The 144,179-nt window shown below is 42.2% G+C and overlaps 1 long non-coding RNA gene across 1 annotated transcript; it reads right to left on the reverse strand.

Annotated features, from left to right (window-relative positions):
- Window positions 1-26,449: 26,449 nt before the first annotated feature.
- LOC142656324 (uncharacterized) lies at window positions 26,450-91,333 on the reverse strand. Its single transcript, XR_012849656.1, has 3 exons — window positions 91,250-91,333; window positions 77,391-77,597; window positions 26,450-26,487 (listed from the first exon to the last, which is right to left on the reverse strand). It is a non-coding gene; the product is annotated as an uncharacterized LOC142656324 (long non-coding RNA).
- Window positions 91,334-144,179: the final 52,846 nt, after the last annotated feature.

Raw genomic sequence — 144,179 nt, forward strand, 5'->3', positions numbered from 1 at the left:
TCCATATTCTGAGAGTAGACTGTGTCTAAGTTGTTGGCGCAGGATAAAAAGCCTTTCTGCGTGTTGTGGGGTCTGAACTGTTTTATTTAGGGTTTCCAATTTATTAATGTCGGATTGGATAGAGGAAATTGCAGCCATCTTTTGTTTTTTAACTTTATGGTCTAACCGTATAAAAGTGCCTCTGATGTACGCTTTATGGGCATTCCACAGGGTAAAAGCATTTATTTGGGAGGTATCGTTCGTTTGGAAATATTCTCTCAGCTCGTTGGTTAAAATTTGTTTGTGTTCAGAGTGAGACAATAGGAAGGGGTTGCACCTCCAGAGATATGTTGGGGTACTTGTGTTGTTGTCCTTAAAGGTCAGGGTGACTGCCGCATGGTCAGACCATTTAATAACCTCAATAGTTGAGCTTCTAGCATTAAGGAGTAGTTCCTTCTCTAGAACAACCATATCTATCCGGGAGTAGCTGTTATGGACAGGGGAATGATAAGAGTAATCTCTTTCCGCGCTGTGTTGGGCACGCCAGACGTCATAGAGTTCATGCTGCCATAGCAGCGGACCCAGCTGCGAATGCCGTTGGCGAACCGGATTTGTTGTATCTAGGGATGAGTCAATTATAGAGTTGAAGTCCCCACATAGTATTACTTTACCTTTTTTTAATTTGGTTATAAGCCTAAAAATTTTGTGAAAGAAGCGATTTTGATGCCTATTGGGAGCATAGATGTTAATCAAGGTATACGTTACATTGTTAATAATACATGTCAATATAAGAAATCTCCCCTGTGGATCCGTGTGGACTTGAATTTGCTGAAATGCCACTGAATTTTTGACCGCGATCAGAACCCCTCTTGATTTACTAACATAATGTGACTGGAATATGTGTGGAAAAGCCTGATGATGAATACGCACCGCATCTTTGGACACTAAGTGCGTTTCTTGTATACAAAAGATGTCACAAGCTAAGGATTGAGCCTCCTGCCACATATGGGCCCGTTTATGTGGGCTGTTGAGGCCATTAACATTTAATGATGCTAATTTTAAAGCCATCCTAATATATCTGGGGTAGCTATTGTCAGCAACCCTACCCGGGGTACATGGTTACCTTCAATTAATCTTTTGAACAAGTAAGCTACTTTATACAAGCCTGTTTGAAGTCTGGTATATCTGCTGTTACTGCTGCTGAAACATAAAAGAAAGTAAAAACAGCACAATAAACAAAAGAACTGCACACTACAAGAACAGATCAAACTGTTCAACTTATTGGGGGAGAAAAAAGTCTCAATCAGCTTGAAGTCAAACCGAGACACCACTACTGCACCAAAGTCGTTTGGCCTCCATGTTTATCTTTTGGTGGGCCTGCATCTGTCGTGATGGGCGTGAAGAGGGAGAACTGGAACAGAGAAAATTAGGAACAAAATATTGAGCAGAAGAAAAGGACCTCTCATCTTCTTCTTTGTTTGCGTTGTTTGACCTTTTGCCAGTCCTCCTGCATTCTGGTGGGATGGTGAGTTGAAGGTTATTCCTGGAGAAGAAGTTGAATGTTCCATTCTTTTAATAACGCCACTCCTTCATGAAGGTTCCGTATTATGTGAAGGGAATCATTGCGATTGATAAGTAAGCGAACTGGGAAACCCCAACGATATAAGATCTTGTTGTCTCTTAATGCGCCAGTGATTGGGGCCAGTTTTCTTCTAAGTTGCAACGTTATAGCTGATAGATCCACAAATACAGAGATGTTCTTGTATGAGGGTGGAATTGCCTCCTTCTTCCTGAGGGAAATCATCAGCTGCTCTTTAATATGATAAAAGTGAATTCGCGCTATCACATCCCGCGGTATCTCATCTGCCAAGTGTTTAGGCCTTGGGAGTCTGTGCACCCGATCTATGATAATATCTCTTGGCGAACATTTCGGGATCATGGTTTTGATAAACTCTTGAACGTAAATAGGCAAATCTTTAGCGACGACGTCCTCTGGAATCCCTCTGAATTTTATGTTATTCCTGCGAGATCTGTCTTCAAGATCCGCCATCTTAGCTTTCATTTGTGAGACCTCATCTTCTAAATCGTAATGGGCGTCAATTAATTCATTATGTGAGGCTACAAATTCACTTATTTTTTCCTCCGTATGATGTACTCTTTGCTCTACTTCTTGAACCGCTACAGATAAGGGTTGAAGTAGTTTAGCGAACCCACTCTGTAGGGAATCACTGAGGGCTTGTAGCATTAACTTCATAGAAAGTTCAGTAACAGGGGAGTCTGAGGAGGGCAGAGAATTCAGCTCCAATCCTATTTTTAAAGCAGGGGATTCATGGGGTACATTTCCCCCTACCTGATCAGTTGCTGTGTCCCTGGAGGGTCTTCTTCTTCTCTGCCGCTCAGGGCTCTCAGATCCCAGCGAAGTCGGCGAGGGGGATGCAGTATCTGGTCCTGCAGACGCCGAGGAGCGCCCACGTGTTCCTGTTCTTTGGCTCCGGCCGCGTACCTCAATTTCCTCACAGGCGTCCGTGAGCAGAGGATCAAGCACCGGGACCGAGGCACTCCGTCGAGGATTCGATGCTGCGCTTGAGGACTGAGTCGGTGAGTGCGCTGCAGGCTCAGATGACAGTGACCCCCTCTGCGATCTTGTCCGTCCGCCATCTTGCCTTCTTCCTGTATGGCGCGGCGGGTAGAAGTCAGTGAGCCGGGCCGGCCTTGTTACAGTTTTTTTGCGTCTCGGCATCCTGCAGGCTTCCTGGTCACTTGGGGTGATGGTCAGTGTGTGGCAGACCGATTTCGGAGGCTTACGACGCTATTATACTGTGGATGGTGCCGGAGCTCAAGTCTCACGCGACCATTCGGTTTAACAGCCAAGCCACGCCCCCCGTGAACTAACTTTCTTGTTATTGTCTCTGGATTTGCACAAATGAAAATGTTTTTACATCTTTTGAATGCAAGAACGATGTACTGTCTTCTTATAACTCATTGTTGTACCTGTTCCTGACAGTTTTCCTTATTCTGTTGTAACTGAAAAATTCTGTAAAAATGTATTGATTAAAATGGAAAAAAAAATCATTTGTTTTTAATATTCTGAGGGCCATAACTTTTTTATTTTTGCCATTTATGGAGCTGTGGGGGGCTTGTTTTTTGCAGGGACGAGTTGTAGTTCTCATTGGTACCATTTTGCGGTACATACGACTTTTTTTTTTTTTTATTCTTTATTTTGTTGACCAAAGAGATCCATTTTATAACATACAGGGTACATAAGACAAAGCATATTGCATATTTAAAGTACAGAATCCAACAGTAAGTGTAAACACAGCATATATACATATTTATACACCGGTGGGTATACACTACCATTCCCGCATAGAGAAGTTGTTCTGAGTGAAGAAAAAAGGGCAAGAAAGAGAGAACTCAGACCTCCAAAGTGGGGCCTGAACTGAGTGGCCAAACTGAAGGGCGAAGAAGGGAATGGTGGAGAAGAGGAGGAGGAGGGGACCCTCCACGACATCCCACAGGCAGAAGCGCTAATCCGGCTGGCTAGAGGAATGTGGCTCTCGTATAATGTCTTTATAGGAGTCTGAGTCCTGAAAAACTATCCATTGAGACCAAGTTTGGCAAAACCTGGAGCTTGAGTCGTGAATAACGGATGTCAAGTCCTCCATATGCATAATGTCGTAAACCTGTGAAGCCCAGAGGGATAGCGTGGGGGGAGAAGAATCCTTCTAACGTAGTGGGATGCAATGACGTACTGCCATCACTAGAAAGTGAAGCAGAGAGCGTTTATATATGTTCACTGGAATGTCGCAGTGATGAAGAAGGAAGAGGGCCGCATCCAATGTTATACCTGTATCTGTGACTTCAATTATCACCCGTTTTATGCCTTCCCAGAATGGGGTAAGAAGGGGACACGACCAAAAGGTGTGAAGGAGGGTACCAATGTCTTGCCCACATCTCCAGCACATGGGGACGCTGTAGGGAAGATGCTATGTAGGCGGGCTGGTGTCCTATACCAGCGAGAGAGCAATTTGAAGCTTGCTTCTTGGTATCGTGAGCAGATTGAGGTATTTTGGGCCATGAGGAGTATACGCTGGCCTTGTGTGGGAGAGAAGGAGATCTCCAGATCCGCCTCCCATTTAGAAATGTATGCAGGGGTGGGCAAATCGGGGGGATCCATAAGGAGTTTGTAAATTGCGGACAATGTATGTCTAGCCAACTCTGAGCCATTACAGAGGTTCTCTAATGGGGTCTTGTCCACTTGGTAGGACGCAGGAGCTGAGATAGAGGCGAAAAAGTGTCGTAGTTGCAAAGATCGCCAATGTCCCAACGGGGGGAGATCAGGAACCTGGGCCAAATCCGCAATAGAGAGCCATTCATTGTCCGTCAGGAACCAATCTGCTCGAAACCATCCCGAGGTCTGCCATGTACGAAAAACTGGGTCCGTCATGCTAATGGGAAAGGATGGATTGCCCAGTATCGGATACATTGAGGAGTGGAGTGGCAGGCAAGATGTCCTTACTGAAGGGAGAGAGCAGCGCAATAGTGTTGGGCCTATAGTGGGATGATGGTGGAGGTGTTTGAGTCGGCTACGGTGTAGCCAAGGGAGAACCAATAATGGAATAGAGGAGAAACTCTTCTCCAGGACCACCCATGGTTTAAAGGTCGCATGTCTGCACCAATCAACTACCCGAGCAAGGTAAGATGCAATGTAATAAGTGCGGACGTCAGGAAGTGCTAGCCCTCCCGATGCCCTGGATCGACACAACAGTGTGCGGGAGAGTCGCTGAGTCTTACCATTCCAAACAAAGGCAATCTGAAGAGAATTGACCGTTTTAAAGAACTGCATCGGGATAGCTATGGGAAGGGTCTGAAATAGATATAGTAGCCTTGGAAGTGCATTCATTTTGAAGATGGTACAGCGACCCATCCATGTAAAGGTGCCTTTGGACCATCTGGCGCAGTCCGCTTTGAGTTCAGCAAGGAGTGGATGAAAGTTCAGGTGAAAGAGATCTCTCAGATCTGATGATAAGCGAACCCCAAGATATTTCAGAGCTGACGGAGTCCATTTAAAACTGAAAGATTGTTTCAGGTCTGCGATGTAGGTAGAGATATTAGACCTGAATTCACGGGATGCTACGGAAGGATTAGTGGAGTCCGTATCATAAAGAGCAGCGTAGAAGTCCCGGAATGCAGAAGCTATATCCAACGGCAATTGGACCCGTACTTGAGAGGGGGATACAATAGAGGGTATATAATTCTGGGTTTGTTGAATGCGCAAGGCTCTAGCCAGCGATTTGCTACTTTTGTTGCCATATTCATAATAGTGACGTTTACATTTAGAGAGCGTAGCTTTGGCTCGGGCCATCAGCAAGGTACGAAGTTCTTCTCTTTTGCGGAGGAGGGCAATCCTACATTCCGGGTCACGGGAACGTTTTTGTGAGATCTCAAGGAGCTCAATCTCGGACAACAAACGGACAGTGGCCACCGCCCGTTCCCTCTTCAGACGGGCTCCATGTTTGATAAACATACCCCTGATCACGCATTTATGAGCCTCCCAAATAATGCGAGGATTGGTGGTCTCTGTGACATTAGTCACAAAATAGTCAGCTATGGAGCACTGAATATCCGCAATAACGACTGAATCCGAAAGAAGAGCCGAGTTCAACTTCCACTGAGATTGGCGGTAAAGAGGGGAATGTAGCGAGAGGGTCAGGGTGACTAGAGTGTGATCCAAAAAGGAGATCGAGTCGATGTCCGCAGAACAAATAGAGTGTAGCGAGGGATGTTTAACGAAAAAGAGGTCAATTCTGGAGTACGTGTCGTGCACTGCGGAATAGAAAGTAAAGTCCCTATCTGCTGGATGTAGGAGCCGCCATGTGTCCACTAATTGGTGTTCATGAAAGGATTTCAGAATGCGGCGAAGATGTGCCATCGAGAAGGATGATGACCCACCGGATGTGTCTAGAGTGGGATCTAGCGCTACATTGAAGTCCCCTCCCAGAACAATGGTACCCTCCCCAAACTCCTCCAGAGCGTTCAAAAAGCCAATAAGGGCTGTGCCTTGACCGGAGTTGGGCAGGTAAAATGAAGCAAAGGTGTATACTTGAGAGTCAATAGCTCCTTTGATCAAGAGCATCCGTCCCAATTCATCACTGCGAGACCCCTTGAATTCCCATGGGAGAGATCTGGAGATCAATATACTTGTCCCCCTGGATTTCGTGTCAGGAGAAAAACTATGGTATGCATTGGGGAACCATGTGTTAGAGAGTTTGAAAGGTTTTTGCTGGCATAGGTGAGTCTCTTGAAGGAACGCCACCTGTATATGCTTGCCTTTCAGCAGATTGAAAAGTATGGATCGCTTTCCAGGGCTGTGTAAACCATTGACATTCAGTGAGCCTATTCTCAGGTCCCTTTGTGTATGTTGCGCCATGTCCGCCCTGGGATGCGATGGAGGGGGGGGGGGGAGAGGAAGGAAGCAAGGAAGGGACGAGGAGAAGGCAGGTGAGAACAAGAAAGAAAGAGACTGAGACGATACGCAAGAAAGAGGCCCAAAGGCCGACTCCTAGAAGGTACGAAACCCTGTAAAGGAAGGGTGTTAGATTCGTGGGGACCTGGAAAACCACGGGGGGGGGGGAGCCCCGGACAGCAAAACAATCATCAAACAGTAAACCATTTCTTCCATCGCTTTCCTAGAGGAAAGCGACGGAGGCACAAACATTTATAGAACCGACGTCCACCTCTCAGTTTCTAATATACCAAGGCGGGTTATAGAAATCCTGCGCTAATAGCCATGACCGCTTATGATCAACATACAGAATTGAAGCACCCGTCCGGGTAAGTATTAAAGGCTGCCATAACCGCATATTGGACAGAAATCCATCCTCATACCTGTTATGGGAGTCTGAAACATGGCAAACAACAGGTGTATAACTGGCAGCAACAGTATCTTAAAAAAATATGAGCTAGAGTAAGCATATAAGAATCCCCCTGTATCATAGCGCATCAGCTGTCTAGTAGAACAATACAATGAAAGGAAGGGAATGAGGGAGGTAGCAGTAGGCTTGGTGCATCAAAAGCTGCAGGTGATAACACGCCCCGCAATCATCCTCGGACACTGCCCATATTTATGTCGGCCTGTACAAGACACTCAAACCAACTCGGTGCGATCAGCCCGCAATCCCAGAGGGCTAGGTAGATAACTGCGGCAGCCACAATATTTATACAGGAAACATGGGTGTCTTATGGAAAAGCTGAATAAGAACATTTAGCTGCAAGAAAACCTTGTTAGAAACAGAGAAAAGCATTAATAGGACAAAATAACTGAGTCCATTGGACGAGAATGATGCAGGCGGCCTTGCAAAAATAATAAGTAAAAGGATATCAGCTTGTATGTCCTTTTTTAGGCCTCAGGCAGGACCCGGCGGGAGAGGTCGACTAGCGGAAGATGTGGTGCCCCCGGGATGGACCTGCTGAGAAAAGGCTGGCTGGATCTGCTGGAGCGACGGCGTTGAGGCTGTTCGACTTTTCCCAGTGCTAGCCAGTCCGGAACTGGGAAAGGATCGATCTGAAGAAAACGAAATAGGCCCTCAAGATCCGAGGAGTGGCGCAGGAGGTAGAAGCCAGAGTTGTTCTTGACGACAACATGGAACGGGGTACATATGACTTTTTGATCACTTTTTATTTTATTTTTTGGGAGGCAGGATGAACAAAAAAACAGTAATTCTAGAAATATTTTTTAGGGTTTTTCTTACAGGTCTCACTCTGCAGCATAAATGACAAGTTAAATGTATTCTTGAGGTCGATACAATTATGGTGATGCCGAATGTATATAGCTTATTTATGTTATACTACTTTTGCACCAATAAAATCACTTTTTTTTTTAAAGATTACTTTTTGTCGCCATATTCATATAATGATCTGTGTGAGAGCTTGTTGTTGCGGGATGAGTAGTCATTTTCATTGGTACCTTTTTGAGGTACATATCATTTTATTTGATCGCTTTTTATTCCGATTTTTGAAAGGTGAGATGAACAAAAACAGCAATTCGGGTATAGTTTTTCTTTTTTTTGCGGTGTTTACCGTATGGGATAAATAACATGATCATTTTATAGTACGGGTCGTTACAAATGCGGCTATACCAATTTTGCATAGTTTTTTCCCCAAAATAAAACAACTTTTATTGTTAAAATGGCAGTTTTTGTGTTTTTATCTTGTACTTTTTTTCACACTTCAAACCCTTTTTTGAATATTTGTTTAGAATATGTTTTAGTCCCACAAAGGGAGTTGAATATGCGATCCTTTGTTTATCGAGGAAATAATGTTGTTGCACTGTGACATCACTGGCGAGACATCATTGATGTACACAATAATAAGTACTGACCATAACTTTCCTAATTGTTAATAGGTTTTAGGAGACACATGAATCTCATTTGTTAAGCCAGAAGTTTAGCTCGCAGCCAAACTTGTCAATGGCAGCCAAACTTAGAATGAGGGTATGTGCACACACACTAATTACGTCCGTAATTGACGGACGTATTTCGGCCGCAAGTAGTGGACCGAACACAGTGCAGGGAGCCGGGCTCCTAGCATCATACTTATGTACGATGCTAGGAGTCCCTGCCTCTCCGTGGAACTACTGTCCCGTACTGAAAACATGATTACAGTACGGGACAGTTGTCCTGCAGAGAGGCAGGGACTCCTAGCGTCGTACATAAGTATGATGCTAGGAGCCCGGCTCCCTGCACTGAGTTCGGTCCGGGACTTGCGGCCGAAATACGTCCGTCAATTACGGACGTAATTAGTGTGTGTGCACATACCCTGAATGTCATACAGGCTGTGCAGTGCCCTTGTGCCAGACATATTCATTTGGATCCATGTTCACATTCAGTTGGGTTAAAGAGGCTCTGTCACCAGATTTTGCAACCTCTATCTCCTATTGCAGCAGATCGGCGCTGCAATGTAGATAAGAGTAACGTTTTTGTTTTTTTTTAAAACGAGCATTATTGGCCAAGTTATGACCATTTTTATATCTATGCAAATAAGGCTTTTTAAAGTACAACTGGGCGTGTTTAAAGTAAAAGTACATATGGGCGTTTTTACTTCTTTTACTAGCTGGGCGTTGTGAATAGAAGTATCATCCACTTCACAACGCCCAGCTTCTGGCAGTGCAGACACACAGCGTGTTCTCGAGAGATCACGCTGTGACATCACTCACTTCCTGCCCCAGGTCATGCATCGTGTCGGACGAGTGAGGACACATCGGCACCAGAGGCTACAGTTGATTCTGCAGCAGCATCGGCGTTTGCAGGTAAGTCGATGTAGCTACTTACCTGCAAATGCTGATGCTGCTGTAGAATCAAATGTAGCCTCTGGTGCCGATGTGTCCTCGCTCGTCCGACACGATGCAGGACCTGGGGCAGGAAGTGAGTGACGTCACAGCGCGATCTCTCGAGAACACGCTGTGCGTCTGTGCACTGCCAGAAGCTGGGTGGTAACGAAGAGAAGTGGATGATGCTGATTCGTCAGCATCATACACTCCCATTCACAACGCCCAGCTAGTAAAAGAAGTAAAAACGCCCAGATGTACGCACACAATACACGCCCAGTTGTACTTTTACTTTAAACACGCCCAGTTGTACTTTAGAAAGTCGCATAAATATAAAAATGGTCATAACTTGGCCAAAAATGCTCGTTTTAAAAAAAACAAAACGTTACTCTTATCTACATTGCAGCGCCGATCTGCTGCAATACGAGATAGGGGTTGCAAAATCTGGTGACAGAGCCTCTTTAAGGAGCTAAAGACCAATAGCATTTGCTCATACAGTATATTAGTATTGTATAGCAGAAGTATAGCTAAGCTTTCCTTCACCTGGGGCAATAATTCAGTTTCTTAACAGAAAGTATAAGGGTATGTGCACACACACTAATTACGTCCGTAATTTACGGACGTATTTCGGCCGCAAGTAGTGGACCGAACACAGTGCAGGGAGCCGGGCTCCTATCATCATACTTATGTACGATGCTAGGAGTCCCTGCTACTCCGTGGAACTACTGTCCTGTACTGAAAACATGATTACAGTACGGGACAGTTGTCCGGCAGCGAGGCAGGGACTCCTAGCGTCGTACATAACTATGATGCTAGGAGCCCGGCTCCCTGCACTGTGTTCGGTCCGGTACTTCCGGCCGAAATACGTCCGTCAATTACGGACGTAATTAGTGTGTGTGCACATACCCTAAGAGTAAGAGCATGCTCTGGGGAGAGGGCCATTCTTTTCCTGTGTAACCCCGCCTAGCCCTGTATCTAAATACACTGAAAAGGAAGAGTTATATATATATATATATATATATATATATATATATATAAAAATATATATAGATATATGTATATGTATATCTATATATATAGATATATGTATATATATATATATATAGATATATATATATGTATAGATAGATAGATAGATAGATAGATAGATAGATAGATAGATAGATAGATAGATAGATAGATAGATAGATAGATAGATAGATAGATAGATAGATAGATAGATAGATAGATAGATAGACTAAGAGAGGGAGTTCATCTCATCCCTGAAACATATTATCTTACATAAGAATTGATGTGTGGGCAGGAGAAAGACTCTGGCATTAGCTGTGCTCTTTCAATCCCAAAGACAATGCACATATCGAGAAAGGGATACAATATAATTAATATGTAACTACAAGGTTTATAAAACAAGTATAAAGTACATTTTGTAACTAGACTCATGGAACGCACTGTATCCAATACACCTTTCTATGGTTCAATTTCTTAATATGATTACCACCTCTTCTTGCGATTCGTACATATTGAATCACTTGAACATTTTTCTGATTTATTGAATGGCCTTTCTAATCTAAGTGTACGGAGACAGGAATTTTTTTCTGTATGCTCTATTTATGTTGAGAAATTCATTCTTGTATCCGGTGGATATCCAGGAAAATTTCTGCACATAAATTCTATAACACCCATAAGTCTAATGCTGTCACTTTTGACTATAGAAGTGCACTCATGCAAGAAAAATATGCCAGTTATGCCTTGGTGGCCCTAAAAAGGTTTGAGGTACTATGCTTGTTGATTCATATGTATCTGTATATACTTCTCTCTTAAAAAGTATGCCTTTGTCCGGATAATTACATGGGATGAAAGGAAAATTCTGGGGCTTAAATATTCAAGTCAAGGTTTTTATTTTGGAAAAGTTTTGTTATTTCCATCATTTTACAGTAAATGAGGAACCTAGGATATCCTAGGACATCACATCTGTCTTGAGGTGTATTGGATAAGTACAATATATTTTAAGGGTATGTTCAGACAGTGCGATTGTTGACACACGGCAAAAACTGTGGATCCGTGGTTTTAATGAGCTTCATCTGTGCAAGCTGTGGACCCGCACTAACTTGTGGTTAAATTGAAAGCGTTTTTTAAGCTGTGTGTAGAAGGTAGAAAATACGAGGCCTCATACCATGAGCCTTTACAAAGCGCTTGTAGCGCGAAAAGGTCGTTGGCATCCTCCACATCAGAATAGACCGAGATCAATATCAATAAATCCTTTTATTGCCACTGCGGTGAGTGCCTCGTATTTTTTACCTCCTAGATTCAAGTTACATATGTGCTGTTCTTTACCGATGAGCACCCCGCGGGCAACAATTTGACAGCTTTATTTCCACGTGTTAAAGCCGAATAGTTTTCACACGCAGAGACTGTGTTCTTTCCTGCATTGGGGCAGTGGCAGCCTTCTTTCTCTCAATCCTAGTTTTTTAATCTGTGCGGCAACGACTGCCCCGTCTGAATATACCCTAAGGGCATGTTCACACGTGGCGGAATTACAGTCCGCAGTGGAATTCTCCAGCGGTCGTTTTTTACATTTGTTTCAATACATTTTTAGGCAAGTTAGTTCAGACATTGCAGAAAACTCTGCTGCGGACCATAGGCTTCGATGCGGAATTTTCCCTCTGCAGCATGCACTGTCTGTGGCGGAGAAGAAGCGGAATTTCACTGCGGATTTCAGCCTTTGCAATGCAAGAAATGAAATCTGTGGCAAGTCCGCTGTGTTTTCTCCAACGTCTGAATTACCTGTCAAATATGCAAATGTTGGTGCAGATTCATTGCGTAATTGCCCCAAATCTGCACCAACATTTGCAGCGGAAAAACTCTGCCACGTGTGAACATGCCCTAAGGCTGGGTTCCGACAGTGCAGATTTGCTGCAGATTTTTCCTGCATTTTGCAATCCAAAACCAGAATTGGATCCAGAAAAGCAGACCTATAAGGCCTTCCTTTATATATTTCCTCTGTTTATGTTACGTTCCTGGTTTTGCCTTAAAAAATACATACAAGAAAACTGCACTGTGGGCACACAACCTAAGAGTTTGAATTAAGATTTGGTTTTATACTGGTAAAATTACATATTAATAGAGATCAGTGAATTTCCCGAAAATCGTTTCGAGATCTGATCGTATCGAACCGGCCATCAGACTCTTTTTGGTCCAAATAAATTTACTGCGAATCGAAAGTGCCCCGATTGCCCAAAAAAGTTGTGTATGGCACTCTGAGGTCTTTTAGGGCTGTATCCAACCACTTTCAAGCTCTTTAACGCCAAGAGAGCATTAGTATTGCCAACGTAATTGCCACCAGTTTTTGGTGGCAATTAGATATATGCACAACAATGAGTGGCGTAATGTCACGTCTATGAGCACCAGGATATAAATGTAATATCTGTCTTTTAAAAAAAAATAAAAAAAAAATATTGGCACTTAGACACAGACTGATGTATAATGGTGCTGTTTAGCAGCTTGACACTGAATAACTCGACAATTTTTGGTGCCACTATTATTAGCTATTAGATGTATGCATAACAATGACTTACATCACATCTGTGACGTCTGTATCAGAGGAATGCTATCAGCACCAGGATTTAAATTTGAATGAAAATATATTTATTTTTAAGAAATAAAAAAATCACTTGGAAACAAAGTGAAGTATAATGGTGCTGTATGAATGCATGACACAGAACAATAGGAAATTTTTGTTTCCACTATTAGATATATGCAAAACAATTAGTGACGTCGCAACCATGCCGTCTGTATCAGCAGGCAGTGGCATGCTATCAGCACCAGGATTTAAATTTAAATGAAAATCTATTTATTTGTAAAAGGATTGTCACTTGGACACAAACTTAATTATAACAGCGCTGTATAAATGCTTGAGGCAGAACAATACGACAACTTTTGGCGGGGGGCACTATTAAATATATGCAAAACAATGAGTGATGTCATGATGCCATGTCTGCTTCAGAAGGCAGCGGCGCGATTTCAGCACCAGGATTAATATTATTGAAGAATACTTGTGAATGATGTGATAAGGATTGATGATTTACAAATTAATGTAAGAATTGCATAGCTGCAGCAGCACTCACTCACAGCAATGGCTGCCTGTGCCTGCCTATGTTGAGCGATTCAAACTAGGCCGCCATTTTGAGCGATTCATGCAGGATGAATCCCCAAACTATAATCCGAATTTTTTAGTAAAATTCGCAACAAATTTGATTAGTGTAGAACCGATTCGCTCATCTCTCGATATTAATAATATTGCATATTTTTCTGTCCTTTTTGTCGATCACAGGCCCCTGTTAAAAACCAAGGAGTTCCTTCTGATAGAATGGTTTCTAAATGGTTTGTGTGAGCATAGTTTTAAAGACACCATTGGATAAAACCCCCATTCAGTCAATGTTACTCCAGTAATCTAATGTGAAAGCATTGCCTCATAGGATAGTTAATTCAATCTCATGCATTCCTTAAATAAATAAAACAATGCTTACTAAACCTGGGCTCTAGACATTTAACCAATAATTCTAGCATGGCCAGTTATAGGCTGACAGCTGATTAGCTGATGCATCATAAATGAAGTTCTGTAAAATTTACAAATATTGCCAGAGAGGTTTTATAACCATTAGATGGCACTAGGTGACTGTTCTTCACCTTCTCAACTACATCAAGCTGAGCTCAGAAAAACAAGGACCTTGAAATGCTCAGATCTTTTGTTAGAATCTATGTGCATGGTAACTGACAGTATTAATTGTAAATTATTTCTTACATATAATAATATAGATCATATACAGCTGACTTCTACATTAACTCACCAACACTGGCTTAAAGTGCACCTCTGAGGTAATTTTTTTTAATGTTCATTTGTTTTCTACATTTAAAATAAGAACATTTCTAAATAGTCTAAATGTCCTATAATTTTGCTACTGTAGAATCTGTGTAACTCCTTCACCGAGCAGGTTGCCCTGCTGTATCCAGGGCCGGCCTTAGGATAGATGGCGCCCCATACGAAATTATCTTTCGGCGCCCCACCCCATCATAAAAAGAAATGCCCCATAAAAAAAGTATAATGCCCCCCACAGTATAATGACCTATATAGTGTCCCCAAACAGTATAATGCCCCTTTAGTGCCCCCCATAAAGTATAATAATAATATTTAATAATATAATATATTATAACCCCTTCAAGGACACAGTATATTGTCCTCTAATTGTGCCCACAGTATTATGCCCCTTGTAGTGCCCCTACACACAGGGGCGTAACTAGGAAAGACTGGGCCCCATAGCAAACTCTTGACTGGGGCCCCCCAGGTGCCATAAGCAGCTCCCCTTATAGATAGTGCCCCCTGTAGAATGTGCCTTACAGCCCCTCTGTAGACAGTGCTATACAGCCCTGCCTATAGACAGTGTCACACCCCATTTGTATATTGCACCCCCCACCTTCCCCTTGTAGATAGTGCCATACAGCCCCCCTTGTAGATATCACCATAAAGCCCCCCTATATATAGCTCTACACAGCTCCCACTGTATATAGTGCCACACAGCCACCTTCCTTGTATATAGTGCCACACAGCCCCCCCTTAGTAGATAGTGCCGCACAGCCCCCCCCCCCTTAGTAGATAGTGCGACACACAGACCCCTGTGGATAGAGCCACAGCCCTCCCCCTTGTAAATAGTGCCATACAGCCCCCCTAGTAGATAGTGCCACACAGACCCCACTTAGTAGTGCCACACAGCACCTTGTATATAGTGCAACACAGCTCCCCCATGTGTATAGTGCCACACAGCTCCCCCTTGTGTATAGTGCCACACAGCTCCCCCTTGTGTATAGTGCCACACAGCTCGCCCTTGTGTATAGGGCCACACAGCCCCCCCCCTTGTGTATAGTGCCACAAGGCAATGGCACATCCGAGAAAGTTGTATTAGCCAGGGGGATGTCAATCAAACATGGAAAGGTGGATTTGGAGGCAGGACTATGGGACTCTTCAGGATAGCGGCACCACTCCATGACCCTTTAATGAGTAATTAGCATATAGTATGCGCCGGTTTAATTCCATCTGCCCTGCAAAGATATTCTATATAATAAAAGCACAGCCCCCCCTTAGTAGATAGTGCCGCACAGCCCATCCTTATTAGATAGTGCCACACACAGACCCCTGTAGATCGCGCCACACACAGCCCCCTGTAGATAGAGCCACAACCCTCCCCCTTGTAAATAGAACCATACAGCACCCCTAGTAGATAGTGCCACACAGCCCCCCCCCCGTAGTAGTGCCACAAAGCCCCTTGTACATAGTGTCACACAACTCCCCATTTGTATAGTGCCACACAGCTCCCCCTTGTGTATAGTGCCACACAGCAATGGCATATCCGAGAAAGTTGTATCAGCCAGGGGGATGTCAATCAAACATGGAAAGGTGGGTTTGGAGGCAGGACTATGTGACTCTTCAGGATAGCGGCACCGCCCCATGACCCTTTAATGAGTTTTTAGCATATAGTGTGCACAGGTTTATTTGTGGGTTTTAAAGATTTTGCTGCATCTGAAAAAAACATACAGGGGAAATATTGTCAGGTCATGTATTACCGCATGGTGGCAGTTCAAGGGGTTAAAACTACCAGACACGTTCCCATGAAATATACAATGAATTGAGAACAATTCCATCTGCCCTGCAATTTTATTATTAGAAAGATATTCTATATAATTACTGCTCCAGGACCAAGCTCTGACATATACGGCTCCAGAACCAAGCTCAATACATATATACAGCCCCAGAACCAAGCTCAGTACATAAATACAGCACTAGAACCAAGCTCTGACATATATACAGCACCAGAACCAAGCTCAGTACATAAATACAGCACTAGAACGAAGCTCATACATATATACATCCCCAGAACCAAGCTCAGTACATATATACAATACCAGAACCAACCTCAGTACATATATACAGCACTAGAACCAAGCTCAGTACATAAATACAGCCCCATAACCAAGCTCAGTTCATATATACATCCCCAGAACCAAGCTCAGTACATATATATACAGAGCACTATAACCAAGCTAGGTACAGATATACAATACCAGAACCAAGCTCAGTACATATATATACACAGCACTATAACCAAGCTAGGTACATATATACAATACCAGAAGAAAGCTCAGTACATAAATACAGCCCCAGATCCAAGCTCAGTAAATAAATACAGCATCAGAACAAAGCTCAGTTCGTATATACATCCCCAAAACCAAGCTCAGTACATATATACAATAACAGAACCAAGCTAGGTACATATATACAATACCAGAAGAAAGATCAGTACATAAATACAGCACCAGAACCAAGCTCAGTACATATATACAGAGACAGAACAAAGGTCAGTACATATATACATCCGCAGAACCAAGCTCAATACATATATACAGCACCAGCAGCAAGCTCAGTACATATATACATCTCCAGAACCAAGCTCAGTACATATATACATCCCCAGAACCAAGCTCAGTACATAAATACAGCACCAGGAGAAAGCTCAGTACATATATACATCTCCAGAACCAAGCTCAGTACTTAAATACAGCACCAGGAGCAAGCTCAGTACATATATACATCTCCAGAACAAAGCTCAGTACATATATACATCTCCAGAACCAAGCTCAGTACATATATACATCCCCAGAACCAAGCTCAGTACATAAATACAGCACCAGGAGAAAGCTCAGTACATATATACATCTCCAGAACCAAGCTCAGTACTTAAATACAGCACCAGGAGCAAGCTCAGTACATATATACATCTCCAGAACAAAGCTCAGTACATATATACATCCTCAGAACCAAGCTCAGTACATATATATATATATATATATATATATATATATATATATACAGCACTATAACCAAGCTAGGTACAGATATACAATACCAGAACCAAGCTCAGTACATATATATACACCGCACCATAACAAAGCTAGGTACATATATACAATACCAGAAGAAATCTCAGTACATACACTACCGTTCAAAAGTTTGGGGTCACCCAGACAATTTTGTGTCTTCCATGAAAACTCACACTTATATTTATCAAATGAGTTGCAAAATGACTAGAAAATATAGTCAAGACATTGACAAGGTTAGAAATAATGATTTTTATTTGAAATAATAATTTTCTCCTTCAAACTTTGCTTTCATCAAAGAATGCTCCATTTGCAGCAATTACAGCATTGCAGACCTTTGGCATTCTAGCTGTTAATTTGCTGAGGTAATCTGGAGAAATTGCACCCCATGCTTCCAGAAGGCCCTCCCACAAGTTGGATTGGCTTGATGGGCACTTCTTGCGTACCATACGATCAAGCTGCTCCCACAACAGCTCTATGGGATTGAGATCTGGTGACTGCGCTGGCCACTCCATTACAGATAGAATACCAGCTGCCTGCTTTTTCCCTAAATAGTTCTTGCATTCTTGGAGTTCTTGGAGGTGTGCTTTGGGTCATTGTCCTGTTGTAGGATGAAATTGGCTCCAATCAAGCGCTGACCACAGGGTATGGCATGGCGTTGCAAAATGGATTGATAGCCTTCCTTATTCAAAATCCCTTTTACCTTGTACAAATCTCCAACTTTACCAGCTCCAAAGCAACCCCAGACCATCACATTACCTCCACCATGCTTGACAGATGGCGTCAGGCACTCTTCCAGCATCTTTTCAGTTGTTCTGCGTCTCACAAATGTTCTTCTGTGTGATCCAAACACCTCAAACTTCGATTCGTCTGTCCATAACACTTTTTTCCAATCTTCCTCTGTCCAATGTCTGTGTGCTTTTGCCGATATTAATCTTTTTGTTTTATTAGCCAGTCTCCGATATGGCTTTTTCTTTGCCACTCTGCCCTGAAGGCAAGCATCCCGGAGTCGCCTCTTCACTGTAGACGTTGACACTGGCAAAACGCGGGTACTATTTCATGAAGCTGCCAGTTGAGGACCTGTGAGGCATCTATTTCTCAAACTAGAGACTCTAATGTACTTGTCTTGTTGCTCAGTTGTGCAGCGGGGCCTCCCACTTCTCTTTCTACTCTGGTTAGAGCCTGTTTGTGCTGTCCTCTTAAGGGAGTAGTACACACCGTTGTATGAAATCTTCAGTTTTTTGGCAATTTCTCGCATGGAATAGCCTTAATTTCTAAGAACAAGAATAGACTGTCGAGTTTCACATGAAAGCTCTCTTTTTCTAGCCATTTTGAGAGTATGATAGCCTTACCCAATAGACAGCTAGGATGTGGGCATGTCCGGCATTTGAAACGCCCAGATTCAAGTAATTAGCACATGAGTAATTCAGTCCATGAGGTTTGCATTCAACTCAATGTGGTGAGTGTCAGCTGTTTTTATGTTTTATTATTTAATCTCTAGTGACACCTAATCTACAGAACATACGTGTTTACATGGATATGGTAGATAGTACACATTTCTAATTTTTATTATTATTTGTCCAGATGAGACTCTTAAATCACATGTTTTTTGTACATGGTCACATTGTTACATTGTGCGATTTTTATATGTTTTATATAAATTGCTATTAATCACAACCCTTGTTTTTTGAACTGTGTTCTCTGTATTTATACTCGTGTGATACTATCAATGTTTGCTTGAAAATGCTTCCATTGAGGAAGTGAAACATTGCAGTTGTTGGGTGAATAAACGTCACTTTTTTTCATGAGTGCTGCTTCCATGCTCTTATCTTTTTGTTATACACCTATGTAGATATTGCGTTAAAAACCAGACATTTGCAGCTAGAATAGTAATTTAGCACATTAACAATGTATAGAATGTATTTCTGATTAATTTAATGTTATCTTCATTGAAAAAAACGTTTTTTTTTGCAAAAATAAGGACATTTCTAAGTGACCCTAAACTTTTGAACGGTAGTGTAAATACAGCCCCAGATCCAAGCTCAGTACATAAATAGAGCACCAGAACAAAGCTCAGTTCATATATACATCCCCAAAACCAAGCTCAGTACATATATACAATAACAGAAACAAGCTAGGTACATATATACAATACCAGAAGAAAGATCAGTACATAAATACAGCACCAGAACCAAGCTCAGTACATATATACAGAGCCAGAACAAAGGTCAGTACATAAATACAGCACCAGGAGCAAGCTCAGTACATATATACATCTCCAGAACCAAGCTCAGTACATATATATAACGCCAGAACCAAGATCAGTACATATATACAGAGCACCAGAACAAAGCTCAGTACATATATACATCCCCAGAACCAAGCCCAGTGTATATATATATATATATATATATATATATATATACATATACACAGCACTATAACCAAGCTAGGTACAGATATACAATACCAGAACCAAGCTCAGTACATATATATACATCCCCAGAACCAAGCTCAGTACATATATACAGCACCAGAACAAAGCTCATACATATATACCAGAACAAATACAGATCAATTTAGTGCAACCCCTGCCATATAGGTTTATACGGCGTAAAAATACAGCTCCCAGCATGGCCCAAACAATAGTAAGGATATGCTGGGAGATGCTGTTTCACCCAAAAAAATCATACCACCCATCATCTCGCTGCAGATCATACAGCGATTAGAGTGCTGATTAGAGACAGAATAAACATTTACATTAAAGAGGCTCTGTCACCACATTATAAGTGCCCTATCTTCTACATAATGTGATCAGCGCTGTAATGTAGATTACAGCAGTGTTTTTTTATTTAGAAACTCAATATTTTGACGGAGTTATGACCTATTTTAGATGTATGCTAATGACTTTCTTAATGCCCAACTGGGCGTGTTTTTACTTTTTGACCAAGTGGGCGTTGTGGAGAGATGTGTATGACGCTGACCAATCAGCGTCATACACTGCTCTCCATTCATGTACTCAGCACTTCGTGATCTTGCTAGATCATGATGTGCAGTCACATACTCACACATTAACGTTACTGAAGTGTCTTGAGAGTTAATAGACATCGCTTCCAGCCAGGACGCGATGTCTATTCACAGTCCTGCCACTTCGGTAACATTTGTGTGGGACTTAATGACAGCAAGCGTGATCTCACAAGATCACGCTGTAAGCTGTCATATACAGTGTGATCTCGTGAGATCACGCTTGCTATCATTAAGTCCCACACAAACGTTACGTTACGTTAAGTGTCGGGATTGTGATGTCTCAGACTCTAGTTCTTTTCTTCTCCCTCTGGTCCAGACCTCTATGATGGATTTCTTCTGACAACGACCTATTTCTGCAGTTTTCCGCTAAGATGACTTCAGCTTCTCACTTGTAAAACATTTCTGCACCTATAAGCGAAGTAAAAATTCTCAACACCTCTAAATATAATAAAGCGCCATACACTGCACCTCTAATTATAATAGCACCATACACTGTACCTCTAATTTATATAGCGCCATACACTGCACTTCTAATTATAATAGCACCATACACTGCACCACTAATTATAATAGCACCATTCACTGCACCTCTAATTATAATAGCGCCCTAAAATGCACCTCTAATTATAATACCACCATACACTGTGTCCCTGATTATAATAGTACCATACACTGCGCCACTAACTATAATAGCACCCTACACTGTGTCCCTGATTATGATAGTACCATACACTGCGCCACTAACTATAATAGCACCATACACTGTGTCTCTGATTATAATAGTACCATACACTGTGTCCCACACACACCGTGCCCACTGTAGATAGTGCCCCCATAGCCCCCTGTAGATAGTGACCCCCATAGAGCCTCTGTAGATAGTGCCCTACATAGAAGCCCCTAAAGATAGTGCCCCACATACAGCACTCTGTAGATAGTGCCCACATATGGACTCCAGAGCTGCAAGGCAATAGTGCTAACCACTGAGCCACCCTACATATAGCGTCCCCTATAGATAGTGCTCCCACATATAGCCCATCCCTATAGATAGTGCCCTACAAATAGCTCCCCTATAGATAGTGCTCTACATATAGCCCACCCCTGTATATAGTGTCCCACATAAAGCTCCCCCTGTATATAGTGCCCCACATATAGACCCCCCTTTAGATAGTGCCCCACATATAAACCCCCTGTATATAGTGCCCCACATATAGACCCCGCTGTAGGAAGTGCCCCACATAAAGACCTCCTGTATATAGTGGCCCACACCCCCACATATAGGCCCCCCTGTATATAGTGACCTACATCCCCAAATATAGACCCGCCTGTAGATAGTGCCCCACGTCCCCACATATAGACCCCCCTGTATATAGTGGCCCACATCCCCACATATAGACCCCCCCCTGTAGATAATGCCACTCACAGTTTCATTAGAAAAAAAGAAAAAACATTTACATACTCACATGATCCCGTTCCCACGCTGTCCGGTGGCAATGCAGATCTGCTCTCTTCTGAGCAGGTCTGCTGGATCTGAATGACGCGTCGTTCAAATACGCTGATTGGGAGGGCAGAATGACTTGACCCATCAATAAGTGCCTTTCAAGCACGGAAGTGGCGCGATGATGTCATCGCGACGCTAGCGTCGTTGAAAGGCGCTGATCGGAGGGACAAGTCATTATGCCCCGCCAATCAGCGTCAATGTAAGGCGCTGAATGGTCAGGCAAACATGACCGGTCATCCAGCGCTAATGCATGTATTTGTACCTGCGTGCTATAGATGCAGGTACAATTACTGCAAGAGGGGGTGGCTGTCGCTAGCACTGGGGCCCCCTCTGGTGCTAGCGTCACCCCCGGGCATGAGGGAGCCCGTGTCGCCCGGCCCATAAATGTTAGAGGCTCGGCGGCACGGGCCCCGCATTAGCGGCGCTACAGCTGCAGAAGCCATAACGGCTGCTATCGCCACCGGACATATGGGGGGGCATGTGGGTTAGGGGCATGGACCCCTCAAGCTGCAGGCCCTGTAGCAGCCACTACGGCTGCTACCCCGGTAGTTACGCCACTGCCTACACAGTATAATGTCCGCTTAGTGGCCCCCAGACAGTACAATGCCCCCCTCCCCTGGCTGCCACACACAGCCCCTCCTTGTAGATAGTGCCCCCTGTAGATTGTGCCATACAGTCTCTCTGTAGACAGTGCCATAGTCCCCCACCTCCTCCATGTAGTTCGTGCCATACAGCCCCCCCACCTCCCTCTTGTAGACAGTGCCCCCCCAAAAAAAATTTACTCAACTAAGCCCTGTTTCCACGACGAACTGAGCTGCTCCACGATGGGATCCTTGCACAGGCCGGCGTGATCCTGTAGCCTAGTACAGAGCTTTGCAACCTTTTCGGACTCGAGGCACCACTGGAAAAATTTTGTATTGACAGCGTTGTTTGACCTTTTTTTTTTAAGCCGTTGAAGCTAATGCAAGAGACGCAGGCAAAAAAGCACGAAACGAGCGCTGCAGGTATTTTCTGTCCCCTATTAATTTCAATTGGAGGTCAGAGGTGGAAACCGCTTGAAGACCATCAGCCCCCCCACTCACAGTAAAATGACCATCAGCCCCCCCCACTCATAGTAAAATTACCATCAGCCCCTACTCACAGTAAAATGTCCCTCAGCCCCCCACTCACACTAAAATGACTATCAGCCCCCCCACTCACAGTAAAATGATCATCAGCCCCACACTCACAGTAAAATGACCATCAGCCACCCACTAACAATAAAATAACCATCAGCCCCCCACTCATATTCATACTCATACAGATTCCCCAGTATCACAAAGCCCTTTTGTAGCTAGTGCCACACAGCCCCATTGTAGATAGAGCCACACAGCCCCCTTGTAAATAGTGTCACACAGTCCCCTTGTAGATAGTGCCAAACAGCCCACTTGTAGATAGTGCAACACAACCCCCTTGTAGATAGTGCCACACAGCCCCCTTGTAGATACTGCCACAAAGCCACCTTGTAGATAGTGCCACACAGCCACCTTGTAGATAGTGCCACACAGCCCCCTTGTAGATAGTGCCACACAGCCCCCTTGTAGATAGTGCCACACAGCCCCCTGTAGGTAGTGCCACACAGCCCCCACTAGGTAGTGCCACACAGTACCCTCTAGGTAGTGCCACACAGCACCCTAGTAGGTAGTGCCACACAGCACCCTGATAGGTAGTGCCACACAGCACCCTGTGGGTAATGCCACACAGCCCCCTGTAGGAAGTGCCACACAGCCCCCTGGTGGTAGTGCCACACTGTCCCCTGGTAGGTAGTGCCACACAGCCCCCTGGTAGGTAGTGCCACACAGCCCCCTTGTAGGTAGTTCCACACAGCCCCTGGCAGGTAGTGCCACACAGTCCACAGTCCCCTTGTAGATAGCACCCGCCCGTCAAGTAGACAGCACCACTGTAGCTCCCTGAAGGAGCGGAATCCCCCTGTGGCTGGGGATTCCGCTCCTGGAGTGCACCGCTTGATGTCTCTGTCCATATATGACAGTGACATCAGGGGAAACTCCTGAAGCAGAATACCCGTCCACAGCATTGCCAACGCTGTGACCAGGGATTCCAATCCAGGAGAAGCCCCTGTCGTCTGTGTCCATTTATGGACACGGGGATTCCGCTCTTTCAGGGAGCCACAGTGGCGCTTGTAGATAGCAGAGCAGGAAGATATCTCCCTGCCCTACTATAGTGGAGTCGCTACCGCTGTAGCAGCAGCATGGACTGCTTGCAGCGCCGACGGGCGGCATGGGTGCCCTCATGTCCGGTGTCGCCGCTAGCAGCCACTATGGCTGCTACAGCGGTAGCGATGCCACTAAGTGAAGAAGCGCCCGGGCGGAAAGGTGGCTACTGAGTCGCCGGGCCCGGGCGCTTCTGAATCTTGCAAGGGAAGGGAGCCAGCGCAGCGTTTATACAGGGGCTGTATTAAAAGAGGAAATCAGTACAGGAATTAAGATGTGCCAGTACATGAGAGCAAGTAAAGGTAGCAGCATCCTGGACACACAGACTTCACATCTAGCATTTATTACTGGGAGGGACAAGCTCACATGAGAAAAATCTGAATCTAGGAGCAGGTAGCACACTAAATATCAGGGGTCTGAAAATGAATGAACGAATGCAGATTCCATCTTGAAATTTAGTGTAACTTCTTTAACTACAGGTAACCACTAACATATAAAAATAATTTTCTCCGTGTGTGTGTGTGTGTGTGTGTGTGTGTGCGTGTGTGTGTTCAATAAACACATAGGTGTAAAAAAATGCTGAATTGCGAATGTAAAAAGCATTAATTATAGAAATTGATAGTGAGTCCATCCATGGTTCTAAATGCACAACCATTGTACATGCTGAAAAGAATTAGCTCTATTCTGCATGGTTACCAGGCCTGCAAGGAATACACTGCACCTAATTTACATGTAATAGCTGATGCTTATGTCTGGCCTAGAGCATTTAATAGACATACAGTATATGCCTGCTTCTGATCATCATTGATATTCTAGCCAAATGTCATTATAGTGTTTCATCAAATTGTAAAAAGACTTACCGGGAGTCTCTTCAGCAAATACAGTATGTATCACCAGCTTATATACATTTAGGTACTTTAGACTATATACATATATATGGTAAATTCTATGAATTTCTTTCCATGTATGTTTTATAAATTATTGTAACTGTGTAAAGAGAAAATGTGAACATCATCGTCTGAAAGAAGAAAAAGATTATAACCACCCTACATAGACAGTGCAAAGTGGTCTCATCTCACATCCATTGAGCACATAGAATAAGAACTATTTTGGAGACCAATTGGTTATACTTACAGCAAATCACCTTATAATAATTATAATAATAATTGGTCATATGAAAGAAGTCTATATATGGTGAACACTGACAAGCATGCCTTTTGAGTTAGCAATGCACAGTAAAATTAGTTAAGTGTCAACCTGGTTGGATTGGTCCACCAGAATACCAGAGGATCCCCTGTTGGGCCCCGGCTCTGACTTGATATTGAGGTATAAAGGTCCAGCAGATGGCAACCCCATTTGGAGCTGACTCTGGAGACAAACACAAGCCATTAGTGTATTTTTCTCATAAGTTGATTCACAACTAACCAATTAGATCATATTGATTATATCCTGTGTAATGAAAACAACAAAGTTTATGATTAAATTAAATAGATTTCACAGTACTAGTAAAGTACCTACTTTAGACTTTACGGCCTAAGTACTGATTCATAGGAATTTTTGGACCTAATAGAGCTAAGTAGAATAGAAACACTGTTAAACAATGACCACTCTGTACTCTCTGTTCTACACTATGCAATCACTCTTAGGCCGGATTCAAACGAGAGTTGCGTATCTCGGACGTGAGAAAGGAACGTTTTTCACATCCGAGGTGCATTCGTGCTCTGCGCTGTGGGACGTTGCATCACGCATCCCCCATAGACTAGAGTCTATGGAGGGAGGCGTGAAGCGTGAAAAAATTGGACATGTCCTATATTCTCACAGACCCTTCACACGGTCCATTGAAACAACGTCCGTGTGAACGGCCCCATTGAATTGCATAGGTCCGCGTGACGGCCGTTGTCTTAACGTTCGTGTGAATAAGACCTTAGGCCAGATTCACACAAGCGTTTCCGTTTTGCGCGCATAAAAATTGCTGCATTTTTCCTGCGTTGCAGTTCTGTGTGGCATCCTTGTACGGTGCGTATTTTACGTGAGTATGTCATCCGTATGTCATGCCTTTTTTACGTCAGCAAAAAGAACTGAAAGAGGTGCTTTTGTTTTTTCTCATAATTTCTTTAGCAACTGGTGGTGCGTGAAAAACACACACAGCACACAGATGAAGTTTTTTTCACGCACCCATTGACTTCAATGGGCTGCGTGGTGCACAAAAATGCAGGACATGCAGTGAGCTTCATGCAACAGACATACTATGTGTGAAAAACAACGCATGTCCGAATAGCCACAATGATTTTCATAGGTCTGTGTGGTGTCTGTGAAAAAAACGGATAGCACATGGATGTGAAATACGCTCATGTGAAAAAGGCCTTAGACATGTAAAAGGATATTTACTTCTACACCTTACTAACAGCACAGTTGCAGTACAGTATTGTAGAGAAAAAAGAAAAAAGAAAAAAATACCTTTACGATTGGTGAGGGTTTCTTGTCCGCATTCTGCCGCTTTAGACCTCATTGGCTCTTTTTTTCTATGTGATTAAATAATTTTCAAATAAATACAGCTATGTCATTATTTTATACTAATAACAATATCTTCTCCCTGACAGCTTACAAATAGTAGCATAATACAGATGTATATAAACACCTTGTTACATAGCCACTAATAGTAATAGATCTGGTGCTGATCTATTTTATAAAGCAACCATGTTGCAAGGCCACATGGCTGCTGTACAGAGTTGTGCTTTGTTTGAGGAAACAGTGAGAGGGGGAGGCTATGTATGGGATGATCAGCGGCATTAGTGTTTAAATGTGGCCATGGTCAGCTGGGTGAGACATCATAGATAATAATAGGTAGAACATTTTTAATAACCAATTATAAAGTTATTGTATTTCTAGTAATGGACAAGTGTAGGCAATGAAAAACCTTAATCTTGGACAAGCCCTTAAATGGCTACTAACTTTTTCAGCAAACTTTGCATGAATCAATAGTACAAACGAATATAAGAATTTTCTCAATATATCTTATATGGGAAAAATTCTTCTTTCTCCACCTATCAGGCACTACTTCTGTCCTTCCTAAAGCTGGGTTTTCACAGGGAGATGTGCTGCCAACAACGATGATTTTAAGGCCAGCATAAAAGATTAAACCAGTCAACGAATGAGCGTTTGCTCATTTGTCGGTTGATCACTGCCCTGTTTACACAGGGCAATGATCGGGAATGAGCGTTCGTATGTTCATTAGCCCGTGTAAATGGGTCTTAACTGTTCACTCATTCCTAATTTACTGCTTTTTCTATCTCCTCCAGAGGAGACGGACCATCAGCCCACTGAAGTATCAGGTTACAGATGAAGGAGAAGGAGTGGGAGGAGGGAGCAGGTCCAGAGTGAGAGAGAGGGAGAGAGACATTAGATGCTGCAGAAGCTTCTAGAAAGCGTTATATCTCTCCCCCAGTGCTGGATTCTCAGCTACACTGCTCATGTGATAGATATAGGGGAGCAGGATTATCCTCCTCTCTATGTGTGCAATGTATGGCTCCTTCCACTCAGAGAAAACTGAGAACTAGAGATAGAGCATGCAGACTACAAGGCTTATAATGGCCATAAATAGTGTTGTTCCTTATGTACACACATATGACAGCTTATTCTGAAAAGTCATCTGAAAGGTTAGATACGCTTTAAAAACAATCTCTGCGCCAGGAAATAAAATATCATTATAACGCAGAAGAAAAGAAACAGCAACCTGATGATACTGTTGACCATTAATTCAATAAAGCCTTATAATATATGGAGAGGTACAGTAGTTCAAGGGAACTATTATCTTCAAATTGGCCATACACTTACAATACAGTATATGTTAATATATTATGTAATATAATTTTCTTTCAATTCAATCCTTGGGTCAAGTGCCAAGATCAGTCTGTGTTCTCTCACCTTTACCTTATTCTTCCACTTGCTACCTTATACGTTTCCACCATGATTTCCACCATATGGACACCTCTCTAAATAATTGAGTTCATGTGTTTCAGCCACAGCCATTGCAAACAGGTAAAAAAGCCATGCAATCTCCATAGACAAACATTAGTAGTAGTATGGGTCATACTGAAGAGATCATTCATTTTAAATGTGGCACTGCCACCTTTGCCACAAGTTAGCTCCTAAAATTTCTGATCTGCTAGATTTAAACGAGTTGAAATTGCTATTATTGTGAAGTGAAGGTATCTTGGAGTAACAACAGCTCAGCCAAAAACCGGTAGACCACGCAAACTCACAGAGCAAGGCCTCCGAGTGCTGAAGCTTGTGACATGTAAAAATAGCCTCACCTGTGTACATCGCTCACTACAGAGATCCAAACTACCTATGGAAGTGACATCAGCACGACATTGGCATGTCGGGAGCTTCATAAAATGAGAACCATGGTTGAGCAGCTGCACACAAGCTTAAAAGCACCATGCGCAATGCCAAGCGTTGGCTGGAGTGGTGTAAATCATGCCGCTATTAAACTATGGAGCAGTGGAATGGTTTTGTTTTAAATGATGAATCTTGCTTTACCATCTGGCAGTCTGGGGGCCAAACCTGGAATTGGCAAATGCCAGGAGAACTAATTATCGGAATGCATAGTGCCTACCGTAAAATGTGGTTCAGGAGGGGCTTGGACTAGACCCCTTATCTCCAGTGAAGGGTATTAGTAATGCTACTCCATTCAAAGACATTTTAGACAATTGTATGCTTCCAACTTTGTGGAAACAGTTTAGGGAAGGCCCTTTCATGTCCCAGAATGCATGTGCCCCAGTCCACAAAGCAAGGTCCATAAAGACCTGGTTTGATGAGTTTAGTTTAGAGGAACTCGAGTGACCTGCACAGAGCCCTGTCCTTAACCCCATTAAACACCTTTGGGATGAAATGGAACGCCGATTGCGAGCCAAACCTTCTTGTCCAACATCAGTGCCTGACTTCACAAATGCTTTTTTTTGCTGAGTGGGCATGAATTTACACAGGCACACCCCTAAATCTTGTGGAAAGCTTTCTACCTAATCTGATAGGCGCTGTAATGTAGATAACAACAGTGGTTTTTATTTTGAAAAACTATCATTTTTGAACAAGTTATGAACAATGTTAGATTTATGCTAATTAGCTCTTAATGACCAACTGGGCGTTTTTTATCTTTTTACCAAGTGGGCATTGTAAAGAGAAGTGTAAAGAGAACCAATCAGTGACCAATCAGCGTCATACACTTCTCTTCATTCATGCCCAGCTTGCTTCACTGCACAGGGACGGGACTTCCTCCCACAGGTTCTTCATCGGAGCTATGGAAGATTGAACAGACATCACCTCCAGCCACTGCAGATTCGGATAAATGTCCTGGCACGGCTGGAGGCGATGACTGTGGACTCTTCCATCGCTCCGGTGAAGGACCTGTGGGAGAAAGTCCCAACACAGCGTGATCTCGCGAACTAATTAGCCAAAATCTAAAATTGCTCATAACTTGCTCAATTTTCATTTTTCAAAATAAAAACCACTGTTGTTATCTACATTACAGCGCCGATCAGATTATGTAGGAGATAGGGCACTTATAAACTGGTGACAGAGCCTCTTTAATGCTCATGGTTTTGGAATGGATGTCCAACAAGCTGATACAAGTCTGATGGTCAGGTGTCCACATACTTTTGCCATATACTGTAGTGTATAAACCCCAGAAAATTCATACAGAAAAGCCGGTACAAATAAAAGTTTGCAAGTGAGTCTGTGAACGACAGGGAAACAGTTTCATATGCCACTTTTGCCATGTGTTATTTATAGGTAAGAGATAGGTTAGACAGAATAACTGTTGCAAGCAGTATAAGCATGGTAGATATTGTACTGATATTTGTTATGAAGAGGCATCCTGATGCTGACTTTAACAAAATGTCAATTATAGCATAAGGGCCAAATCAGTGTGGTCTGGGAGCCGAGACACCGTTGATATCCACAAGGTCCCAGCATCTAAGAAGAGGTGGCAGAACAATCATTTTCATCAATTGTTTAAGAAGCATGACAAGAACAAAAATAGTCCACAAGAAGCTGCATGTATCTTGGCAGCGACAAATATATATATATATGTATATATATATATATATATATACACATACATACACGTATATATATATATATATATATATATATATATATATATATATATAAAAACAGCAGATGAATGGAGCAGTACTGCAGCCAACAAGAACCACACATTGTTTCACCTTTTCAATGAGGACATTGAGTGCTGCTTCCCGACTACTTATTCAGCGTTAAATACATATATATAAAAATAGAAATCTTGCAGCACTCCAAAAGTGTGAAAAATAAGTGGTTTATTCAGCCAACAAACAGCGACGTTTCTGTCCTACAATAGGACCTTTATCAAGCATGCTTGATAAAGGTCCTATTGTAGGACAGAAACGTCACTGTTTGTTGGCTGAATAAACCACTTATTTTTTAGACTTTTGGAGTGCTGCAAGATTTCTATTTTTATATACTGCCTTGTCCTTGGATCTGGACGACTTGCTTGGCACCTACACATTTGTTTCTAGTGAGTGCTGCTGCTTTCTATTGCTATATATATATATATATATATATATATATATATATATATATATATATACAGTCCTGAAAAAATTAACACAGCACTCCAAAATAAACTGAATAATGATGAATCAGTTCCCCAGTGAAGATGTAGTCAAAACCATAGAAGAAGGCATGGCACCAGGACTTCAAGGTAGATGAAAGCAAGGTTGTTTAATTTCACCCCAAGTTAGCTCACTTGGGGTGAAATTAAACAACCTTGCTGTCATCTACCTTGAAGTCCTAAAGTTCCATGGTGGAACTGAAGCGTCGCTTGGATCTAAACATTCCTTACTGGACCTTGCTAGAGTGCTGCAATCTTTTTTCTTGTATGGTATTTATTACATGAGTGCTGCTTCATTTAAATATCTTTGGTACTATATATATATATATATATATATATATATATATATATATATATGTATTTATACACACAGGGGCGTAACTAGGAAAGACTGGGCCCCATAGCAAACTTTTGACTGGGGCCCCCCCTCCCCTGGGTGTCACACAACCCCCCCCCCCCTTGTAGATAGTGCCTTTTTTACAGCCCCCCCTGTAGATAATGGCATACAGCCCCCTCTGTAGATAGCGCCATACAGCCCCCTCTTTAGATAGCGCCATACAGTCCCCCCTGTAGATAACGCCATACAGCCCCCTCTGTAGATATCTACAAAGGGGGCTGTATGGCGTTATCTACAGGGGGGCTGTATGGCGCCATCTACAGAGGGGGCTGTATGGTGCTATCTACAGAGGGGGCTGTATGGCGTTCTCTACAGTGGGGGCTGTATGGCGCTATCTACAGAGGGGGCTGTATGGCGCTATCTACAGAGGGGGCTGTATGGCGCTATCTACAGAGGGGGCTGTATGGCTCTATCTACAGAGGGGGCTGTATGGCGCTATCTACAGAGGGGGCTGTATGGCGCTATCTACAGAGGGGGCTGTATGGCGCTATCTACCGAGGGGGCTGTATGGCGCTATCTACAGAGGGGGCTGTATGGCGCTATCTACAGAGGGGGCTATATGGCGTTATCTACAGAGGGGGCTGTATGGCGCTATCTACAGGGGGCTGTATGGCGTTATCTACAGGGGGGCTGTATGGCGCTATCCACAGGGGGACTGTATGGCGCTATCTACAGAGGGGGCTGTATGGCGCTATCTACAGGGGGGCTGTATGGTGCTATCTACAGGGGGGCTGTATGGCGTTATCTACAGGGGGGCTGTATGGCGCTATCCACAGGTGGACTGTATGGCGTTATCTACAGAGGGGGCTGTATGGCGCTATCTACAGGGGGGCTGTATGGCGTTATCTACAGGGGGGCTGTATGGCGCTATCCACAGGGGGGGCTGTATGCCGTTCTCTACAGAGGGGGCTGTATGGCGTTATCTACAGGGGAACTGTATGGTGTTATCTACAGGGGGTCTGTATGGCGTTATCTACAGGGGAACTGTATGGTGTTATCTACAGGGGGTCTGTATGGCGTTATCTACAGGGGGTCTGTATGGCGTTCCCTACGGGGGGGTCTGTAGGGAACGTCATACAGCCCCCCTGTAGGGAACGCCATACAGCCCCCCCCTGTAGGGAACGCCATACAGCCCCCCCTGTAGGGAATGCCATACAGCCCCCCCCCTGTGGATAGCGCCATACAGCCCCCCCCTGTAGGGAACGCCATACAGCGTCCCCAACCCCCCAAAAAAATGCGACCTACAGTGTGAGAAGAAAAAAGACATGTATCCCCTATCTACAGGATAAGGGATACATGTGTGATCGCTGGCAGCGATAGGGAGGACGGGGGACCGAAAGTCCACCAAGTTCTCCATGACTAAGCTCTGAGTTCCAGCGTCTGCGCAGCTCAATAAAAATGAAAGGAGCGCTGGTCACGCATGCGCACAAGCGTGACCGGCGCTCCATTCATTTCTACGGAGCTGCCGACACAGACCCCGGAAGTCCGAGGTTTGTGATGGAGAACTTCAGGGGACTTTCAGTCCCCCGTTCTCCCTATCAATGCCAGCGATCACACATGTATCCCCTATCCTGTGGATAGGGGATACATGTCTTTTGTTTAATGGCAGAGCGGGGAGATACCTCCCTGCTCTGCCGTAGTGTTCAGTGGCGTCCCGCTGTAGCAGCCATAGCGGCTGCTAGCGGAGCCTCCGGCCATGGTGGGGGCCCGTGCCGGTGGGCGACACGGGCCCCCTCATGCCGCGGGCCCCGTAGCAGTCGCTACGGCTGCTATAGCGGTAGTTACGCCACTGGATATATATATATATATATATATATATGTATATATATATATACACAGTATATATATATATATATATATATATATATATATATATAATATAAAAATTTGATTTTTGTTTGACTTACTATTACAATATACCAATAGCATGGTAAGATGGAAATCGTTTCAGCAGTACAAGAGGTATATTTGGCCGCTTAGCCATTTAAGTCTTTTTCTTACAGCAATTTTGTATTAAACAAAGTGTTAACACAATTGAATCACCCACATCATACTTTGATCTCGTAATAAAGGTGGGATTCGTAAAAAAAAAGCCTCGAACTGCAAAATGACAACTGTACATGGAAGGATAAAATATAAGCTTGGTTAAGAAGCTTACCGAATGAACAGGCAAAGCATGTGTTTCTAATATATTCTTTGTTATCCAGAGAAGTGCTTGATACTTAGTGTCTGACTACCAGGTTTACAGATAATAAGAATCAAGTATGTAAAAGGGGATAAGTTGGAAAGATTTCCTCATCAGTAAGGTGCTAAGTCTTTTTTCCACGCTGCTGCTGTGTCCTGGATTCAATTTCAGGCTTCAGGCCAAATACTCTGACTTTTAAGGCGATTTATTGGTCAGTGCATATAGTTCTGCAACCTCATGAGAAAGCAAATGTACACTGGTGAGAACAATTCATGCCGCATTCTAAATACTCAAATTTAAATTCAATGCAAATACAATTATATTTGAGCAGAATATTGTTACATTATGATAGGATGCTACATAATGCATATGCATGTTTATTGCAAAGTTCAGATAAGACTAAGAAAGGCACAGCAGGCATAGTCTCCTCGTTTTTTGGAAATTGACTTATAAATTTTGCATTATGTTACATACACTTAAGCAGATTTCGAAATGTCTTTACTGATGTTACCTGATACTGGAATTGTCATATTCAGATATCATTTTACAGTTGGAAAGTCTTCTCATTAACTGAACATAACACTACTTCAAGACTAGGCAATAGATTTCATGCCATTGTTAAGGTGCCCACGTAGGGGGAGTATCACGCCAATCATCCGCTATTCTAAAAGTCTGAGATCAGAAACAATTCCACTAGCTCGCTCCATACTCAGCGGGTGACGGCTGTGTTATTCTGCCGAGACCTCACTGCAACGGTCAGAGTCAAAGATCACTTTGATTCCGCCCATTTAACACCTTAAATGTCGCAGTCAATCATGACCGCAGCATTTAAATTGTTAGAATCAGGGGGGGCGTCTAGCTCGCCATTGCCTCCCCCCACTACGCGATCAGTGGGTGACAATGGTTGTTATGGCAGCCTGGGGGCCTAATGAAGGCCCCCCGGTCTGCCATCTTCGTACTCCTTTGAAAGGAGACTGTCAGTATCATGATACACTGCAATACATTGGTATTGCAGTATATCATGCAAGTGATCCAACGATCGCTGGTTCAAGTCCCCTAGGGGGGGACTAAGAAAAAAGTAAAAAAAAAACTGTTAAATAAAGTTTTTTATAAACCTTTTCCCATTTTCCCTAAAGCAATGTTAAAAAAAAAAGTTAACATAACTGGTATCGCCGCGTCCGTAAAAGTTCGAACTATCACAATATAGCGTTGTTTAACCCGCTCGGTGAACGCCGTAAAAAAATATATATACCGTATTTTTTGGACTATTAGACGCAGTTTCTCTCTTAGAATCTGTGCTGTAATCTTCTGCTGCGTCTTATCTCCTGAAGGTAAATAGATGCCAGGAGCAGGAGACTAAGCTCCGAGCTTCAAAGGTCCTTGCAGTGCCGTATAATGGAAGAAGCATGTCCTATGCCGTGTGTAAAATATCTCTGTGTTATCTGCTCACTGAACAGTCGCATCTTACACATAGAGTTCTGTCATCTCACTGTTCAGTGAGCAAATAACACAAACATTAGAACACAGGCGCAGTAAATCTATGCAGATACTGATCTACAAGGACCTTCTAGCCACGCCCCCTCCTATGTACAGAGCAGCAAGAAGAGCAGATTCAACACCATTAACACCTGCCTCTCCACACCTCTGGTGAGTTCAGTGGAGGGTGAGAGCACTATTCTTTGTCTGACATTGTTATGGGGCATCTGTGGCTGGCATTGTGTTGGGGCACTGTGGTACCCTATTGTCTCACTATTACCCAGGAAATGTACAGCTACAGGCAAAACATTATATTTTCTCCTTTTTTATGGTAGAATTTATGGGTGCGTCTTATGGTCCAGTGCGTCCTATAGTCCGTAAAATACGGTAAAACATGCAAATTGCTGTGTTTTGGTCACCTCAGCTCTCCAAAAAAATGGAATAAAAAGTGATCAAAAAGTCGCATGTACCCCAAAATGGTATCAGTGAAAACATCTCGCCCCACAAAATGTAAGACTTCACACTGCCAAATTGATAGAAAAATAAGCTAAAGTGCTAAAACATAAAACAAAACATATAAATTTGGTATCACCGTAATCGTATCAACCCATAGAATAAGGTGACCATGATATTTTTGCTGCCTGATGGATGGCGTAAAAACAAAACCCCGAAAAAAATGGCATAATCTGTTTTTTGCCCATTTCACCCCACAAATAATTATTTTTTTCAGCTTCCCAGTACATTATGCGGTACAATAAATGGTGCCATTAAAAGCTACAACTTGTCCCACAAAAAACAAGCCCTCATATGGCTATGTGAAGAAATAAAAAAGTTATGGCTTTTGGAAGGCGGGAGGAAAAAACGAAAATGAAATAACTCAAATTGGCCTGGTCTTTAAGGGGTTAGATCAAATTGTAATGTACTTATCTTAGTAATTCTGTGCCATTCCCGCACCGCAGGTACCCACCTGTCCCCAGTCATCTCTTTTTACCTTGCTTACACAATGATGTGATGTGTTCATGTCACGTGATTGTAGCAGCCAGTCCACCACTGTACTAAGTAAGATTACTGGAGGTGTGGGAACGCCACTGTATTTTTAACGTTCTAGTCCTATTGAACCTAATTTAAATGGAATCTGTCACAGGGTTTTTGCTGCTCTATCCTAGGGCAGCATAAAGTAGTGCCGGAAACCCTGATTTCAATGATGTGTCACTTGTCAATTTGGTGTAATTTTCATAAAATAAGAGTTTATCAGATTCAGAGCGAGCCAAGCCAGAAGTCCTCCTAATAATGTGCACGCGCTAATTCTGGAGACCTCCATATTCATTATATGCAGGATAATCCCACCACCGCCGATAATTTACAGCTTTCTTCTCTATGCACAGTAATAGGGAGAAAGCTGTCAATCAGCAGCAGGGGGAGCACGTGGCGCTCAGCTTGCGCTGAAAAAGGTAAACAGTAATATTATGAAAACGACACCATATTGACCATTGACAGACCCCTGAAATCAGGTTGTTTGTCAATACTTTATGCTGCCCTAGGGCAGCATAAATCTGGTGTCAGATTCTCCTTAATCATAAAGAACATCAACCACCTCTCACCTACCCCTTCTCATATACAGCGTGTGAATTTATATATATATATATATATATATATATATATATATATATATATATATATATATATATATATTATGATAAGCACTCGCAGTATCAAGAGTGAATGGGTGCCCAGCAAGTAGTCCCAATCCATGGACTATATAGTATAGAAAAAGACAATCTTGCAGCCAGTGCCGCATCTACCATGAGGCAATGTGAGCCGACAGCCTCAGGCGGCGCAGCCCAGCTGAAAGTGGTGGGCGGCATTTTGAGCCAGAGACGGACTGGAACGGGGAGGGGGATTATTTTGCTTAGCAGATGTGCCCGTCTGTGAGAACACTCCTGCTCCTCTCTGATGCTGTATGAAGCACGCGCCACCAGAGAGGAGCAGGTCTGCAGGAGGAGCGGTTGTCTCCTCAAACAAGTAACCAGACGAATGAGGTGAGCGGTGGACTGCTGTGCAAACAAACTACGTCCTCTCCCTATCTCTCCCTTTCATCTGAAGCAGTTGGTGCAGAGAAGAGGGGGAGGGGAGAGTTCACAGCCTCAACGTCTGCACAGAGGAAGCTCCGTGTCTAGTCCTCCCCTGTGTCCTTCTCATGTGCCCTCCTCCTCTCCTGTGCCCTCCTCCTCTCCTGTGTCACTCTTCTGTGTCTCCTCTGCCCCCCTCCTCTCCTGTGTCCCCTGTATCCCCCTCCTCTCCTGTGTCCCCTGTATCCCCCTCCTCTCCTGTGTCCCCTTGCTTCCCTCTCCTCTGCCCCCCTCCTCTCGTGTGCTGTGTCCCCCTATTTGTCTAACAGACCAGCTACTTCTGCAGCTGGTTATATCTGCTGTCCTGGGATGCCTCTGCTGCTTCAAGAGACTGCATGAGAGATCCTACATAGAAGGTAAGTGTGTGTATGAGTGTGTAAATGTTTGTTTGTGTGTAAATGTGTGTGTGTATGAGTGTGTAAATGTTTGTTTGTGTGTAAATGTGTGTGTGTATGTATATATGATTCTCGTCTATATATGAGACTGTCTGCATTAGAGATCCTACATAGAAGGTAAGTGTGTGTATGAGTGTGTAAATGTGTGTGTGTGTTATATATATATATATATATATATATATATGTATATATATAATCTGTGTATATGTGGAAATATGATTCTCGTGTACATATGATACTTTAAGGACAGTCCCACATTGTAGTTTTGCAGCAATAATTTAGAAAGTGTTTTTGCTGTGCTTTTGTGTAAATAGTGGGAAAACTGATGTGTAGAGTATATAGTGTATATACTAGTATTGTGTGTGTAGACTGTGTAGCAGTATTGTGCGTAGTGTATGTTGCAATATAATAGGCAGTGGCGTAGCTGTAGGGGTCGCAGCGGTCGCAATTGCGACCGGGCCCCGAAGCCAGGGGGGCCCGCAGCCCCCCGCACCACATCAATAAAAAGTTACTATAGTAACTCGGGCCGCGGGCCCCTGTTACTATAGTAACTGACAGTACTTACTCTCCTGGTTCCGGAGCGCAGTGGAGGTCCTGACGTCAAGCGCTGTGCGCAGCGCATGACGTCACAGCGCTATTCACCGCGCACAACATCGTGATCCTGGATAGAGTTAGGACAGAGCTTCCTCCGCGGCTGAAGAGGAGAGTAAGATTAATATCCCTGTCTGCTGAAGCTGATAGGCCGGCTCCCGGGAGACGGACCCCGCCAATCAGCTGTTTTGAAGGGGCCGCAGTGTTTGTACGAGAGCTGCTTCCCCTTCATTCCGGTCACTTCATTCCGGTCACACTGTGAATCGGTGTCGGCGATTCAGTGTGAGCGAGTAAGGGAAATTAAGGGGAAGCAGCTCTCGTACGAGTGCTGCGGCCCCTTCAAAACTGCTGATTGGCGGGTCCCGGGAGACTGATAACGACACATCAGCTATTGATGGCCTATCCTGAGGATAGGCCATCAATGTTTAGGGACTGGACAAGTCCTTTAAGCCTACGATGTAGCAGGTTTAGAGGGCCCATGAGACAGGATCACAGATTGTGTGATGCTGTCTGCTGGGCCCTGTATCTAAGCCAATCACATGGTAGGCTTAGATACATGGCCCATGTGTGATCCTGTCTGATGGGCCCTGTATTACTGTATAAGATTACTGTCTGCCTGACCCTGTAAATAAGCCTACCTTGTGGTAGGCTTAGATACAGGGTCCCACAGACAGTATCACACATGGGCTCTGTATCTAAGCCTAACACGTGTTACTAATCGTTTTTTGTGTGTTTTCTTACACAAGATTTTAGATTCCAGGAGTACTTCGATGACGGCTGTTTTTATTATCAATAAAATGGTTAATGAGGGTTGTGTGGTTTATTTTTATTTCAATTAAATATTTTTTCTATGTCTTTGTGTTTTTTTTTAAACTTTATTACTACCGCCTTAGTAATGGCCGCCGGCTGATTGACAGCGTCCATTGCTAAGGCGGGGCTTAGTGTTAGCCGGTGCAGAGGCGAACACTAACCCTCTTTATTACCCCGGTACCCACCGCCACCAGGGGCGCTGGGAAGAGCCGGGTACGATCCAGTACCTGACCATCTGTAGTGATGGTCGGGCAATGGGGCGGCCGCAGGCTGTGGAAGGCCTTATACAGTGGCCCTTCCCACCCTGGTAATGCTAGGCTGCTGCTTTATTGTATCTGGCTGGTTATAAAATACAAAATAATTGGGAAGAACGATGTGGGGTCCCCCCTAATTTTCATAACCAGCCAGATACAACACAGCAGCAGCAGGCAGCATTACCAGGGTGGTAGGGGCCACGGTTTTTGGCCTTCCCCAGCCTAATACTACCAGCCTGCGGCCGCCCCGGTGTGTGGCCATCACTGCAGATGGTCGGGTACCCGGCTCTTCCCAGTACCCCTTGTGGCGGTGGGTACCGGGGGAATAATGGGGGTTAGTGATAGCCTCTGTACCTGCTAACATTAAAGACGCTCTGCCACCAGATTCTCAAATCCCTATCTCCTATTGCATGTGATCGGCGCTGCAATGTAGATAACAGTAACATTTTTAGTTTTTTTTAAAACGTTCATTTTTGGCCAAGTTATGAGCTATTTTATATATATGCAAATGAGCTTTGATATGGACAACTGGGCGTTTTTTTTTCGTTATGTCCAACTGGGCGTGTATTGTGTTTTTAACTGGCCGTGTTTATGTGTATGATGCTGACCAATCAGTGACCAGTCAGCGTCATACACTCCTCAACATCTGCACGCTCCTCTCCTGAAATATTCTGTGCTGCTGTGAACTCTGCTCTTACCATTACGTAGCTCTCAGTCTGTTACCTCTCCTCCACTCCTGTCCTCAATAACACCTTCACATGATTGGCAAGTCACCACACCGCACAAGATCCGCACGCTCATCTCCTGAAATACTCTGTGCTGCCTTAAACTCTGTGGACAGGTCAGGATCCTGTTTTTTTTAAATGCTGCTGGGGAACCCGCTCGATCCACTATATAAGGCTGCGCCTCCAGCCTCTTCTGCCCCAGTCACTTATTCCCAAGCACTGTAAACTTTCAGCTTGGTTGCGCTGTGAATATTCAGAGAACGTGATTGGTTTATGTGCAGGGTAATGAACATACAGACAAGCAGTAGAAGACTGACTAAGGGCTGAGCATTTAATTGAATTCAGTCTTCTACTGCTTGTCTGAAAAAAACAAAACAAAAAAACGCCCAGTTGTCCATTTCAAAGCTCATTTGCATATATATAAAACAGCTCATAACTTGGCCAAAAATGAAAGTTTTTTAAAAAACAAACGTTGCTGTTATCTACATTGCAGCGCCGATCACATGCAATAGGATATAGGGGTTTGAGAATCTGGTGACAGAGCCTCTTTAAGCCCCGCCTTAGTAATGGAGGTTGTCAATCAGCCAGCGGCCATTACTAAGGCGGTAATAATAAAGTTTAAAAAAGTACAAGCACATAGAAAAAATATTTTATTGAAATAAAAAAAACACAACCCCCATTAACCATTTTATTGAGAATAAAAAAACGCTGTCATTGAAATTGTCCTCGAATCCGAAGTCCAACAACCGAACCTGTAAAAAAACACAAACACACAAAAATAATTAGAAACACATAAAAAAGCAAAACAATTATTATTCTTACCTTTCCTGGGTCCAGCGCTGGAGACCCAGCGATGCAACTGAAAGCTGCAGACTGTCGGGCATGAGAAGTTTGTGGGTGGGGGGACCCAATAAGAACTTTTGCATCGGGGCCCATGAGCCTTTACCTATGCCCCTGATTATAGGTGTATGCAGTATATAGCGGTATTATATGTGAGTGTAGTATATAGCAGTATAATAGGTGTGCAGTGAATATAATGGTACTATATGTCTACAGTTATAGCAGTATTTTTTATACAAACAATATGTAGTGGTAATATATGTGTACACACCTATAACACCGCTATATAATGTACAGAGTATAAAGTGATTTGATTAATTATACTTGCAGCATATGTTGGACTCTATATGTACAATATATGGCAGCATTTTATATATATATATATATATATATATATATATATATATATATATATATATACAGTACATGGGGGTATTATTCAGTCACTATGTGGTTATGGTGTGGTGGTATTATTCAGTATCAGTACGGGGGTATTATTCAGTCACTATGTGGTTATAGTGTGGTGGTATTATTCAGTGACAGTATGGGGGATATTAGTCAGTCACTATGTGGTTATGGTGTGGTGGTATTATTCAGTATCAGTACGGGGGTATTATTCAGTCACTATGTGGTTATAGTGTGGTGGTATTATTCAGTGACAGTATGGGGGATATTAGTCAGTCACTATGTGGTTATGGTGTGGTGGTATTATTCAGTAACAGTATGGGGGTATTATTCAGTAACAGTATGGGGGTATTATTCAGTAACAATATGGGGATATTATTCAGTAACAGTATGGAGGTATTATTCAGTATCAGTATGGGGGTATTATTCAGTAACAGTATGGAGGTATTATTCAGTAACAGTATGGGGTATTATTCAGTAACAGTATGGGGATATTATTCAGTAACAGTATGGGGGTATTATTCAGTAACAGTATGGAGGTATTATTCAGTAACAGTATGGGGATATTATTCAGTAACAGTATGGGGATATTATTCAGTAACAGTATGGGGGTATTATTCAGTAACAGTATGGGGTATTATTCAGTAACAGTATGGGGATATTATTCAGTAACTGTATGGGGATATTAATCAGTAATAGTATGGGGGTATTATTCAGTAACAGTATGGGGTATTATTCAGTAACAGTATGGGGGTATTATTTGGTAACAGTATGGAGGTATTAATCAGTAACTGTATGGAGGTATTATTCAGTAACAGTATGGGGTATTATTCAGTAACAGTATGGGATATTATTCAGTAACAGTATGGGGGTATTATTCAGTAACAGTATGGAGGTATTATTCAGTAACAGTATGGGGATATTATTCAGTAACAGTATGGAGGTATTATTCAGTAACAGTATGGGGTATTATTCAGTAACAGTATGGGGGTATTATTCAGTAACAGTATGGAGGTATTATTCAGTAACAGTATGGAGGTATTAATCAGTAACTGTATGGAGGTATTATTCAGTAACAGTATGGGGGTATTATTCAGTAACAGTATGGAGGTATTATTCAGTAACAATATGGGGTATTATTCAGTAACAGTATGGGGGTATTATTCAGTAACAGTATGGGGGTATTATTCAGTAACAGTATTGGGTATTATTGGTAATGTTGGTCTTACAATCTATGTAAATTACTGTGGTGTGGGCTGTGGGGAAGTGTCAGCAGATGATCAGGCTAGGAGACAGTCTGCAGAGTGGCATGTGATGTACTTTGACATGTAGGTGATACTTACGTGTGGGATGTGGGCCCATAACTTGTGTACTGCACAGGGCCTAAGATCATATTAATCCACTACTGGCATCGAGCCAGCACAGGCAGACCACTACAATACAGCAGGTAGAGCAAAGAAACCTGCCCAGGACGTGCAGCTTCAAAACAGCGAAAGCGTGATCCGTCCTGGACTGAATGTAATTGCAGAGAGTGACGCCACAAATGAGACTGGCTGCCGAGGAGAGACCGTACTATTTGTACTGCACTGATTGGCAGTAAGAATAATTCTTTAAATATTTTCCATACTTCAAACAGCACTTTAAGGCTATGTTCACACTGAGTTTTTTGCAGGAGGAAAATTCTGCCTCAAAATTCAGTTTGAGATTTTGAGGCAGATTTTGTCCCTTCCTGCACGTCGTTTGCTGCGTTTTTCGCTTGCGCCCATTGAGTGCTACGGGCAAAAAACTCAGCGAAATACGCTTTCTCTGCCTCCCATTGATGTCAATGGGAGGTCAGAGGCGTAAGCACGTGAAGATAGAGCATGTCCCTTCTTTCTCGGGAGGCATTTTCGGCTGGTTTTTGATGAGTTTTGCGGAGCGGTTTCCGCGCCAAAAAACTCGTCAAAATACTCCATGTGAACAGGGCCTAACAAATAAACATCAAATGTTTTCCTATTTAAAAAATTTATATATTGCGTGTTTGTGTAAAGCTAGTAATGTGAAAACTCCGATAGATTTGGGGGGGGGGGGGCGCCTTTTTATAGTTCGCCTCAGGCAGCACAGGGGCTAGGTTCACCCCTGCTTGCAGCACTCCAGTGGTAAGTAGAAAAACTGGGATTTATTCAATCAACATTGAACAGTTCAATGTTTCAGTCCAGCAATAGGACCTTTTTCAAGCAAGATTTTCTTTTATATATATATGTATATATACAAATACATACATACATACATTGGTGCTGGCTATCACTTACCACTCGACCAGTCCACCATATCTTGCTATTGAGAGCAGAATGAATTTGCTCCCCTTGCCGGCTTTCTCTTCTTCCATGCAAGCAAAACACACAGCAAACATATTTTAATAGTGTGGCGGGCCCTGAAGATTCCCACGTATCTTTTAAATAAACTTGTATTACGTAGTGACGCAGCTTTGGCATCACATTACATCGCTGGGTCACCATGGATATGAAGGCAGCGGCTAGAGCCTGTGTAGGCCTGGGTGCAGGGGCATAGCTAATGGCTCATGGACCCTATTGCAAAAGTTCTTTTTGGGCCCCCCCTCACTACTTTTGATGACCAACGGCCCGCAGCTTTCAGCAGCATCGCTGGGTCTCCTAAGTGACCCAACGATGCAGCACTAGCAGCCAGGGGCGTCGTTAAGGTCTTAAAACGTCAGGGGAGACAGTATATCTATAGCACTAAGACCCTATAGTTATAGATAGGATTAAATACAGTGCTGGACCCAGGAAAGGTAAGTATAATAATTGCTTTGCTTTTTTGTGTGTTTGTGTTTTTTTTACAGGTTCGGTTGTTGGACTACGTTGGATTCGAGGACTATTTCGTTGACAGCTTTTTTTATTTTCAATAAAATGGTTAACGAGGATTGTGTGGGGGTTTTTACTCCAATAAAATATTTTTTTCTATGTCCTTGTATTGTTTTTAAACTTTATTCCTACTGCCTTAGTAATGGCTGCTGGCTGATTGACAGTGGCCATTACTAAAGCGGGGCTTAGTGTTAGCCGGTGCAGAGTCTAACACTAAGGGTATGTGCACACGATAACTGCAATTACGTCTGAAATTACGGAGCTGTTTTCAGGAGAAAACAGCTCCTGAATTTCAGACGTAATTGCATGTACTCGCGTTTTGCGGGGCGTGATTTATGGACGTAATTTGGAGCTGTTCTTCATTGGAGTCAATGAAAAACGGCTCCAATTATGTCCCACTAAGTGTCCTGCACTTCTTTTGACGAGGCTGTATTTTTACGCGCCGTCTTTTGACAGCGACGCGTAAAATGACAGGTCGTCGGCACAGTACATCGAAAAGCCCATTGAAAGTAGTGGGCAGATGTTTGCCGACGTATTGGAGCCGTTTTTTCAGACGTAATTCGAGGCATAATACTCCTCCATTACGTCTGAAAATAGGTCTTGTGAACCCAGCCTAACCCCCACTATTACCCCGGTACCCACTGCCACCAGGGGTACTGGGAAGAGCCGGGTACGATCCAGTACCCGACCATCTGTAGTGATGGTCGGTCACTGCGGCGGCCACAGGCTGGTATTATTAGGCTGGGAAAGGCCAAAAACAGTGGCCCTTCCCACCCCGGTAATGCTAGGCTGTGGCTGCTATGTTGTATCTGGCTGGTTATGAAAATTGGGGGGCACCCCACGTCATTTTTTAAAATATTTTTGTCTATGTCCTTTAAACTTTATTACTACTGCCTTATTGATAGCTGCTGGCTGATTGACAGCGTCCATTACTAAGGCGGAGCTTAATACAAAATAGAAGCAGCAGGCTAGCATTACCAGGGTGGTAAACAGCGCAGCGATCAGCAGATGAACGAGCAAACGCTCGTTCATCTGCTGCTCGCATCGTAAAAATTTATATATTATCGTTGTTGGCAGCACATCTCCCTGTGTAAACAGGAAGACACGCTGCCGACATGATAATAATGTATGGGTACGAACGATGGGAGTAACGACCACTCATCCCCATACATAGGTCCTTTTGACAGGAGCAAACGAGCGCCGATCCACATGCTGTCTTGTTGATCGGTGCTCGCTGCACCAGCTAAAATTGGCAAGTGTAATAGGGCCTTTAGTTACATGGCCCATCAGACAGGTGTTCAATAGAATTTATTAGAATTGGGCCATGAAAAAAAAAAAAAATTTGTTTATAATAATATGTAGATTTAAATTTGTCCTGTTCATAAAGAATTCAGCAGATAAAGCACCCCAATAATTGTTAAGTAATTTTTTCTGAGCATGGCAATACTCCATAATTGGTCAGAAAGTGTTGTTTGAGCACACAACAGAATTTAGAAGGGAGCACAGATTTTGCTAAAATGGTTTTCTGTCATATTTGCAAAGCCACTGTGGTACCAGTACAGTGGAAACCCTAAAAAATAAACTCCATTTAGGATACTACACCCCTCAATGAACTTATCTAGGGGTGTAGTGAGCATTGTGACCCCACAGGTGTTTAAGAAAATGTATTAGAATTTTGCCGTAAAAATATGGTAATACCCCACATTTGGTCGTAAACTGCTGTTTGGGCACACAGCACCATTTGTATTTTGCAACACAGATTTTGCTGGATTAGTTTTCGGGTGCCATGTCACATTTGCAGAGCCCGTTTAGTATCAGTACAATGGAAGCACAAAAAAGTGACCCCATTTAGGAAACTACACCCCAGAATGAACTTATCTAGGGATGTAGTTAGCATTTTTACCCCACAGATGTTTTTTTTTAAGAAAATAATTATCTAATGTGGCTGGAAAGATGGAAAATAAATGTTTTCAATTATATGTACATTTAGCTCAAATGTTGTATTTTTACCAGCACTATAGGAGAAAAAGCACCCCAAAACTAGCTATGCAATTTCTTCCAAGTGAGGCAATACCTCATATGTGGTTGTAACAGCTGTTTGGACACATGGCAGGGCTCAAAATGGAAGGCGGTCAGTTTGGTTTTTGGAGTGCAAAATTTACTGGAATGTTTTTTGGACTACATGTTGCATTGCCATGAGGTACCAGCAAAGTGGAAAACCCAAGGAAATTAAGGTGACCCTCATTTGGAAAATATAGCCCCCAAGGTGTTCATCTCAAAGTGTTATAAGCACAGAGGTGTTTTGCACATTTTTTTATATGCCAATTTAGTGCCCAATATGTTGTGCCCAGCTTGTGCCACTGGGGACACACACCCCATAAATAGTTAAGTGGGTTCTCCCGAGTACGGTAGTATGCCTTATTTGGTCATAAATTGCTATTTGGGCACACTGCCAGGATCGAGAGGACTGCCTTTTGGCTTTTGGAGTGCAAATTTTTCTTAGTAGTAGTTTCCTTCGGTGTTTTACTGGTATTTAAATTTATGATATGGGTGCATATGTAATCTTTGCGGAGTATATCAGGGCATAATAAGTTGGTATGATAATGAAGTAAATAAATAATACAATTGTTTATCCATAGATGTGTGGTATGATTTGAAGCAATCCTTTATGTACAGGCCAGGTTTTTCGGGGCAGGTGTCTCACTCTGTGCCTTTACTGAGTCCTTCCCTTGTTTGCAGTTTGGGGAACTTCGCTGGAAAAGTGTTGCCGTAGTACAATACTGGCGGCCTCACTTCCAGTGGAGATCATGATATTTTGGGCAGATGTGCTTAAGCCCTCTTCCTTGTTCCCAAATATTAGAGCCTCGATAGCCACCTATAGCACATAAGCATTATACAATGCCATCTGTACAATGTGCACGGCCAGCTTTTTGTACCATGGGACATGGCTATATGGTAAATCGGGGTATTGTACAAAATATCCGTGCTCAAGTATTGCCTAATCTTTGGCTTCTCTAGCATGGCTGCAATCAAAAAAAGAAATGACAGGGGCCCGCCCTCCTGTACTGTGCACCGCCGCCGCCGCCGATGCCCAATGTTAATTTGGCGAAAGAAAGGGGGCCCATTATATTTCAGGTCCAGTTTCCTTCTCTAAAGTAACTAACACTGGGTAGAAACACAGGACTGATGCTGGGCAGCTTTACAAAGTTATGTGTGGTGGTGCATATAACGTCCTGATTTCCTGATGCTGGAATCATGACGTATGTGCTGGTCACAACCTCCTGACGCCAGCGTCCGTGTTGTGAAAAAGGGTGCCAGTGTTAGTTACTTTGAGGAAGGGAATGGGCCCTTCAATAGAATGGGGCCGGTGACTTTCTCCAAACTAACTTTGGGCTGCGGCAGCAGTGAATAGTGCCGGCGGGCAGGTGGGACCCTTTCATTTATTTTTTTGGCCGGGCTTGTGAAGCATAGCCCCAGCGCCTGAGTAGAAGAGGTGACCGGGGAGAAGAGGCGCCAAAGAAGAGGCGCCCAGACAAAATTAGAATATATTGAAATATGGAAATAGGGGACCCAGAAGCGGTAAGTACATAGGAGTCTGAATTTTTTTTTTTGGGGGGGGGGGGGGTCTGTTCTGGGGTGTAAAATAATTTAGGGGTCTGATTGGGGTTGTAAATTAAATTAGGGGTCTGGGGTCTGAATTTAGGGGTCAGGTCGGGATTCTGAATTATTTAGGGGTCTGGGATCTGAATAACTTTAGGGTTCTGATTGGGGATGTAAATTAATTTAGGGGTCTGAATCAATTTAGGACTCTGGCTGGGAGTCTAAATTTATTTACGGGTCCGCTAGGGGGAAAAATTCATTTTGTGTCTGATGTCTACACAGGTGACATGTGTGCCAGGAGGAGGCAGAAACTTCGTCCAGGCGTGCCATGGTGGTGGAATATCTAAGAGTCTGAAGGAGCCAGAAGCAGCAGCCCACAAAGCAACCTGTGAGTGACTCTGCTGTGTAAAAGCAGAAGCTTCAGTGCAATGATTTTATTCATGTTGCCCCCTGCACACCCTTTGACTCCCCCTTGGCCTCCCACAGAGCCCTTGCCTACCAGTCTCCCCCCTTCCCCTCCATATAGCCGCTGTCAGTGTGCATATCCCCCCTGACCTCGCTCCCAACCCGTCACTTTTTGCTCTCCTAGCCATCTCCCCCCCACAACAGAGTCCCTGCCACCTAGTCTTTCCCCCCTTGTCCCCTGACAATGCCCCTGCCCCTACACAGAGCCACTGCCAGTTTGCCTCTCACCCTGGTCCCCCTTCTGCCACTTTCCGTTGCCAGTCCCCCTGGGAGGCTGAACGCTTCGACTGTATGGGGTCCAGAAATTTCTGATAGTGGCCCTGCCCTGTTCACTAGCCCCATATGCAGCACAAGGCCCCAAAATGTTATCATCTATGCTGCATCTACTGTGTCCACCTGTGGGGTCTAGCAAAGAATGACGTGGGGTTTTGGATGAAAAACTGCTGGACGTATTAATTATATTGCACCATTGCATTCTGAAAGTCACAACTTTCTTTTTTCTTTTATTTTTCCGTTGACAGGGCTGTGGAAGAGCTTTTTCTGACACTGTTTTTTATTTATTTTTATGGAACTCACCATGCAGTATAAATGACATGTTAACTTTATTCTTCGGGTTGATATGATTACGACCATATTAAATGTATATACAGTATATATATATATATATATATATATATATATATATATAAACGAAAGAAATCCCACAGCACTCCGATGGTTCCAAAAAGTATGTGATTTATTCAGTCAACAGCTGCAACGTTTCCGTCCTGCTATAGGACCTTTTTCAAGCATGCTTGAAAAAGGTCCTATAGCAGGACGGTAACGTTGCAGCTGTTGACTGAATAAATCACATACTTTTTGGAACCATCGGAGTGCTGTGGGATTTCTTTAGTTTATGTCTTATAATCCACGGATCTGGAGTACCTGCTTGCACCCATTACCGTGTTGGAATCTGTCGCAGAGTGCTGCTTATCTCTACCTATATATATATATATATATATATATATATATATATATATATATTGCTATTTTTACACAATTTAAAAAAAAAAACATCATGTTTTGGTGTCACCATATTCTAAGAGCAATAACTTTTTGATTTTTCTGTCGACGATGCTGTGTTAGGGCTTGTTTTTTGTGGGACGAGATTAAGTTTTTATTGGTACCATTTTGGGCACGTGACTTTTTGATCACTTTTCACTCCATTTTTTTAAGGAAGAGGTAACAAAAATTTTTTAATTCTGCCATAGATTTTTATCATTTTTTTATGCTGTTTACCGTTTTAACTCGATATTCTTATAGTTCGGATCATTACAAACGCGGCAATACCAATTATTTATAGGGTTTTGTTCTAGTAATAAAGGACTCGATCAATTTTTTTATAAAACATTTTTGAGTTTTTTATTCCAATTGTAGAACCACTGAGGGAATTGAAGTCCTGATCTTCTGATCACAGGTAAAATACCATACAATACTTGTGTAGTGCAGTATTCTAACTGTAAGTTTTACACTGACAAGCAGACCTAATAGGCTTCCAAACATTGCAGATAAGAAAGTAATTTTTATGCTTGCGATACCAAATCATCTTTATGCCGTGGGGGGCCGATGGGGTACAGAGGGAGCGCAATTGACCGCGGCATCTAAGTGGATAAATGGCTGGGATCGGAGCTTGCTTCCATCGCGGCCATTGTTACAGAAACCCGGCTGTATATTACAGCCGGATCCTGCTGTTGATAATGCAGTCTCAAGTCCTGAGCCTGCGACACCTACGTGCTGTAACTGTACACCAATTCGTGGAAACAGCTTCATCCTCATGAAGTACCTATACGTTCTAGGGCAGGAAGGGGATTAAGATGTGCCAAATTGCGTAAAAATTTTAAAGTTAGACAGAAGTGTCTAAACATGAGCTTCTGTGATAAATTGGGTGCATCTAGTATAATCAGTCTGAATTTAAGACAGTATTAGTAAATCTGCCCCAATGTTGCTACCATTTTGACTTCTCTATGGGACACCATTGTGTATGCCCCTGTGCCCAGATGTTGGGTCCAGTGGCATGGACAGCACTTGTTACACTTTTCAAAAGTCAATAACCTGTTTAAGTTTTACTTGCTTGGAGTTTGTATGATCTTCTCGTGTTTGCATGGTATTACTCCAGGTACTTCGGTTTCTTCCCACACTCCACAATGGGGAGGGAGGTGATTTATTAAAACTGGCAATTCAGACGCAAGTCTTAATCTACAAAGTTAAAGTAAGATAAGCTTAATTTATTAAGGGCACATGCTTAAACAGTGTGATATCACACAACAAAAGCCATTGATGTCATTGAAAAAGTCAAGATAAGAGATCTAGCCATTGTTTATTTAATGCGTTTAAAGTCAAGGTAAAGACGTCTACATCTGTAAATTAGGCGTATCTCTGGCAGTCCATTTGCCAGAAATAAAATATATACGCCAGCTAGGAGCTGGTGTAGATTCGTTCTATTTACACCAGTTTTCTGGTGAATTTGTGAGGCCACTGTGGTCCTGCCCCTTTCACTAAGACTCGCATACTTCCTTGAAAGTGGTGAGGCGGCGTAAAAATAGAACAACTGCTAAATATGAAACCTTTCTATGATAAAAAAAACTCTGTGTGTGACATAGGGAAACTAGAATGTAAGTCCACATTGGGAACAGAGACTGATGTGAATGCAGATTTTGTCTGTACAACACTGCAGAATATGTTGGGGCTTTGTAAGCAGTGGGAAATAAGAAACATTAAAAAAAAACTTTACATACGAACTAGATGTTTTATACTATCTCTTTGGTTTCAATTTTTAGTTACCGGTAAATTGCCAATTGTTATTTTAGTCTGTCCAAAAATACTTTTTTGTATCCCCCTCCTAGTTCACAATTTGAGTGGAAACAGACTTATAACTTCACCCAATCCCAAGAAAGAAAATTTTGCAATAGTTTAATTGGTAAATCATCCATGTCAACATCTGTAGGACAGTGATGCTCCAGAACTCATGTCCTAAAGTTTAAACATATTTCTGTTTATTGTAAGGAAGACTTCTTTAAATTGTTAAAGTTTCCTAAACACTAATGTTTTACATAAAGAACAGCAGATTTAAATGCAGCATAATTTAAGGCTTTCTTCATATCTGTGTTGGAGGTTCCGTTAGGGGTCTCCGTCGCAGATTCCACCTAAAATAAATTACTAGAAACAATAGGGTAGGATGCTGGACTATTGTTTCCGGTAAAACCACGGACACTCTGACGGAAAAAAACGATGGAACCCATTAAAGTCAATGAGTTCCATCGGGTGCCTGTTGTCTCCGTTGTTCAACGGAACCTGCACTTTCCTTATTTTCGTTGTTCTTCTTCTCTGACGGAGCAGAACAACGGAATACCGAAAACAGATGTGAACATGGCCTTCTCCAGACCACTCTGTGTATGTACAGAAAACACATTGTGTGCCGGACCCATTTCACTTCTATGGACAGAAAACACAATACTCAATATGGATTTGTCTGTTCAAATCTACTGTATTAACATAATTGCAGAAACCAGACATATATAGCACAATGTTAAAAATTATTTGGAAATACAAGTCTCTGAACTGTGCTTTTGTTTGAGAACTGCTAATGAAAGCCATTACAGTGGACTGTCACTCAGTTTTCAGTAGACCCTGAATGACATCTAAATAAACCTTGTTATATAGAGTTACCCCTGCCACTTCGCATTTCCCCCCTCACCTCTACTACTATGCATGTGTAAATATGATATTGCAGATGTGTCCACCCTTAATTTTTCTTGAATTGTGTTTATTATGTAATTTATCATAATACCAATTTATGGTGTCCATCGAAGGCATTCGTTGTAGGTATACTTTTTTTTACATGTGCGTTTAACATCTCGCGCCATACATCTCGGTTCATGGTAAATTAAGGCCCCTTTTACATCGCAATATTGCCTTCATTTCGAGGTATACGTTGGGACGACCCCTGACATATGCCTCAGATGGAAGGCTGCAATGTGTTCCACTGTATAAGCATACAGTAAGATATGTCGCCCAAACCCCCCATGCAGAGCACTACCTGACGCGCTTTGCCCAGGGAAGATCCTGACGTCACTGTCCATATATGGACAGTGATGTCAGGAGCATTGCGACTCCGACTCTAGAGAAGCCTCTAACATCACTGTCCATATATGGACAATGATGTCAGGAGCTACAATACTGGAGTTCCCAGTCAGAACATTGCAAGCGCTATGGCCGGGTTCTTCAAATCTGGAGAAGCCCCTGATGTCACTGTCCATATATGTAGGTAAAATGCAGAAAAACTGGGAAAGAAAACAGTGCTGCCAACATTCAGAAGAATCATGCAGTGTTGGGCCCCATGCACACGAACGTATTTTTGCGGGAGCAATGCACGCGCAAATCTGCGGGTGAATTGCGGTCCCATTCATTTCAATGGGCCCATGCACACGACCGTGGTTTCCACGGTCTGTGCATGGCCCAGGAGCCTGGACCGCAAAAAGAATGGACATGTCTTATTACGGCCGTGTTTTGCGGTCCAGGCTCATAGAAATTAATGAATGCGGCCAGGTGCACGGCCCGCGATTTGCGGGCGGCCCGCGATTGACGCTCCACGACCGTCCGACCTGAAAATCACGGCCGTGCACATGGCTACGGTCGTGTGCATGAGGCCTTGGAGTAAAAGAGTTTAATCAACATATAAAACAGTGGCTACCTGTTTCAACGCTTGTCCGGTGTCTTCATCATGGCCTGATAAACACGCCGAACCGGCGTTGAAACGCATAGCCACTGTTTTATATGATGATTAAACTCTTTTACTCCAACACTGCATGATTTGTCTGGATGTTGGCAGCGCTGTTTTATTTCCCAGTTTTTCTAGATTTTACCTGCATTCATTTGCGTTGGTTCCTGACACCCACCGGTTTTGGGGATGGCTGCAGCCAACCATACGTCATTACCTGTCTACACCAGTGTTGTACAACTCTCCAAGGTGAGCGGTATTTATTATCGCCCTATCGATTTTCACTCATCCCGTTTGATCTGCACAATATAGCGCCATGTGTCACCTTTTTTCCTCTAGTACTGCCCATATATGGACAGTGATGTCAGGAGCTACAATACCAGAGTCCCCAGGTAGAGCATCGGAAGTGCTCTAGCCGGGGTCTCCGGTCCCGTGGAAGCCCTTGACGTGGCTATTGATATATGGACATTAATGTCAGGAGTATTTAATGCTGGAGTTCCTGGTCAGAGCATTGCAAGCATTCTGGCTGGGGATTCGCGGCATTGGGGAAGCCCTTGAAGTCACTGTCCATACGAATGCCATACGGTGGCATCCGTCACCCATAGGCTGCTGAGTTAAAAGAATGTACACCGCGAGGTAAACATTGTTTTGCGGGATGCCTCAGGATGAAATAGCGTCGTTTATTAAGTTATTCCATCCTTGGAAAAAAGGTATACCGACGTATACCAGCCCAATGGACACCAAAAATATTTTTTTGGGGTCTCAGTTGGGCTAATGGCGCCCCTTGAACAGGTTTATTGTGCATTTGGGGAGCATTCCTGACGTACACAATAAATCTAGGGCACAAACGCAATGTGAAGGGTAAAGGTACAGGAGGACTTAGAGTAAGGCCTCGTTTACACGAGCGTGATATACGTGCGTGCGACGCGCGTGCTTTTCACGCGTGTCGTACGCACCTATATTAGTCTATGGGGGCATGCAGACAGTCCGTGAGTTTTGCTCAGCGTGAGTCCGCTGAAAAAAACTCACGACATGTCCTATCTTTGTGCGCTGTTCGCGCATCACGCACCCATTGAAGTCAATGGGTGCGTGAAAACCACGCATGCCGCACGGAAGCACTTCCGTGCGAACTGCGTGATTCGCGCAACAGCTGTCAAACTCTGAATGTAAACAGAAAAGCACCACTTGCTTTTCTGTTTACAAACATCCAAACGGAGTGTCATAATGATGGCGGCTGCGCGAAAATCACGCAGCCGCGCATCATACGCTGATGATACACGGAGCTGTTATGTGCCTTTTGCACACGCAAAACGCCGCGTTTTTTTGCATGCGCAAAACACACACGCTCGTGTAAATCAGGCCTAAAAGTAAGGGAGGACACATCTGGACACTTTTTTCCGTATTATTTTCATAAACCAAGAGCCTCCGGATGTAGTTTATGGAATTGTGGGAGGACCCTATGTCGGTGGATTTACATTTTAAGGTGAGTAATTATTTTTACTACAAAAAAATTTATTATGATCGGTAAGCAATTACAATCTGTGGCTGCCATCTATGGAGCTTTCTGAAATAGCTGCTTATATCTACTGGCATTAGTGAAACCTAAAATGTATACAATGTAAGGATAGATACAATTGGGTGTGTGTGTGTGTGTGTGTGTGTGTGCATGTGTGCGTGCGTGTGTGCGTGCGTGTGTGCGTGCATGCGTGTGTGTTTGTCTGTGTATGCTTAATTTAAGAAGCATGATGAATATTCTCCATGAAAATAGACAAACGCAATAGTCATAAAAAGCAAATAAACAGCTTTACAGATTTGTACATATGTAAGTACATCTGTTTCTAGACAGTTTTATGAAGAGTCTCACAGATTGAAAAACTGAACTAATGAGATAGAAATGAAAAACTGCCTACTCTAAAAGTGTTTTTAAATAAGAGGAAGATTATTTTGCAAATTGTACTAAAAATATCATAAATAACACTGCATCTAAGGGCATGTTCACATCAGTACTGGCTTCCGTTTAGGATTTCCGTTCATCTGTTCTATCAGAGGAACAGATGAACGGAAAGTCAAACGGAAAGGATCGCTTCCGTTTGCAACCCTATTGATCTCAATGGTATTTTTTTGTTTTGTTTCAGTTGGTTTCTGTTCCGCTAGGTTTCTGTTTTTCTCACGGAAGCTATAGTGTTGCCGACTATGCTATTGTTTCCGTGAACAAAAACCACTTATATTGCTTTAGTAATAGTATAGTTCTAGACACACCACCACTGCTGCACTAAGTTCTACTCATACGGGAGCTGCACAATTTTTGCGGAATATTTAATTGCCTTTCAGACATAAGAGAAGGAAGGAAACCAATTGAAATAACTTTAAGGGTTGCAATAGATGATATAAAAAGAAAGCGTGCAAACTACTAAAGCAAGAAAGTAGTGACGAGCCATTAAAAAATAATAAAGAAAAAAATAAGCCGCATAGAAAGTAAATGTCACCCAAATATATTTTTCAGCTACATAAATAATAAGGAACTTAAAACTAAAAGTGTTGGCCCTCTCAAAAATTATCTGGTTTTAATTACGGGGAAGGAGGATGAGGAAAAGGCCAATCTATTAAATGCCTTCTTCTCAACTGTATTTACACAGAAAAATCCATTGACAGATGAATAGAGATAAAGGAAATTCTCCACTAAGCGTCACTTTCTTAGCCCAGGACGAAGTGCAGCGCCACCTTACAAATCGACTGGTCCAAATGGCCCGGTTCTGCAGGAATTAAGTAAAGTGATAGACAGACCATTATTTCTTATATTTAAATGCTATGTACACCTTTGAATGGAAATTTATTTTTTTACATAAATATGTTTTGTGTTTTTTTCTAATTTACTTTTAATAAAATTGTGTTTTACTTTTTGCGATACAGCTTTTATGCATCCTGTATACATACAAGCTGGATCGTTCTTTCTCAGATGATTCCATCAGTTCAGCTGAACTGATGGCACAGCTGAGAGAGGGTCCTGTTTGTCTCTGACACACAGTATCCGCCTCAACTTAGATGTGATGGATATTAGGTGGATCCTGTGTGTCAGAGAGACACGGGCCCCGCTCTCAGCCGAGCCAACTGAAATTACGGAATCGGCTAAGAGAGAATGTTACAGCTTCTATGTTTACAGGGTATATAGAAGCTGTATCCTATAATGTAAACATTATTTTTTTATTTTTTTTTAAAAGTCAATTAGACAAGTACTTAAAAACACATTGATTTGATAAAGAAAAAATTATATTCAAAGGTGTACATAACCTTTGAGGATTCTACCATGTTCCAGAGGTCTGGCGCATAGCAATTATTCAAAAAGGGATCAAAAAGTAAGCCTGGAAACTATTCGCCTGTAATGCTTCGTTCACAACTGTGCTATGGCTCCGTCCTGACGTTCCGTCGGAGCTTTCCGTTTTAATGGAGCCCTGACAGACACAAACGGAAACCATAGGTTTCCATTTCCATCACCATTGATTTCAATGGTGACGGATCCGATGCCAATGGTTTCCGTTTGTCTCTGTTGTGCAAGGGTTCCGTCGTTTTGATGGAATCAACAGCGTAGTTGAAGTTTAGCCTCTTAAAGGGAATGTGTTGCCAGAAAAACATGTTTTTTTTTAAAAAATTAAACATTTAGTGTGTGGGTGATTAAACATTGTTCAAATTTTTTTTATTTTTTTGCACGAGTCCATGTAATATTATAAATTATTTCTAATTTATAATACTACCCATTTTTGGTCACTAGATGGAGCTGTTCCCAAAATTGCAGCATTGCAACATTGGGTTAAAAGCCCTCGCTCTAGTGAGCTCTCAGCATCCCCCCCTCCTTTATCCTGGCTAGTGCCGGGATAAACGAGGGGTTTGAACGATATAACCTCCTACACTGTGTCGCCATTTTTTGAGCTAACCCACAGTGTAGTAGGTTTACATACAGTAGTAAACACACACAAACACGAACATACATTGAAATCTCTTACCTGCTCCTGCCGCCGCGGCTCCCTCCGGCCCGTCCGCTCCGTTTGCTGCCGCTGGTGCAAGTGCACAAATCCGGAAGCCGCGACCGGAAGTAGTAATATTACTGTCCGGCCGCGACTTCCGGTCCACAGGAAAATGGCGCCGGATGGCGCCAATTTCGAATAGGACTGTGTGGGAGCGGCGCATGCGCAGTTCCCACACAGACGCCGTACACTGCAGTCAATGGGACGGGAGCCGTTCGCAGTCCCTATGGGACTGTGGCTGCCGTATTCCATGTCTGTATGTGTCGTTAATCGACACACACAGAAATGGAACAAAAAATGGCAGCCCCCATAGGGAAGAAAAAGTGTAAAAATAAGAAAAAGTAAAACACAAACACACAAATGAATATAAACGTTTTTAATAAAGCACTAACATCTTTAACATATAAAAAAATAATTTGTGATGACACTGTTCCTTTAAGGTTTTTTAAGAGATGCTTTCATGGAGTTTCTCAATGAAAATAATCTGATCAAACTAATCTGAGCATCTTCTATGAGAAGTTTTAGACTGGACCAGGCATTTGATACTTTGCTACATAAAAGGTTGATACTGTGTCTTGGTGAAAATATATGTAATTTGCTTAACAAATGGCTCAGTAATAGAAAACAGAAGGGGGTTATTAATGGAACAGCCTCATAATGGGTCACAGTTACTATTGGGTACCACAGGGGTCAGTATGGGACCCTCTTCTTTTTAATATGTTTATTATTAACACTGTAGAGGGTTTACAGAGTATTATTTAAATATTTGCCGATGATACTAAGCTAAGGGGGATCTGGAGACGTGGGCAGAGAAATGGCAAATTAAGTTTATGATGGATAAATGCAAGGTTTTGTATTTGGGCCCAGGGAACAAATTCTACAATTATGTATTAGATAGTAGAACACTGGGTAAAAATTGCCACTGAAAAATCTTGGGTATATTGGTGAGTAAACTATTTTTTCCTAACACCTCCACAACGGCACTGACAGAAGAGGTTCCCTGCCTCCCTAGGGACAGGAAACAACATGAAAGCTGGAAAATAAAGTCCCCACCCCCTTTACCTTATCCAGCTGTTTCCTCTCCCTCGGGGGACACTTGGAAGCTTTTCCTGCTGGTGCCGATACTAGCAGGGATCATCGTTCGCCCAGACTGTCATTGGCTGCAGAGATCACATGGGACATCTACATCATCACACCTTTCGGCAGGGATGCTCGGCTACGGAAAACCAGGAAAGGGGGTATGTTTTTTCTTTTTGTGGAATCGCAAGTGTCCCGATTGCCTTGTTTGACTCTCTGAGGGCTATCTGGGGACATGCGATTCGTAGCGAATTTATTCGGACCAAAATTAATTTCAGGGCAGTTCAGATAGAATTGGCCCGACTCGAATTTCAAGAAATTCGAACATCATTACTGGTGATGCAGGTTCCAAAAGTCGCTTATGATCCTTCAAATGTGAGAGCTACATATTGTTTGGTTCAGGACTAGATGACAACTTGGAGAAGGCATCAGATAGGAAGAAAGGGTTACCTTCGGAACCACACTTCTATCAGCAAAGAAGCTGTTTTCAGATCTGAAAAAGAGGTCGTCCAGAATTCAAGAAGAGAGAAGGAACTGGGAGATATCAGTTTTTCAGAGGGAAGGGGAAGGGTTTTCTAATCAATCTTGGAAATACCAGTTGTAAAACACAATGACACCAATCCTCAGGTGGGAGTCTGGAAAAAAAAATCTTCTTCTCCGTGGATTTTAAATGTTATCCAGTTGGGGTACAGGCTGGATTTCCTGTCGCTACCTCCTAGCAGACTCATGACAAACAAGCCTCTCTGCACAGTCAACTGTCAGAAGTCATTGGAGACAGAAATAATTTCTCTCCCAAAAACAAGTCCTTGTTCCATTACCTAGCTCTCAGCAGGATCTAGGCTTTTACTTACCAGTATTTCTGGTCAAAAAAACAAACGGTTCCTTCAGAGCCATCATATACCTAAAATCGCTTAAACCTAAACACCGACAGGTGTTCTCTTGTCTCGGATGGACTGTGAACAATGCAAAATCAGATCTAGTACCCAGTCAGTAAAAGATTTTTGTTGTAGTTCCTAGATCATCATACGACAACATATTTTCTTCCTCTAGAGAAACAGGAGTTTCTAATCAACAAGATATTCTCCTTTCGTTATACAAGATCATCTTCCATTCGAGACTTTAGGACAATTGTGGTCCTGTTAACTTCTACCATTCCAGCAGTAATGTGGGTTCAAACACATTCAAGAAATCTCGTTTTTTCTTCTCTACTCCCGGGACAAAAAACAGACCTCACTAGACAGAAGACTAAAGATTCCTTAGAAAGTAAGGTCAGAAAAAAATTACAAAGAAGAGTCATATGGCGGCAGGAGAATTAGATAGTGATTACAACAGATGACAGCATTCGAGGTTGGGGAGCCCACACATTTCAGGGCATAGTCAAGGGGACCTGGGACCAGTCTATGTCTCAAGCTGCATCCAACCTAAAGGAGCTCTCAGCAGTCTGGGAATCGCTCAAGGCTCTAGCCAATACAGTTAAATCAAGACATGTCAAGATTTTATCGGACAATGTAACTACTAGGCCTACTTAAAGGAACAGTGTCATCACAATTTTTTTTTTCATATGTTAAAGATGTTAGTGCTTTATTAAAAACGTTTATATTTATTTGTGTGTTTGTGTTTTACTTTTTCTTATTTTTACACTTTTTCTTCCCTATGGGGGCTGCCATTTTTTGTTCCATTTCTGTATGTGTCGATTAACGACACATACAGACATGGAATACGGCAGCCACAGTCCCATAGGGACTGCGAACGGCTCCCGTCCCATCCACTTCTGTGTACGCCGTCTGTGTGGGAACTGCGCATGCGCCGCTCCCACACAGTCCAATTTGAAATTGGCGCAGTCCGGCGCCATTTTCCTGTGGACCGGAAGTCGCGGCCGGACAGTAAGATTACTACTTCCGGTAGCGGCTTCCGGACTTGTGCACTTGGACCAGCGGCAGCAGACGGAGCGGACGGGCCGGAGGGAGCCGCGGCGGCAGGAGCAGGTAAGAGATTTCAATGTATGTTCGTGTTTGTGTACGTTTACTACTGTATGTAAACCTACTACACTGTGTGTTAGCTCAAAAAATGGCGACACATAGTGTAGGAGGATAGACCGTTCAAACCCCTCGTTTATCCCGGCACTAGCCAGGATAAAGGAGGGGGGGATGCTGAGAGCTCACTAGAGCGAGGGCTTTTTACCCAATTTTGCAATGCTGCAATTTTGGGAATAGCTCCATCTAGTGACCAGCAATGGGAAATATTATAAATTAGAATCTAATTTATAATATTTCCTGACTCGTGAAAAAAATAAAAAAAATTTGAACAATGTTTAATCACCTACACACTAAATGTTTAATTAAAAAAAAACAAAACATGTTTTTCTGGCAACACATTCCCTTTAAACAAACAAGGGGCACAGGAAACAGAAAGTTCTCTTTTGTGGCAGCTGAGATCTGCTCTATGGGGGGGGGGGATCTTTCCTCCATATCCGCAGTCTACCTGAGAAGCAATGAAAATTTACTGGTTGATTTTCTCAGCAGAGAGACCCTTTGGGATGGTGAATGGAGTTTGAACCCCAGAATTTTTCTACAGCTGACAAAGAGGTGGGGGCTTCCAGTTCTGGACCTTTTCGCCATGAGAAAAAAAAAAACAGGTTTCAAATTTCTACTCCCCATCAATTCTAGATAATCCCCAACATATGGATGCCCTGTCACAGACTTGGCGGAACAGTCTATTATATGCCTTTCTACTTTGCTCTCTCCTTCCAATGACTTTGATGAAGGTTCAGGAACAAAAGGCCAAAGTGATTCTGATTGCTCCTTTTTGGCCGAAGAGGTCCTGGTGGCCGTTACTTCTCAAATTGTCAGAGGGGAAATACTTCCGTCTCCCTCCAGTGCTGGAAGTTCACATTCAGGGTCTGGCCTTCAATCTGGGAGTCCCTCAACTTTGTTTGACAGCATGAATGCTGAACGTACTATGTTGAGGTAAGGAGGCCTTTCAGAACCTGTGATATCTTCCCTCCTTGACAGCCGTAAGCCTATCATCTCAAAAAGCTCTCTTAGATTCTGACCTTTTCTAAAAACAAATGGGACAAATCTCTTTGATCCTGGAATATTTACAGGCCGACTTGGACAGGGGCCTCAAGACTGGAACTCTAAAAGTACTGATCGCAGCTTTTGGTGCCTTTCTAAACTTTAAACTGACTGAACATATCTTGATTAAACATTTCGTTAAGGACTTGACCAGACTTCACTCTTCATTCCGCTCTTCTGTGCCACCTTGGGACCTTCAACTTGTTTTATCTATCCTTATGGGTCCTCCATTTGAACCTATCTTTGAGATCCCTCTTAGGTTCCAAGCATTCAAAACTACTTTATTGTTGGCTGTCATAACGGCCAGAAGAGTGGGTGATATACAGGCTTTGTCATTTAGGGCTCCATATCTTACCATGTGTGAACATAGGATTGTTCTTAAACACTAACCCTCCCATAATAATCTTGTTGTTTGTATTTGTGTTCTCACTACCTTTGAAAGACTGAGGATTTCAGGAAATCTTCTACAATATCTACGCAAAAACAAAGGTTGCATGGCAAGTAAAACCCCTATTGCTCACTGTATAAAACTTGCCATCACATTCTGCTATCAAGCTCAAGACAAGACATCCAGAAGGCTTGAAAACCCATTCCACCAGAGCAGTGGATACCTTCGAGCCTGAAGGTGCTTTGATATCCATCAAACAGTTTGTGCACCGACATGGGCTAATCCTCAAACCTTCTTTAAGCATTACAAGCTAAATGTAGTATCTAACCAGGACCTATCTTTTGGCTGCAAGGTCTTATCCCTCATTGTCTTCTCTGTCAATTCTCCCATCAGTGCCGTTGTGCAGGTGTTAGGAAAAGATAGTTACTCTTACCGGTATTTGGATTTTCAGTTAACCTCCACAGCGACACAGTTTTTTTCTCACCCATTCTGATGTCTTACTATGCCTTTGCCAACTAACTAAATTTATATAACTTTTTTTGCATCAATTTGATGTCCTATGTTACTAACTGAATAAGGTAAAGGGGAGGAGACCTTTATTTTCTGCTACCATGGTATTTCCTGTCCCTAGGGATGTGGGGAAACCCTCCTGTCAGTGCAGTTGTGGAGGTTAACAGACAATTGAATTACCGGTAACAGTAATTATCATCTTTAGAAACCAGTGCCAGGCAGCTGCTGCCAAGGCTTAGAGATTTCTGCTTCAACAATCTGGGCAAACTTCCACTGATTTCAACTCTTCCTTGCTTAGAGTTTTGTGTAAGATTTCCAGAAGCAGAAATCTCTGAGCCTCTGTCTATTAAGAGAAGTCTGTGAGCAGAGCCAAAGAGGTCTATAAAGTCCATTCATTCTGGAAAGCAGTGATGGTTCGAGATCACAGACTCCACCAATGTCATCTTCTGACAGGACTCTTTTATATATCAGTAAATCGCTTTTGGCTGGTTTTCCCCTTTTAAATATAGCAATTAACCTTTTATTAGCCAAGCAAAACTGATATTTAGTGCACATGAAATGCAACATTTACCAAAAGGCTGTACAGGTGTTAGAACCTAAATGCTAAAACAACACGCTAGAATAACGGAGATGTAATACTTGGCAGAGTTGGTCATACATTGGTACAGTGGTCATCAAGTTCTGCTTAGCCCATGGACAATCCTTTAATGACGGTGCAGGAGATGTATATGACAGCAATTTTGCAGTGATTGAAGACGATGCCTATGCCAAGTACATTGATTAATTAATTGAGTGATTAATTATTAAGCTAGTCTCATTTGTACACGTAATTTCTAGCTTTCACATTGAAAATCAACATGTGACCACCAAAACTACTTCAAGACATTGTCATATACAGATGCAGCCATATTTATCTTGACTTTTAACGCAATAAATACAGTATCAAGAAACTTTAACTTGACTTTTTCAATAGCTTTCCAATGGCTTTTGTTGTGTGATATCACACTGCAGCAAGTTATCAGAGTCAAGATCAACTTGGCTACTCCTGTACCTGTCAGCTCCTAAAGCAAAAAAAAATTATGTAGGGTTTTCAAATGCATTTATGGTACATTTTTTTTCAACCTTAATAAACCTTAATGTTTGCACATCTAAAACTTGGCATAGAGACAGAAATAGTTTGGTCAATAATGAGAATTCATAACAATAATCTGTGAGCAATAGTGTAATGATTGTTTCTAAAATCTGCATATCTCTCAGTTGGTAGGAAAGTGCATTAGACATGTGGGAACAGTTCATTTGGCATATAATTGTTATTATGACCTTTAGTTTACTTCAATTTATTTTTATTATATTTACGGTATATATATTGGAGGTCATATCAAATATGCCTCAAATAATGACCTACATAATGTATTGCGTAAAATCACAAAAAAATACATAGATAAAATTAAAAAAAAGACATTATGCAATGTTGATTTCAGCTATATTTTCTAAGAAATTTTAAATTGTACATATTGTATATCAATATTAACATCAAGTAACACTCGGCTCTTTTTGTAACTCCCACAGACTTAAATGAAGGGGGTTGCATGCAAGCGCGGCCACCTCTCCATTGAAGTGTATGCAGAATGTAGGGGACGTAAATTGGTGAACGGTGGTCACTGGAACCCTGTTCTCCAATTAGGAGAGGGTCCCATAGGGGTGGATTTAGGGGGTCGATGAGGGCGATCTCACCCCACCCCACCCCACCCCGAAACAAATAGTTTTCTTCTTAATCAATTTAATAGATAACAGCTGGCAATACTTACCTCTCCTCACTCACTGCTCCTCTGTAGTAATAGAGGTGGTAATTTAAGGATCTAGTCGGGACTCCTAAATTAATTAAGGTGTCTGGTCTGGGTCCTGAATTAATTTAGGATTCTGGTCTGGGGACTGAAGTAATATAGGGGTCTGGTCTAGTGACTGAATTTATTTAGTGGTCTGGTTTGGGGTCTGAATTAATTTAGGGGTTTGGTCTGGTGTCTGAATTAATTTAGGGGTCTGAAATAATATAGGGGTCTGGTCTGAATTAACTGACTGTGATAAGATGTTTTTGTGTTCCACTTTTCTTTTCTGTCTTGTGATGACGTCGTGTCTTACATATTTGATATAGTAGCAAAGGGCTTGACCAAACAGAGTAAAAATTTTATTGCATCAAGAGTTACATGCTGATTTTTTTCTGCCCCCTTGAATTTAATCCTAGATTTGCCCCTTTCAGCATTTATGCCATTTCCTCTGGTTATACTGGAAATCCTTAAGATGGGAATACCCCTTTGGGGTTAGCTTTATTTGATCTAAAAACAAATTCAATAATCAACAATAAGTTGGCATGGTTTGGTAAATGACAGAACATTAGAAATGTACTGTACTAGAAGTGTATGTACTGAAGGCAAAAATTCTAACATATTAGGAAGCATCCTACATCATCAATACATAATTCACACTAGTATCAAGTTGGTTTTCTAATTATTTAAATAATTTAAGGAGAATGGAATCGGAAACTGAATCAAATAGATGAGAAGAAACTTAGAGGAATCCAAGAATGGCCTTCACAGGCCTGAGACTCTGTAAAACTGGTGCATAACACATTGCAGATAATCCATAATCTTACTTATTTTACAGTGGGCAGTGTTTCTTTAAAGAGGCTCTGTCACCACATTATAAGTGCCCTATCTCCTACATAAGGAGGTCGGCGCTGTAATATAGGCGACAGCAGTGCTTTTTATTTAAAAAAACCGATCTATTTTCACCACTTTATTAACGATTTTAGATTTATGCTAATGAGTTGCTTAATGCCCAAATGGGCGTGTTTTTACTTTAGACCAAGTGGGCGTTGTACAGAGGAGTGTATGACGCTGACCAATCAGCGTCATGCACTCCTCTCCATTCATTTAGTCAGCGCATAGGGATCCTGTTAGATCACTATGTGCTGTCTTATACTAACACATTAATGATACTAAAGTGTCTATTCACAATCCCTGCACTTCGTTACTGTTTCTGTGGTAGTTACAGCAGAGCAAGCGTAATCTCGTTGTAACCTGTCATCTACAGCGTAATCTTGCAAGATTACGCTTGCTCTGCTGTAAGTACCACAGAAACAGTAACGAAGTGCAGGGATTGGGAATAGACATCCCGTGGAATGTCTATTCACTGTCTAAACACTTCAGTATAGTTAATGTGTTAGTATAAGTTAAGTTAGTATACTGATCTAAAAGGATCCCTATGTGCTGAGGAAATGAATGGAAAGAAGTGTATGACGCTGATTAGTCAGCGTCATACACTCCCCTGTACAACGCCCACTTGGTCTAAAGTAAAAATACGCCCACTTGGGCATTAAGAAACTCATTAGCATAAATCTAAAATCGCTAATAAAGTGGTGAAAATAGATCGTTTTTTAAAATAAAAACCACTGCTGTAATCTACATTATAGCACCGATCTCCTTATGTAGGAGATAGGGCACTTATAATGTGGTGACAGAGCCTCTTTGACATACATGAAAAGGTGTAGTTCCTGAATTTGATGGATCCTAATAGAGTAGCTTCATATGTACGGTTTGCCTGAAGGTCAGTTGAATCTGTTTTCTCTAGAAATCAATCTACACTGACCACATTAATACCATATCTAACGGAAGATTCTTCTGATAGAAATCATGGATAAGTTACATATTATCAATAATTGTTACACTGTGACTTATTGCCATTCAGTCTTCACCCCACACGTTTCACAGCCATAGGCCCTGTATCTAGCAAACTAACGCAAACAGTAATTAATGAGTCTGTAGGCTGAAGCTAGGGAATTGTAATGCAGAGGGATACATTATTGTCTTTGGAAACATTGCTGTATTTCATAGATGCTTTATGGACAAATCAATAAATAACAGATAGAGGTTAGATTCAATATAGATAACTGGATTATGTAGGTAGGGGAAGGGATTAAATAGATAAGAGTATTATACACATGTACAATATAGGATTATACAGCTAAAAAGATTATAGAAGTGAATGATAGTATTGGTTGTGTTAGTTACTGGGTGGTGACACTGTAGCAGATGGGTTACCTATCCAATACTTGTTAAATTGTCTCTGTATGAGCTAATATTTGTTATATAAAAGAAATAAAGTGGACCTGTCAGTCACATTACTTCATTTAACTAAGGGTACCTTTCATGCCCCGCAAATGCATTTCCAAAGGCAGGGTGCCCTAATGAGAGGGGGTCACTGCTGATTCACCAGTAGTCTCACAGTGCACCAATATTTCACATATAAGCTTGACTAAAATTCAAAGTTGTACCCTAGTTTGGCAGTTTGAGGGGCTATCAACTGATCACTAGAAGCCTACAGCAGGAAAAGTACTGGAGAGGTGTATATCTCACTCAGTTTGTTAAAATGGGTGAATTAAAGGAATATAGGAAAGATGGGTTTTCTCAGCAAAGTTTTCTAAAATGTGCGTTCTGGGACTGGATTTCTATATAATGGCAGGTAGGATTAGTAGTGGGACCTGTCATTCCCTTCCCCACTCCAGTATGGGCATAACCACTATCCCAGTTAGCTACTGGGCTCATTACAGAGCGATAAAAGCTCTGCAGTTAGTGCAGAAATCTTCAGAGCCTGGGAATCCACACAGGGATATTGTGGAAAGCCTGATCCTAGGAACACTATACTCATGGTTTATAATAGGTGAGGAAACCTGCTGTTTTGTTAGTGCCCAGACTGGCAAGCTGTTTGTTTTGTTTATATGCTGCAAGTCTTGTATGTTGGGTAAGCACTTGTTTATTTTTGGACTGCAATAAAGCATGGACATTAAACAACTATACACACAGATCCCAACAATAGCTTTTAAAAGTAAAAACAAAGAAAAAAACCTTAGTATTTTTGCATCAAAGAATGGGTCTTCTAGCTGTAAGAGACAAGACAAGCAGCCCGTACTCCTTTGAACATCCCCATAAGGCTTTGAAATTATTTTCTTGTCTGAACTCACTAGAGAAAAAGATGGTAATTTTAACCATTATATAGGTGCTGTTACATCTGCTTGTGTGCGCAACTATTATGGCACCTTTACAATAGTCACGTCATTGGCATAGCTGCGAAAATATCCAGACATTAAACCTCTGGACAGAAGCTTCTCTACTTAGCGGAAGCTTTTGAGTCATGGGGATAAGCCTGGCATGATTATTGCAGTATACACAGATTGTCTTTAAAGGGTAACCAAATGTTCAACAAACTTCTGACATGTCATAACGACATATTAGAAGTTTTTATTGCTGGGGGTCCGAGCACTGAGACACCCAGCAATCGCTAAAACGAAGCAGTAGAAGTGCACGTGTGAGCGCTCAGCCGCTTAGTTTCTGTTCGGCTTTTTCCGGAAATCAATGTAGCAGTGTACAGGCTCAATAGAATGTCTATGAGCCCGTACTCTGATACATCGGCTTTCTGCTTCGTTTCTGTTTTGGCTTTTTCCGGAAAGCCGATGTATCGGAGTACTGGCTCATAGACTTTCTATTGAGCCTGTACACTGCTACATTGATTTCCTGAAAGAGCCGCACAGAAACAAAGCGTCTGAGCGCTCACACGTGCACTTCTACTGCTTCGTTTTAGCGATTGGTGGGGGTCTCAGTGCTCAGACCCCCACCAATCAAAACTTCTGACATGTTACTATGACATGTCAGAAGTTTGTTGAACGTTTAGTTACCCTTTAAAGAAACAGTAAAAATGGAACATGAGGTTGCAATAAGTAACTCATTAAGATGAAAATGGAAGGTGACAGGTTCTCTTTAAAGCACATTGCTATAATTGACAGGTCAACTTTGATTCACAGGCTGAAAACTCTTTTTTTTATGGATTTGTATTGCAGGCACTTAGGAAAGGCAGCCACCACTATTATTAAATAAACTGCTGAACAGCAGACATGAACAGGTTGTTCTATGATGTTTGTATAGTGCCAGAATTTACGGGGAAGTGAGAATGTCATCTACAGAAAATGCTGATCAGAGGAGAATGTCAACTAATTCAATATGCAAATATTTTGACAGGACAATGGTGTCAAAGTGACATATCTGCTGTCAGGCCAAGAATTGTGGAGAGTCATCAAAGGCCAGACTATCGGGGCAGCAGAATGGCATAGATATCTGCATACATTCTCAAGCACTGTTTTGAAATGGTGTGTGAAAATGTTATTTGCACCAAATGTTATATGCACCAAATTTTTTTTAAAATGGTTTTACAATTAATATAAATGCATTATAATTAATAATGAAAATGTAGATCAGTGTTTTAAATGTAACAGGTTACACAGACTCAGCTTACAGGACAGCTGCATACAAAGGAATTCACTTTCTAACAAGTCCTTTGGATGATGGCTTGGGTGAATTTCAGGTACCGGTAGTCTACTCCAAAAACTGTTTTGGGTAATAACAGTGTTTGATGCTTCAGAACCAATTATAGTGCTCCCTCAAGTTACAATATTCATATGTTCCAGGATGGTCATTGTAACTTGAGACCATAATTATTAATGTCATCTCAATATAAGAAAAATAAATGAATAAACAATATAAAATAAACAGAAAATTATTAAAGATTGAGCAAGTTCTTACATATAAAACTCAGAAAAAGCAGTTGGAAGCCGGTGAATCACTTTATCTGGAAAGGGCAGGAGTTTCTTCAAGGTCTTCAACAGTATACAGTGAACAGTGGAAATAAAATAGTCCTTTCCCCTAATGTCCGAAGGAGCAGCTCAGTACAAATAGATAGCAGTATAGCACGTGCCTGTGGCATTGTAAGTTGTATGTTGTTTTATGTTAGAATTGCACAGGAAAGGCCATTTTAAGTTGTAAAATTGTAAAACAAATAAAATTGTAAGTTTTCAATAGAGTTATGGTCTCATGTTATAATATTATTAAGTTGCAATGGTCATCCTGGAACAATTTAATACTGTAACTTGTATAATACAACACAGTTAAAGGAAAACTCAAGGCAAAAGTAATCCACTGTGCACCAGTGCAGGTACTGCGGGGCCAGGGCATGATGTATTGATTCCTTCATGTTCTTTGATTCCCTAGGTCATGCTCCGCCCCCTCAGGCCCTGCAATAGGCATAACATAGTATATCCCTTTTGTCCGAAGTGTTCTTTCAATGTGTGCTTTCCAATGTTGTGAAAAGAGAAAAACACCAAAGCTGGAACTAGTTATTTTTATAGTGTCTAGTGTATTACTTTTTTTGGGATGGAGTTTCACTTTAAAAAAGTATTTATTGAAAATAATTGAATGAATAGGTATATGCACATGTACAGTAGTGTTAAAAATAATAGCAGTCCAACATCATTAACCTGAGAAATCAATGTTTTTAGTAATAGTGATATTTCTACATAGCAAATAATTGACTTGTAAGTGTAGTATAGTAGTAGAAAAAAAGGCAGACCCAACCATTAGGATATGCATGCCGCTCATTCGGAGTAATTGAATCATTAATTGAAAGGGGCTTGTTCAAAATAATAGCAGTAAAGAGTTAAATTGATGAAGTCATTCATTCTGTGGAAAAACAGGTGTAAATTTTGGCCCTTATTTAAGGTAGGAGGGTGCCAAATATTGCACATATTTGTTATAGTGCATTTCCTTCTGAAATACTAGGAGAAATGGGTTGTTCCAGACATTGTTCTGATGAAAAACGTACATTGATTAAAAAGTTGATTGGAGAGGAAAAACATATAGAGAAGTGCAGCAAATTATAGGCTGCTCAGCTAAAATGATCTCAAAAGCCTTGAAGTGGCAACTAAACCCTGAAAGACGTGGAAGGAAGCGGGGAACTACTGTTCGAATGAATCGAAGACTAGCCAAAAGGCTCAGCCAATAATCACCTCCAGAAAGATCAAAGGAGATCTGAAGTTACCAGTGAGTACTGCTACAATCAGAAGACGATTAAGTGAAGCCAAGTTACCAGTAAGAACTCCCCGCAAAGACATGTCCTGAAACGGTTACAATTTGCCAAGGAACACATTGACTGGCCCAAAGAGAGTTGGTGCAACATTTTGTGGACTGATGAAAGGAAAAATTATTCTTTTTAGGTCTAGTGGCCGCAGACAGTACGTCAGGCGACCACCGAGCACTGAATTTAAGCCACAGTACACTGTAAAGACAGTAAAGCATGGTGCTGCTAAAATCATTATATGGAGATGTTTCTCATACCATGGTGTGGGGCCTATTTATCGCATACAAGGGATCAACGATCAGTTTGAATATATCAAAATACTTAAGATCATGTTGGCCTATGCCGAAGAAGAAATGCCCTTGAAATGAGTGTTTTATCATGACAGGGAACCAAAAAACACCAGTAAGGGAACAACATCTTGGTTACAGACAAACAGGATTGAAGTAATGGAGTGGCCAGCCCAATCCCCTGACCTCAATTCCATAAGGAACTTGTAGGGTGACATAAAAAATGCGGTTTATGAGGCAAAACCCAAAAATGCAGAAGAACTGTTCAGAGGTGCCAGATGTTGGTCGATTCCATGCAACACAGATGTCAAGCGGTTCTCAGAAACAATGGTTATGCCACTAAATATTAGTTCAGTAAAGTGAAATCTTAATTTTTTTTCCGTTTATAGATTACATTTTTGAGTTTTTTTTTAATAAACAGATTTTTATTGATCCAGTATACATCTAATCATTACATACAGCAATGAAACATTGCAAACAAAGCATTGGGATAAGGATCACATTTTTTACAGAAAAAACCCAAAAAAGAAACATACAAACAAACAAACAAAACTCCGGATCCAGACACAACAAATTGACCACATATTCGACTAAGGTAATCATAAGAGTATGTCGGAGTAAGTAGAGTCAGTCCACTGATACCATAAGGAAGTACGAGCGTAGGACCCTTGAATAGAGGCTAAAGCGCGTTCCATAACGCAATTATTGTTAACATATAAAATCACTTCACTCATACTAGGCACTTTTGTAGATTTCCAGTATTTTGCAATCAATATTTTTGCAGACAGCAATACATGAAAAAGTAAGTTTCTGACACCCGGAGAGAAATCCACCAATCCCACATGCAGTAGGGCTAGAGCAGGGGCGAGCTGAATGTCAACCCCTAAAAGAGATCGTAAGAAATGTTCTACTTGCTGCCAAAAGCTGGACAATACTGTACACTCCCAGAAAATGTGGAGGATGGTACCCTTAGAAGTGAGGCACCTCCAGCACCTATCTGATGATGTTGGATATATTCGCGACAAACGACTAGGAGTGTAATACCACCTATACATTATTTTCCTAGACGCTTCCAAATGTGTAGCGCACTTAGAGAGAGAGCAAGCTAGATTGAAAGTGGCTTCCCAATCCTGCGTACTTATAGGCATTCCCAGATCTCTCTCCCAATGCCCCAGACAAGGAAATTCCACCCGAAGCAAACCCTCACACAATACCTTATACATTTTTGATATCCCTTTGCATGTTTTATCCAGATTAATGAATGACAATTCAAAAGGCGTTTTAGGGGAATCAATCAGAGGAGGCAATGTACTCAACAAGTGACGTATTCTAAGGAATTTATAGAAGTCCCTACGGGGTATGTTGTACTTCAGACATATATCATTAAATGCCATTAGATGAGTTCGCTCCATAATGTCAGAAATACACTCAATGCCGGACAACAGCCAATTTTGGATATCAATATCAGGTATCAGAAGCGGAAGCAGTCGAAGAGGAAGATCAGAAAATCTCACCGGGATTATAGGGTGAATAACAGTACATTTTTTCCAGACCTGGAGCCCTGCATCAATCGTTAAAAAAGAAGATTTAGATATTTTAGCACCAGTGGACAATAGCCACATGCGCGCTTCTACAGAAGATCCATCAAGTAATTCCTTTTCCATAGAAATCCAATGTTTCATAGGAACTTTAGTCTTCCACATTCTGGCTTGATCCAAAATTGCTGCATAATAATAATGAGCCAAGTTCGGGAGACCCAAACCCCCTTTAATAATTGGCTGGTATAATACCTCCGCAGCTACTCTAGGGCGGGAGTTTTTCCATATATATTTATTAATTATACCTTGGAGTCTTTTAAGATAAGATACCGATAGCAGAATAGGTAAATTTCTAAATAGATATAGTATTTTTGGGAGCATCATCATCTTAACCGCAGAGATTCTCCCTACCCATGATGCCTCATACTTCATGTACTTGGATAAGTCTGCTTCTATCGCCGATACCAATGGTATATAATTATATTTATATAAAAGAGAGGTGGGGTAGGTAAGTTGTATTCCTAAGTATGAGAAAGAGTGCTCAACCCAAACAAACGGAAATTTCTTCCGGAGAGAGTCCAAAAGAAGACGAGAAATATTCATACTCAAAACCATAGACTTGGTAACATTAAGCTTATAATACGAAACTGCACTAAAAGCCTCCAATATCTTAGTGACCTCTAATAGAGAGGTCTCAGGGTCAGATATAGCAATGAGCACATCATCCGCAAATAAGCCAATTTTATGAGATATATCCCCCACCGTTATCCCACTAATAGCAACAGATAACATTTTTGAGTTTTTAAAGAAAAATGCTGGCACTGCTATTTTTTTTGAACAGCCTAATATTCATTTTTCTTTACTTTCTGTAAAGGATTAACACAAACTGGATACATTTTGTTATTGTTTTGATTTGGAATTGAATTGCCTCGTATTTCCAGTGCATTTGCATTTAGGCAAATAAGGCTATGTTCACACAGAGTTTTTTGACGAGTTTTTTTAAGCGGAAACCGCGCCGCAAAACTCGTCAAGAATGGCCCGAAAATGCCTCCCATTGATTTCAATGGGAGGCGGAGGCGTCTTTTTCCCGCGAGCGGTAAAACCGTCTCGCGGGAGAAAGAAGGGACATGCCCTATACTCGGGCGTTTACGCCTCTGACCTCCCATTGACTTCAATGGGAGGCAGAGAAAGCGTATTTCGCAGAGTTTTATGCCCGCGGTGCTCAATGGCCATGGGCGAAAAACGCAGCGAAAATCGGTGTGTAGGGAGAGGAAAATCTGCCTCAAACTTCCAAATGGAATTTTGAGGCAGAAATTCCGCCTGCAAAAAACTCCATGTGAATATAGCCTAACAGTTATTATAATGATTTTGTGCTTTATTTGCTTTTTTAAACTCACTTCTATGTTTTTGAACACTACTGTATATGACCTATTGTTGGCATCTCATAAACGTCTTCATTTTATGCTTGCATTGCCTCTACTATGTGTCAAGGATGAGAATCTGCTTAATGTTCCTAATTCTAAGAAATGCTTTACCAAAATTTTACTTACAGTATAGTTTTTTTTCATATTTGTCTATGAGGAAGTATATCTGGAAAAAGGAATTCTTTCTGCAATGTATTTTATTTTATTGAAACGCGCATGGTTTACAGACCTTTAGGCAGATTAAAAAGATACATTAACAACATAAAATAATCTTTAACAAATTACTTGGCAAAAAAATGATGAAATCAAATTATATTATGAATTATAGGGCATTGATCTGTTAAAAAATGTCACCTGAATCTCACCTTAGGATCATGTCATTGGTTTCCTTTAGGTACCACTGGATTAGAAATACATTGCTCCAGGAATTGAATCAGCATGGAGGATATAACTCATTTCGTGTGACCCTTAATGAACAAGGACACCGGGAATGCATCCAAAGTAATATAAAGGAAACCAAGGCAATGTATATTTAAGACCATCTTGTACGCTATTCCTGATTGGTCTATCCCTAAGCTTCTACTGCTTAGCAACAGAGATATATACAGCTTTTCTGGTCACTTACAGAAAGCAAACTGGTAAATTATACTGATGGTATTTGGCAATACATGTGTTAAATCTAAAATAAGAAAGGGAATTTTATTGCTGCACCAGTTTTACCTGTTTAATATCACAATGATAGAGCCCAAACATCAGGTTGTTCCGACAGAAATTGCAAGATATTGCGTATCCTATGTTTCAAGCTATAACATTTCTATGTAGAAAATGATTGTGTTGTACTAGAATTCTCCAGCTAGTTTAACAGAAGGTTTATTTGTAACATAGTACACATGCATATGTTTGCTTGTTTATTAGTCATTAGCCAAAAGGTTTATGTTTGTTATATGTATTATGACTTGTTTGTCGACTTAAAGAGGCTCTGTCACCAGATTATAAGTGCCCTATCTCCTACATAATCTGATCGGTGCTGTAATGTAGATAACAACAGTGGTTTTTATTTTGAAAAACGATAATTTTTGAGCAAGTTATGAACAATTTTAGGTTTATGCTAATCAGTTTCTTAATGCCCAACTTTTTAACTTTTGACAAAGTGGGTGCTGTAAAGAGAAGTGTATGATGCTGACTAATCAGTGACCAATCAGCGTCATACACTTCTCTCCATTGATGACCATCTGTATTCACAGCACAGCGTGACACTCCCGACATTTTGGTAAAGTTTCTGAGGTACTTACTCATGGCACAGCGTGATCTCGCGAGATCACGCTGTGCTGTGTGAGTAAGTCCCACAGAAACTTTACCGAAGTGTCAGGAGTGTAAATAGACATCACATACTGGCTGGAGGCAATGTCTATTCACTCTCAAGACACTTCAGTAAAGTTAATGTGGGTGTATGTGACAGCACAGTGTGATCTCACGAGATCACGCTGTGCTGTGAATACAGATGGACATGAATGGAGAGAAGTGTATGATGCTGATTGGTCAGCGTCATACACTTCTCTCCAGAACGCCCACTTGGTCAAAAGTTAAAAAACGCCCAGTTGTCTATTAAGAAACGAATTAGCAGAAATCTAAAATTGTTCATAACTTCCTCAAAAATGATCGTTTTTCAATATAAAAAACACTGTTGTGATCTACATTACAGCGCCGATCACATTATGTAGGAGATAGGGAATTTATAATCTGGTGACAGAGCCTCTTTAAGTCATTATTCTGTATCTGGCTACGAATACACTAGCATCTCATAGCAACAATGCATCATGGTGTGCACCAAAGCCAAATCATTGCATTACACCTGTCAACGAATGGATAAAAAGCATTGCGACTACAACCTAAAACAATGACCAGGTGTTATCCAACCACCAGGACAGCATTGCACACTGTATATGTTGCAGCAGTCATACTTCTGGTATGACTACAGCAACGGACATCAATGTGTAGCTCCAGCCTTACTATAGCCATTACTCAGCAAGTAAAAGGAAACTATCTATTGGAATCACTGATCTATTGTTGTCAGCAGTTTATGTACTCCTTTATATTACCAGAGCAAAAAACATGGCAGCTGTCACTAATGCTAAAGTGAAAAATGCGGTTACAGCCCCAAAGGTTGAAAAAAGACAAAAGTCCTACAAATATGGCCTGTTACAAATGATTTATGTGATGTGTGTCTATAGAAGGCAGAAGGAGAAGCCTCCAGAGAGCTATCTGCTAATTTAACCCTGGCCGGCCTCCATATATGGAAAACTAATTAACCCTCTGAATTAGTTACTACATTGTTTTACATAGCTGATTAACGTGTTTGTAACACAGCCAATCATTTTTCCTGCCCTTTTAATTCGTATGTTGGTAAATTGTGAGTACTTTGATTTTGCCCATAGGCAGGGAAGGCATCTGCAACCCCAAGTTGGACATAGTTACAAGATAACAGACCATTATCTGCCCTGATTCTCCTATTAAGTTGTCTCAGATATTCATTCATGGTATTTCAGTGGAGCAGTTGGAGATAAGCAGCAGTCAGGTACTTTTTGGCCTAGGGTCTGCCGGGCCCTATAGACATTGGATAATTGGTAAAAGCCAACATTGGTGGGATATGCCAATAAAAATATATGGTTACTTTAAAAGGCTACCTCTTCTGCAATTTGAATGCAGTTTTTCTTAGCCAAAGCCAGATGTGGCTCCAAAAAGAAGGAGGATCAAGTGAAGTATATGTCCCCCTGATTAACAAATGAAGTTTATGTCCCCCTGATTAACAAGTGAAGTATATGTCGCCCTGATTAACAAGTGAAGTATATGTCGCCCTGATTAACAAGTGAAGTATATGTCGCCCTGATTAACAAGTGAAGTATATGTCGCCCTGATTAACAAGTGAAGTATATGTCGCCTTGATTAACAAGTGAAGTATATGTCACCCTGATTAACAAGTGAAGTATATGTCGCCCTGATTAACAAGTGAAGTACATGTCGCCTTGATTAACAAGTGAAGTATATGTCACCCTGATTAACAAGTGAAGTACATGTCGCCTTGATTAACAAGTGAAGTATATGTCACCCTGATTAACAAGTGAAGTATATGTCGCCCTGATTAACAAGTGAAGTATATGTCGCCCTGATTAACAAGTGAAGTATATGTCGCCCTGATTAACAAGTGAAGTATATGCCCCCCTGATTAACAAGTGAAGTACATGTCGCCTTGATTAACAAGTGAAGTATATGTCGCCCTGATTAACAAGTGAAGTATATGTCGCCCTGATTAACAAGTGAAGTATATGCCCCCCTGATTAACAAGTGAAGTATATGCCCCCCTGATTAACAAGTGAAGTACATGTCGCCTTGATTAACAAGTGAAGTATATGTCGCCCTGATTAACAAGTGAAGTATATGCCCCCCTGATTAACAAGTGAAGTACATGTCGCCCTGATTAACAAGTGAAGTATATGTCACCCTGATTAACAAGTGAAGTATATGTCGCCCTGATTAACAAGTGAAGTACATGTCGCCTTGATTAACAAGTGAAGTATATGCCCCCCTGATTAACAAGTGAAGTACATATCGCCTTGATTAACAAGTGAAGTATATGTCGCCCTGATTAACAAGTGAAGTATATGTCGCCCTGATTAACAAGTGAAGTATATGTCACCCTGATTAACAAGTGAAGTACATGTCGCCTTGATTAATAAGTGAAGTATATGTCGCCCTGATTAACAAGTGAAGTACATGTCGCCTTGATTAATAAGTGAAGTATATGTCGCCCTGATTAACAAGTGAAGTACATGTCACCCTGATTAACAAGTGAAGATTATGTCCCCCTCCCTGATTGAACAAGTGAAGATTATGTCCCCCTCCCTGATTGAACAAGTGAAGATTATGTCCCCCTCCCTGATTGAACAAGTGAAGATTATGTCCCCCTCCCTGATTGAACAAGTGAAGATTATGTCCCCCTCCCTGATTGAACAAGTGAAGATTATGTCTCCCTCCGTGATTGAACAAGTGAAGATTATGTCCCCCTCCGTGATTGAACAAGTGAAGATTATGTCCCCCTCCGTGATTGAACAAGTGAAGATTATGTCCACCTCCGTGATTGAACAAGTGAAGATTATGTCCGCCTCCGTGATTGAACAAGTGAAGATTATGTCCCCCTCCGTGATTGAACAAGTGAAGATTATGTCCCCCTCCGTGATTGAACAAGTGAAGATTATGTCCCCCTCCGTGATTGAACAAGTGAAGATTATGTCCCCCTGCTTCCTCAGTGACATTGGGGGAGATTTATCCGGCTGTCCTATAGTAAGAATGTCCTTTGTTGCCAATAGCAACCCCCCAGCTTTCATATATTAATGATCTCAGGTAAAATGAAAGCTGAGCTCTGATTGGTTGCTATCGGCAACATAGGACATTATTTCTATAAGACAGCAAGATAAATCTCCCGCATTAATTGCATTTTTTGTTGCCCTTAAATTAAAATGGATTAACTTTTCTTCGAGAAGACACTCCAGCCTATTATAACTGGTACGAATAAAACCAATGTCATTGAATTCATGAAATAGCACTATTTACTTGCAAACAATCTGCACTGCGAAAACTGGCATCAACCTCTGTGTTGGATCGCTCGTCGCCAATGTTCAGATGGATATTCTTGGAAGTGTATTTACAAGAACTGTGCGTCATCATGGGGATCCATCAGAAAGAGCTCTTTCTTCGAAATGTCGCACATCTTTTTGAAAAAGTGGCTACACATGATTTACCGCTGGTGTTTGGAAACCTCTGAAAAACAAGATGCACAACTGACTGGAATATCCAAACGCAGGGGGGCATAATCTACACAACAGACTGGAATATCCGAACATAGGGAGACATAATCTGCACAATTGACTGGAATATCCGAACATAGGGAGACATAATCTGCACAATTGACTGTAATATCCGAACATAGGGAGACATAATCTGCACAATTGACTGGAATATCCGAACATAGGGAGACATAATCTACACAACTGACTGGAATATCCGAACATAGGGAGACATAATCTACACAACTGACTGGAATATCCGAACATAGGGAGACATAATCTGCACAACTGACTGGAATATCCGAACATAGGGAGACATAATCTACACAATTGACTGGAATATCCGAACATAGGGAGACATAATCTGCACAACTGACTGGAATATCCGAACATAGGGAGACATAATCTACACAACTGACTGGAATATCCGAACATAGGGAGACATAATCTACACAACTGACTGGAATATCCGAACATAGGGAGACATAATCTACACAACTGACTGGAATATCCGAACATAGGGAGACATAATCTACACAACTGACTGGAATATCCGAACATAGGGAGACATAATCTGCACAACTGACTGGAATATCCGAACATAGGGAGACATAATCTACACAATTGACTGGAATATCCGAACATAGGGAGACATAATCTGCACAACTGACTGGAATATCCGAACGCAGGGGGACATAATCTGCACAACTGACTGGAATATCCGAACGCAGGGGGACATAATCTGCACAACTGACAGGAATATCCGAACATAGGGGGACATAATCTACACAACTGACTGGAATATCCCAAAGCAGGGGGACATAATCTGCACAATTGACTGGAATATCCGAACATAGGGAGACATAATCTACACAATTGACTGGAATATCCGAACATAGGGAGACATAATCTGCACAACTGACTGGAATATCCGAACGCAGGGGGACATAATCTGCACAATTGACTGGAATATCCGAACATAGGGAGACATAATCTACACAACAGACTGGAATATCCAAACGCAGGGGGACATAATCTACACAACAGACTGGAATATTCAAACACAGGTAGACATAATCTACACAACAAACTGAAATATCCGAACGCAGGGGGGCATAATCTGCACAACTGACTGGAATATCCGAACGCAGGGGGACATAATCTGCACAATTGACAGGAATATCCAAACATAGGGGGACATAATCTGCACAATTGATTGGAATATTAAAACGCAGGGCGACATAATCTGCACAATTGACTGGAATATCCCAACGCAGGGGGACATAATCTGCACAACTGACTGGAATATCCGAACATAGGGAGACATAATCTACACAACAGACTGGAATATCCAAACGCAGGGGGACATAATCTACACAACAGACTGGAATATTCAAACGCAGGTGGACATAATCTACACAACAGACTTAAATATCCGAACGCAGGGGGGCATAATCTGCACAACTGACTGGAATATCCGATTATAGGGAGACATAATCTGCACAACTGACTGGAATATCCGAACGCAGGGGGACATAATCTGCACAATTGACAGGAATATCCGAACATAGGGGGACATAATCTGCACAATTGATTGGAATATCCGAACGCAGGGGGACATAATCTGCACAACTGACTGGAATATCAAAACGCAGGTCGACATAATCTGCACAATTGACTGGAATATCCCAACGCAGGGGGACATAATCTGCACAATTGACAGGAATATCCGAACATAGGGGGACATAATCTGCACAATTGATTGGAATATCCGAACGCAGGGGGACATAATCTGCACAACTGACTGGAATATCAAAACGCAGGTCGACATAATCTGCACAACTGACTGGAATATCCCAACGCAGGGGGACATAATCTGCACAACTGACTGGAATATCCGAACATAGGGAGACATAATCTACACAACTGACTGGAATATCCGAACATAGGGAGACATAATCTGCACAACTGACTGGAATATCCAAACGCAGGGGGACATTATCTGCACAATTGACTGGAATATCCCAACGCAGGGGGACATAATCTGCACAATTGACAGGAATATCCGAACATAGGGGGACATAATCTGCACAACTGATTGGAATATCCGAACGCAGGGGGACATAATCTGCACAATTGACTGGAATATCCAAACGCAGGGGGACATTATCTGCACAATGTCTGGAATATGATCCATCTATCCATCTCATTTGTGTCAAGTGAAGTTTATGTCCTAAATATGTAACAGGAAGACTGATACATATGTCTCCTTTCTTTTGCATCCATTCCTTTATTTGGCAAAAAAAAAACTGCCACAAAAACTGCATGTGTGATTCCAGCCATAACGGTTCTCTGCTCTCCCGAAGATTGTACAGGTGGTCCCTCACGAAAAAAATGACATAGATTGGTAGATTAAAGCCTAACTGAAAACTTAAAGTAAAGGCCAATATCTTAACTCAAATGTGACATTTACCGGGAGACCAAGAGGCTGAGATATAAGGCTTTGTATTACAGGCACCTTCTACTAAAGAGCTGGTGGTTAATTTATTGTCCCCAACTAGCAACTCGTTTTAAATGACAGTTGACAGCGTAATCTCGCGATATTACGCTTGCTGTGCTGTAGTGTCGGGATTGTGTTAGGAAAGTGTCAGGATTGTGAATAGACATCACGTGCTGGCTGGAGGTAATGTATATTCATTGTCAGGACACTGCAGTAACGTTAGTGTTTGTGTATGTGGCTGCACATAGTGATCTAGTAAGATCACTATGTGCCGAGTACATGAATGGAGAGGAGTGTATGACGCTGATTGGTCAGCGTCATACACTTCTCACCACAACGCCCACTTGGCCAAAAAGTAAAACACGGCCAGTTGTCCATTAAGAAAGTCATTAGCATAAAGCTAATATAGGTCATAACTCCGTCAAAAATTATCGTTTTTGTAAATAAAAAACACTGCTGTTATCTACATTACAGCGCCGATCACATCATGTACAAGATATAATGTGCTGACAGAGCCTCTTTAATCTTTGATGTGTATATGCCTCTGATAAGAAAATTAAACTGTAAGGTTCAATGGAGAAGAGATAGATGGGAATGAATTTTACATTTCATGACACACTATCTTTGCAATAAAGAAACCCTTCCAACCTTCTTCCTCAAATCACATGGGTGCCTCATTTGGCAAATAGTGTATGTTTATGTGTGATATAGTTCGAAATGTGAAAACCAGAGGACAAAATACAATTATTTAAATACCATTCTTAGCAATCACGTAATACCGAAGTCAGATTCCTTTACTTTCACTTTCATTTTCTTTAGCCACCATTTACCTGCTTAGTAAAATTCATAGGTTGGGTCACTCCCACATGTTCCAGTCATAGCAAGTGACAGCATATCCGAGCTGATCAGTGGGGATCAGATCGCTGGAACTCAAACAATTGCTAGAATGAAGTGTCACACCGCTTTTTGGCTTTCTGAAATTTATCATGCCACTGCTGTTCGTGTGCTGAGCAGCCAGGTATTCTGCACAATGGGAGCATTGCATCCCCACCAATCAATAAATGACAGAATATCCAACCGACAATTATAGACAAACACAATATAATTAAACTAATAACACACAAAGAGTTAGTCTTATGCACATTGAGTGAACATACACAGTGCAGGGAGAAAAAGTTAAAGAACCTCTATATTATTCTTCTATGATGAGATTGGAAGCATTCATTTTGACCATTAACCCCTTAACGACCTATGATGAAAATACACGTCATAGAGCAGGGGGGGATGATGTTTGGAGCGGGCTCATGGAGCATGGTTATGGAGCATACACAGCAGCTATCAGCCGTGTATTACAGCTGACACACTGCTCTAATGGCAAGGAACAGCGATCATGCTGTTCCTGGCCGTTTAACTAGTTAAATGCCGCCGTCAATAGCTACCGCGGCATTTAGACCGTTAGGAGGGGGCGGCCCCCTCCGACAGCCCAACGGCCCACCTGCAGCTTGATCGGGGGGGCATGGATGGTTGTCATGGCTTCCCAGGGGCCTAATAAAGGCTCCCAGTTCTTCCTTCTGTCTGCCTCTGCTAAGCCATGCATGGCTTAGTAGAAGCCTGTAAAAGTGACAATATACTGCAATACATTTGTATTGCAATGTATTGTACCAGCGATCGAACGTAAAAAAAGCATAATAAAAAAAAATAAAATAAACATAATTGGTATCGCTGCGTCCGTAAAAGTCTGAACTATTACAATGTATCATTATTTAACCCGCACGGTGTACGCCGTAAAAAAATATGTAAACACCGGAATCGCTCTTTTTTGGTCAAAACATCGCATGTACCCTAAATATGTATCATTAAAAACTACAGTTTATCCCGCAAAAAATAAGCCCTCATACCACTTAATCAACGGAAAAATAAAAAAGTTATGGCTCTCAGAATTTGGCGACACTTAGGTTTTTACTTGTAAAAGTAGTAAAATATAGAAAAAACAATATATATTTGGTATCGCCGTAATCGTATTGATCCATAGAATAAAGTTCACATGTTGATTTAATTGCACAGTGAATTCCGTAAAAACGAAGCACAAAAAACAATGGAGGAATCGATTTTTTTGCCCATTTCCTAGTACATTATATGGCATAATAAATAGTGCTACGAAAAACTACAACTCGTCTCGCAAGAATCAAGCCCTCATAGGACTATAACGATGAAAAAATTAAAAAGTTATGGCTTTTGGAAGGTGGGGAGGAAAAAACGAAAATGAAAATCTGAAAAATGGCTGCGGCGGGAAGGGGTTAATTTAGATTTGTTTGGCTATAATTGTGACTTGGGTAACAATCAGATCACATTGTATTAGCAATCAATGCAGAATTTTAGGTGATTCCAAAGTGCTTATTTACTCTTTCTGTATAAACTAAACAACACATATACAAAAGTGACCGGTGACCACGTATTTAATAAGATCATCAAATGTATAGATGGGCTGTATTTCTATACTTGAAACTGATGAATATCTCTATGTGTGTGTGGCATTGGTGGTGACTATAAAATGCAAATATCATATCCGATGTGTTGAGGACAGTCAGTGCTTCTGGTTCTTAAAATTGCTTCCTAAATGAGCATGTGTGTGAATATATTTCAACCACATTAGTAAAACCCCCAATTTTCCTTAGGATTAGAGGAAGCTTCAATGATAGAGATGCATTATTTGTGATTAGTTTACAAGGCTTATATAATTGTTGTTTTTTATTGTACTTTGTTTCCTTTGTACATTGAACAGTAGCATATATCTTTCAGGTGCCCACTGCCCACAGCGGGCAAACAACTGTGCATAATAATGATAAAAAAATTTGAACAGCCATCTGTCAAAATGAATTTCTAAGTCCCCTTAGCTCCAATTAGAGCTCATCTAACTTTGCCCTCTAAATATCTGCATACTGTAAGTGTAGATGGCTTGCATATGGTGTAACACGTACCATGTTTTATCCTTACATATTTCTCATGACCGGGTAGTATAAATGTATACAGTAACAATTCTGTCATTTCATATATTGTGCTATTATACATTGAATTGACCTTCATATGGATATTCAGGGTTTTTTCCTTTTTCGTATATTGCTGACATTTAATTAAAAGCCCAATAAAGAAGAAATTAAACAAAATGATTTTTCAGCATATTAGAACATCATATGGCCAGACATCTGCTAGTTTGATCAGTCGAAGATGTCTCTATTCACTCATGGTGAATGTTCAATTATCATTTTGTTTGTTGAATTTTATATTGTTATGAAAAGTGATCCAGTCTGTATCAGCACAACCTCGAGCACTTTCCTGCCCTGGAGTTCCATGACCAAGGTCACTGGCCAATTGTTTCTATACAAGTCATGGAAATCTGTGGCGACTTCTAATATTCTAAGTAAATTAGAGCAAGGGAAACATTATGCCTTAAAATTCAAGCAACAGCTGCTGCAGCACCTCTTTTTGGAAAAACAAGTCAGAAATGTAATAACATGAACTGCTTTTTCTTCAAAATGAGGGTCTGATACATGGGTGTACCTATAGGAGGTGCAGTGGTAGCAGTCCGTCCATGGCCATGGTGCCTGAGGGGGCCTAAAAGCCCCACAAAAGAAAACACCAGTATTATAAATAGACATGGCAGGTGGGGAGCTCTGTTACAGATTTTACATTGGGACCCAGGAGCTTCAAAATTATGCCTATGAGATGTTAGCCGCATGGTGCTAACCCATACAATCCCAGCCAATGTCAATGTGTGCCCCCCATACAATGCCTGTCACTACATGCCCCTAAAAACTAGAAACATATGACATGTTGCACTCTAGTGTCAGCTACAATGCCCCCTTAGCACCTGCTACAATGATCCATAATATCAGCAATGCCTCCCCGGGAATAGTAATATATGTATATAAGTATATCTATATCTATTTTTGAGACACTAAAATAAATGGTGTAGTGAACAATATGGTGAGTTGGTCAAGCACAGTGAGAAAATAAAAAAGGGCCACTCGTGCAGCACAAAATGCAGTTGAAACTATGGCACAGCTCATTGAATATTGTAACTTTCTTCAGACTAGAATGGAGTAGATGCAGTTCATCATGAATATTTCCTTTATCACACAGATCAGGCCGGGAATTGGACTTCCTGACCTGCTTAATCTTGTATGAACAATATTTTGTTAATGGTACAGTTGCGTGCACTAATAAAATCCTTTCATTGTGTCGCTTAGTATAAGTGGCAACAAGGGGCACAATTTATCTCATTGCCTCAGGCAGCAGAAAGACTTGAACCAATCCTGGTATGAAACAGCTGAAAATCATGTGCTCCTGACACCACGTGCTGCAGTTGTCAGCACCATTTTGCACCCATAAAGCAGCATCTTCCCTCAATGCAAGTTAATGATTTCCCCGCGACCACCATAATTGCCACGCTGCAAATTTTCCCTGGCATTATAAGGGCTTACACCCTGGAGACATTTTTTTCTTACACAATTTTGCAGCACACAAATAACAGAATAGTTCATAAAATAAAGTCACAAGAGGATTATGACAATAAAAATAAATAGAGTGTGCGCCAAAAATCCAAACAAGCCATTCCCTGCTCCTACCTGCTCCATTTATTTTAACTAGTGCGGTATTTATAGAACACAAAACAGCAGGGAGCGGAGGATGGAAATGCGTTCTCACTCGTTAGGGAATGACTAAATGACTCATAAACGCACAAATTAAATACACATCTGCCTGTAAGAAGCTCAGACTGCCATCGGATATTCTGCTCCTAGCAGCCTGCTTTCCGGGACTAACATTACTGCTGTACAGGCACTCATTCATTTTCCTGCAGCTTTGCTGTTTCTTCCTTTTTGTGGCTGATCTTTTGTCTTACAGTCTTTGTTTCATTCAGCTTTCGTGTGCCTGTTTGTGTCTGTCTATCCTGGCGTGCGTGCGCCTTTTCTTCTCCCTTTGTCACTGGTTGTCTCTATTTTCTGTGACAGTCTTTGTTGTCTGTCTTTCTGGCTCTGGATCTGACTCCTTCTCCGCTTCATTCTCTCTTTTTTTCTTGTGCATATTTCCAGATTTTTCCTCGCTGTATTCTTTATCTACTGAAGCCTGTTATGAATATTTGTACACATGCCTTGCTCCTTATTATAGCAACCCATTGTTTTAGTGCACAATGTAAAGTTCCATCCACAAGAACAAATACATTCAAGCATTTACACAGAAGATCCAAGTGTAGGCCAAGACAATAACATCTGCAGAATTTACAAGTTTGCATCTTCTGCTAACACGACCGGGGCCTGACAGAGGTGTTCCGTGCAGAGTGTTAGATAAGTGTGAAATGAACTTAAATGTGATTTTGTTTTCACAACTTGATTATTTAAATGAAACCCAGGGGATGGTTAAGAACATTCAGGGACATTCCCAATCTGACAGAAGCCTACGAGCATCTTCTCCATATATTTTATATACTAGAAATCAGACACCATTCTATTCTTTTAATATTGAGCACTGGCCACCAGAAACAAGTCAGTGATTGTACCATTTATAATGGCCGCCACTCCCCTCCGCAGCTGTGTACTTACCAGTTCCCGGCGTCATCTGGCTTCTGGTCGGTTCCCTTGTTTTCCCTGATTTCTGCTTCTGGTGGCCTTCCACTCCACATACGATTACCTTCTGGTCTGTCTCCCATAGTGCGTGTGTGCTGACTTTCCCTGCCTCAAAAGGCCAGTACGTGCCAAATTATCCACACAACTTTCCTTGGGTATACTGTAAAGGGTCCTGTCTGTCCATTAACTCATTGCCTGAACAATAACAGTATGTTCCTCCCCAGCTTGTGTAGAGATTCCGTGCAATTACTTAGTTGGTTCTCCTGTGAGTGACATCTGCCTGTACCTTTGACTGTCCTTGACTGCCGCCTGTCCGGACCTCTTGCTATTGACCTGTGACGGACCTCTGCCGCCTGTCTTGACCTTTTGCTTGACCAACAGTGGGTGCCCATTTGCCGCCTGCCCTGATGTCTGCTATACCTGATACTGCATAATGTCTAGTGATTTAGTGCTACACATGTTTACATTGCCTGTTCCCAAGGGAGACTACTCTGGGGTAGCGAACTGGAGTTCCGCGGCATCGAAGTCAAGATCGCTGTATAGAGGTTAAAGGTTGAATACATGGTGTCCCCTTAGACTTTGCACCCCAGTTTAGCCCAACATTAAATCCCTTAGTGGAAAAAATGGGTTCACACCATCCCCTGCATGCACCATTCACTATTCAAGACTGACACTAGATGAAGAATGAAGCACTGACCACTGTGCCACAAGGAACCACTAGTGGTATTTACACCAAGAATGATAAATGCAGTAAATATTGAGCAATCATGTACTGTATAGTGAGGTCTACTTGACATGAGGACCTAATCATTACTTGTTGGGCCAGCGATGTGGTTTTTGCAATGTTTTTTTCGTAGACAATGCATGTTTTTTTTTTTTTATCATTTTTATACACATCCTTTTTGCTGTTTTAGAATTTCTAGCCTTAAAGTTTGAAAATAATGGGAAAAAAATATGCTTTCTTACATTTCATAAAAAAAATTCTGGTAATAATATAGTTTTACCCTAAAATAGACCTTTTAATTGTGATTTTCTTTGTCTACTGTAAATTTTGATGTATTATATGTTTATTTTAGGGTAAATGGGTCAGGGCTAGCGTTACGACAATGATTGGCAAGGGAACTTTTTTTTTTGGGTGGGTATTTTATGTATATTTATTATTTCGTTTTGTTGCACTTTATTTTACTTTTATTTTCTTATTATTAAGGCCTGTCCCCCAAAGGTCATAAAAGATCTTTGTGGGTCTTTATTTTTCTTTTCTTTTACACTGTAACTGAGGCAGCACAGCAACCCCAGTTACAGGGGAAATCAGCCCTCTTATAGTGACTATTGTCACTAATAGGACTGTGCTGGGTCTAGTTAGATCCAGCAGCAGCCTGCCACTAACGGCATCTGGACGATTATGTGACCATTTCACCTGGACCAATAGATGTGGCGGCGCTGCCTCCAGGGCCGCCATCAGGAATTTCTGGGCCCCATACAGCCATGATGTCTGGGCCCCCCCCCCTCCATTACCGGGGGTGGGCAACGGAAAGTGTGGCGCTCACGTTTGTACGTTATTCGCATTAAATGATTTTGGTGCTGATGTCAATTACAGTGGAGGAAACCATGGAGCCGGCAGTAACCGGTTCATGCTCCGGATTTTGATCTATTTAGCTAAAACGTATCCGACTGTATGGCATATAGTGGGATACGTCGCCTGGGGAATGGCCCAGGGGAAACTACTGAAGTCACTGTCCATGAACAGGGCTGGAGCCTTCTACTAGCGCTCTGCCCAGGGACTATGGCGCTGCTCCTGATGTCCATATACATAAAGTGACGTCCGAAGCTGCACAAAGCCTGAGTACACGGCTGGAGCGTCGGCAACATTCTGGCCAGGGATTCCGGCCCTGGAGAATACCCTGATGTCACTTTACATATATGGACAGTGATGCCAGGAGCTCCCAGGGACAAAGTCCATGGGTAGAGCACTTGTGATGCTGCCTGGGGACTCCGGAATAACAAAGTTTACTACGCCATTTCATCCTTCAAAAAGAAGGTAAACCGACGTCCACCAGCCCGACGGAGGCTAAAAGGACATAATGGAGCCCTGTGAATTATCGTCTACGTTGTTTATACTGTAAGGTAGGAGATTTCCTGACTACACGATAAACTTAGCGCAACAATACGATGTGAAGGGGCCTTAAAGAGGCTCTGTCACCAGATTTTCAAACCCCTATCTCCTTTTGCAGCAGATCGGCGCTGCAATGTAGATAACAGTAAAGTTGTTTTTTTTTTCAAAAACAAGCACTTTTGGCCAAGTTATGAGCATTTTTATATTTATGCAAATGAGCCTTTCTTAAGTACAACTGGGCGTGTTTAAAGTTATGTCCAAGTGGGCGTGTATTGTGTGTGTACATTTTTACTTCTTTTACTAGCTGGGCGTTGTGAATGGAAGTGTATGATGCTGACGAATCAGCATCATCCACTTCTCTTCGTTAACACCCAGCTTCTGACAGTTCACAGACACACAGCGTGTCCTCGCTTATCCGACGCGATGAAGTTCCTGTGGGAGGAAGTGAGTGACGTCACAGCGTGATCTCGCGAGGACACGCTGTGTGTCTGTGCACTGCCAGAAGCTGGGTGGTAACGAAGAGAAGTGGATGAGCAAACACGAGTTTGCTTAAAAAACGTCTGAAAATCAGGAGCTGTTTTCCCTTGAATATCTCTGTATTTTTAGACTGTTTTTGCTAATTGTGTGAACATACCCTAAGGCCTTATTCACACGACAGTGTCCCGCCGTTTTTCCCGGCCGGTTTGCATTAGTTTTGCATCCGTTCCGTGCCGGGCATATCTGGACAGTGACATCAGGGGCAACTCCTGAAGGGGAATGCCCATGTGGCCGGTGATTCCACTTCAGGAAAAGCCCCTGTCGTCTGTGTCCATTTATGGACACTGAACGTTACTGGCTTCTCCTGGTGTGGAATCCCCAGTCACAGAGAGTTCGGGGATTCCACTTCAGGAGTTTCCCCTGATGTCACTGCCCAGATATGGACAGAGACATGAAGCGCTCTGTCCAGGAGCGGAATCCCCGAACACACAGGGATTCTGCTCCTTCAGGGAGCTAAAGTGGGGCTAGCACATAGCAGAGCAGGGACGAAGCTACAGCAGTAGCAGCCGCAGCAGCTGCTAGCGGCGCCATCGGCCATGGTAGGTGTCGCCGCTAGCAGCCGCTATGGCTGCTATAGCTGTAGCGATGCCTGAAGAAGCGCCAGGGCGGAAAGGAGGCTGATTCGCCGGGCCAGGGCGATTTGGGAAGGGAGCCAGCGCAGCGCCCCCTTCCACCTGCTGTACACCCCAGCCCTGCCACACAGTACCCCATGCACATAGCAGAGCAGGGACGTCGCTACAGCAGTACCCCCACAGTGTTACCTCCAGCATAGAGCGCTTCTTCTGAATGAGATACACTCCTCCTCCTCACATGCACTCTGCGCTGTGAGGAGGAGAGAGCGAGTGACGGTAGACACGGCCATCACTCGGGACACATTCCGGTGATGGCCGTGTATTACCCGGCCCCATAGACCTCTAAGGGAGCCGGGCGGCCGGGTAAACGGCCGAAAATAGGACATGTCCCATTTTTTGACAGCTGGTTTTCCCGGCCCGTCAAAAAATTGGTTGTGTGAATAGCCCTTTAGGGGTCTATTGTTCCTACTGCAGCCGGGTGACGGCTGATTTATGAACGGCCGTCACCCGGCCGGGAAACCCTGTCGTGTGAATAAGGGCTAATAGGCATGCAGCTTATTTAACCCCTTCCCTCCTCAGCCATTTTTTGGATTTTGACTTTTGTTTTTTCCTCTCCACCTTCCAAAAGCTATAATTTTTTTTACTTGAGGGCTTGTTTTTTGCGGTACAAGTTGTAGTTTTTCATGGCACCATTTATTGTACCGCATAATGTACTGGGAAGCTGAAAAAATATTATTTGTGGGGTGAAATGCTGCACGTGCATGACGTTCTGACAAACCCCATTCACATGAGTTGGGGCTTATTCAGACTAACGTGTTAATCGTCCGTGTGAAGGACGTTTTTTTAATGGCTGTCACACGGCTGCATGTATTTCTATGGGGCTATTCACACGGTTGTTGTTCTAACGGATCGTGTGAAGGGCCTGTAAAAAAATAGGACATGTCCTATTTTTGTGCGTTTTCACGGATCCCTCAATAGACTCAAGTCTATGAGGGATGTGTGAAAACGGGTCCCGCACGGCTGCAAATCGGCCACAAAAAACGGCCGTTCTTCACGTCTGATTTCACACACGTTGGTCTGAATATCGCCTTAGGCTTTATTCACACGAACGTGTCCGTTTTGCACGCGCAAAAAACGCTGCATTTTGCCCGAGCAAAAGTTCAGTGTGGCGTCAGCATATGGTGCGCGGCTGCGTGATTTTCGCGCAGCCGGCATCATTATGACACTCTGTTTTGATGTTACAACACAGTAAAGAAGGGGGGGCTTTTATGTTTCCCTTCACTTCTTTACCTACTGTAGCGCGAATCACGCGCGTCACCCGGAAGTGCTTCCGTGTGCCGTGCACGATTTGCACGCACCCAATGACTTCAATGGGTGTGTGCTGCGCAAAACACGGGCAAGTATAGGACATGTCGTGAGTTTTACACAGCGCACATACGCTGCGTGAAATTCACTGACAGTCTGAACGGCCCCATTCACTAACATAAGTCCGTGCGACGTAATAAGTATCACGGACGTATAACACGTTCGTGTGAATAAGGCCTTATATTTTTTAATTTGTAGTGAATTTTCAGTGCGCAATCCGCACCAAAAACAGGAGGCAAGTAAGTGGCTTATTCAGACGTCCATGTTCGGTCTGTGATATAAGGATTGTGTATTGGCCATATTTCCCGGACCGACCACAGTTCAGGGAGCCGGGTTTCTAGCATCACAGTTATCTATGATCATAGTCCCTCCGTTCCCGTGGGAATACTGTCCCCGGTCCAGTACTGAAAGCATCATTACAGTATGGGACAGTATTCCCGCAGAGAGGCAGGGACTCCCAGCAACACTGATAACTATGATGCTAGGAGTCCGGCTCCATGAATTGTGGTCAGCCTGTGAGATACAGCCGATACACGCTCCGTATGTCACGGACCGAATGCGGCCGTCTGAATAAGGCCTTAGTCTAGTTACACAGTGCGGTGAAATCCCATTTTTTTGCCACAATTTTTGCAAAAACGTGACTTGACCGCACTGTGAGAATATAGCCTAACAGCACTTTTCATGTTTTGTATCTTTTTTTTATGCAATTTTCGTAATTTCGGCACAAATCACGCGGTTTTGCCGCGATTTTTATATAATCGCGGCAAAACTGCGCCATTTTTGCCGCGATTACGAAAATCGCGGCAAAAAAACGCTAGGAAAACGAAAGAATACCCAAAAACTTTTTGACCAACTTTATACAATCTACAAATGGGGTCAGGAGGATGGGAAGCAGGATGAATAGGGGAAAATACTCACCAGCCTGCAGGTCCGGTCGGCAGTGTAGAGGAGCTGGGGGGCGGGATCTCCATACACAGCTTCAGCACATGCTGCATCTTCCCCGTCCAGTGAAGCTACAACAGGTATGCAGGGGCTGCCGCGAGTGTTGCTAGGGGAGTGTCGCTAGGGGGGGGGTCGCTAGGGGCGTGCCGCGGGTGTTGCGAGGGGGGCCCGTGAGCGTTGCGAGGGGGGGCCCGTAAGCGTTGCGAGGGGGGGCAACAGTCCGAGGGGGGGGGCGACGGCAGCCCGGCGGGCCCCTTTTCTTCATCCATGTGGCCGGGCCCCTGACGGGAGTACCAGTAATGCCCCCCTGATGGCGGCCCTGGCTGCCTCTATTCTATACAAAGCGCTCAGCTTCTTCTATCTTTTCTTCAGGGACCCTGGCAGTCACCGACATTCAGCTGCCCGATCGCTCGGGCAGCCAGCTAAAACACATGCCGTATATCTGCTATGGTGCGGATTAAGGACCTCGACTGCAGGATGTTTATATGCAGCCGGCAGTCGGGAAGCAGTTAAAGGGCTTTTTCAGTTTCTATTTATTTATTTATTTATTTGTAGAATAGGAAATCATAACATTTTTTAATATACATGTATTCAAAATTCTGCTCGCATATCTTTTTTATAGTAATGAGGCCCTGTCAAAGTAGAATGGTATAGACCATAGAACAGCCCTGTGTAATGTATCCACAGGCTAACTGAATATGACTAAACATGGCTAACTGAATATGACCCCCCCCCCACCCGCATACAAACAACACACACACATATCATCTGACTCCTAGCATTCAGTTAGCAACATGGTTACATGACATACATGTGTTGGGGCCACATAGAAGATACATCCATGGGCTAAGTGAATAGAACTAATGGTGGAATAATGATAAACAACTTCTTCACTGTGCGTGTATTCAGTGTCTCTAGATGGTTTTTGAAATGGCTGCCTGTCTTTGGGGATGTTGTCACATACCTCCCAACTGTCCCAGATGCAGCAGGACAGTACCGGATTCTGGAGCGGTGTCCCGCCGTCCTGGGCGGCCGGTGGTATGTCCCAGTGTCAACTGTATATATATACATTTGATATTAATGTTGAAGCAGGAAACCATCAGCTCCCTGCTTCAGCATTGGTACAGGGCAGAGGAGAAGAGGGAGCTCTTCCACTCGTTGAGGACTTCCCGGGCACAGCGCTACTTTAACCCCTGACGTCACTGTACAAATAGGGACAGTGACGTCAGGGGCCCCTCCTGCAGCGGAATCCCCGGACACAGCGTAGCCGATGCTCTGGCTTGGGATTCCGCTCCTAGAGGGAGCCCCAGTGGTGTTATATACTGGTGGTAGCGCTATCTACAGGGGAGGTGGCGCTATCTTCAAAGGGGTGTGGCCAGGGCGGTTTCTAGCTTTTCTGCTGTCTGAGGCGAAAATGGAAATGGTGCCACCCCATCCACAAAAAAATAAATCGTAAGTAAGAAACAACTTGTAAAACGAAACAAAAAAATGAAAACTGTGTAAACAAACAAATACATTATTGAACATCATTGTTATTTGCTGCAAGGTCTCATAATTCTACAGGCAATTGTGTAGTAAATATCCCTATATTGCCCCAGCTATAAGTACTAGTAAAATGACCAGAGCAACGTGTATCCAAAATGCAAACACAAAAATGAAACAACAATGTCAGTGTTCAAACTTGTGTCGGGGCCCCTTTAATGGCTCTTTACAGTCAGTATAGTAACGCTTGGTGCACTTTACAGTCAGTATAGTAACGCGTGCTGCACTTTGTTTCTGTCCACATCTGTTGGATCTGTACAACCAATTCGTAATATTTGCAAACCGAAACTACACAGACCGGACTAGGAATGAATGTAATCATCGAGCCAGTAATATAATCTTAAAACTATTCACTGCATGTTCAGGTCTTAAAGGGGTTGTCCCAAGATTAAATGTTATCCCCTCTCTACAGGATAGGAGATAACATGCTGATCAGTGGGGGTCCCTCGTACCCCTGAGTTAATGACGCTGCAGGTCAAGCATACACCCTGCCGCTCCAGTTACTCAGGGGTACAAGGGACCACCGTTCTAGTTATCAGTGGGGGTCCCAGTGGTCGGACCCCCACCGATCAGCATGTTATGTCCTATCCTGTAGACAGGGGGTAACATTTATACTTGGAACAACCCCTTTAACTGCAAGGGGCAAACATGGATATATAGAAAAAAAAGGCATATGGAACAGTAGCAAAGCAAAAAATAAACTGCGCACAACCTATAAATAAATATGTACCAGCAGTGTATATACCGCACAGATCCATATATAGCAGCAGTGAATATACCGCACATATACCAGCAGTGAATGTTATCAGCCGCAGTCCGCCCTTCTCCTCCTCCTCCTCTCATCCAATAACATGTGGAGGCTGAGGAGAGGTGCAGAGTTGCAAAGTCAGCCATACTCACTCGTTTGACGCGCTCGCTGTATCATGGTCCGCAGGGGCGTGCGCTTCTCCGCTGCAAGCTCTGTTGTGAACTTGTGATATTCTGCACACAGGGGCGGATATAGGATTGAAATCTAGGGCAGGGGTGGAAAAAACACAAACTGTGAACAGACCATATTTTCCCCCCTCCTCCCCCTAACACCACCCCCCCCCCCCCCCCGTATTGATCTCTGCTACCTTCAATGGAAAAATCATCTGTCAGAAGGAAAAATGTTTCCCGATGAGTACAAGAAAGCCTCACCTGGGAATTAGACTTTCGGGTACTCCACAATGGGGAAGCATTTTTTCCCTCTGGCGGATGGCTTCTCAGTTGACGGGAAGCAGAGTTACATGAAGGGAAATTATTTTTCCTTGACCTCTAGTTTCTATTGTGGCGCAGGGAAGATAAAAGTGTAGGTTTTATATTTTTAATACTGCTAACTTTAATTTTTTTGCTATGTTCGGCTGCACAATTTAGACTAAGTCATAGATTAGTTGGACTACTTCGATAATGTAAGTTTTTTGTTGTTTTTCGTAAATAAAATGGTGAAAGTGGGTTGTGTGGGGGAGTTTTTATTTCAATAAAAAATATTTGCTTATGTTATTGTTTTTTTTAAATTATATTACCGCCTTTCTAATGGCCGCTGTCTGGTTGGCGGCGTCCATAGTAAGGCAGGGCTTAGCGTTAACCACTAAAAAGGCTACCAGTAACCCCCCATTATTACCCCATTACCCACCGCCACCAGGGGTGTCGGGAAGAGCCGGGTACCACCCAGTGCCCGACCATCTGTAGTGATGTTCAGGTACTGGAGCGACTGCAGGCTAGTATTATAAGGCTGGGAGGGAGAAAAACCCAAAAGGACCACGGTTTTTTGTTTTCCCACCCTGGTAATGCTGCTGCTATGTTGTATCTGGCTGGTTATGAAAAATGGGGGGACCCCATGTCGTTTTAAAAAAAAAAAGAAATAGTTGAAAAAAACTACGTGGGTTCCCCCTAATATTTCATAACCAGCCAGATACAACATAACAGCAGCAGCCTAGTATTACCAGGATGGGAAGGGTCAAGGTTTCTGTTCCTTCCCAGTCTGATAATACCAGCCTGCGGCCGCCCCGGTGCCCATCCAGCACTACAGATGGTTGGGTACTGGATTGCACCCGGCTCTTCCCAGCACCCCTGGTGGTGGTGGGTCCCAACGTAATAATGGGTGGTTAGTGTCGGCCTTTTTACTGGCTAACACTAAGCCCCACCTTAGTAGTGGACGTCAACAATCAGTCAACTGCAATTACTAAGGTTGTAATAAAGTATTAAAAAAACAGAAACAAAATAATTTGTTTTTATTGAAATAAAAACGCCCCCACACAAACTTCTTTGACCATTTTATTTAAAAAAATAAAAAGAATGAAGTGTAAATCATCGACGTAGTCCAAACGGTCCAGCGGAACCTGCAAAACAAAAATTTGCAAGAAAAATAAAAAAACTTATACTCACCCACAGGAGTCTTCTCCCCTGTGCCGCAATAGAAACTAGAGGTCAATGAACTGTAATTTCTATTGTGGTGCACAGGACCTAGAGATGCGCCAAAAATATTAATAGATAATTCTGGCTCATCTGGGAGGTCCTGTGCGTTAGAAAAAGCTAACGCTCTAATAAAAATCAGAACACCTTTCTTTTAAAGTGTAAATAAATGTTTTAAAACTTTTGACATGTCACACTGACATGTCAGAAGTTTTGGCCGGTGGACGTCCGAGCACTGAGACCCCCACTGATCGCTAAAACGAAGAGGCAGAAGTGCTTTGGTGAGCGCTGTGAGTCTTTGAGCCCATACACCGATCCGAGAAAAGCCAATCAGAAACTAAGTGGCACAGCACTCACCCGAGCACTTCTGACGCTTCATTTTAGCGATCAGTGGGGATCCCAGTGCTTGGACCCCCACCAATCAAAACTTCTGACATGTCAGTGTGATGTGTCAAAAGTTTTCTTAAAAGTTTAGTTACACTTTAAAGGAAAGCTGTTATAATTTGAAGCAGTCAGACCCACCCACCCCCCCTTGCACTATAATAACTACTGAGGATGCTATGGGGGAAATTATACTACATGGGGGGTCTGAGTGTCCGACTCTGATGGCTCTGTGTGTGGGGGGGGGGAGTTATCCCCCCCATAGAGCTCTCAGCAGTCAGTCATATGCTCTGGCCCCCTCCCTTACAGTATAATAATAACTACTGATGGCTCTATGGTGGGAATTATACTGTAGAGGGGCTGAGCCTCTGACTGACTGCAATACCCCCATAGAACCCTCAGTAGGTAATATACTTCAAGGGCAGATCACGCAGGGCCGGCCTCAGGTTGGATGGCGCCCTGTGCGGGGGACTCTATTGCTGCCCTCTACAAATACAGGCAAATATACACATATATATATACACAAACAACCCCCGAGGCATGTGTACATATATACACACACAGACAGGCATAAAGCATATATACACACACACATACACAGACAAACAGACACAAGGCTATTTGAGACAGTGACAGGTAAAGCCATTGAGGGAAGGTATATTTCCCCTAGAATCCTGTCATATGTATCCTAGGCTCCAGGGAATGAGTAGTTCTTGCAATAGAAAGCTCTAGTTTTCCAATCTCGGCTTAAGGAAAAGCCGGAAAAAGGGCCTGGAGTTGGATTGGAGAAGAGCAGGGCGGGTTCCCCAATCCCTAGTCCATCTCTGTTTGTAGGACAAGGCTGCTGCTCAATTAGCTGCACCTGTAGCCTGTGTATAAAAAGGTGCAGACACAGTGTGTGGGAGTCTCACCCCTGACTCAGACTGGAGACTACTAAGGCTGGAGTAGCCTGTATGCTATGTGAGTAAAGACCTGTGTTACTTTGTGTCCAGTGCCTGGTAGGAAGGCACTTGGTATAGTTAGATAATATCTTGTTTAGTTAGTGCTCAGACGAGCAGGATTTATTTTGTATTTTGCCTTGTTGTACAAGAGGCTGTTTCTTTGACAAGAATGACTTTTAATGCACGGTGTCCCTGTCTCTGGCTACAAAGAAACCGCTGTACCAACCTCTCCTGATGCTAAACCCTCACAGCATGTATACATATTCAGACACATATATATACACACACACACACACACATACACAGACAGACACAAGGCATGTATACATATACAGACACACACACACACACACACACACACACACACACACACACAGACATAAAGCATGTATACATATACAGACACACACACACACACACACACACACAGACATAAAGCATGTATACATATACAGACACATATATACACACACACACACACACACACACAAGGCATGTATACATATATATATATATATATATATACACACACAGACAGACATAAAGCATGTATGCATATACAGACACATATATACACACACATACACAGACAGACAGACACACAAGGCATGTATACAGACACACACATATATATATATATATATATATATATATATACACACACACACTTACCATCTCTCCAGCTGCACAGTTTTCTTGCAGGTCGGGCTGTGGGCGGAGCTTCCTCCTCGGCTCTGCTCTTGCTTCCTCTGCTTCCGCAGTGTGTGTGTAACGAGGAGCAGAGAATATAGAGTCCAGAGTACGGCCTGCACAGTTGCGCCCCCTACATGGTGGGAGGCTGCAGCACCATGTCGCACACCTCTAAGGCTGCCCAATGCAGTCAGTCAGATGCCCCCCTCTTTTCAGTATGGTAGCGGCCCATCACTTTTAAATTAGTGAGGGCAGGAGGCTGAGCGCACTAATCGTCACTCTGCCGCTCTAGTCTTTAAAGGGAATGTGTTGCCAGAAAAACATGTTTGTTTTTTTTAAATTAAACATTTAGTGTGTGGGTGATTAAACATTGTTCAAATTTTTTTAATTTTTTTCACGAGTCAGGAAATATTATAAATTAATTCTAATTTATAATACTACCCATTTTTGGTCACTAGATGGAGCTATTCCCAAAATTGCAGCATTGCAACATTGGGTTAAAAGCCCTCGCTCTAGTGAGCTCTCAGCATCCCCCCCTCCTTTATCCTGGCTAGTGCCGGGATAAACGAGGTGTTTGAACGGTGTAACCTCCTACACTGTGTGTCGCCATTTTTTGAGCTAACACACAGTGTAGTAGGTTTACATACAGTAGTAAACACACACAAACACGAACATACATTGAAATCTCTTACCTGCTCCTGCCGCCGCGGCTCCCTCCGGCCCGTCCGCTCCGTTTGCTGCCGCTGGTCCAAGTGCACAAATCCGGAAGCCGCGACCGGAAGTAGTAATATTACTGTCCGGCCGCGACTTCCGGTCCACAGGAAAATGGCGCCGGACGGCGCCAATTTCGAATTGGACTGTGTGGGAGCGGCGCATGCGCAGTTCCCACACAGACGCCGTACACTGAAGTCAATGGGACGGGAGCCGTTCGCAGTCCCTATGGGACTGTGGCTGCCGTGTTCCATGTCTGTATGTGTCGTTAATCGACACAGACAGAAATGGAACAAAAAATGGCAGCCCCCATAGGGAAGAAAAAGTGTAAAAATAAGAAAAAGTAAAACACAAACACACAAATGAATATAAACGTTTTTAATAAAGCACTAACATCTTTAACATATAAAAAAATAATTTGTGATGACACTGTTCCTTTAACAACGACTCAGCCTCCTGTCCTCCCGTCATTACTTACCAGCCTCTCTTCTTTTCTTCAGGAGAGAGCGTTCGGCCGCTCCTCCCACAGACCTCCGGGTTCTCTGTGGCAATATCTACATGGGCACTGGCCCTTTATATGTGGGCACTGGCCTTAGGGGAAGCTAAGGGGGTCATTATACTGTATGAGGCGGCTAAATTTGCTGTCAATTTAAATTCCTAAGTCCTTTTCCATGTCAGTTTTACCCAGTGTGTTCTGATTTAGTATTTAATGGTGAAATGTGTTTTCCTTCCCAGGTGCATAACCTTACATTTATCGGTTTTTATCCTCATTTGCCACTTCTATGCCCAAGCCTCCAAACTAATCCAGACCCATTTGTAATAGAATACTGTCCTCCTTTGTGTTAATAACTTTACACAGTTTAGTATCACCTGCAAAAATATATTTTACTGTAAAATCCCTCTACATCATTATTAAAGAGAATAGGGCCCAATACCGACCCTAGTGGTACTCAACTAGTAACTGTGACCCAATCTGAGTATGTACTATAATAAACCACCCTATTTTCTACTACCGAGCCAGTTACTTACCCACTTACACAAATTTTCCCCTTGTACCAGCAGTCTCGTTTTAATGTACCACCCTTTTATGTGGTACAGTATCAAATGATTTTGAAAAATCAATATATATGACATCCAATGACTCACTCTGGTCCAGTCTAGAAACTGATCAAATTAGTTGAACAGGAACGATCTGCTATAAACCCATGCTGATATAGAGTTATACCTTTATTCTCATTGAGATACTCCAGAATAGCATCTCTTAGAAAAGCTTTAAACATTTTTCCCACAATAGATGTTAAACTTACAGGCCTATAATTTCTGGCCACGCTTTTTGAATATTGGCACCACAATTGCATTGTGCCAGTTCTGTGGAACAGACCCTGGTCTGTAACTGTAATAAAATTATTTCAGAACACGGGGTGTATGCCACCTGGTGATTTGTCTATTTTTAATCTTTTTTTTAGGCAGCTCTGCACTTCTTCCGGGATTAGACAGGTGATATTTAATGTAGAATTTACTTTATCCCTCCTTATTTCACCCGACATTTCATTTTCCTTTGTGAATACAGTGGAGAAGAAAATGTTCAATAAATTCACATTCCCTCTTCACCTCCACAATTTTTCCCTCATTACTTTTCAAAGGGCAAACACTTTTAGTTTTAACCTTTTAATTATTTATATAATTGAAGAACATTTTAGGGTTAGTTTTAGAGGGTCTCTCTGTCTCCTGATTTTTAGCGCCTCTTCACTGCCTTCCTGTTCCTGCAGTTTAAAAGTTTTATTTTTGTTATTTATTGCCCCCTTTACATTTTTATTTATCCACATTGGTTTTCTCAAGTTTCTAACCCTTTTACTCAATATGATATGTACCTCTTACAAACAAAACAGATAAAAACAAGGACATTTATGCAAAAACACCGAAAAAGGCCATACTTACAAATGGACACAGCCAGGTCAGAAACGCTGATGAAGGCGAGTGAGCAGGTGCTTTAAATAATAATAGCCACTCCCACTAGTCTTGAGGGGAGTGGTATGTGGTGCATGGGATGTGTAGTAAGAAATAATAAATGAATAGTGTATGTGCAAGTGTAATAATGTAAGTGAAATATAGGGGGCAGTAATGAGTAAAGTGCCTAAAAAATAAATGAATAATGGGATGCAAGTGTGTGAAACATGGAGGGATAGTGTGTAAGTCATGAGGCGCAACGTGTCTAGCCAGGTAGAAGCCTATTTGTGACGCCTTGATAATTCATAGAGCGGGCTACCCTGCTTGCTATGCCAAACAACAACACACCATGCTCTCCCAGCATCAAAGACCTGGCTGTGTCCAAAAGAAGCGAATATAAGTAATAATGAAAAATACCTGGGGTATTAGTGATCATTTTGGCCAAAAGGACGCAAGCTCGCAATCCACAACAAGGATCCCCAGACTTGCGAGTCCCGTTTCTGACCTGGCTGTACCTCTTACAAAGACAATTCAGGATGCTTTTAAAAAATTCTATTAAGTATCTACTCTAATCTTTGAGGACAAGATCCCAGTCAACAAGGTTCAGTGCATCTCTAAGCTGATCGTACTTCGCCTTTATGAAGTTCAGTATTTTTGTGGCTCCTTGACAATGCATCCTATTTAAAGACAAGTGGAAGAGTTTTATGTTATGGTCTTTATTTCCTAGGTACCTCCCTCTAGTTGGGTCCTGCACATATTGGGTAGTTATCTTTAGTTATTGACAAAAACCTGTTTTCTTTATGAGATCCACAGGTTTCAGTTTCCCAATTTGTACCTGGGTAGTAGAAGTTCCCCATAATAACTGCCTCATTGTGATTCGCTCTCTCATCTATTCGCCTAAGGATAATATTTTCTGTGGATTTTGTTCTATTTGGTGGCTTAAAGCAAACCCTTATTATTATTATTTTCTTATTATTTTTTCCTCCATGTATTTCTACCCATAGAGTTTTCACATATTCATTTGCCTCACATAAACCGTCCCCTAAATTGGGCTTTAGAGAGGAATTAACAATTAACATAAAGGCAAACCCCTCCCCCTTTTCAGTTTTTAGGATCCTTTCTGAACAAAATGTAACCCTGTAAGTCAACCACACAGTCATAGCTATCATTCAGCCATGCCTCATCTCAGTTATCCCCACTATGACATACTTTTCCTCTGACATTATTCATTCCTGTTCATCAATTTTATTTGTCAGGATTCTAGCATTTATTTTTATTTTAATCTTATTCTTATTATCTTCTCTAACCCTTCCCTCTGTTCCACCCAGTTTCATTAATAAGTCCTAGTTCTCTATCTACACTATCTTCCCCCAGTCCCTAGTTTAAATACTCCTCCAACCTCCTAGTCATCTTCTATATATCTTCTATACATTTATTAGCAACTTTGTTTTATCCATGTACTTTAGTATTTGGGTATATTCATAAGCAGGAAATTAGTTGCAGAAATTTCTATTACTGTTACATTCATCTAAATGGAGCTTGCAGAAATCCATGCACATTCTGCAAACAACCCCATTCAGATGTATGGATTTTTCAGAATATTGATGTATAAGTGTAGAATCGTATATATACAAAACTGAAACTACTCTACTATGACTATGAAAATAAAGCTAGTGCCATACTGGGGAAAAAAAATGTAAAAAAGGATAATAAGAAAAAACTAAAGGAAAACTGAAGCTAAAATAATCTTAAGACCCACTGGCCCACATTTATTAATAATGGCGTATTTTGCGCCAATGAAATTGGAAAGGGTAGTTAGGGAGAATTTATCCTAATTTATGAAAAAACACACACTACTTAGTAAGTCTGGCGCATTTAGAACCGCTCCAAATGTCTTTTTACGCCTACTATGAGCAGACGTACACATTGCACCACAAATTTATGCCTTTTTTAACGTTGGCCTGATAAATTAGACCAATTTCGCAAATTGTGTGCAATTTTACATGCAACTTCTTAACTTGTGCATTTTTGTGCCATAATCAGGTGTTGTGATTTTGAGATTAAACAAAATCCAGAAAGCCCTTATACAGTTCAAGCACCCGTGCACTACTTCAAATCTTAGAGGGTATTTTTCTTCACAGTTCGATATATTTCATGTATAATAATAACACTAAGGGTATGTGCACACGGTAGCAGGCTTTTACGGCTGAAATGACAGACTGTTTTCAGGAGAAAACAGCTGCCTCGTTTCAGCCGTAATTGCTCCTCCTCGCATTTTGCGAGGCGTCTTTGACGCTCGTAAATCTTGAGCTGCTCTTCATTGACTTCAATGAAGAACGGCTCAAATTACGTTGCAAAGAAGAGTCCTGCACTTCTTTGCCGAGGCAGTCATTTTACGCGTCATCGTTTGACAGCTGTCAAACGACGACGCGTAAATGACAGGTCGTCTGCACAGTACGTCGGCAAACCCATTCAAATGAATGGACAGATGTTTGCCGATGTATTGGAGCCCTATTTTCAGATGTAAAACGAGGCATAATACGCCTCGTTTACGTCTGAAAATAGGTCGTGTGAACCCAGCCTTACAGAGAAAGCTATAGTACTTTAATCCTATTCGGGGTTTTTTTCATTCCATCTGTGTTGACATAAATAATAAAACCTTTGTAAACATAAAACAATACAAAATACACTTACTGATCAAAAAAGTGTGTATGAGTGTAAGGCTGGGATAACACGGAGCTTTTTTGCAGGCAGAAAATCTTAGATAGATTTTTCTCTGCCTGCATGCCGATTTTCGCTGCGTTTTTCGCCTGCGGCCATTGAGCTCCGCGGGCAAAAAACGCAGCGAAATATGCTTTCTCTGCCACCTGTTGATGTCAATGGGAGGTCAGAGACGTAAACGCTTGAAGATAGGGCATGTCGCTTCTTCTTCCCGCAAGCCGTTTTTTTTGCTAGCGGGAAAAAAACGCCTCCGCCTTCCTTTGAAATCAATGTGAGGCTTTATCTGCCATTCTTTGGCGCGTTTTCCAACGCAGTTTCCGCGTCAAAAAAACGTGTAAAAAAACTCTGTGTGAACTGACCCTAACAAGATATATTGAACAAGGACTTTTTCAATATCAAAATAGATCATATTGACTAAACAAAAGTTTCAGCTAAACTCAAGTTACTTACCTTCTCATTTTCTAGTCTTGGAATAAAATGTCAGCTTGAAACGTTTTTTTTTAGCTAGACCTGGGTGTGGATAAATGTAATAATAATGTACCTCACCTTGTTATAACTTGAATCCAAAAGCTGACCTACATCCAAAACATTTTTAATTGACTTAGTGAAGATTTCCGTTTACTTAACATGACTTTGTATATTAAATAGCATTTACAGCAATTCTATTATATACTGTATAAGTATTTGCAAAATTTCTCTCCTTACAAGTGAGTTCAATTCAACAAATTTTCTGCATTTTTTTCTCTCTGGCACCATCACTGGGATGGTGTCTGTGTTCTATACTGTAGATAGAGGAAAAAGCTGTTGTAATTTGCTATAGGCCATCACAACAGACATTTCTCTTCTCTCCATTCACTGAATACAAGTATCATAAACAGCTCCCCAATCATTCCCTGAAACCCTCTTCAATAAAACAAAGGGGCTGCATTGTCCTTTGGGGCCATTGCCATTGACTGCAGAAGGTCCCAAAGTAAATATGCATAGCCGACGAAAGTCAAAAGGGCATAGTGCTTAGAAGGTTGGTGTTCTGGGAGGGTCACAGCCGTTGGACTTTGTGCCATGTCCCTCCAATATGATTAACAACGCTACTCACATAGTGCTGCTGGAGATCATATAGTAAGGGGCAGCTTTCAAACTACATACACATGAGACTTGGCCTTGTGCGTATTGGACTTTTTTTTTCTCAAGAAATGAAGTATTAAACAACAAAAATAACGTGTCATCTTGCCTAACCATTTTAACACAGGCACCATAATGTCACAATGTGAGGAAGGGAATAAAGAAAAGCAGTGGGCTACAGAGAAAGACTCATTTACTTATTACATACAAGTTTTCCGAGAAACAAAAGGTATGGGTAGGTTAACATGTTTTCTGGCCCATTTATCACTCCACTGCTACAGATGTAGCAATCTTTATCTTGACCCTTACGCTCCAGAAGCTGGTGTCTGGCTATGCATCACGTTTTCAGCAGGTCATAACTGCGAAAGGGTGCTCTACTAAGTATTAAAGTCGCTTGTCATGAAGGCGTTGAATAATTCTGGGACTGCAGTAATCATTAAAAGTGACAGTTTGTGTTGAATTTGGGGAAACCACTTGTTATATTAGTTGTGTTGAGCTATTTTAATAGTTATTGTTTTAATGTTTTTTTTTTTTTTTTACAAATAGCTGAAAGATTCTAAATTTTGCTAACAAACCTAATTTGCAATGGAGATTGAATAATTTTGATTGCAACTGTATTTATCGCAAGCCTATTGCCCAAGGTGGATCTGATAAAATATTCTTGTATCAACTTGACAGGATCTTCACACTAAATAATCTACACTTTCTCACCAGTTGTTGGTACATGCTATGTTTGTTTAAAATGGGGTTAATGTCAGAGCACTTTCTCAACTTTTTCCTTCATTGAACAAGAACAGTGTTTGATTCACTTTTAGTTCATGGTGAAAATAATTGGAGAAGTGCACCACTCACTGGATCCCTTGTCAACAAATAGGTAGATACAGATGTAGCAAGTTTAACTTGAGTTACTGCAGTGTTATATCACTAAACAAAAGCTATTGAAAAAGTTAAAGTTTGTTGCCACTGAGTATTTAATGTATTTAGAGTCAAGATAAAAATTGTTAGTTATTAGATTAGTTGTGTTGAGTCAAAAAGCTGAAAGTTTGTAACATTTTCTAATAAACCTATTGTTCAATGGGGTTGGATAATTGTGTTTACAACTGTATGGTTGTAAATGACCGATTGAGTCATTGGCTAACAATTAACGGCATTCTTTCAGTTAAAAGACCAATTGCAGACGGACAATTTTGATCTGTTGTGTTGGTGGATAGTTGGTTATAACCTGTTTATAGTACAGATGATCGGATGTTATAAAAGTGTCAATATCTGTAGCAGATTCAGAGTCGTGGGGCTGAAACGATTAGACTTGAGGGTGCTAATAGCAAGAGTAGTCAAGTAATATTTCAGGTTCTTTAGACAGATAAGCGGAAACAGGTTGTAGCTTGAGGCAGAGACGTAGTCAGGAAACAGTCAAAGTTCTGTACACAAATAAGCGGTAACTGTTTGTAGAGAGGCAGCAAGGAATTGAACTACAGACAGAAAGCTCGATAGTCTGGCAGTAAGGAAGTGCAAGGTCCTGACTTTTATAATAAGCCAAAAGGGTGAGACCAATCAAAGCAGGAATCCAGAAAAGCTAGACAACAGATTCAGCAGTAGGGCTGTCCAGTTATACCAGTGGCTTATAAGTAAAGAGCTACTGCGTTAGACACAGGTGTTTCTGGGTTTGAAATCCTGAAAAACAGTGTCTTTTACTTTTCTGGTTATATGTATTCTGATTATATACTATAAATATATGGTTGTTAAATTTTATGGTGGTATAGGATAACAGTAAAGTGGGTGACCGATTGGTTGTCCAACCATTGACCACTTAATGTCCCATGTCTATGACCAGGTTGCTTCCCTTGCCCACAAGCTTGGACTTCTACAACCACTAGACTGTCACACAAGTGAAAAAGGCTTTATACTAATGTTAGATAAACTAATATAGTACACAGAACCCTGTAAATGTCAGCTGGAACTTTAAAGAAGACAGCCCTCAAGTTATGATCTATGGTAATGGTGTAAAAGTTAGGTACCAGCAGTAAATTTTTACATATCTTTACTGTCTCTCTGGCTCCTGGGATTTACCCAGGCCTGTTACTGTGTACTATTTATTGCATTATTTGAAGCAAAGATAAAAAGAAATCTACGGCACAGTAGAGAGAAGCCCTACAGGCAATTACACTGTTGCATATATGGCTAAACCCTCATTATGAAATGAATGGCTTATAAAGGTAATGAAGATGGTAGCAGATAATGCACATTTGCATGTAAGCAGTGAAGCCATTGAAGAACTGAAGATATAGTAGGGTTATTTGTTTTTATTGTAATGCAATCCATTAATTCAAATACAGTAACTTTCTTCAAAATGAGAACCATCCTCAGTCTAAGTGTAGGTCTACACGTAATGGATTTCCACACAATGCCGCAGAAAGCTGCAGGAAAATACACACCAAAATGTGAAGATTTTCCTGCGGCTTTGCTACGACGCAAAAAAATAAAGTAATTCATTTAAAATCCACATTTTCGAATTTTGCTGCAGATCTACAGGTAATCCGCCACAAAATCTGCAGCAAATCTAGATTTGTTAACGTCAATGGGGAAAATCTGCATCAATTTCCAAACTAAACATGTAATTTGTTAAAATCTCATCCAGTTGCATGCTACTTTATTCCACTGAAAACATTCCATGTACAAATCCGGATAGAAAATCGGAATTATTTCCATTTTGTGTGAATTCATCCTAAAACAACAATGTTCCTAATGAGCTATTCTTTCAGGTGGAACAGAGACAACGCCTTCTAAAAATATGATTCATTTATGTATGAGGCTGGATTCTCCCATTACATTTGCAAATGGGAAGGGAACCCAGAGTGCTTCATTAACACCTCCTCATTATATTTTATCTCAAGATAAACAACATTTAGGCTGGATTCACATATCGCGTATTGTTGCAGATTTGTTGCAGATTTTGTTGCAGATTCTAATGCAGATTTTTGAGCGAAAGTCAGAGGTGGTTTCAAAAGGAATGGGAAACATAAAATAAGAACTTATACTTCTGGATCCACTTTTGGTTTTGGCTAAAAAATGTGCATCAAGATCTGCAACAAAATCTGTAATAAATCTGCAACATTTCGGCTGTATGAATCCAGCCTAAGGGCAAAGCCCCACGTGGCGGAATTGCGCTTGAATTCCGCTGCAGACACTCCGCAGCGTTAATCCGCAGCGGAGCCGTTTCTCCATTGCCTTCCACTCCACTTCTTTTTAGTAGGCTTCGTTTAGACGTGGCTGAAAATTCCGCTGCGGAGCATAGGCTGCGGTGCGGAATTTGGTGTCCACAGCATACAATGGATGTTGCAGACCAGTGGCGGACTGGTTGTGGACTCATTGCGGAAGTTCTCCATTGACTTCAATGGAGATTCTAAATTCCGCAATGAAGTCCGCAGATGTCATGCACATGTTATGTGTGCTGCGGATGCGTCTTGCTTTTTGGACATGACATTTCTTCATTCTGGCTGGACCTATGTATTTCTAGGTCTACAGCCAGACTGAGGAAGTCAATGGGGCTCCCGTAATTACGGGAGCGTTGCTAGGAGACGTCAGTAAATAGTCACTGTCCAGGGTGCTGAAAGAGTTAAGCGATCGGCAGTAACTGTTTCTGCACCCTGGACAGTGACTACCGATCCCAATATACAGCAACCTGTAAAAAAAATAGAGGTTCATACTTACCGAGAACTCCCTGCTTCTGTCTCCAGTCCGGCTTCCCAGGATGACGTTTCAGTCTAAGTGACGGCTGCAGCCAATCACAGGCTGCAGCGGTCACATGGACTGTCGCGTCATTCAGGGAGGTCGGGCTGGATGATGAAAGAGGGACGCGTCACCAAGACAACGGCCGGTAAGTATGAAATTCTTTTACTTTCACTAGGGAAAGTGCTGTCCCTTCTCTCTATCCTGCACTGATAGAGAGAAGGGAAGCACTTTTACCGCAGTACGCAGCAGCTAGTCCGCATCAATTGACTGCACATTTTGGGCAGATCCGCCGCAGAATCTGCAACGCAGATTTTGTGCGGCATTGATGCGGACAGCTGCGGAGGAAAACCGCCACATGGGGCTATGCCCTAAATGTTGTTTAGCTTGTGCTAAAATATCATGAGGTAGTGTTAAAGAAGCACTCCAGGTTCCCTTCCCATTTGCAAATGTACGGTAGTGTAATGTGGACATGTGAATTGACTTACTTATGGGACCTAACTACTGTATGGGGCTTAACTACAGTATAGGCCTTACTACTATATGGAGGACCTAACTACTGTATGGCGGCGCCTAACTTTTGTATGGTGGCGCCTAACTACTGTATAGTGGTGCATAACTACTGTATGGAGGCATAAATACTACATGGGGGACTTAACTATTATATGGGGCCACAAAAGGAGAAATTACTACTGTATGGGGCCAGGGCCACCATCAGGGGGGTATTAGGGGTACTACTGTAGGGGGCCCGGCCAAACTTAATTGAAAGGGGGGCCCGGCAACTGCCGCGACTTGCCTTTGGTAGAAAAAAACAGGCCCCTGCAATGGGGCCTGTTCTTTTCACCAAAACAATGGCGTGAGCTGCGGGCCCCCCTCTCGTAAAACACCGCCCGCTTGCGCGCGCTCCACCGCAAACGCGCACCCGTGCGCACTCCACCGCAAACGCGCTCCACCGCAAACGCGCACCCGCGCGCGCTCTAACGGAAACGCGCACCTGCGCGCGCTCGCCCGCACAAGCGCGCGTGCTCGACCGCACAGGCGCGCGCGCACGAAGGTCCACAGGCGCGCGCCCGCGCGCGAACGATCGGGCGTTATGGCGCGCAACCAGCTCGTGCCCGCACTACAAGAACATCCCCGGCGCACAGACTACTTACCTGCTGGCCCGCCTCCGCCTCCTCCTCCGCCTCCTCTTCCTCCTTCTCCACCTCCGCCTCCCTCAAGAGCGTAGCTACGTAAGGAGAGGGGGAGGAGTCCAGTTGTTGCGCGGTGGCAGGAGTTCGTCGATCAATTTTCTGGAGCCTGGAGGTGAAGGACGACATCTGGACCGAAGACTTCGCCTGACGAGGACTGGAGTGGGAGCATCTCTTCTGACACAGTGAGTAAAATGTCTCAAAGTGCTGTTTAAGTATGGCCCTGTTCACACAGAGTATTTTGCAGGCAGAAAAAAATCTGCCTCAAAATTCCTTAAACAATTTTGAGGCAGATTTTGACCTGCCCACACTATATTGCCGCGTTTTTTGCTGCGTTTTTTGCCCGCGGCGATTGAGGACAGCAGACAAAAAACACAGCGAAAAATGCATTTTCTGCCTCCCATTGATTACGATGGGAGGTCAGAGGCGGACCAACGGCAAGAAAGGACGTGCTGCTTTTTCTTTTTTCCGCTACTGGCTCCCATTGATTTCAGATTAAATCAATGGGAGGCGGTTTTGGAAGTTTTTTGGTGCTGATTCTGACGCAGTGTCCGAGTCAATATCAAGGCCCAAAAACTCTGTGAACTGGGCCTTATTGTTAGGGCTTATTCAGACGAACGTGTAATACGTCCGTGCAACGTGCGTGATTTTCACGCGCCTCGCACGGACTTATGTTACTCTATGGGGCCGTGCAGACTGTCAGTGATTTTCACGCGCATCGCATGGACGTATGTTACTCTATGGGGCCGTGCAGACTGTCAGTGATTTTCACGCAGCGTGTGTCCGTATGTCCGCTGCGTAAAACTCACGACATGTCCGATATTTGTGCATTGTTCAAGCATCACGCACCCATTGAAGTCAATGGGTGCGTGAAAATCACGCCCAGCACTTCCGCAGCAGTATAAACTATGAATGAAAACAGAAGAGCACCACGTGCTACAAACATACAAACAGAGTGTCATAATGATGGCGGCTGCACGAAAATCACGCAGCCGCGCATCATACGCTGCTGCCACACGGAGCTGTTATGGACCTTTTGCATGCGCAAAACGCCACGTCGCGGAAAAAATAAAAAGCAGCACGTCCTTTCCTGCCGCGGTTCTGCCTCTGACCTCCCATCGAAATCAATGGGAGGCAGAAAATGCATTTTTCGCTGCGTTTTTTGTCTGCTGTCCTCAATCGCCGCGGGCAAAAAAACGCCGTAAAAAACGCGGCAAGATAGTGTGGGCAGGTCAAAATCTGCCTCAAAATTCGGTACACGGTTCCAAGCGGTCGCGGGTGCGCGGGCGGTCGCAGGTGCGATCGGTCACATGGGCGGCGGTGTTTGACGACCCCCATGCTACCCAGGGCCGCCATCAGGGGGGGGGGTATTCGGGGTACTGATGTGAGAGGCCCGGCCAAACCTAATTGAAAGGGGGGCCCGCAGCTCACGACATTCTTTTGGTGAAAAAAAACGGGCCCCATTGCAGAGGCCTGTTTTTTTACTACCAAAGGCAAGTCGCGGCAGTTGCCGGGCCCCCCTTTCAATTAGGTTTGGCCGGGCCTCTCACATCAGTACCCCTATTACCCCCCCTGATGGCGGCCCTGGGTACCATGATATAGTGCTGGATGGAGTACCGTTAACAGGTGGTGCCACGGTAGGGGGGCCCAGAAAATGTAGCTGTATGGGGCCCTGAAATTCCTTATGGCGACCCTGTATGGGGCACTATTACTGTTGAGGGCCTAAAGGGGGACACTTTAACTGTTTGGAGAACAATATTACTGTATAGAGCACAAAAGGAGGGTACTATTATTGTGTGGGGCACCAAAATGGGCATTAATACTCTCTCGGTCACTATGGATGGCGAGTTTGTGTAGAGTGTTGGAAATAGGTGGGGAGGGTGCTGGAAAATTAAGGAGTCAAAGATGTCTGTGCTGTAAATTCTGCAGAGATGAGTCATAGCTGGAAAAAGTTGTCATGGTGTTCTGGGCCGCATGAGAAAGAAAAGGAAAGAGAACGACTCCAATCTTTGAAAATGTCACCTGTGGGTCACTGGATGTAACTGTACTGTATTCACTAATATGATCTGCAGAGCGCCTGTGTAGAACTGGTATATACCACTAGATGGTCCCATTAGGCTGGGTTCACACGACCTATCTTCAGACGTAAACGAGGCGTATTATGCCTCGTTTTACGTCTGAAAATAGGGCTACAATACGTCGGCAAACATCTGCCCATTCATTTGAATTGGTTTGCCGACGTACTGTGCAGACGACCTGTAATTTACGCGTCGTCGTTTGACAGCTGTCAAACGACGACGCGTAAATTGACTGCCTCGGCAAAGAAGTGCAGGGCACTTCTTTGCCACGTAATTTGAGCTGTTCTTCATTGAACTTAATGAAGCACAGCTCAAGATTTACGAACGTCTCAGAGGCCTCGTAAATTACAAGGAGGAGCATTTACGTGGGAAACGAGGCAGCTGTTAACAGTCTGTCTTTTCACACGTAAATGCCTCTCATCGTGTGAAAATACCCTTATACTAGTGATATTGGTCTTTGTATAGTGGTTATAATTCAGCAACAGTATGGTAGCATTATTCAGTCATTATATGGTGGTAATATGTGGTCATTGTGTGGAGGTATTATTCAGTCATTATGTGGTGGTATTATGTGGTCATGGTGTGGTGGTATTCTTTATGAATGGTGGTATAATTCAGACACTATGTGGTGGTAATATGTGGTTATGATGTTAAAGTTATTATTCAGTAACAGTATGGTTTTATTATTCAGACTATGGAGTGGAAATATGTGGTCATGATGTGGAGGTATTATTCAGTAATAGTATTATTTAGACATTATGTAGTGGTGGTAATATGTAGACATGGTGTGGCAGTATTATTTGTCTTTTGTAGAGTGATAACATTGGTATCATTGGCCTTGGTATATTAGGTTTTGTTCAGTAACAGTATGGGGATATTTGATCTTTTTATAGTAGTATTATTTGGTAACTTTATGACTGTATAATTTCGAGGTATATTATTATACATAGAATTTTTTTATAGCTATGTTGTCTTTTAGGCTAGGAGTACTCGTGAATCCAATCAGCAAGCAGGAGGAGGAAAGGCTCAGATGGTGTCAGGGAAAGACCAAGGTGCAAAAATTGCCCTGGAGCCCATAGGATTATTGTTACACCCTTTAGAAGTAGTAGTAAAATATGAAATAAACAAGACATATTTTGTATCGCCGCTACCATAATGCCATGTAGAATAGAGTTATCATTTTACTTATACCAGACACTGCATACCAAGAAACAAAAAAGGCAAAAAACAACAGCGGATTTCAAATTTTTATCCCATGCCACCCCCCCAAAAAAAAAAAATCAGTAAAGGTTAATTAAACAATCATATGTATCACCCAAAGGTGCCATTAAAAAAAAAAACAAGTGGGTTTTGCTTTATTTTTTTCATAATTTTGGACCCGATCTGTGACACAGATGTGAACCAAGCCCAATAAATCCATGTAGCTGTAGGGTGGGTTCCCAGAATCAATTCCACTGGTGGGCCCTAGGCACCAGAGTTCGACAATGCCACTGACTATACACTAAAGTGTGTTGTAAAATAGCATGTGTCTGCTGACAGACATGCATGGCAACTGCAGGAATGTGACATTTCCCACTGATCTGCAAGTCATAATCGGAACATTCCCATCTGTAATTATTGAACTATATAAATTATTATTAATAATAAATTATAATTGCTGTTATGGTCATTCTCTTATGTATACTTTAAAAGCAGGCCCAGAGCAGTGCTGTAGTCATGTTTTTAGATGGCAGTAGTTTTTATCTATATTTTAGCTGATTTCGTCATGCCGTCTGAAGGACTGGTGAATAATTACAAAGTGAAATAGTTTTTCCCTTTAAAGAAATGTCCAGTAGCAGAAAAAAGTTCAATATATTCAAATCACAACAGAATAAAAAAATGTAAACTTTTAGATGTGCACAGGATTCTGTGATATTTGAGCTTTAATGAGAAATATAAAAATTAGCCTGTCTAATTTTTTTTCATCCAAATTCCACTTGACCATACTGTATGTCTTGTTCTTCTTGTTGTTTGCCATCTCTCCTTCCTAAAATTGATCCCTTTATCTTTTTATCCTTGCATAGCTCTTCCTGTTTCCTCAACCTTCCTAGCCATATCAACATAGTTGTTTTCTACATGCAGCAATCACCAGCAGGCTACAGTACTGAAATAATAATCCATGCCCAATAACCCATGCCGACTGTATATTCACTGGCAGTCCAATAGGCAGTTTGCTAAATATTTTTGTCAAATTCTAATGCAGCATGGTGTTCTTGATCCAATATGCGAAGGACATGAGAGTTATAACATTGACATAGTCAAAGTCTACATTGTCTATTTCTTATAAAGAATAAAATGATACAATAATGTAAAAGAATAAAAAAAACAATTATGATAGTAGTACATTTTTTTCCTTTATAACTGAAATATCAAGGTTTTGTGTCAAGGTTACACCATGTTACTTATTCTATGCTTCCAAAGTTGTACAAAGCATTAATATGGCACACATAGTAGTCTATAAGGTCCTACTGTACCTTCATATCTTATGCCTCCATATTCATCAGCTTTCTTCTGTCAAATTCTGTATGAATGTTCCATCAGATGCTGTAATATGGAGAAGAGAATAACATCTCCATAATATGGTGCCATATGACTCAGTAGTGCCTCCATATAGGATTGATGCAGGGCTCTGGTATGCGCATGACGTCTTAGGCCCCATGCACACGAACGTAAAAACGCCCGTAATCACGGGCCGTAATTACTGCCCGTAATTACGGGCCCATAGGCTTCTATTGGCCACGGGTACCTCCCCGTATGCTTACGGGAAGGTGCCCGTGCCATTGAAAAATATAGAACATGTCCTATTTCAGGCCGTAATTACGGCACGGGCAGACCCAAAGAAGTCTATGGGGCTCCCAAAATTACGGGTGACTACGTGTGTTCACCCGTAATTACGGGAGCGTTGCTAGGCGAGGTCAGGGGATAGTCACTGTCCAGGGTGCTGAAAGAGTTAAACGATCAGCAGTAACTCTTTCAGCACCCTGGACAGTGACTACCGATCACAATTTAGATCAACGTGTAAAAAAAATAGAAGTTCATGCTTACCCAGAACTCCCTGCTTCTTCCTCCAGTCCGGCCACCCGGGATGACATTTCAGCCCATGTGACCGCTGCAGCCAATCACAGGCTAATCACAGGCTGCAGCAACCGCATGGACTGCCGCGTCATCCAGGGAGGTTGGGCTGGATGTCGAAAGAGGGACACGTCACCAAGACAACGGCTGGGTAAGTATGAATTTCTTTTACTTTTACTGCGGAAAGGGCTGCCCCTTCTCTTTATCCTGCACTGATAGAGAGAAGGGGCTGCCGCTTAGTGCAGTGCAATTTTGCAGCGAAAACGTGCCCGTAAATATGGGTGGAATACTGGTGACACCGAACCCGTATTTACGGGCACGGGTCCGTAAATACTGGTGCAATACGGATCGAATACGTGTGACCAAGGACCTGTATTTACGCCAGTATTTACGGGAGGAAAAAAATACGTTCGTGTGCATGAGGCCTTAATCTTTTACAACCCTTTAGTGAGTGATTATAAACTGCACCGTATAATCTCTGGCTGTAGCAATATCTGGATTACCAACATAATTAACTCCTTTTGTACCTATTTTAATGGTATACTGGGTACAGGAGACAAATTAAAGATAAATTAAGCGCTATTTCTTGGTATGGAATTCAGACACTGGTGTGGCCCAGGCATGATCTTATTCTGGCTGATGGGGTCCCATAAAAAAAAGATGAAGAAGCCCTGAATTAAAATGTTTTCAAATATTGTTCAACATTTTGGAAGGAATTCCAGATAAATAAGTTTAACAATTAAACAATTATAGTGTATAGTTTGTGTGTCTGCTGGGGGCTTATTTCAATATTTGATTTTAATTAACGTGAGCAAAAATAAAGTACCAGGGTTGTGGTATTAGGATGGGTTTGCGGAGAGTGCCTACAGTATATAGCAATTTGCCAGATATAACATGTGGGGGAATAAGAATTTATAAACTTGTATTCATACACATATGTGGTTTTATAGTCTACTGCATGTTTTTGGTATCACAGAATGCTGAAGATCCGAGATTTGTGTGAAATTTTTCCCCGAATAAGAAAAAAATAGGAAACTCACGTCAAAAAATAGTATGCTTATTAAATAAAAACTTCACTGTGGTTTTGTTAGTTTCTATTTTGGTGCACCATCATCATCACATGTGTAAAGCCAGCCCTGAAATTAGATCACGTCCCATTAGTAGTGCATCAGAAAGCTGCAAGTATTGGCATTACTAAGTTCGGGCACCAGGGGCATTTGACTTAGGTCTTTTACACAGTGCTCCCAATATCCTGGGCCCTGATCACCACAGTCAATTGTATTTTGCGTCCTTTGGACAGAAAATCCAAGTGACTAACCAAGCTGCCTCCCTGTTCTGACAGCTGACATCAGTTACTGTACATTAGCTGACATGTAGACCCAAGTGCCAGAAGTCACATAGACACATGAAAAGTCATCATGGTGGTCTGGGCTAGATGGAAAAGAAAATGGAAAGTGTACAATCAGAGAAGACATCACCTGTGTGAAACTAAATGTAATGGTGGTTTATCCTACCTTCTGTGTGTGTCTGGCCAGCACTTTTACGTATTTTATAGTGAATGATAATGTATATATAAAACCTAACTGAATTAAAGCCAAAAATAAAATGGTAACACTGTACAAAGACTGCTATTTGCTATCAGTGGACAGAGTGGGTTCTGGGCCCTGAGACGTCATGGGCCCTTTACCAAAAACGAAAGCATTTATATACTTGGTTTTGGGTAGTATTTTAGGTGTAGTTGACTAAATAGCCAGGCGCTCCCCTGGCTTCCTGGCACTGCCATATTGCACAAATGGTTTAACCAGCCTTCAGGGGTGGAACAAATTCTCTTGACACAAATGCAAGTGTTTCAGAATATGCCAACCCCCCCCCCCCCCCCCCCTCAGCCACATGGTCCACAAAGCTTATCATGATAGCTGTCTTTTGGACAATTGCAAATTTTCCCCCCTGTTCCTCCCTAACACACAATAATCCTTAGAGTTCATATGCATGATACATACTCACCATACCCCTTCACACATGTGTAGTACTCAATCTAAGGCCATATCTATAGAAGTGTGCGCTGGTTTCTGCAGTTCCTCTCAAAGCTCCATCTTTCACCTCACCTGTAGGTTTTCTCTACTCAGTCTTAAAAGCAATCGCACCATCTGCGGCCCCATACACAGAGCCGTGCCCGTAATCCCAGTCCGTGATTACAGGTACGGACAGTCGCGGACAGTCACTCTCATTTGCGGGCAGTGCTCCCCTTAAAAAGTAAGGGAGCACAGTCCGTAAAATAAAAAATGTTCCTTTTTTTGCGTGTCATTTCTATGGCCCGGACACCTTCCTGTAAATATACAGGAAGGTGTCCGTGGGCAATAGAAATGAATGGATCCGTACTTTGATCTGCAATTATGGTATGGAATTGCGGATCAAAATTACGGCCATGTGGATGGGGCCTAAGGAGCTTGCTAGAGGAAGAGGGCTCCCTCTGTTAACCCATCAGCTACATATAATTGCAGCTCGGTGCTGTATTTATATGCAACTATTTTGCATCTAAGGTGAATGAGATTTTATAAAATCACTGCATGCACTGCCAGTCCCAGTTTTGCGGCGGTTTTACCAAGGGGTAAAATAACTAAAATATAATAACTAAAATCGCGGCATGGTTTTCCATGAAGAAAGTTCTAGGAACCGTTTATTTTATAAAACCGCACGACTATGAATACTTGTACATGAACTTGTAGGGTATTCACAGGGGCTGTTTATGTTGTCATTTGGCACTGCGGCAATTTGTAAAAATCCTGATCACATAATGTGGCTGAATACCACATGGTTTTATGGGCATGATGCCGTTTTGTACCCTATATTTATTTTTTATTGTTTTATTGCAATACATGCCATTTTAATTGCAGTTTTCTCAAGGATTTGCAAATTTTGCCTCACAGACTTGATAACTGCATTTAAAAATCTCCAATGGTTTTTAAATGTAGAAAGCAATGCAGTTCTCTATAAAAGCAGATTTAGCAACGTGTCATGCAAATGTTTTCTAGGCATATTGCAGCTAACAATTGCATGTTTTTGTGGTGCAGAAGTTGTGCAGCTTTTTGAAGCACTTTGATTCAGCCCGTTCAACCCCTTAGATGCCGCAGTCAATCGTAACCGCAGCATCTAAAGAGTTAGAAAATGGGGGGTGGGGCCCCCTTTGATGTGGCATCGTCCACCATGCGAGGGTGCCGATGGTCATCATGGCAGTCTGGGGGCCGAATGAAGGCTCTCAGGTCTGCCATCTTTATAACTATATAATTTGCTTTGCAGTCATTTACAGACAGCGTGTCCACATTCAGGGATGATCGGCTGAATCTCTAGACCACATTGAACTGTCTGTAGGTCACCCAGAACTCCCAAATTTGGGCAAATTTTGAATACGTACGATAAACTTAGGGGCTCTGTCTGTTTCCAATAAAGAGGGATCAATAGTCGGGTTGCTGCAAGTAGGTTATTTTTTAAACTTTTTACATGTGCGGTACATTTTACATCTGTGAGCTGGCCCAGTAAACATAATTTGGGGATACCAATATATCAACTTGGATAATCTTTTATATTTCCTCATATACTGCTACCCAAAAAGGTTTGATTCTTGAGCAGTTTTACCAAATATGGTACAAAGATCCAGCCCCACAGTTATATCTCCAGGATAAATAACTTACAGATGGAAACATCCTATGTATTTTGGTAGTGTTGTAGTACCATCTGGTAATTGTTCTCTTCCGTCTTAACACAGCGGGACATTTTTGGCGTCAAAGCCCGGAGAACTCCTACTTTGGCATTTGTAAAGCTTACTTGAAGTCTCTAAGTAACAGGTCAAGCTTTTCAAATTCTGTGAGGTCTCTAAAAATAAACACTATGAGGTAAGGTTTTTATGGACTCCCATTAGGGCTTCGTGGGAGACTGTACGAATCACGATATACTGCAATACATAGTATTAGGGTATGTTCACACGATGAGAGGCATTTACGTGTGAAAAGACAGACTGTTAACAGCTGCCTCGTTTCACACGTAAATGCTCCTCCTCGCATTTTGCGAGCCGTCTGAGACGCTCGTAAATCTTGAGCTGTGCTTCATTGAGTTCAATGAAGCACAGCTCAAATTACGTGGCAAAGAAGTGCCCTGCACTTCTTTGCCGAGGCAGTCCATTTACGCGTCGTCGTTTGACAGCTGTCAAACGACGGCGCGTAAATTACAGGTCGTCTGCACAATACGTCGGCAAACCCATTCAAATGAATGGGCAGATGTTTGCCGACGTATTGTAGCCCTATTTTCAGACATAAAACGAGGCATAATACACCTCGTTTACGTCTGAAAATAGGTCGTGTGAACCCAGCCTCAAAGTGTATCATGTAAGCGATGTTGGATCGCTGGTTCAAGTCGCCTAGGGGAATTCTAAAAAAATAAATAAACAGTTAAAGTTTATGTAAACCACATAAAAACAAGAACAAAAATAAAAGTGGAACATAGAAATACATAATCACAAGGTCAGGGATAGGCGTACACGAGCTCTTTCAGTCAGGGTCAAGTGTATGCTACCACTAGGCAAGCACCAATATAACCAATAATATCACCATACAGTGACCATATAGTGGTCAGATACTAGTTCTACAGAGGTTCTCTGCAGAGTATTGTCACACTGCAGACCATGCAGTGATCAGATACCAGTTCTACGGAGGCAGTCTGCAAAGTAGCATCACACTGCATACCATACAAGACAATGCAGCAGTGATGAAGTTACAGGCAGAATACATAACAATGAAAAAATGACATATCACCTCTCCTGACCTGTTTTAGAAAATAATTGTATTACCCATAAAATAATTCTGGAGCATCTTTTCTTAAAAGTCTGCCTTGTGCCATTTCTCTCTTATTTCTAACTGAAAACAGATGAATAAATTGACAACTGGTTGTTTCGATTCTCCTTGTCAAAGGGTTGTGTCCTTACACACTCTGACATTTTCCAATCATCGCTGACAATATCAGACTGTGTAGGGACACTTCCTATTGACTAGAGGAATGGTAACATATAGTTGTCAATTAGGCCAGGGCTACATGGAGACTTTCTGTATCACTACTAAATGATTTTATCAAATGACAGCTGCAGGTCACACAATTGCATGCAACTCAATGTATTGCTTAGTACTGCAGCTGTACTTCCAAAGTTAAAATCAGTCAGTTGCGTCACAAAGTCTCCATGTAGGCCAGGTCTTCTTCATACATTTCAGAAGGCATAACAGAGGAACATCACAACACATAGTTCTAAGTAGAGATGCTCCAAAATTGTTATCATGGGGTATAGAAGTATTAACAATAGCAGACAAATTAGTAGAGGTGACCGCTCCTTTATAAACCCAGTGTCTCACAGGTGACATCTTCTCTGATTGTAATTGTTCTCTATTCTTTTCTTCTCCATCTGGCCCAGACAGCCAGGATGGCTTCTCCTGACCACTGCAGTGTTTTCTGCCCAGACATCTTTGGCCCCTCGCTTCTGCAACCATCACCAGCCACTATAGCAACACATATAAATTCAAACCCCAGACCAGACGTCTAAACTAGTTTAAACCCAGATTCCACCATTAATTCAGACCCCAGATCCCTAAATACAGACCCCAGTCCAAACAATAAGTTATATAAAATAAATAATAGTGCACCATAGTAAATGTGCCATATTTTGTTCCCCACATATACTGTGTGCACAAATATTAAGCAAGTGAGTATTTTGACCATATCATTTTTATGCATATTTTCCAACTCCCAGCTGTATAAACTTGACTGCTTATTGGATTGAAGCATATCAGGTGATATGTATTTGTGTAATAAGGGAGGGTGTGGTTATTAGGAAGCTTGTTTTCCACTGTCAAAATGGGCCAAAAATGAGATTTAACTGACTCTGAAAAGTCAAAAATTGTTAAAAGTCCTTCAGACGGATGAAGCACTCTTGAAATTGCTAAGATATTAGGGCGTGATCACAGAACCATAAAAAATGTTTTGTTGCAAATAATCAACAGGGTCGCAAGAAACGTGTCATATTCCAGAACTGCAACCTCCCTGGAGTGCCCAGAAGTACAAGGTGTTCAGTGCTCAGAGTCAAGGCGAAGCTAAGGAAGCCTGAAATCCGACCACCTCTAAAGAAGACACATTGGTTGAAACATCTATGACTGGGCCAAAAAATATCTGTAAACAGATTTTTCAAAGGTTTTATGGACTAATGAGATGAGAGTCACTCTTGATGGACCAGATGGATGGGCCCATGGTTGGATCAGTAACGGGCACAGAGCTCCACTTCGACTCAGACGCCATCAAGGTGGAGGTGGAGTACTGCTATGGGCTGGTATTATTAAAGATGAGCTAGTTGGACCTTTTCGTGTTGAAGATGGTCTAAAAATCAACTCCCAATCCTACTGCTAGTTTTTAGACAGTGGTACAGGAAAAAGTCAGCATCTTTCAAGAAAACCATGATTTTTATGCAGGACAATGCTCCATCGCATGCATCGAAGTACTCCACTGCATGGCTAGCCAGTAAAGGCCTTAAAGATGAAAGAATAATGACATGGCCCCCTTCCTCATCTGACCTAAACCCTATTGAGAACTTGTGTCCCCTTCTTAAACGGCAGATTTTCTGTGAAGGAAAACAGTACACCTCTCTGAACAGTGTCTTGGAGGCTGTGGTTGCTGCTGCACAAAAAGTTGATCGTCAACAGGTTAAAGAGACTCTGTCACCACATTATAAGTGCCCTATCTCCTATATAAGGAGATCGGCGCTGTAATGTAGGTGACAGTAATGCTTTTTATTTAAAAAAACAATATTTTTTCACAAAGTTAGGAGTGATTTAAGTTTATGCTAATGAGCTTTCTTAATGCCAAAGTGGGCGTACTTTTGCTTTCGACCAAGTGGGCGTTGTTCAGAGGAGTGCATGATGGTGAACCAATCGGCATCATGCACTCCTCTCCATTCATTTACACTGCACTAGCGATATAGATATATCGCTATGTGCAGCCTCATACACAAGCCCTAACATTACTAGTGTCCTGATAATGAATACACATGAATCCAGCCTGGACGCCATGTGTACTCAGAATCCTGACACTTCTGAATCTTTTCTGTGAGATTCCAGCAACGGATACGAAATCTCGCGAGATCTCGGAGCTAAACGAGATTTGGTTTCACTTGCCGGAATCTCACAAAAAAAGATTCAGAAGTGTCAGGATTCTGAGTACACATGGCGTCCAGGCTGGATTTCATGTGTATTCATTATCAGGACACTAGTAATGTTAGGGCTTGTGTATGAGGCTGCACATAGCGATATATCTATATCGCTAGTGCAGTGTAAATGAATGGAGAGGAGTGGATGATGCTGATTGGTCAGCGTCATGCACTCCTCTGTACAATGCCCACTTGGTCGAAAGTAAAAGTACGCCCACTTGGACATTAAGAAAGCTCATTAGCATAAACGTAAATCGCTCCTAACTAAAAAGATCGTTTTTTTAAATAAAAAGCATTACTGTCACCTACATTACAGCGCCGATCTCCTTATGTAGGAGATAGGACACTTATAATGTGGTGACAGAGTCTCTTTAAGAAACTGACAGACTCCATTGATGGAAGGCTTATGACTGTTATTGAAAAGAAGGGTGGCTATATTGGTCACTGATTTTATTTTTGGGAAATGTCAGAAATGTTTATTTGTACATTTTCTTTTTCTCACTTTAACAGATGAAAATAAACAAGTGAGATGGGAACATTTTCTTTTTTGATTTAGTTACATAATAATTCTGCACACTAATATTTGCCCAATAATTATGCACACATAGATATTCTCTCTATCAAAGCCTATGTAACTATGTAACTTTCTTAAATATTCAGGTTTGAGGTTTATTAACATTTTTGATTGACTGACAGCACTGTAGATGTTCAATTATAAAATGAATCCTAAAACATAAAACTTGCCTAATAATTGTGCAGACAGTGTAGTGATAGTGATTTTCTCAGTGCCTCAAACAGAAAGAGGGACCTATTGAGGCCCCAAACAGTAATAATGCTTTTGTTAAGGCCCTCTTTGTGCTCCCACACAGCAATAATGACCCTTTTGTACCACTACATAGTAATAATGTTCATAGTTGTGTCCCCAACAAAGTAATAATTCCCCCTTTTGTGTACTCTAAACAATAATAATGCCCCCTTGACAGTAATAATGTCCCTTGTTTGCCCCAACACAGGCATAATTACGGCCTTTAAATAGTAATAATGCCACATGTACCCCCTAAAAAGTAATAATGCTTTTTAAAAAGTACTAATGCACAATCTGCCCACTAAAAAGTAATAATGCCCCATGTGCCTCCCCTAAATAAATATTCCCACCCTAATAGGCAACAGTGCCCCCTTTGTTCACCACAAAAAAATAAATGTATACTCACCCAACCTGGCCGATCCCATGGTAAGCCCAGCAGCTGAGGCCTCTTCTGCAACACGTGCACGTGGTGTAATGCACTGACGTCATTGCGCCGCCAATACTGACGCGTTGTGCCTGTGCCCTACAAAACAGAAACTGGCAGGGCAGGGAATCATTGGCTGGGGATCCGAGTCGGGTGACCTACTGACCGGCCTGGTCCACTGGAAATCTGCCCGACGGGCAGCTCACCAGTCCGTGCCTGCTATTAACTCTGATTTCCAAAAGTATTTGAAAATGGATTTTCTAAACCAGACAGTCGCGCCAAATGCTCCAATCAGGGCTGCACCGTCAATGAGCCAAGGTGAGCACATTGCATCAGGCTGTACTCTTCCCTGACTGCAATTAATAAAAAGATGCTGCCCCTGTATATTTTGACATTTCTGACATGGGGGTCTATATTAATTTAGGGGTCTGATTAATTTAGGAGGACTGGTCTGGGGTCTAAGTAATTTAGGACTCTGGCCTGGGGTCTGGTCTGAATTAATTTAGAGGTCTGATCTGGGGTCTGATTTATTTAGGGGGTCAGGTCTGTGGTCTGGTTAATTTAAGGGGTTTTGTCTGGGATCTAAATTTATTTGGGGGTTTGGTACAGGGCCTGTTTCATTTATGGGGTCTAGTCTGGGGTCTGATTAATTTAGAGGGTCTGGTCTGGGGTCTGAATTAAGGTCCGAATTAATTTAACGTGCAGTCTCTGAATTTATTTAGGGACCTGGTCTGGTCTGAATATATTTAGGGGTCTGATCTGGGTCTGATTAATTTAAGAGTTTGGTTTTGGGTCTGAATTAATCTAGGGGTGTGGTCTGTATTAATTTGGGGGCCTGAGCATTTACATAGCATGAAGGCAGGGAAAGTAGAATTACAGGCCGCTGGAAAGTGTGGATAATGCCCGCATTCCCTAATAAGATATTTTACAAAGTTTCATAGATTCACATGGACTACTGATTTATGCAAAAAAAAAAGAAAACTAAAGGTACACTTTAAATATTATATACCGTGCTAGATTGCTGAGTATGCTGTGTCTACTACATTATAATAAATACTAAGTTTTGTCTTACATCATGTTGGGTAAGGCTTCTTTCACACTAGCGTTACTATACGTTTACCTCTCTTCCGTCAGAGGAAGAGAGGATCGATACATGAAATGGAAAGCAACGGTTCCGTTAGAATTACCATTGATTTTGTATCAAGTTTGTCTCCGTTCGCTAGGTTTCAGTTTTTTTGAACGGAAACAAAAGTGCAGTCCAAACGGAAGGCAACTAATACAAAAGAATTACCATTGAAATCAATTGTAATTATAACGAAACCTTTGCTGTCCGTTTAATGCATCGATCCTTTCTTCCTATGACGGAAGAGAGGTAAACGTACAGTAACGCTAGTGTGAAAGTAGCCTAAATAAAATGTGTTCAGAATTGAATGGCTACGCTGTATCTCACTCCTTTTCTGTTATAAATGTTGGCATCTTGACTGGCTACAGAAAATCAGTAACTGCATTATGTAACACAATCTGCAGGCAGCAGTGAAAAGGTTACATTTATCTCCTCATAAAGGATCCATATTGGCTTGCACAGCAGTCCCACAGTTACCATGGAGCCAGAAACAGCAAAGACAAGTGAATGGGAATTGTAACCAGTCTTTTATCACGAGCATCTCTTACTTGAGAAGACTTGAGGTTATACAGACATGTACCATGCTATATAATGATTTAACCCTCCATTTACTCGAAATTTGTCATTCAGATTTCAGGAAATAGTTATTATGGTGTATTTCCAGGGCACAAACACACACAATGTATATCTATGTTACCTATACTATCTTATTAACTATATTACTTATAGCCAGCAAGCATAGTCAGCTATGCTTATTGTCTAACCTGTCTATCCAGCAAAAATTATAGTGTAACTTGGACTTTTAAAGCTGACCATACACATAAGATCTCTAACAGGATACCATTCATGTATCCATGCATTTATGTTTCTGAAAATTGGTGCAGTTTTTATCATTTGGACCCAGTGGGACTTTAACCTCTTCCTGAAATCCGCTGTATATATACGGCGCAGGTCGGGTGGGGGAGTATGGAGCAGGCATATGAGTTGAGCCCGCTCCATAGAACGAGCGTGTCATCTGTATCTTACAGCCAACACTTCAGTGTAATGAGCGGGATCTTGCTCGAGCTGGATCCCGCTCATTTAACCCCTTAGATGCCGAAGTCAATAGTGACCACGTCGTGTGAGTGGTTAGAAACAGTGGGCGGTCCTTCCGTAACGTTGCATCGGCCCTGGTTGTCGATGGTTGGCATGGCAGCCTGGGGGCCTGATAAAGGCCCCCAGGTCTGTCATCTTTGTACTCCTATGAAGCCCTGCTTCATAAGAGACTGTCACTATAAGTGTTAAGGATCTGCCAGGCACAGCTTCTGTATCCACGCCCATAGGTAATCAGTCTGCACCTGCTTCTATGTCTGTGAGACTGACTCCATCTTCCACCACTCAGGATGGCAGGCTTAGGAGTGGGAGAGCCTATCACAGCCTGGCCAGACGGAGCTAGCTCCCGCCCTCTGTCTATTTATACCTGCCTTTTCTGTTCCTCCTTGCTTGTGATTCTTGTTTGGTTTCCTGGCCCTGCTGCAGCTTCTTTAACCATTTGACTCTGCTTCATATTGACCCTGGCTTACTGACTACTCTCCTGCTCTGCGTTTGGTACCTCGTACACTCCTGGTTTGACTCGGCTTATTCACTACTCTCCTGCTCTGCGTTTGGTACCTCGTACACTCCTGGTTTGACTCGGCTCGTTCACCACTCTTGTTGCTCACGGTGTTGCCGTGGGCAACTGCCCCTTTTCCCTTGCTTCTGTGTACACTTGTCTGTTTGTCTATCGGGCACTTATTGAGCGTAGGGACCGTCTCCCAGTTGTACCCCGTCGCCTAGGGCGGGTCGTTGCAAGTAGGCAGGGACTGAGTGGCGGGTAGATTAGGGCTCACTTGTCTGTTTCCTTACCCCCATCATTAGAATAAGGATATACTGCAATACATTAGTACTGCAGTACATCATGCAAGTGATCCAACGATCGCTAGTTCAAGTCCCCTAGGGGGACTAGTGAAAAAAAAAAAAGTTAAATATAGTAAAATAAAGTTGTTTTTAATATATAAAAAAAATTAAAATAATAAAAGTAAAAAAAATCCCCTTTCCCATTTTCAGGACTCCAGCACTTCTCCCGACATTTGGTCAGTGACTTCAGGGGTTTCCCATCGCCGGAGTTCCTGAGGAGAGCATCAGCTGATGCTCTGCCTGGGGACTCCAGTACTGTTGCCAGTGACATCTGCAGCAGTACTGGAGTCCCCGAGCAGAGCATCTGCTGATACTCTCCCTACACAGACAGACACAGACAGACACTGTCCAATCAGTGCTGACAGAGTGAGACGGTGTAGGGACACGCCCCTTTTGACAAGGGGAATGGTAACACCCGGTTGTCAATTTATTTATACATTTCTATGAGTAATAACAGACAAACATCGCAATGTAGCGTTCTAAGAAAATATGTTCCAGAATTGTTATTTCATAGGGAATACAAATATTTACTAAAATAAATATGTCAGGAGAATTGACATATCTTTAGACCTTATTCACACAACAGGGTTTCCCGGCCGTGTGACGGCCGTTCATAAAACGGCCGTCACACGGCTGCAGTAGGAACAATAGACCCCTAATGGGGCTATTCACACAACCGATTTTTTGACCGCCCGGGAAACCCGGCCGTCATAAAATGGGACATACCCTATTTTCGGCTGTTCTCCGGCCGCCCGGCTCCCATAGAAGTCTAGGGGGCCGGGTAATACACGGCCATCACTGAAATGTGTCCCGAGTGACGGCCGTGTCTTCCGTCGCTCTCTCTCTCTCCTTCTCCTCCTCACAGTGCGAAGTGATTGTGAGGAGGAGGAGGGTATTTTTTTGCTCCCCTGTAGGAGCGGAATCCCCAATCCCCGGCCACAGCTTCGGCAACATCTGAAGCGGAATCCCCGACCCTGTGGCCTTTGTTTCCGCTCCAGGAAAAGTCCCTCACTTCACTGTGTCTATATATGGACACGGTGACGTCAGGCACTTCTGAAGCGGAATCACCGACCCTGTGGCTGGTGTCTCCGCTCCAGGAGAAGTCCCTCACTTCACTGTGTCTATATATGGACAATGAAGTCAGGACTTCTCCTGGAATGGTGGCGCTATCTACAGACAGGTGGGGGGGGGGTGCCATCTATGGGGGGGGTGCTGTGTAGAACTACCTACAGGGGTCTGTGTGGTATTACCTATGGGGGGCTGTGTGGCATTACCTATGGGGGGCTGTTTGGCATTACCTACAAGGGGGGAGTGTTGTGTGGCATTACCTACAGGGGGTTGTGTGGCACTACCTACAGGGGGCTGTGTTGCACTACCTACAGGGGGCTGTGTGTCATTAAAGGGGGCCGTGTGGCATTACAGGGGGCTGTGTGGCATTACCTACAGGTGGCACTACCTACAGGGGGCTGTGTGGCACTACCTGCAGGGGGGCTGTGGCAGTATCTACAGAGGGCAGTGTGTGGCATTATCTACAGAGGGAAGTGTGTGGCGAAAAATGTACAAATGAAATTCATCCGATTTTAAAACAGACAGGGAAAAAAACGGATGCAGAACAGGTCAAAATCGGCCGTTAAAAACGGCAACACGTTTTTATCGGCCGACACTCAGACCATGTCGTGTGAATAGAGCCTTAACCCATTAACGACCAGGCCTAATTTGGCTTTCAGGACCAAACATTTATTTTAGTTTTTTCACCAATGCATTCCTAGAGACGTAACTTATTTTGACATGGATATATAAAGGCTTGTTTTTTTTGCGGAATGAGTTGTATTTTTTAATTGCACCATTTTGGGACACTTTTTTGGGAGGGAAATTGAAGAAGAGACATCATTTCTGCCATAGTGATTTTCACCGCGTACATATAATACGGTATAATTACGGAGATACCAAATACGTACAGGTTTATTTAGGTTTGACTACTTTTTCACAAAAAAACCCTTTGAAAAGAAAATAATTTGTTTTTGTGTCGCTGCATCCCATAAACCATAACTTTTATTTTTCCGTCAATTTAGCCCTATGTGGGCTTGTTTTTTGCGGGGGTTGAAAAAAAAAAACAATCGTGCCACTGTTTTTTGCATTTTATTTTGTATTGCGTTCACCATGCAGCTTAAATAACACGTGAAATCTATTGTTCAGGTCGTTACGATCTCAGCAATACAATATATACCATATTTTTGGACTATAAGAATAAATCTTGCTAAAAAGTCCTGCGTCTTGTAGTCCGCAGTCAAGGGACCTGGCATCGCCGGGCCCCCTGACCGCTTCATTACTTAACCCCTTCCCGACCCATGACGTTCCCGGGACATCATGGTGCAGGGGGGTGATGTATGGAGCGGGCTCATGCGCTGAGCCCGCTCCATACACTGCAGGTGTCAGCAGCTGACATGCTGCTCTAACGGCCAGGAACAGCAATTTCGCTGTTCCTGGAGATTTAAAGGGGTTGTGCCATAAAACACATGTATCCCCTATCCACAGGATAGGGGATACATGTGTGATCGCTGGGGGTCCGAAGGAGAACGGGGACCGAAACTCACCAAGAGCGCTACATGAGAAGCTTTGACTTCCGCGTTCCGGCAGCTTTGTAGAGATGAATGGGATTCTTCTGCGCATGTGTATTGAACTAAATGGAGCTGCAGAACAAATACATACCCCGTTCTAGCTTTCTGTGCTCTCCCGTAGTAGTTACGGGAACAGCGTAGCTCGCATGCTACGCTGCTTCCATAACTGCCATACACTACTATGAGAGTTAGGGAAACTGCATAGCTCAGCGAGTTACACTCTTTCAGTAACTCGACATGTAATCAAGTGGCCGCTGGTTCAAGTTCCTAGGGGAACTAATAAAATGTGTAAAAGAATAGAGAAGAGAGCAAAAAACCACGGCGCCACTTGGTTTGGATCAATGAGGATGGAGGTGAGGAATAAATAAATATATGCTCACCGTGAGGTTAGAAGAGTTGAGCAGTGAGGTCCACGAATAGCTGCTGCCAGATCCGAGGCGGTTACCGAAGTAACCGCTTAGGTATAGTGAACGCAAGTTTTGTAAAATAGTTGGGATCTATGTTGGCGCTGCTGCGTGATGAAGACGGGATACAGATACAGAAGCCGGTTCTCATAAAAGTTTGTCATAGACTATGACTGACGAAGACGCCAGTTCGGCGTTGAAACGCGTTGCAATAAGCAATAAATACACTTTTATGAGAACCGGCTTCTGTATCTGTATCCCGTCTTCATCACGCAGCAGCGCCAACATAGATCCCAACTATTTTACAAAACTTGCGTTCACTAAAAAAAAAGAATGTGGTGAAAGAATAAATTATTTTTTAACCAATAATTTTTTTCCTATTTTCTGTTGTCTAAAACCTGGGTGCATCTTATGGTCAGGTGTGTCTTATAGTCCGAAAAATACTGTATGTATTTTTTTTTATACTTTTACAAAATAAATAATTTTTTATGGAAAAAAACATTTAATTTTTTTCTTTAATGTGAACACTTTTTTTCTAATAAACTTTATTTTACTTTAATTAATAACTTATTTTTGTTCTACTAGTTCATAACTTATATGTGATCGATTACAGGTGGATCCCCGCTTTCACTGAACCTGACAGTCCCGCCGACCTAACGGATTCAAGTCTTAGCGCACGATACAGCTGCCCTGTATATAGAATATAAAGCAGCTCTTAAAAAATATATTTTTTAAATTGCACAAAACAGACTGAGAATATTTTCACTTGCAGACCAAATATTAAAATCATACTGCACAAACGAATGCAGGAAGTTCAAGCTCATCAAGTATGCTGCAATTTCTTCCAGAAGACCTCCCTCCATTAATTTATGCTGATATGAGGGTACCAAAGAACATATCTCTCCCTATAAGATCCCGGTGGTTGTAATACGAACTATGAATCAAAAATGTGTTTTCAGGACCCATCTTTTGGCTAAAAACTGTAAATAACAATGGAAGTCACAACATACGTTGCATTCTATGGCAAATTATAAGGGCTGAGACTATATATTTAGAATTAAAAGCAAGCTACTAAAGATGAGATAAACGCTGATGTTTGCTGATGCACCAATCATCAAATTGTTTATTTTGGAACTGGATTTTCCTAAGACAATGCAGACTTATCCCTATTTTAGCTTCCATTTTCCTAAACGTCTAAAATGAAGTCCCTTAATAGAAAACAAATTAAATAGGTGAACCCCCAAGTGGGTAAAAATAAAGTATGTCTTAGGCTACATGCATACCACCGTTTGTATTTTGCGGTTCGTAAACAACGGATCTGCAAAACAGGGACAGAACACAGATGGCAACAGTGTGCTGTCCGTGGTTTTAACGTCACCATGCACTTGAATAGGTGAAACATACCTCCTAACCTTCAAGTATCAGAAAGGGACATTGTGTTGCACAATGCAGCAAGTTTTTACCCTGTTAAGCCATGCCTCTAACTCCGCCCAATCCCCGCCCATACACACCGGTTTCCGCCCACACAGTATTATGCACCCATACTGCCTCCCGACAGAATAAGGCCCCCATAGAACCTCCCATACAGTATAATGCAACTATAACTGCCCCCACAATGTATAATACCCCATAGTGCCTTTCACACAGTATAATGCCAAATAGCTTCCCCCACACAGTATAATACATCCATACAGTATAATGCCCCATAGATGAACCCATACAATATGAAGCCAACACAGATGCCCTATACAGTATAATGCCCACACAGATGCTCCCATACAGTATAATGCCCACAAAATTCCCCAATACAGTATAATGCCCCACAGCTGCCTCATACAGCATAATACTCACATAGCTGCCCCCATAGCTACCCCATACAGTATAATACAAACACAGATGCACTCATAGCTGCCCCCATACAGTATAATGCCCACACAGATGCCCCCATACAGTATAATGCCCCTATGGCTGCCCTGTACAGTATAATGCCCCCACAGCTGTCCCATACAGTATAATGCCCCTATAGCTGCCCCATACAGTATAATGCCCCCTTAGCTGCCACCAAACAGTATAATGCCCCATAGCTGCGCCCATACAGTATAATGCCCCATAGCTGCCCCACAGTATAATGCCCCCACAGCTGTCCCATACAGTATGCCAATATAGCTGCCACATACAGAATAATGCCACCCATAGCTGTCGCATACAGTATAATGCCCCTTAGATGCCACCATAAAGTATAATGCTCCACAGCTGCCCCCATACAGTATAATGCCCCATACCTGCCCCCATACAGTATAATGCCACAGTATAATGTCCCCACAGCTGTCCCATACAATATAATGCCCCCTTATCTGCCACCATAAAGTATAATGCCCCATAGCTGGCTCCATGCAGTAAAATTTCCCCATAGCTACCCCCATACAGTATAATGCCCCCATAGCTGCCCACATACAGTATAATGCCCCATAGTGCCTAATAATAAAAATAATATAAATACCTAGCCCCGTTCCCATGACGAGTGGAGGAGATCTCTCTGCTCCTATGCTCTGTACTATGAGTGGCTCGGCGCAGACAGGCGCAATGATGTCACTGCATCGCGTCTCTCTTTGCCGAGCGGCTCACGGCCACTTCGCACAGTGAATGCTGATGCAGGGAACTGACAGTTGCTTGCTTCAGCATAGGGTTCAACTGTATCTGCGTCCTGTGGACGCAGATACATTGACACTGGGATATACCACTGGCCGCCTGGGACAACGGGACACCGCCTGGAATCCCTTACTGTCCCGCTGAATCCGGGAAGGTTGACAGGAATAGGACATGCTCTGAGTTTTGCGGCTCGCTCCCACGGCCCCCACAGGGATCCATGAAAACCACGGTCATGTTTATGGGGCCATAGAAATGAATAGGTTAGTGTGCTATCTGTTAAAGAAAAGGATAGTACACTGACAAAAACAACGGTCGTGTGATTGTAGCCTTTACTGTATGCCCCAAACATGATGTGAATGTGGCTACAGATATGTGTACTTTTCAGTTAGATGTTAATCTGAGCTTCAATATTTGTGTTTTTGCATGTTTACTGTTTAACACATAATTCGTTTTCTCACATTGTACAGATGAACATGGAATTCCACACAGTCTTGTCGCTAACAACTAATTTTAACAGATGCTTCCAAACATTAATCACTTTAAAAGAGCTGAGATCATTTTCCAGAAACAAGTTATGGGTGTACTGGGGAAAAGAAGGTGAGAAGGGTTAATAACACTACTTATTCTAGATGATCTCTCTTGAAAGGGTTATAATCTTACACAGCCATTGTAAAATACCAGAGCAGTTTAATACGCTTGTAACCCACTAACCGTTCCCTTTTCCTTAATTGAGTTCATCCTGACATTGTGGAAGCAATACTACTTAGATGTCAATATTTGCTCTTCCCCTTTATATTGTTATGATGTGCAGATCTTTTGGGATTAGTTCTGTAGGTTTGGAGCACTTTTGGAATGATTGATTATGGAAATCATACTGCCAGCCTGACCTCCGTCTGATTGCAGCGCAGCAAGATTAAGCCCTGCTCTTCAGCTCAGATATTGAGATAAATATGAATCTGGCAGGACTGGACTTGTAGATTGAATTTTTGCAGCAGAACTGTTTAACTTCAGACTTGTAAAGTCAAGGTAATATCCCAGTTAGATGCATTTCTAGATCATAATGTCACTTTAATTTTACAAGGTAAAAATAATAAAAGGAAGTATGTGATTAGATTATTTTAAATAATATGCTTGGCATAGAAGAGTGCCTATCACTCATTCTAAATCAATCTCTGCCGGGTAATCAGACATTATTTCAAGATTTATGATGTTATGACCAATGACAAATTAGGAACCATCTAATTAAAAATGCTTAATATACATTGGTTCAGACTTCGAGCCTTTGAAAATCTTAGGCCTCATTCAGACGCTTCCGATGGAGCATGCAGCAATTTTTTTATGGGGATTCTGCATAGGAAATCTTAAGGCGGTATGCGTGTCACAATACATTACCATTGCATTGGGGATGTGTGTGTTATAGGCAGAGGCCTTAGACCTTGTTTATATTGCATTATCGTGGAACAGCTCATTATTGGGGAACTGCACCAATATAGCTGTCGGGGATCGCACCCGTCTTTCCGATGGGGTGCATGTTGGCTGGCCCAAAGCTTTTGCATGCTGTTTCCAACGTGATGGCACAGCTCCTTGCTATGCACTGAGCTCCGCATCTAGGCCTGGCTGCAAGGGATGATGTCAGAATCTGTCAAGTCAAACACAAAGTCTAATCTGTGGGCAGCATTTTTGGTAATCAGATTGATATGCAGTTGCATGCGAAAAGATTCAGGATAATCAGTAATTTATTAGTCCTGTTAACTTTGGCCTTAAAACTTTGGCCCTGCTCAGTGATTGGCCGCTGTTTCTGTATGCACACTCATACAGGGACGGCTGTCAATAAATTATTGAGACCTGCCATTGGACTTTTTAGCCCACAGTGAGCAAGGATTTCAATAAAAAAAATTACAGGTAATTCTGAATCTTTTTGCATAAAACTTTTCGTGATCTGTGTGATAAAGATTGCAAATGCAGTTGTCTGAATGGGGTCTTGGGCTTTATTTATATTGCATTATTTTGGTACAGCTCAGAACGGCACCAATGTAAATATTGAGGATCGCACCTGACCCGGGGTTAACATAAACATTGGGTTAACAAGTGCATAATTACATATAAAGATGTTTCTTAATTTACTTGTTTTTAAATTTTTGCTCCTAAATGACAGTTGATACACCGATTACGTGATCGCTTCAGTCTGTAGTTCGCTGCTTCCTGATGAAGCACCAACACCGCTACACGTGACCTCCGACTGCTGCCTACTTCCCTCCGTGTCGGCGCATCATCGAACATGTGATCAAAAGGGGATGGCGCTGCTACCAATTGTTTAAAAAGCCAGTCCCATTTAGGAATGCAGCATTGCGCCAGTGAAGGATATAATTGCAGACGTGACTTCTTGGTTCATTCTCAGGATGGAGGGGGTCCGAGTAGGCTAACCCCCACTGATCAGAAAGTCATCCTAGCAGTATGCTATCATCTTCTACTGTGGGGAAAATCCCTTTAATGCCAATACTGTTGTCTTTTTTTAACTAGAGACTCCATTTAGTCCAGTGCTCTAGACTAAAGAAATGGACACTGTAGCCGTATCAAGTATATTAGGAAAACGTTCCATATCACTATACTGCATGTTTCCCAGGAGAAAAATAGCAGTAGGTATAATTTAATGCTATATAGTCCATCATCCTCATCTTTCAATTTCTGAGCCCAGCGGCCATGTTTTTTCACTTATTCGATTCTCCATCAGAAACTTCCTGCTTTCATTTTCTGAGTTCAGTATGACTAAGAGAGGCTGGTGCATGACCCCCACACAGAGAGACATGGAAGCAGTCCAATCGAAGAATAAGCAGGTGACTAATCTCAGAAGTTCAATAGAATACACCAGGCACATTTCCCTTGACCTCCACTAGAATCAGTATTCACATGAACTACAGATAAAACACTAAAATACTGTCGAGAGGTTACGAACAAGTATTTTCCAAATTCTTCTTTTTTTGCATATTTGTCACACTTGAATGTTTTAGATCATCAAACTATTTCAGGTCACAGCTCTATTTTAACCGCTGAGCACGGGTAAGCCCTTGATGTCACTGTCCATATATTGACTTTAATGTCAGTGTTTTCAACAATGGAGTCCCCGGCCACAAAATCGCAAGCTCTCTGTCCGGCGACTCCTGCCTTGGGAAACGTCACAGTCCATATATACATTTAGGGGCTTTGAGATGCCGGAATCCTCGGCCAGAGCATTTGCAATGCTTTGGCCAGGAATTCCACTCCTAGAGAGAGCCCCCTTACATCACTGTCCATATGTGGACAGTGAAGTCAAGGGGATCCTCCTGGAGCGGAATCCCCAGCCAGAGCGTTGCCAACGCTCTGGCGGTTATTCCGATCCCAGACTAACAATTTATGGAGAGTGATGTTAGGGGATCCTACTAGAGCGGAATCCCCAGCCAGAGCATTGCCCCTGGCTTCACTTTCTATATATGGATAGTGACGTCAGGGGATTTTCCTGGAGCGGAATCTCTGGCCAGAGCGATGCCGACGCTCTGGCCGGTGATTCTGCTCCTGTAGGAGCCCCTGGTGTCACTATCCACATATGAATAGTGACTTCAAGGGATCCTCCTGGAGCGGAATCCCCGGCCAGAGCGATGACGACGCCCCGGCCAGAGCGATGACGACGCCCTGGCCAGCGATTCCACACCTCGAGGAGCCCCTGGCTTCACTATCCATATATGGACAGTGAAGTCAGGGGCTCCTCTTGGAGCGGAATCCCCAGCCAGAGCATCAGCAATGCTTTGGCCGGGGATTCCACGTCTAGAGAGACCCCCAATCGTGCGATCTACAGGGGAGAGGGGGGTGTAGCACTATCCACCGGTTGTAGTTTGTGACGCTATTTACAGGGGGTGTGTGGCACTATCTACAGGGGAAAGTGTGGCGCTATTCTACAGGGGGAAAGTGTGGTGCTATCTACAGGGGGAAACTGTGGCGCTATCTACAGGGGAGTGTGTGGCGCTATCTACAGTGGGGTGTGTGGCACTATCAAGGGGGTTGTGTGGTGCTATCTTCAAGGGGGTCTGGCACTATCTACATGGGCACCGTGGCACTATATGGGCACTATGTAGAGGGTACATTGTGGCGCTATCTACATGGGAACTGTGTGTGGGACTGTCTACATGGGCATTGTGGTTCTATCTATGTGGGCACTGGCACATTATATGTGGGTACTGTGGCACTATCTACAGTGGGCACTGTGGCAATATCTACAGTGGACACTGTCATCATCTATCTGGGCATCGGCACTAACTATTTTGGGACTGGCACTATCTATGTGGGCACTACCTACAGTGGGCACTGTGACACTATCTACAGGGGCATTGCGGCACTATCTAAATGGCCACTGTGGTGTTTTTTAGGGAGTTTGGACAAAAAAACAAAACCCTAAAAAATGAAATCCATTTGTTTTTTAACCGCCATGAAAAACGGATGGAAAACAAATGAAAACGGCTATTAAAAGCGGACAGGCGGACTGAAAATAGACGAAAATTTGCTGCAAAATGGCCATGAAAAACTGGCAGTTCATCAGTTCCTAATGGCCATTTTTTTCTCTGTCGTGTGAACGTAGACTAAATGATCATTTCCTTTAGGGTGTATTTACACCGTGCGGTTTTGCTGTGGTTTTTGGCATGTGGCCAAAAACCGCACCAAAAAATGGCATCCATTTTTTGGTATTATTTAATGACCGCACAATTTTGCACATAAAGGGCTGTTTTAACAGGCTATTTGACAGCTCCATTTGGATACCCTTATTGAAGGAAAAATGCTGTTCACTCCTACCTGTGAAAAAGTAATTGCCTCCTTAGCTACCTAATCAACCAGTAAAGGGTGTATTCACAAGGTGGGGTTTTGCATATCGCGGCAAAAACGCATGCAAAACTGCACTATGTGAATATACCCTAACCAAATTTAATTGACAATTGGGTTAAATTTTACTAGTTATACCCATGCATGATTACTGTCAGACCTGATGAATCTAAACATCACTAAGGCTAGATTCACATGGGCATTGCGCATCTCGGACGTGTAAAACGGCAGTTTTTCACGTCCGAGATGCATCCGTGCTCTGCGCTGTGGGATGCGATATCACGCATTCCCCATAGTCTAGATTCTATGGAGGGATGTGTGAAGCATGAAAAAATAGGACATGTCCTACTTCCTCACTGACCCTTCACATGGTCCGTTGGAACAACGGCCGTGTGAACGGCCACATTGAATTATATAGGTCCGTGTGACGTCTGTTATTTTAACGGCCGTCACATAAATAAAGGCTCAAGGCCCAAGGCTAAGTTCACACTACTTTAAACTCTGTTCAGCTCTCTTCTAGCGGAGCAAGAAATGAACGAGATTCTGCAGCGCTTTTGCTTCCGTGAAAAAACCCCAGAAACGAATGAAAATTTGCACCGAAAAATGCATGCATTTGCAAAATCGCTGCGAATTGTGGTAAAAATGCATGCACACAGCAAAATCGAACTGTGTGAATACACCCTAAGGGCACACTGACGATTTCACAAAACAACCCGGACGCACATCTAAAGATTGGCAGGCCTCACTTGCCTCAGTAGAAGTCAATGTACTCGATTCCACAAAATAAAAATACTGGGCAAAAATGGCATCCATGGGAGAGTTGCAAGGCGCAAACATCATACCAACAGTTAAATATAGTGTTTATAGTGTGATAATCTGGGGCAGCTTTGCTTTTGCAGGACCTGGACATCTTGTCATAGTTAATGGAACCATGAACTCTGCTCCCTATCAGAAAATCAAAAAAGGAGAATGTCCGCCCGTCCGTTCGTAACCTAAAGCTCAAGAACAGTTGGGTTATGCAGCAAGACAAAATCCGAAGCACACAAGTATGTCTACCTCTGAAAGGTTCAAAGGGGGCAATTACTTTTTCTCCTTAATAAATGGAATGATTATTTAAAAGCTGCATTTGATCTTTACTCGTGTTTTCTTGATCTTATATTAAAATAAGTTGGATGATCTAAAACATTTAAATGTGCCAAATTTGCAAAAATAGAGGAAAACATATACTTTTTCACATCACTGTATAAAATCACTCACATGGAAAAGAGATCCATAGACGCTGGTCCTTGCATGACAAGGTGCTGTTCTGTGCTACGTTCTCTTGCCTTTTTTGTTTTTTAAATGGAACACTCAGGCTATGTTCACACGGCAAACCAAAAACGGCCGTAAAATACGGAGCTGTTTTCAAGCGAAAACAGCCCCTGATGTTCAGCTGTTTTTAAAGCAACTTGCGTTTTTTGCTGCATTTTTTACGGCCGTTTTTGTAGCTGTTTTTCTATTGAGTCAATGAAAAACGGATGAAAATAAGCCGTGTGAACATACCCTCACAATGATGAATAAAAAGTAGAGCAAAGATGACTATGGATCTCTTTTGTATATGAGTATGCTCACATGCAGAGTCAAAAACGGCTGAAAATGACGGAGCTGTTTTCAGAGAAAATGGCCTCTGATTTTGGGGCATTTACGCCCTGAAATACACCTGAATACACAGCGTGTGAGCATACCCTATGAGTAATTTTTAGATATTCATGGGACAGTATTGAAGTATTTTATTTGTGTTAGACTGGGAAGCGGTATTATCTGTGCCTAGGTCATTTTGTGCTGTTCCTCCTAGCAAGGTAACCACCTACTACATTACATTAACATCTAAGCAGAGATGGTGGTTACCTTCCTGTCAAATGGGCTGTTGCTATGCAATGGCCTCCATTTACTGAATCAATTGTATATTCTTATAAAAAAATAAATATGGAATACTACTTAGGTACATGTGGAAGGTTATGGGTTATAGTATAGATTTAAGTTCATGCATGCACAATACTCACGCCTGTATCCTGTGTGTTCAGGTTTGTTCTCTTGCGGTAATGAATTTGGTAAAAAATTTGGGGAAATGCTTCAGAGACCACTACACTACAACTGGGGCTACTCACAGATTTGTATGATACAACAGTTTCGGTATCAACTGGTGCATGACAGTCACAGTCATGGTACATTTGTGCAACTTGTTAAAACCTTTTTTCTCCCCATCTATCTTAGCAATATACAGATGTATCCTTCCTTAACTTCCCTCATATCTCAACATATACTGAGATGCGTGGCGCGAGATGACCAGCTTTGAAATAAGCATGATCTGCGATACCCTGTCATGAGATGTGTATGCTATATGTAACTGCAGCAATTCGTAGTAAAACCTTGTGCAGTTCTTGGCCGCGTGGCAACTTCTGCGGCTTGGCCGCATTGTGGATGGGCACCCTTATAAAGGGAGCAGGCTCAGCCACATGTACATCATGACAATCACACTTTCTGACGCCCCCGTTCTTTAACAAATTCTCATGAACTACAAAATGAGGAAAAAGGTGCACTGCATACTATAAACTGTGGGAAAGCAGGTCGAGCACTTCTATACATGCATTTTGAAGGTTATATCAAACATTGCACAGTTCCCTGCTTTTTTCATATATGGAGAAGTTTCTTTTATCTTACTAGAAAGGATGAAGTATGACATTTGTATGTAGACAGTTATAAAGTATTAATACACAATGATAAACTGCATGCAGCTTCTAACTATTGATAGTAGTACTTTAGTTTTCTTACCTGTGTAGGCATTTGTCCTCTACTTGCAGAAAGTACTGAAGTATATCACCCGGGTTGTCTGTTTTAAGGAGGATGTAGAGAAAGTAACAATAGGTATTGGCAGGAAAGTAGCCACGAGTTCTTGTTATAGCTGCACTAAGTAAAAAAAATATTTCCCATCAACTTGGATGTAAGAAGTGACTGATATTAGTTTAATTGAAAGTAGAATAAATATGAGTGTACATTCAGATAATTGCGATTTGTTCACATGTGTAAAATTTGACACAATCAGCATCCAATGCATGTGAATGCGGTTTTGGCAACCCCGTTCACATGTTGCGAAAAATTTTCACAGGAATTTTATATGCTACATAATATTGTGGATTTTGCATAGAAAGCCGGAGTATTCCCATATGCGGAGTAGCTGCATTGAATGCAGATTAATGACACATCAAACTGCACATTTGTGGCTGAAGTTCGAGATAAGCCTCACATTTCGTTAAATGCTGCTGAAAATGTGGGGATAATATATTTTTGAAGATTGAGATACAATGTGTAGACTGTTATTGCAAAGTAAACATAGCAGATGGAGCACAATAAATAATAATTAATTTAATTGACTACATTATCTTCTTAAAGGACCCATGACCCAGAAATGAAACAGAAAATATAATATTTACCCTTTACCATTCTGTATCGCATCTTCAACTTTTTGACTTCCAGTAAAATTTTCTAGCTTGCCAGATGACAATTGGTTACACAGCATCCTAGCTACGTAGTCAGCTTCTCCTGTTTAAGATCAAGAACAAGCCCCAACATACTGTATAACAAGTCAGTTTATTTTTCTTCTTTTGACCTATTTGTAAAAGGTATTTTCATTTTTCAGTTTTGTGAACTTATACTAACAGTAAACATAAGGAAATTGGATATACAAAAGCTCCAATATATATTAAAAGTGCCACCCCCTTGTCAAGTGGGATCATTCTGGTTAAAGATAAAACCCATGCTGGGTAAGCAGGGCTGGATAATAGGGAGGACAAATTGTTTAGGGAAGATTTACCACTAGGGGCTTTCACCACCCAGTTCCCTCCCTGGAATAAAAATAAATTAAAAAAATGGGACATAGATTTGAAGCACATCTCAATATAAAATTTTTACTGTGACACAATAAGAAGTTTTTACTAATATTTATTACTAGGTGTCTTAGCTCCATCCTTCCGCCTGTACTGCTAACTAACAAAATTCAGGTGGTGCGTGCCTATTGATCCTTCTGACATCAGCGGGTTACCACTTGCCCAGGGGCCTCAGCCAACCCTTATTTTACACTGTGGGCTGTGGGTAACCAAATTCTCCTCAATTCTCTGCAAGTATTTCAGTACAATACAGGCTGATACTGAAGAGAAACAATCCTTAGGGCTTGTCCACACACAACGGAATTGCTGCAGAAAATTTCTGCAGCAATTCCACTGAAAGTAGCAGACTTTCCACTGCGGAAAAGATGCACAATTTCCTATGGTTTTCTCCGCGTATTTTGCTGGGTTTTTCCTCAATGTTTGGAGATGGTGACATCTCCTCTGAAAAATGCAGAAATTGAGTCCATTTTCCGCAGCAGGAATGAACTTGCTGCGGTACGAAAAATACGCACCGCAGGTCAATTTCTGGTCTGAACTTTTACGCAGCGTGTGGATGAGATTTGTTACATCTCATCCACTATGCTGCTACTGTATGCTACTGCATTTTGTCCGTGCGCAATTACGGACGGAAAATATGCAGCAATTCTGCAACATGTGGACGAGCCCTTAATAGATACACATTAGTAATTCCCTGTTATGCAAGTGCAGCTATACTAAAGGGGAACTTACTCTTTATGAAAATATAGTATGTACAATAATACAGAATTTCCCTAGTTGCTATGATAAAGAAGCACTCTGGTGAAAAACGTTATTCACGTGTTCTACACCTATTATGCTAATACATCTGTTGGTGCTTTTATTACCTTTTTTTGTTGCTTTCTAGATTTAAAATCATGCTTTCCATCTGGTCCGTTGGGTCAGCCAATATAACAGTGACTCCTGTGAGCTTCTGTTGTTTGTGTTGTAGGAAGGGATCACCATCTTCTGGCATGACCCACTTTCTGCAAAGGAGTCTGGCAGCAGCCTATTCCCCTCTCCCCATCATAAAAAAAACATGCATGTTTGCCCGAGCCAAGCGTGCATGTTTATGGCGTCAGAAGGAATCGGTTGTTTGGCTGATAGCGATCTTAAGGGGAACCTGTCATCAGCATTTCACCTATTGAACTATACTCACCCCTCTCTGGCTACTGCTTTCAAAAGTTCATTACCATTATCGCCTCTCCTCAACTCCTCTTCTGACCGTAAATAACGGTCTGAAAACATCTTGCGTCTTCTATGGTAATAATCCGGCAGTCTCGTTCGTTCCTCTTCTTATGCCCGGCCAGCACCGAAAATTGTCCCACCCTGAATGCTGTCAATCAAAAGTAAGCTGTCACTCAAAAGTAAGGGGGCGGGTTAACTCGGAAAGACTTGAGGAACGAAGATATGACTCTTTTCTAACTAAGACGTGACTCTTTTATGCTCATTAGCATATGGTGCGGGAACACTAAAAAAAAATGAATACTAAAGGTACAGAGCCTACTTAAAAGATAATTATAAGTTACATAAAAATTATTTTTCACCCACTTCCACCAGGTATCGCTGGTTTAATAGGTGACAGGTTCCCTTTAAGTGTATAGCCAATGGAATCTGAAAACGTTGCTTTAATCCTATTTGTGATTTGATTTGAAATATTTAATGATAGAAACAAATCTGCAGTGCAATTGCAAGTAAAATAGTATGGAAATATAATGCCATTTATCACAACTTTCCTGAGTATTTTCTTAGTACAGTACTGATGCTCCCTTGCTGGTCTTTGTTAACATGAAGCAGAGATATTATGCCATACCACCATGTGGCCACAGCGGTCACGTGCCATATTCACCAGCATTAAGCTGAAGCAGTGGGGTATTTAACAGGTGATTTATTTTTTTCTATTATTACATATTCTGCTGCCAGTTGTTTTTTTTTTTTTACTCTTTGTTAACCCCTTCAAGTAAATGTCATATTCACATATTTCTGAAAATAAATCTTTATAACACCATGTGATTTATCAAAGTGAAATGAACCATTTTGTTGCTACATTTTCACAATACTAATCATCATTTATTTTTTTACTGATACTGTTTATAGCTGTTGCTGGAGAGTAGCACATTAATGCTAACATAATGCATTACTTTCCTAAACTAATGGGCCACTGGGTGACATTATTCATTTGATAGATATGAATCATACTTACCTTGGCAAAGCTTAGAAACTGCATTATTGTGTGCAAATCTGTATAATACAAAGCAAAAACATCACACCATGATCTTATTATTTTGGGCAAAAAGAGTAAGTGAATAATAAAAAAAATAAGCCTTGTATTAATAATAAAAAAATGTTTTCCTTATAAACATACACTGAATGGTCACTTTATTAGAAATACACATCTAGTAGCACATTGAATCTCCTTTGGCCTTTAGAAGTGCAGCAATTCGTCATGGCATATATTTCACTAGGTGTTGAAATTGTTGTACATGAATATTGGCCCTTGCAAACACAATAGCCTCTCGCAGCTGCCGCTAAAGGGTCCGTCTGCCATAGGGTAAACAGCTGCCATAAAGGGATGAACTTGGACGGCCACAATGCTTAGGTAAACCATACTATTCAAACGTCCATCCACAGGTATCAGAGGACCCAGGGTGTGCCAAGAACACATTCCCACACTACTACTCTACCTCCACCAGCCTGGACTCTGGATAATAGACAGGAAGGGTTCATCGATTCATGCTGCTTGCCAAATTCTGACCCTCCCATCAGCATGGTGCAAAATAAATTTGGATTCATCTGACCAGGGGATGTTTTTCTACTGCTCAGTGATCCAATTTTTGCACTCTTTTGTTCACTAAAAATTTTTCTAAGATAGCAATAGCACTAAAATTGGTCGTCTACTGTTACAGCCCATCCGTGCTAAGGAACAACGAGTTGTGTATTCGGACACATTAGTTGGAGCATCAGCGTCGTATTCGGCTGCAATTTTCTTGACGTTGCACCACGTTTGTCAGAATGTTTCTTGACATCCTTGTCTAACCACTTTCGTCGACGAGTTGTTGATATTCACAGGATCCCCTATGGATGGATGTTTTTCCTTAATCATACCATTCTCAGAATACTCTTAACACTGCTGCACGAGAAAATCCACAAAGTTGGCAGTTATTGATAAACTGGCCCCAGGCTAGTCTAGCACTGATGACCATGCCTCATTTGAAGTCGCTCAGAATGCTCGATTTTCCCAGTGCTGGATTCACACTAAAACTGATCCACGGAAAGCTTGCTCACTTGATTTTATGCTCCACTCCGGGGTCACATGTCTAATTTCCATACAGGGCAGCGCCGATTGTGAAAGGGCAGGTGTCTCTAATAAAGTGGCCATTCAATGTATATATATATAACAGTCATGGACAGTTTCCTACAGAACAGGGACGGATTGGCCTGCTGTATTGCAGTATTTTTTTTTTTTGCAGGGCACAGTTTATTGTTTTATTCATTTCAGGGGGCACATGGTATTGTAGTATGCATTTTATGGGGCACAGTGCGTGGGACAATTTTTAGGAGGCATAGTGTGTGGGACGATTTTTAGGGGGCATAATTTGTATCTCTGTATTCAAGAGGCACAGTGCGTGGCAGTATTGGGGACCACATTTTCAGGGGCACAGTGCGTGGCACTATGAGGACCTTATCTTAGTATAGAGGGTGAGGTTACAAAAATTAGCATCTAAAGACATCTGGACGGCATACTCCACAGAGGATGTAGTTGAAGAAAGCCATCATGACGGTCTTTAAACAGTAGAGGAGAAAAAACAACATAAAGCACACATATTGCATCAAATGATATAGTAAAAAAGTAACAGATAGGTGATCAGTTCTGCTGACCTGGTTGGTTGTGCTAGGAGCACAACATCCTTGAAAGCGTGTTTTAAAATATTGCTGCAGCCTGGGTTCCGATCCGGATCCAAAGGGTCCAGTGGTAAATGGTAATATGAGAAGTTTGAGGAAAAAACTGATATTTCCTGGCGCTGCTAACTGGTAAAACCCTTCTTGACTGATGAGGATTTAAAACAAGCAAATGTAATATCAGATATTGTTTTAATTACTACATGTTTCAAGGCCGGACCGGCCTTTTCATCAGGTAAAATGATAGCATTTGCACCTTGACAAGAAAAGACACATTTTCCATGTCAAAATTAGAGGTTTTCCAGAGACGATGCCCTAACTTTTACCTAAGAAAGAATTAAATCTCTGCTACCAAATACAAGTCCTTGGCATATTTACCCTTACATACTTGGTCAAAGATGTTTCATTATCTTCTAGAAATGCAATATCCTCAACAGTTTC

This window comes from Rhinoderma darwinii, chromosome 6, assembly GCF_050947455.1.
Source record: "Rhinoderma darwinii isolate aRhiDar2 chromosome 6, aRhiDar2.hap1, whole genome shotgun sequence".
NCBI lineage: Eukaryota > Metazoa > Chordata > Amphibia > Anura > Rhinodermatidae > Rhinoderma > Rhinoderma darwinii.